Source organism: Rhopilema esculentum, chromosome 9 (assembly GCF_057945365.1).
Source record: "Rhopilema esculentum isolate cy_ngs chromosome 9, ASM5794536v1, whole genome shotgun sequence".
Classification (NCBI taxonomy): domain Eukaryota; kingdom Metazoa; phylum Cnidaria; class Scyphozoa; order Rhizostomeae; family Rhizostomatidae; genus Rhopilema; species Rhopilema esculentum.
The window spans coordinates 1637516-1754085 of record NC_142823.1 but is presented as its reverse complement, the minus strand read 5'-3'; the positions used below and the strand labels follow the sequence as shown (position 1 = coordinate 1754085).

General features: G+C 37.4%; 12 protein-coding genes and 1 pseudogene across 12 annotated transcripts in view; 5 read left to right on the top strand and 8 right to left on the bottom strand.

Annotated features, from left to right (window-relative positions):
• Window positions 1-3052: 3052 nt before the first annotated feature.
• LOC135688948 (uncharacterized) lies at window positions 3053-22060 on the bottom strand. The gene is made up of 5 exons (XM_089110377.1): window positions 21954-22060; window positions 20115-20422; window positions 18406-18751; window positions 4502-4859; window positions 3053-3428 (listed from the first exon to the last, which is right to left on the bottom strand). The coding sequence occupies exons 2-5, from the start codon at window positions 20407-20409 to the stop codon at window positions 3117-3119; spliced, it is 1311 nt and encodes a 436-aa protein (XP_088966503.1). The 5' UTR covers window positions 20410-20422; window positions 21954-22060; the 3' UTR covers window positions 3053-3116.
• A 1009-nt stretch (window positions 22061-23069) lies between these two features.
• LOC135688947 (matrix metalloproteinase-25) lies at window positions 23070-29904 on the bottom strand. Its single transcript, XM_065206017.2, has 6 exons — window positions 29575-29904; window positions 27456-27707; window positions 26589-26826; window positions 25531-25752; window positions 24526-24814; window positions 23070-23805 (listed from the first exon to the last, which is right to left on the bottom strand). The coding sequence occupies exons 1-6, from the start codon at window positions 29668-29670 to the stop codon at window positions 23328-23330; spliced, it is 1575 nt and encodes a 524-aa protein (XP_065062089.2). The 5' UTR covers window positions 29671-29904; the 3' UTR covers window positions 23070-23327.
• An 8510-nt stretch (window positions 29905-38414) lies between these two features.
• On the bottom strand, window positions 38415-40057 carry LOC148959531 (uncharacterized; annotated as a pseudogene).
• Window positions 40058-42898: 2841 nt separating this feature from the next.
• Window positions 42899-50748, top strand: LOC135688935 (matrix metalloproteinase-14). Its single transcript, XM_065206002.2, has 6 exons — window positions 42899-43216; window positions 44733-44984; window positions 45850-46087; window positions 46927-47148; window positions 47879-48167; window positions 48889-50748. The coding sequence occupies exons 1-6, from the start codon at window positions 43121-43123 to the stop codon at window positions 49364-49366; spliced, it is 1575 nt and encodes a 524-aa protein (XP_065062074.2). The 5' UTR covers window positions 42899-43120; the 3' UTR covers window positions 49367-50748.
• A 1998-nt stretch (window positions 50749-52746) lies between these two features.
• On the top strand, window positions 52747-53792 carry LOC135688937 (uncharacterized). Its single transcript, XM_065206004.2, has 2 exons — window positions 52747-53010; window positions 53381-53792. Exons 1-2 carry the CDS (start codon window positions 52955-52957, stop codon window positions 53775-53777), a joined length of 453 nt encoding a protein of 150 aa, XP_065062076.2. The 5' UTR covers window positions 52747-52954; the 3' UTR covers window positions 53778-53792.
• A 1863-nt stretch (window positions 53793-55655) lies between these two features.
• LOC135688936 (uncharacterized) lies at window positions 55656-58790 on the bottom strand. The gene is made up of 5 exons (XM_089109888.1): window positions 58686-58790; window positions 57797-58108; window positions 57095-57440; window positions 56260-56641; window positions 55656-56013 (listed from the first exon to the last, which is right to left on the bottom strand). Exons 2-5 carry the CDS (start codon window positions 58089-58091, stop codon window positions 55696-55698), a joined length of 1341 nt encoding a protein of 446 aa, XP_088966014.1. The 5' UTR covers window positions 58092-58108; window positions 58686-58790; the 3' UTR covers window positions 55656-55695.
• Window positions 58791-62615: 3825 nt separating this feature from the next.
• On the bottom strand, window positions 62616-65879 carry LOC148959530 (uncharacterized). Its single transcript, XM_089109889.1, has 5 exons — window positions 65793-65879; window positions 64902-65213; window positions 64196-64541; window positions 63361-63742; window positions 62616-62982 (listed from the first exon to the last, which is right to left on the bottom strand). Exons 2-5 carry the CDS (start codon window positions 65194-65196, stop codon window positions 62665-62667), a joined length of 1341 nt encoding a protein of 446 aa, XP_088966015.1. The 5' UTR covers window positions 65197-65213; window positions 65793-65879; the 3' UTR covers window positions 62616-62664.
• A 1690-nt stretch (window positions 65880-67569) lies between these two features.
• Window positions 67570-70961, top strand: LOC148959529 (uncharacterized). Its single transcript, XM_089109887.1, has one exon. It carries the CDS (start codon window positions 67854-67856, stop codon window positions 70731-70733), a length of 2880 nt encoding a protein of 959 aa, XP_088966013.1. The 5' UTR covers window positions 67570-67853; the 3' UTR covers window positions 70734-70961.
• Window positions 70962-73083: 2122 nt separating this feature from the next.
• LOC135688940 (uncharacterized) lies at window positions 73084-77328 on the bottom strand. The gene is made up of 5 exons (XM_089109890.1): window positions 77195-77328; window positions 76133-76444; window positions 74938-75283; window positions 73829-74210; window positions 73084-73450 (listed from the first exon to the last, which is right to left on the bottom strand). The coding sequence occupies exons 2-5, from the start codon at window positions 76425-76427 to the stop codon at window positions 73133-73135; spliced, it is 1341 nt and encodes a 446-aa protein (XP_088966016.1). The 5' UTR covers window positions 76428-76444; window positions 77195-77328; the 3' UTR covers window positions 73084-73132.
• Window positions 77329-80914: 3586 nt separating this feature from the next.
• LOC148959528 (uncharacterized) lies at window positions 80915-85177 on the bottom strand. Its single transcript, XM_089110125.1, has one exon. The coding sequence runs from the start codon at window positions 85175-85177 to the stop codon at window positions 80915-80917; it is 4263 nt and encodes a 1420-aa protein (XP_088966251.1).
• A 1103-nt stretch (window positions 85178-86280) lies between these two features.
• On the bottom strand, window positions 86281-90325 carry LOC135688939 (uncharacterized). The gene is made up of 5 exons (XM_065206006.2): window positions 90173-90325; window positions 88663-88968; window positions 87722-88067; window positions 86984-87365; window positions 86281-86638 (listed from the first exon to the last, which is right to left on the bottom strand). The coding sequence occupies exons 2-5, from the start codon at window positions 88949-88951 to the stop codon at window positions 86321-86323; spliced, it is 1335 nt and encodes a 444-aa protein (XP_065062078.2). The 5' UTR covers window positions 88952-88968; window positions 90173-90325; the 3' UTR covers window positions 86281-86320.
• A 7191-nt stretch (window positions 90326-97516) lies between these two features.
• LOC135688871 (elongator complex protein 3) lies at window positions 97517-113092 on the top strand. Its single transcript, XM_065205918.2, has 21 exons — window positions 97517-97664; window positions 98510-98612; window positions 99268-99358; window positions 101189-101236; window positions 101925-101995; window positions 102512-102575; window positions 103310-103378; window positions 104054-104083; window positions 104779-104903; window positions 105405-105485; window positions 105906-105986; window positions 106257-106383; window positions 107245-107317; window positions 107848-107968; window positions 108814-108904; window positions 110124-110189; window positions 110583-110658; window positions 111123-111219; window positions 111495-111549; window positions 112323-112404; window positions 112814-113092. Exons 1-21 carry the CDS (start codon window positions 97640-97642, stop codon window positions 112891-112893), a joined length of 1656 nt encoding a protein of 551 aa, XP_065061990.2. The 5' UTR covers window positions 97517-97639; the 3' UTR covers window positions 112894-113092.
• An 826-nt stretch (window positions 113093-113918) lies between these two features.
• LOC135688874 (uncharacterized) overlaps window positions 113919-116570 on the top strand; it is a 6529-nt gene continuing 3877 nt past the window's right edge. Inside the window, exons 1-4 of the mRNA XM_065205922.2 lie at window positions 113919-114391; window positions 115026-115139; window positions 115729-115974; window positions 116548-116570. The exon at window positions 116548-116570 is cut by the window's right edge and continues 37 nt beyond it. Coding sequence (XP_065061994.2) covers window positions 114335-114391; window positions 115026-115139; window positions 115729-115974; window positions 116548-116570 — 440 coding nt within the window. The 5' untranslated portion in view covers window positions 113919-114334. The remainder of the gene's footprint in view (window positions 114392-115025; window positions 115140-115728; window positions 115975-116547) is intronic.

Here is a 116570-nt window from a genome sequence, read left to right as displayed (position 1 = left end):
CAGTAAAAAGATGGAAAAATATCAGCAATATCTCTCTGATGTTGAAGAAAGAATTCTACAAAGTCATTCAACAGCCTGTTGAAAATTTGTTTGGAATTCTTCAACATTGCTTTGTTCTTTTTTTGTATATTTTGTAGTATTTGAAAAGTATTTTTGTTTAAGATTTTTTGTTATTTTGTTTGTGATACAATTGTGATATGATAAACATAAATGATTAACAATTATAATTTTTATAATCAAACAGAATTCATATACATTTATAAACATTGTATAATAATTTAAAAGAATGTATAAATGGTTAAGCAATACCTTCTTTTTATTCCTAGATAGAAATTGATAATTTCTTCAAAATTCAGATACAATGTTCTTTAAATGATATTTCCTCTAGTTCTTTTGGTTTAAAGATCAATTAATTTCTGTTAAATGTATTCCCCCCCTTGTAGATGTATTCTTTTTTGCACAATGATATCAATAACTGATTCATCATTTGGTCGATTTCCTTCTTTTATTTGCAGATGATTTAAAGTCTGAAAGTAATGAATGAGGTATTGAAAGTAATGCTCGCTTGAGGTATTAAATGAAGCTTGTCATTTGTATTCTTCAGTTTTAAAAGTTATTTGGCTTCATTTTTAGCTTCATTATTTCGCACTTTTATTATCTTTCAATGCCCCATTTGATACTTTCAGTTTTGAAGACCTGCTGTACTTGAAATGGTGTAAGCGTAAAATTTGTTCTGTTCTGTAATGTTCTGTAGACTAAGGTACTTATAAGATCGATGGCCTTATTCCAATATCTCGATTGTTGCTTTCATCGTTTTACTGCTGTCTATTCCAGAATATCAGACTCTTAATAATAACCCAAAACTATCCTCTTATGATCTCTTATTTTCGTAATATTCGATTGCTAGAAAACTGTATAATGTTAAATTTTTTCACTAATTCATTGACTTTTCTTCCTAAAATTTTAGGTTTGGCAACATTTCAGATTATTTTTCCTGGTCTGTTGTGCATCATCGACCTCGAGTCTTCCGAATTCAGCCTCTTATTTTTGTATTTTGACTTGCTCGACTTGTTAGAGAAAGTTTTAAAATTGAAGCCATACGATCTCTCCTCTTGAAAAAGATTTGGTTTACACAAAAGTAATCCATTGAATTTAACCCTCAATTTAGATTTTCTGAACACGGCTCAACTTTGGTAGTTTGCCTTATTCAAGATTTATTCAACTTTCGGCGTAGGTAAAATTGTTTATGCTTTATTTTATTTGAAAAGAGAATTGTTAAACTAATGTTTCAATTATAGTGTATTCGATTGAAATTTTTTTGACATTCGATCGACATTTGATTGACATGCAATCGACATTGATTGACATTCGATCGACATTGATTGACATTCGATCGACATTGATTGACATTCGATCGACATTTGATTGGCAGTTATTGTCGTTATTGTTGTTGATTGGCTAAATATATAAATTCCCAATTCCTTATTGACCAATAAGAGTTCAAGCAATGTACAGCAGTTGGTTTTTTTGCACGTCTTTGCTAATACTCAGCAAAAAAGGTAATGTAAAATGTGGCGCCAAATAGTTTTGCTTTTTAAAAAATCGATTTGTTGATAAATTTATAAAAAAACTGTCATTCTAATCAGCAAAACTAAAAATCAATTATAAACTATGCTCAGTGTCTGCTGTTTATCCACTCCTATAGACTTGCAGACCTAGACGAGGAGGTTACTTCTATTAAGGCCTGAGAGGGGTCCAGTTGATTCGAGGGTCTTAGCAAATGGCCCATTTTCGATAATAACACAACGGCTTAGTTTAGCTTGCAATTTATTATAGACAATGAACAAGATTTTATTTTTCTCGAATCAACAACAGTCAATGGAGAAGAAATTTATCAAAGAAGGACCATGCGCGCACAAAGAAATGGAAGCTACCAAGGATATTCCGTATTTATGCTACCATTTGAGGGTTATTGTCAAAAAAGACTATCATTTGAGGGTGATTTTTAACATTTTTGCTTTTTGCCCTCTTGACTGAACTTAGGCAATAGTGGGAGTACCCCCGGGCTTGCAGAACCTGCCTCGAATCGAGAACGATGAAAGAAACAAAAATTGTTTATGAGTCTTCAATTCTCCCTTAAGGTCTATTTGATATACGAAGCGTTTCCAAAGTCTGGGGCAAATGTAGTCAAAATGGGAGCACCTCAGTAAAATGCAAATCGGTTCTTTACACATGTTTCGTGTCTCGTGTGCCCCCCGGTTCTTACTTCTATGCTAGAGTCAAAAATGGAAAAAAAACCGGCGCCTAGCTGATATAATGCCATGTTTTATTATCTTTAGTAGAGGTAAAGCTTATTATCATTCTTGATAAACTGGTCGATATCACATATCAATTTCATCATCATGGAATTCATATGATATAATTTAGTCATTGAATTCTAGTATATCTTTGGAATATTTTTTAAGCTTGAACTTTCCACACGATCCCTTTATTCATCTTTTCAAACAATACCTTATTTTCTCTATCTTTCTCGTTCCTTCTTTTGCATTTTCGATGTAGGTTTGATAAGTGTTTTCGAACAAGATTTCTTTCACAAATTTTTGATTGTATTTTATTCTTTAAGGCGTCCAATGTTTTGCAGATTGAATAACTTTGCGTCTTTGTCTTGAAATAATTCTACTGCATCACTTATTCGTGAATGTTCATTCTTCACAGTAACATTTTCGAAAGCTTTGGATCAAGTTGAAATTCAAAAACTCCTTCTAAAGCTGCTAAGTCTACATTTGAGAGGAACTAGCAACGCTTTTGATCAATTTTTAGTTTAAAACCACATTGTAAAGTTGCAGAGTGGACATTTGAGAGGGAACCAGCCAAGTATTTGATCAATTTTGGAATTTTAGAACACATTGTAAAGTTTCAAAGTCAATATATGACAGGGAACCAACAATTAACTTTTTCTTTTAACTGGACCTTTATTTTGGAAGAGATTCATTTTCAGTCTTATTTTCAAAATTATTTATATTTGTTGGAAAGAACAACAAGAAGACAACAATTTGTCACAGAGGATGAATTACTCATATAACTGTGAATGCATCAGTAAATATTATCATATTTAATCAATTGCTTGACTTTTGCTTTGGCAAAACATTAGGGTAGGTGATGGGTGGCACCATGACTGGCATGCAGTCGTTCAGGTCTGGCTTTGTGCAGTAGCTCCACTGGTCAGGACTACGGTTGATGTAGCACCATTCGTAACTGTAATCAAAGTCATCACATGGGTGCATGCACGTCCCATCTGCGCCATCAGCGATGCATGCATCAGGGAAGCTGAAAGATATCTCACTCTTCTGGATTTTCGATGGGCAGTTGCATCCTAAGGATTCTAGGCAGATTTCAGGATCGAAGAATTGGTTGACCTTGTCCACCACCTAAAGATAAAAGCATGACCTTTAGACATCACAAACGGGAGGAATTAAGGGTGGTTGAGTAAATTTTAAGCTTCTTCGCATACCGTGATTGTCTAAAGCTTGCTGTTCGACAATTTTGTCAATCAAAAATAAGACAGTCATATAGAAACTCATTATCTTCATTACATCAAAAACCACTGTATGTTATAATTTGCAGACTTGCACTAATGTTGGACCATGTAGAATTCAAATGTCTGAAAGGAAAGAAGAGATAAGCGATGCAGCTGAAGAAGAAGCGAGAGTGGCAGAAGGGCAAAAGAAAGTAATAAAATGGAGGGACACAAAAAGATGTAGATGATGATCAAGAAGAAGAAGAAGAAGAAAGTGAATAAAAATGTTATTAAAAATAAAAGAATTAAAAGGAGTCAGGGAAATGGAAAGGAACAGAAAAAAAAGAAATGGATCGGAGAAAATGATGAGAAGCGGAAGTAGGTGAAGATGATGAAGGAAAGGACGATTGTTTTTTGATCCGAGTTTCTGTTTAGGTCACAGCATTAGAATTCTCTAGCTTCCAATTGCCCGCCTTCGAACATCTGTGTGGCTATCGATGTTGCTTAGCTTTACATAAAGTACCAGGGTATATCAATTACTATCATACCTGGACGTTGCTAGCCGTTAATAGATTGAAAAAGCGCAAAACTGACGTCTCCTTAGGGTTGTAGGGTTGCGTCGGCATATTCTCTATACTTATATATAATGCATTTAATCTCGCGAGAATCGTTTGCCATCCTCTGGTGGCAAAAATTGTATAGGCGGTAGTCATGTTTTGAAACTTTAGAGGAAACAGTGACATTGACACGAGATTCGTAGAAACCAAACAATCAGTGTGCCATGAGGCGTTGAGTGGCACCAAATTTAGAATGCAATGTCAGTTTCAAAGACCTTTCAAATGGGGCATTTGAACTACAGCTTAACCAAAAAGCTAAGATGAGGTAATGAACTCTGTTATGTTTTGAAGGAGAATATAAGCTAAACCTTTATATTTTAAAGTGATGTGGTGCAAAGTGCGAAGATAATCTAAATTAAACACGTACCTCTTTCCACAAGAACTCGACACTATCATCTCTGATTTTATTGAACTTTGTTCTCCAGCTGTCGCCAATCCAACCTTTGGATCGTTTTCTGACGGTGAAGCTCTTGCCACTTAGGCCGTCTTCCCAAGTCAATAGTCGATCAATAGAGACGCATTCTGTTTTTCTACCGCCAAATCCAAGTCGTCGTTTTGCACTTTCCTTCTTGGACTTGTGTGCCTTCTTCTTCTTGCAAGGATAATTCACTCGATCGTAAGAATATTTCGTCCCCATTAGCTGATTGTATCTCTTTCGTAACATTTCCTTCATGGAGGTTATGACGTGAGCCCTAGTTCTTGCCATTTCATTTGCCAAGGCGCAGCTGAACATGATACGAAAAATTCAAGTTATCGAAGATGTAGCAAAATCAATGTTTTCATGAAGGGATGTATCTTTCATTATATGGAAAAGTGCAGCAGTAGGATGCAGGCAACGCACAGCCATTGGCCTAGCAGGGTTATAACCTCCCTCCCCACCACCACCACTTTTTTGCATAAACAGGTCAGAAAAGTATACTCTCACGCAACGCTGGAAAGTTTACTCCAACAGAACCTCCTTTTTGACAAGGAAACAAATTTTATTTATTTCTTTGGTGTTTTGTCTTGTTCTCTGAATTTCATTTTTATAATCAAGAGCAGAAAGAAGCAAGTATTTTCTGAAACGGGCCTTTTCCTGCTTTCTTAAGTGCATGGCCTCAGAAAATTTTCGAGAGCAAGCCTCCAGTCTCCGTTTCAGCCATCCCACTTTTGGGCTGTTGCGCGGTGCTTTTCATGATGCTATTTCATGGGCCTTTGCCACTTAGAAAGTTTTTTTTACAAGAAAGTTAACTGGGTCAAATAAGGGGACCACATCACACATTGCTTCACCTTATCAAGAATGTTAAGTAAGGCGTGCAAACAATATAAGATAGAGTATTATTGATTAAAGAAAGTTAATTAATTTTGATGATCTCGGCAAGGCAATTAAAAAGGAATAATAATTTTAGTGATGATAATTTTAAGTGCTGATGCATTAGACATGTTGCTCCAATGAAAACAATGAAACAACATTTGGATTTAGTAGAAATGAGCCTAGAACAGATCCTTGTAGCAATTTTCAGTTTTATCGCAGATTAAACTAAATTCACACAAGCTTACTTTTTTAGTCAAGACGAAAAAGAGCACCAGAAATGCTCCAAGTTTTCTTACAATAGTCAGTCTTTATCTACCTTAGCAGAATAATTAAGCAAGATTCACGAATGAATATATAGCAAGAAGTATAGAAATACTATCTATTTATTTAGCTTCATGACAGTCATTTAACTAGCTGTAACTCTTAAATTTGTTTTCAAGGATTAACATTAAATAATGTTATCTTAGCCTAATATTTTTAAACGTTTATTTGCAGCTCAGTGTCTATAAAATATGCTACTACTACAATCTTGGCAAAAAATAGCTGAGACTTTTTTTCAAAAAGTGAAGTCACATGTCTTTTTATTATATAACATGCTCTGGTAGCCCACACCCCCTTCCCCCCGATGTCAATGTTGGGTTTTATGATTGCGGTATAACTGGGCATGACCGCGAGCAGAATTACTCTCATCACAACATTGATTTGGGGGGACGGGGGGCTGGATGATTTGAAACTAGCTCAATTTTCTGCGAGTGTCTCAGCATTTTTTGCCAAGGGTGTCTTCAGCCAGGCTAGTTTTATACTTTTGAGTTAGAGAGTCTGTGTAACTCTGTTGTCTGTTCAGACTTTTCTGGGGTGCGTTTTTCCGTGACCTCTGCAAGGTAGAGTAATGGGTTAGATATTCTGGGTGGTGTAATCCTGTTTGCATGCAGGTATTGTGGAGATAAGGAGACGGCTTACTTTTTTTGGAACTGTTTGCTATCGTGATTTCGTGGTATCAAGAAATCATCAATTATCTTTTCTGAAGTGTACCTTGCGGCTCTTCCACTTTTTCGGCGGATTTTCCTCGGAATTCTAATTTGACAAGTACGTACCTTTTAAAAGTATTGATGCAAGGGTCGACAGGACAATTTCTGAAACGCAACACACGGTTTTACAATCAGTCTTTGAACACTTCCGACCATGTCTGACGCTGATTGTGGAAGTGAACTTAATTCGAGAGCTGCAAGGCGAAGTTATATCGTCACGTATAGCCAGGCTGATAGGATAAAGTTTCCAACAAGACAATCGTTTGCAGATGCAATAGTAGATGCATTTTCTCAGGGAAGTTCCAAGGCTGCGGTAAAAAACTGGGTATGCTGCGAGGAACAGCACCAGGTGGAACAAGGTGGCTTTCATTTTCACATGGCAATTTTGCTGTCGGGGAATAAGCGGTGGCTTGCTGCAAAACGATTTTTACTTCACGCACATGGAATTTCGGTGCACTTTGCAGACAAGATGCACCATAACTACTACAGTGCATATAAATACGTTACAAAGGAAGATTCTAATGCATTGCACAGCCCCGGGCACCCTGATTTGTCTTCTGGCCGTTCACCTCGCACATCCAAATCCAGTAAGATGCGAGCTGGCAGCTCTCGTTCTAGAGAGGAACATTCTGGCTTGGTAATTTCAGGCCCTTCTAGTTTGCCAAAGGCACGGAGACTGTCGAATTTCGATGTTGCCGAACTAGTAGTTAAAGAAAACATCAAGGAAGACGTCGCACTTTTGGCTCTTGCGAAGGAGCAAAAAGACCTTGGAAAGGTGGACCTGGCCAACTTTGTCTTGGGAAAACCCGCCAAATGCAGAAACGAGCTGATCGAGAGTGTGTGGAAAATGCAAAATGCATCAGCTATTATTTCACGCAATACAATGTCGCGAATGGCCATTGTGAGGGAAGCTCTTTTGGAACCTTGTGCCCATCTGTGTGGTGGTTTGTGGCTAAACTGTGCCAGAGAGGTTTTAAGAAACAATGGGGTCAATGCCTTCAGTTTTGCCGATGCTGTTAGGGAGCTATTGACGAAAGGTCGCGGCAAACATCGTAATATCATGATTGTGGGTCCAGCAAACTGCGGAAAAACATTCATGCTCGACCCCCTTAACGATATGTTCAGGGTATTTACTAATCCTGCCAGTACTAGCTATGCTTGGCTTGGCGCAGAGAATGTAGATGTCATCTTTTTGAATGACTTTCGCTACTCGCAAGAAATATTGGCCTGGCAAGATATGTTGCTTCTTCTCGAGGGGCAAACTATCCATTTTGCAGCCCCAAAGTCCACTTATGCCAAGGACATTATGTTCGATAGAGACACCCCCATCTTTGCAACAGGAAAAGAACAGATACGGTATCCTGGCCGTTACAACAGCACCGATGAGCGGGAGAATGAAATGATGGACTGTCGGTGGAGATACTTCAATTTTCACTGGCAAATTGAGGAAAGAGACGTAAGAGTCATTCCTAAATGCAAACGCTGCTTTGCAGAACTGTTGATGCTCGGCTCAGATGCCTAGAAACTCTCACGCAACTCTTTGCAAGTTGATAACTTTTAATTAGTTATTCTATATAACTTAGTTGTTATTGATTACTTTCTAACTTTTTTATATTGAGTACTTTCATGCATGAAAATTTAAATGATAATACCATTACATAGATAGGCTTTGTTTGATATTTCGAGGTTCGCTTACAGAAGTTTGTTCATTGCCACATTCCCAATGAGTATCGCAGGCCCCTGTTGAATTAAAAGGCACTCGTGTGTCACTTGTGTTTCGTGATGGTGACGTTCATGACGATCCACCAACGGTTCACCAACGATTCACCATCCAGTAATTATAGGCTTAAGTACGGAATCCAACGATTCACCAACGATTCACCACAAGTATATAAGGTTTATAGTAGTATTCTTTATAAACAGTGGTGAACCGTTGGTGAACCGTCAGAGCCAGTACTTAAGGTAACAAAAAAAAATTGGTGAACCGTGGGTGAATCGTTGGTGAACCGTTGGTGAATCGTTGGTAGTTTCTTTTTTATTTGTTGGTTAGACACGCAACTTCCACCTTATTTTGGGTAAAACTTGATAATCTTGTGCAAAGCAGCCATTTTAGAAGTTTTGTTTTGAACAGAGGCAGTTTAATTTCAGACAGAACAATAATTTCATACACAATAAAGTGTTACATATCGAAGAATACAAAATCTACATATACACGTTTACAAATCAATACTTGAGTCGTTCCCCTCTATTTTCAATAATTAGTTTCATTCTTTTGTTCATCGATTCTATTATAGAGTTTGTAGTTTTTAGGGGTATATCTTTCATTATGCATCGTATTCTATTCTCAAATTCGTCCATTGTTTCAACTTCGATGTTTCTTTCTATTGCGTCCATCTTTAAACGGGCTTTGACAATTCCAAAAAAGTTCTCTATTGGGTTCATATCTGGACTACGCGGTGGAATTGGCAGGAGAACTGAGTTGACTCTTGTCATGGCCTCCCTTGATGCCGTGCTGTTTTGAGAAGGGTCTCCATCTTGAATCCACATGCGAGAACCCTTCCCAGCCTCTATGACCATGTTCTCGAAGTGCTCGTCCAGAAAACCTGCAAAATAGTTTCCGGTCATTTTTTCGTATCTTTGGCATATTATGACCCCTTTGTCGTAAGAGATGGCAACTATCATCTTCACGTATTTCCCTCCTGTTCCGCATGCCTGTCCTTTCGCAGTGCAGCCCTGGAGAAGTCCCTCTTTTTTCATTCGCCATACTCGACCAGCTGGTGCCATGGCCTGGTCTCGTGGGTTTCTTTTGTAAACGAAGCCAACCCCGTCCAAATAGAAAGCAATTTTTTGTGTCCACACATCTTCTGGGTAGAATTGCAGCATATTTCTGGCAAACCGGACTCGCTTTTGTTTATCAGCTTCGCTCAAAAGCCCCTTTTTACGGGCCTGGAGATAGAAATATCCATTTTTATTTAGAAAATGTGAAACTGTTCTTCTCGCCACTCTTCCATCCAGTAGGTCGGCCCTGGCCATTAGCCTTTTTACGGTCCAGTTTGCATTTTGCCTTCGTAATGTGCCTACCAGTCTGAGAATTCGTCGTTTATCTCTTCTTGATAGTTTTTCTGGCCGTCCACGTTTTCTTGTTTGTTTCTGTACAGGCTCCTTTTTTGTTTCTGAATTGAAAGAACTCGCCCAAATTTTGTATATATGGGAGCGCGACACTCCAGTTTCCTTTATCAAATCATCCACCTTTGAGCCTTTTCGAAACTTAATATATGCACGAATTTCTGTTGATACCGGTCGCACACGCCCCATTATAACGATTTGAGAAGCTAACGATACTGTACATTCTTAACTTATTTCTCCTCTAATCATACGTCACAACTACAGTCACGTGAGATTTTGATGGACATTGATAGCCTCGTATTCATAGCAACAGTTAATCATTGCATTAATTGGTACCCTTTTTTTAAAAAATCAAAAATACACCAACTCAACTTGATACCTTGTAACAATCATATTAAGACAATCTTGGCAAAAAATAGCTGAGACTTTTTTTCAAAAAGTGAAGTCACATGTCTTTTTATTATATAACATGCTCTGGTAGCCCACACCCCCTTCCCCCCGATGTCAATGTTGGGTTTTATGATTGCGGTATAACTGGGCATGACCGCGAGCAGAATTACTCTCATCACAACATTGATTTGGGGGGACGGGGGGCTGGATGATTTGAAACTAGCTCAATTTTCTGCGAGTGTCTCAGCATTTTTTGCCAAGGGTGTCTTCAGCCAGGCTAGTTTTATACTTTTGAGTTAGAGAGTCTGTGTAACTCTGTTGTCTGTTCAGACTTTTCTGGGGTGCGTTTTTCCGTGACCTCTGCAAGGTAGAGTAATGGGTTAGATATTCTGGGTGGTGTAATCCTGTTTGCATGCAGGTATTGTGGAGATAAGGAGACGGCTTACTTTTTTTGGAACTGTTTGCTATCGTGATTTCGTGGTATCAAGAAATCATCAATTATCTTTTCTGAAGTGTACCTTGCGGCTCTTCCACTTTTTCGGCGGATTTTCCTCGGAATTCTAATTTGACAAGTACGTACCTTTTAAAAGTATTGATGCAAGGGTCGACAGGACAATTTCTGAAACGCAACACACGGTTTTACAATCAGTCTTTGAACACTTCCGACCATGTCTGACGCTGATTGTGGAAGTGAACTTAATTCGAGAGCTGCAAGGCGAAGTTATATCGTCACGTATAGCCAGGCTGATAGGATAAAGTTTCCAACAAGACAATCGTTTGCAGATGCAATAGTAGATGCATTTTCTCAGGGAAGTTCCAAGGCTGCGGTAAAAAACTGGGTATGCTGCGAGGAACAGCACCAGGTGGAACAAGGTGGCTTTCATTTTCACATGGCAATTTTGCTGTCGGGGAATAAGCGGTGGCTTGCTGCAAAACGATTTTTACTTCACGCACATGGAATTTCGGTGCACTTTGCAGACAAGATGCACCATAACTACTACAGTGCATATAAATACGTTACAAAGGAAGATTCTAATGCATTGCACAGCCCCGGGCACCCTGATTTGTCTTCTGGCCGTTCACCTCGCACATCCAAATCCAGTAAGATGCGAGCTGGCAGCTCTCGTTCTAGAGAGGAACATTCTGGCTTGGTAATTTCAGGCCCTTCTAGTTTGCCAAAGGCACGGAGACTGTCGAATTTCGATGTTGCCGAACTAGTAGTTAAAGAAAACATCAAGGAAGACGTCGCACTTTTGGCTCTTGCGAAGGAGCAAAAAGACCTTGGAAAGGTGGACCTGGCCAACTTTGTCTTGGGAAAACCCGCCAAATGCAGAAACGAGCTGATCGAGAGTGTGTGGAAAATGCAAAATGCATCAGCTATTATTTCACGCAATACAATGTCGCGAATGGCCATTGTGAGGGAAGCTCTTTTGGAACCTTGTGCCCATCTGTGTGGTGGTTTGTGGCTAAACTGTGCCAGAGAGGTTTTAAGAAACAATGGGGTCAATGCCTTCAGTTTTGCCGATGCTGTTAGGGAGCTATTGACGAAAGGTCGCGGCAAACATCGTAATATCATGATTGTGGGTCCAGCAAACTGCGGAAAAACATTCATGCTCGACCCCCTTAACGATATGTTCAGGGTATTTACTAATCCTGCCAGTACTAGCTATGCTTGGCTTGGCGCAGAGAATGTAGATGTCATCTTTTTGAATGACTTTCGCTACTCGCAAGAAATATTGGCCTGGCAAGATATGTTGCTTCTTCTCGAGGGGCAAACTATCCATTTTGCAGCCCCAAAGTCCACTTATGCCAAGGACATTATGTTCGATAGAGACACCCCCATCTTTGCAACAGGAAAAGAACAGATACGGTATCCTGGCCGTTACAACAGCACCGATGAGCGGGAGAATGAAATGATGGACTGTCGGTGGAGATACTTCAATTTTCACTGGCAAATTGAGGAAAGAGACGTAAGAGTCATTCCTAAATGCAAACGCTGCTTTGCAGAACTGTTGATGCTCGGCTCAGATGCCTAGAAACTCTCACGCAACTCTTTGCAAGTTGATAACTTTTAATTAGTTATTCTATATAACTTAGTTGTTATTGATTACTTTCTAACTTTTTTATATTGAGTACTTTCATGCATGAAAATTTAAATGATAATACCATTACATAGATAGGCTTTGTTTGATATTTCGAGGTTCGCTTACAGAAGTTTGTTCATTGCCACATTCCCAATGAGTATCGCAGGCCCCTGTTGAATTAAAAGGCACTCGTGTGTCACTTGTGTTTCGTGATGGTGACGTTCATGACGATCCACCAACGGTTCACCAACGATTCACCATCCAGTAATTATAGGCTTAAGTACGGAATCCAACGATTCACCAACGATTCACCACAAGTATATAAGGTTTATAGTAGTATTCTTTATAAACAGTGGTGAACCGTTGGTGAACCGTCAGAGCCAGTACTTAAGGTAACAAAAAAAAATTGGTGAACCGTGGGTGAATCGTTGGTGAACCGTTGGTGAATCGTTGGTAGTTTCTTTTTTATTTGTTGGTTAGACACGCAACTTCCACCTTATTTTGGGTAAAACTTGATAATCTTGTGCAAAGCAGCCATTTTAGAAGTTTTGTTTTGAACAGAGGCAGTTTAATTTCAGACAGAACAATAATTTCATACACAATAAAGTGTTACATATCGAAGAATACAAAATCTACATATACACGTTTACAAATCAATACTTGAGTCGTTCCCCTCTATTTTCAATAATTAGTTTCATTCTTTTGTTCATCGATTCTATTATAGAGTTTGTAGTTTTTAGGGGTATATCTTTCATTATGCATCGTATTCTATTCTCAAATTCGTCCATTGTTTCAACTTCGATGTTTCTTTCTATTGCGTCCATCTTTAAACGGGCTTTGACAATTCCAAAAAAGTTCTCTATTGGGTTCATATCTGGACTACGCGGTGGAATTGGCAGGAGAACTGAGTTGACTCTTGTCATGGCCTCCCTTGATGCCGTGCTGTTTTGAGAAGGGTCTCCATCTTGAATCCACATGCGAGAACCCTTCCCAGCCTCTATGACCATGTTCTCGAAGTGCTCGTCCAGAAAACCTGCAAAATAGTTTCCGGTCATTTTTTCGTATCTTTGGCATATTATGACCCCTTTGTCGTAAGAGATGGCAACTATCATCTTCACGTATTTCCCTCCTGTTCCGCATGCCTGTCCTTTCGCAGTGCAGCCCTGGAGAAGTCCCTCTTTTTTCATTCGCCATACTCGACCAGCTGGTGCCATGGCCTGGTCTCGTGGGTTTCTTTTGTAAACGAAGCCAACCCCGTCCAAATAGAAAGCAATTTTTTGTGTCCACACATCTTCTGGGTAGAATTGCAGCATATTTCTGGCAAACCGGACTCGCTTTTGTTTATCAGCTTCGCTCAAAAGCCCCTTTTTACGGGCCTGGAGATAGAAATATCCATTTTTATTTAGAAAATGTGAAACTGTTCTTCTCGCCACTCTTCCATCCAGTAGGTCGGCCCTGGCCATTAGCCTTTTTACGGTCCAGTTTGCATTTTGCCTTCGTAATGTGCCTACCAGTCTGAGAATTCGTCGTTTATCTCTTCTTGATAGTTTTTCTGGCCGTCCACGTTTTCTTGTTTGTTTCTGTACAGGCTCCTTTTTTGTTTCTGAATTGAAAGAACTCGCCCAAATTTTGTATATATGGGAGCGCGACACTCCAGTTTCCTTTATCAAATCATCCACCTTTGAGCCTTTTCGAAACTTAATATATGCACGAATTTCTGTTGATACCGGTCGCACACGCCCCATTATAACGATTTGAGAAGCTAACGATACTGTACATTCTTAACTTATTTCTCCTCTAATCATACGTCACAACTACAGTCACGTGAGATTTTGATGGACATTGATAGCCTCGTATTCATAGCAACAGTTAATCATTGCATTAATTGGTACCCTTTTTTTAAAAAATCAAAAATACACCAACTCAACTTGATACCTTGTAACAATCATATTAAGACAATCTTGGCAAAAAATAGCTGAGACTTTTTTTCAAAAAGTGAAGTCACATGTCTTTTTATTATATAACATGCTCTGGTAGCCCACACCCCCTTCCCCCCGATGTCAATGTTGGGTTTTATGATTGCGGTATAACTGGGCATGACCGCGAGCAGAATTACTCTCATCACAACATTGATTTGGGGGGACGGGGGGCTGGATGATTTGAAACTAGCTCAATTTTCTGCGAGTGTCTCAGCATTTTTTGCCAAGGGTGTCTTCAGCCAGGCTAGTTTTATACTTTTGAGTTAGAGAGTCTGTGTAACTCTGTTGTCTGTTCAGACTTTTCTGGGGTGCGTTTTTCCGTGACCTCTGCAAGGTAGAGTAATGGGTTAGATATTCTGGGTGGTGTAATCCTGTTTGCATGCAGGTATTGTGGAGATAAGGAGACGGCTTACTTTTTTTGGAACTGTTTGCTATCGTGATTTCGTGGTATCAAGAAATCATCAATTATCTTTTCTGAAGTGTACCTTGCGGCTCTTCCACTTTTTCGGCGGATTTTCCTCGGAATTCTAATTTGACAAGTACGTACCTTTTAAAAGTATTGATGCAAGGGTCGACAGGACAATTTCTGAAACGCAACACACGGTTTTACAATCAGTCTTTGAACACTTCCGACCATGTCTGACGCTGATTGTGGAAGTGAACTTAATTCGAGAGCTGCAAGGCGAAGTTATATCGTCACGTATAGCCAGGCTGATAGGATAAAGTTTCCAACAAGACAATCGTTTGCAGATGCAATAGTAGATGCATTTTCTCAGGGAAGTTCCAAGGCTGCGGTAAAAAACTGGGTATGCTGCGAGGAACAGCACCAGGTGGAACAAGGTGGCTTTCATTTTCACATGGCAATTTTGCTGTCGGGGAATAAGCGGTGGCTTGCTGCAAAACGATTTTTACTTCACGCACATGGAATTTCGGTGCACTTTGCAGACAAGATGCACCATAACTACTACAGTGCATATAAATACGTTACAAAGGAAGATTCTAATGCATTGCACAGCCCCGGGCACCCTGATTTGTCTTCTGGCCGTTCACCTCGCACATCCAAATCCAGTAAGATGCGAGCTGGCAGCTCTCGTTCTAGAGAGGAACATTCTGGCTTGGTAATTTCAGGCCCTTCTAGTTTGCCAAAGGCACGGAGACTGTCGAATTTCGATGTTGCCGAACTAGTAGTTAAAGAAAACATCAAGGAAGACGTCGCACTTTTGGCTCTTGCGAAGGAGCAAAAAGACCTTGGAAAGGTGGACCTGGCCAACTTTGTCTTGGGAAAACCCGCCAAATGCAGAAACGAGCTGATCGAGAGTGTGTGGAAAATGCAAAATGCATCAGCTATTATTTCACGCAATACAATGTCGCGAATGGCCATTGTGAGGGAAGCTCTTTTGGAACCTTGTGCCCATCTGTGTGGTGGTTTGTGGCTAAACTGTGCCAGAGAGGTTTTAAGAAACAATGGGGTCAATGCCTTCAGTTTTGCCGATGCTGTTAGGGAGCTATTGACGAAAGGTCGCGGCAAACATCGTAATATCATGATTGTGGGTCCAGCAAACTGCGGAAAAACATTCATGCTCGACCCCCTTAACGATATGTTCAGGGTATTTACTAATCCTGCCAGTACTAGCTATGCTTGGCTTGGCGCAGAGAATGTAGATGTCATCTTTTTGAATGACTTTCGCTACTCGCAAGAAATATTGGCCTGGCAAGATATGTTGCTTCTTCTCGAGGGGCAAACTATCCATTTTGCAGCCCCAAAGTCCACTTATGCCAAGGACATTATGTTCGATAGAGACACCCCCATCTTTGCAACAGGAAAAGAACAGATACGGTATCCTGGCCGTTACAACAGCACCGATGAGCGGGAGAATGAAATGATGGACTGTCGGTGGAGATACTTCAATTTTCACTGGCAAATTGAGGAAAGAGACGTAAGAGTCATTCCTAAATGCAAACGCTGCTTTGCAGAACTGTTGATGCTCGGCTCAGATGCCTAGAAACTCTCACGCAACTCTTTGCAAGTTGATAACTTTTAATTAGTTATTCTATATAACTTAGTTGTTATTGATTACTTTCTAACTTTTTTATATTGAGTACTTTCATGCATGAAAATTTAAATGATAATACCATTACATAGATAGGCTTTGTTTGATATTTCGAGGTTCGCTTACAGAAGTTTGTTCATTGCCACATTCCCAATGAGTATCGCAGGCCCCTGTTGAATTAAAAGGCACTCGTGTGTCACTTGTGTTTCGTGATGGTGACGTTCATGACGATCCACCAACGGTTCACCAACGATTCACCATCCAGTAATTATAGGCTTAAGTACGGAATCCAACGATTCACCAACGATTCACCACAAGTATATAAGGTTTATAGTAGTATTCTTTATAAACAGTGGTGAACCGTTGGTGAACCGTCAGAGCCAGTACTTAAGGTAACAAAAAAAAATTGGTGAACCGTGGGTGAATCGTTGGTGAACCGTTGGTGAATCGTTGGTAGTTTCTTTTTTATTTGTTGGTTAGACACGCAACTTCCACCTTATTTTGGGTAAAACTTGATAATCTTGTGCAAAGCAGCCATTTTAGAAGTTTTGTTTTGAACAGAGGCAGTTTAATTTCAGACAGAACAATAATTTCATACACAATAAAGTGTTACATATCGAAGAATACAAAATCTACATATACACGTTTACAAATCAATACTTGAGTCGTTCCCCTCTATTTTCAATAATTAGTTTCATTCTTTTGTTCATCGATTCTATTATAGAGTTTGTAGTTTTTAGGGGTATATCTTTCATTATGCATCGTATTCTATTCTCAAATTCGTCCATTGTTTCAACTTCGATGTTTCTTTCTATTGCGTCCATCTTTAAACGGGCTTTGACAATTCCAAAAAAGTTCTCTATTGGGTTCATATCTGGACTACGCGGTGGAATTGGCAGGAGAACTGAGTTGACTCTTGTCATGGCCTCCCTTGATGCCGTGCTGTTTTGAGAAGGGTCTCCATCTTGAATCCACATGCGAGAACCCTTCCCAGCCTCTATGACCATGTTCTCGAAGTGCTCGTCCAGAAAACCTGCAAAATAGTTTCCGGTCATTTTTTCGTATCTTTGGCATATTATGACCCCTTTGTCGTAAGAGATGGCAACTATCATCTTCACGTATTTCCCTCCTGTTCCGCATGCCTGTCCTTTCGCAGTGCAGCCCTGGAGAAGTCCCTCTTTTTTCATTCGCCATACTCGACCAGCTGGTGCCATGGCCTGGTCTCGTGGGTTTCTTTTGTAAACGAAGCCAACCCCGTCCAAATAGAAAGCAATTTTTTGTGTCCACACATCTTCTGGGTAGAATTGCAGCATATTTCTGGCAAACCGGACTCGCTTTTGTTTATCAGCTTCGCTCAAAAGCCCCTTTTTACGGGCCTGGAGATAGAAATATCCATTTTTATTTAGAAAATGTGAAACTGTTCTTCTCGCCACTCTTCCATCCAGTAGGTCGGCCCTGGCCATTAGCCTTTTTACGGTCCAGTTTGCATTTTGCCTTCGTAATGTGCCTACCAGTCTGAGAATTCGTCGTTTATCTCTTCTTGATAGTTTTTCTGGCCGTCCACGTTTTCTTGTTTGTTTCTGTACAGGCTCCTTTTTTGTTTCTGAATTGAAAGAACTCGCCCAAATTTTGTATATATGGGAGCGCGACACTCCAGTTTCCTTTATCAAATCATCCACCTTTGAGCCTTTTCGAAACTTAATATATGCACGAATTTCTGTTGATACCGGTCGCACACGCCCCATTATAACGATTTGAGAAGCTAACGATACTGTACATTCTTAACTTATTTCTCCTCTAATCATACGTCACAACTACAGTCACGTGAGATTTTGATGGACATTGATAGCCTCGTATTCATAGCAACAGTTAATCATTGCATTAATTGGTACCCTTTTTTTAAAAAATCAAAAATACACCAACTCAACTTGATACCTTGTAACAATCATATTAAGACAATCTTGGCAAAAAATAGCTGAGACTTTTTTTCAAAAAGTGAAGTCACATGTCTTTTTATTATATAACATGCTCTGGTAGCCCACACCCCCTTCCCCCCGATGTCAATGTTGGGTTTTATGATTGCGGTATAACTGGGCATGACCGCGAGCAGAATTACTCTCATCACAACATTGATTTGGGGGGACGGGGGGCTGGATGATTTGAAACTAGCTCAATTTTCTGCGAGTGTCTCAGCATTTTTTGCCAAGGGTGTAGATTGCATAGAAGACCTAATCATCTTACAATGTAAGTTAACATTTATTCTACAATCAACTTGATTGATTGGATCGTTTGATTGATTAAGTAAAAGTACAGTCTTACTTTGGTTTCTTGTTTTCCTTTATCATTTGCTGGTATCCTGCAATCATAAATGGCATCCAGTATATTATACCCAAAGGCAATTCATAAGACCAACCAAGGACCTGCCAATTGTGTGGGAATACCATATGTCGCTTGTCCAGAACGATCTTCAAGTCAGCTGGACCAAAACTTTCCGTGTCCTGAAAGCGCGTCTCCAGAACTCTGAAAACCTCGGCCTTCAGTCTTTCGACGTGATATTCAGCAAGTTTTTCGCCAATTTTGAGTTCAACCTTCTCTTCAATTTGTTTCCATAAACTTCTCTTTTCTTTGGTCAGTTCGGTGAGGAAGTATGACACGACTGTGATTCCTAAAACATCAATGTTTTCGTTACGCAATTAGCCTTGTTGGCCTACCCTTGTGGATCTATTAATGGCCTTACTGGACCGTGGATGCACATTTTGAACGAGAGACACAGCAGATCTTTTCTCGATGCTTGATAAAATATTTGAACATAGCCGAGGACCCATTCTGCCGTCTCCTTTTGCAAATACATCATAAAATAAGTCTTTTTTTGCACACGTTGCAATTCTATGCAAGGAATATTCTAAGGTTCAGTGATGACCAATTTGTGCAGTGATGAAAGGAAAATGTCCAGCAATGAATTTGAATTTGTGCACTGGTTAGATTTCGATTTTTTTTTGTTTTTAATCATTATGTTTAAAACTACCACTAACCAAACGAAAAGTACATTTTGTTGTATCTAAATATTTAAACATTAAAAAACTTGCAGGCAAAGAATGCACGAGCTCTTCTAATAAAATTACCACTGGCTGCAAACTTGGCAATTCTCTAAATTTATCACTTGCTCATTGATCAACGCGCAACGGATTTGTCATGAATCGTTGCTAAATAATGGCAACCTCTGCTCTGATACCTGAGAAAAGCCTCGTTTCCGTAGCAATAGGTCACATGGTATTTTATGTTTGGATCCCATCCCAAACGAGAACGTAAACAGGGTCTAAATTGTGCTTTTTATAGCATCTTTGGGATAGTCAAATCACTTGTTCGTTTTTAAACATCTTTGAAAATCTTTTTGCACCAATTTGCGGCAAAAAGATGTATTTTGAAGAAATGACTTATAAAAAATGCAACATTAGCTTTGGTTAAGGTTGATATCGTGTGAAAAATACAATTTTTTATTTTTATAGAGGATTGTCAATCCTTCATTGACCTGATTAGCTCTCTGGTACTAGTCCAACCTTTGCATTTTTTGACAAATTTTGTTGTTTCCAAGTTGAATTTCTTACAGCGTATAGTTTTTGAAATAATTAGAGGGTCTAGGCTTTGAAAGAATAGAAAGCACTTTAAGAAAGTGAATGAGTATATAGAAAAGAGTTTAAGTGAAATGCAAATTTTCCTTAAATATAGATTATTAGTTTTTTGTTGGAAATCAAAGAACCGGTATTTGGAACGTCCTATGTTGGACTTCCTATTCTGATACTGCCAATTAATCTAGCTTGAAGGAATGGCCAAAAATCGATGACGGAAAAGGATGAATTTGTGTAGTGATGAAAATTTCTTAGAATATTGCCCAAGTCTATGTAATTGAAAATTTTGCATCACGCGCATCGCCACGTGCACCACTTGATAATCGGCGTCACTCACTATTTTGGTCACGTCTAGAGCCACACCCATTAGTGACTGGCTACGCAGTTTATAGTTCTACCTACCTATTGAAATAGGTGCAGCAGGTCCACCAGCCAAGCCAATTAATGAACTAATAATGGTAGCGAGCTTTGTGCCAGCTTCGAGCATTTTTCTATTCTTTTCTTGAGCAGAAGCTTGATCGTTCTCGTCATCAACCTCTTCTTCATCTTCGTTGTTTCCAGAGGTTTCAAAAGAGACCTCGTTCCCACCCATATCATCATTATCAGCATGAACAGCAACCTCGTTGCCATTCAAGGCCGAAGCACTGCAAGCTGACAGCAGAATTGCTGCTACTAATAGAAGCAAGATCTTCTGCATGTTGGTGTCTTCCCTGTCAAGTAGAAAGCTGATAGTAGATCAACGTTGAAAGAATTATCTGAGGATATATGCAAACAACAAAATAAAAACACTCGAGAACTCATTGCTCATGAAATTTATTGCATTAACAAGTTTTAAACGTCAATTTCTGCTAGGCAAGGTTATCGAGTGTCGAGTTTTTTCAAGGCAATTAAAATCATGCGCAAATTTCTTTATCGTGTAAGGTTTCACTTTGAATAATTATTCATCATAATAACCTATTAAATCCGATTTTTATGTTTAGTCAAAATCAAAATCAAAATTGATGCAGTCAACTGACCAATCTACACAGCATACACTTGCACACATGCACACGCACACTTACCGAGTTTTTTATTAATTACAAGTCATTTTTATAACTTATAGATACTTTTGTACGAGCAAGCTGTCTCTCCATCAATGACCTAAATTGAAAATTTCCATTTTTATAAAAGGGCGAGCGATCCTATGTAGAGCCACGCAGGTAGGCTGTGCTCCCTTCGTAAACGCTAAAAAGTAACCCTTTTCTTCTGCTTGTTGATGAATTTTTTAGAAATTTTCTTTGTTCTTGGCATAGCCTTACACCCATTCCTTCCACGATTCAAGGTGCATCAAGAAAAAACTACCAACTTTAGTTAGAACCAGACGGTTTGATAGTTTGAAATGTTTTAGGTACGGCCTACCAAATCATTTGGCGTGCGATAGATCAAGATATTTAAAAGCGGTAAACAGATACAAAAGTGGCCTTAGCCATCGACCGATCAACTATTGGCCAATCGATTAACGCGTGAGTGGCATTACGCGTGCTGATTGGTCAATTTTGAATGACAGATGACTCAAGCAACTTTAGGACCTGTCGATTGCTTTTAAAACATGATCGGTCATGATATTGGACCTATAGTAGTTCTAAAGTTAAGATTTGCCAACTTACAAAAATATTTAATCAAAGAGTTAGGCCTATGGTAGGTTCAGGTGTTTTAAGTTTGTTATATGGCCGTTATTAGTTATACGTTTCGTTAGTACAAAGGACGTGGTCGGATTTAGGGTGAACCAAATTTACTACATGTACCATAAATAACTTTAATGACTGTATAGAAACTTCTTTTACTACATATATACTTGCAATAATTACGTGTGCTGTTTCAACGCTTTGGTATAACCTACTATCTTCTTCTGTGTATCTCTCTTCTGTTTTCTTAATAAGCTAATATTTAAATTTCCAATTTCGATTGGTTGATTGAATCTACAAACATTGATAATAGACAACTGCAAGTTTGGAGGGAGGGGCTGGATGATCGAAGTCCAATGAGTAAATTTGAGCCGCTGAATTACTTATTATGTGTAAAGCAAATATTGGGAAAAGCAACATATGGGCGCATTGTGCCATTAATACAGGTAACACCCAACTGAGTTAACATTAGGACCAAAACAGAACCAAAACAAGCGAGATAAAGACCAAGGCGACACAAGAAACTTTCTCTTTTATTACAGAGGCAAAAGACGAGGGTAGGAAGAAAAATACTTACGTCTGCCGTACTCACCAACATCCAAAAACAAGTGATTGATTTTTGGCAAAATGCACATTTTATATTTGTTTTCAAATAAAAGAGCAAACAATAATCAGAATTCGCTCAGCCGAATGAGACCAGTTCAACCATCAGGTACAGAAAGGCATTTTTTGACACAGTGAATGGCTCCACCAGTTCCAAATGAGCCATGTTTGTCACATCCAGTGCACTGACCTGCCCTTTTCGATCAGGCTTCGGTAGGTTTAACAGTTGAGATATGTAAAATGAAACAATTGCTAAATGTTGCGAAAATGTTGCGTTGTTAGTTTTCATAACACAGCAGGGTCTGAGAACGTACCTTGAAAATTCGGTCACATATCTTAATGCACCAATTCAACTTACGGCCTCGTTTTTGAAGTTTCTCCATCATTTTATAACTTTTTTAAGCTCCGATTTGGAATTATCACCATAATTTTAGGCCGGATACAATTTCACATATTGTTTGTGCGTGTATTTTACGAAGAAATTTGTAACGGATTTGACCCGCAAAAATCGTTACGGATTAATCTTTACCCCCTTAATCGCCAATCACGGTCAAATCCTTTTTAAAACTGTTGTCAGTTTGCCGTCATAATGAAAACTTTGCTAGTAGACTAGAATTCAGGGTCTCAATCCGAAACTGAGGTCAAATATTTTGTACAAGGAAATTTGAAGAATTTTTCAAAACTAGACTGTAAGTTGAATTGGTGCATTAAAAAAGTATATCCTCTTCAGACACTTCACAATGTTCTTAACTTGCAGTTTTCAATGCAAAAATGTCCAAAATTCATTAGCTTCAAATATCCAAGGACTTTAGAAAACTTGAACGGATAAAATTTGCTAACGAATACGGGTTGCATGCATGTGATGTGATACAGATTGCATGTGATAGAAAAACATTTTCAAAAAGACAGCAAATTAGCCTGTCGAACCAATACTAGTATATGGCAACGATTGCAGTTAAAAGTATCTTCAATTTATTTCAGATACAAACATATTTGGCATGTTTTAAAAAAACTATTGCACTGGTTGTTTTAGCATTTTTTTAATTTGATTCCTTCTCTGTCAAGTAATTAGATAGAAAGAAAGACAAGCTAAACCTTAAATATTTCTTCATAATATGCTCGGATATGTTTCAAACAATGCTGCAAATAATTTCTGATACTTATCTCTAAATACCCAACCTAACAAAAACATCAACTATATTTACAAAATGTTTGTCAATTTGATAAAATTTCACATTTACTTTGATAAAATTATAAATACATATTTCATATAAAAACCTAACCACCAATAACAACACAACTGTACATGTCCAATAACATATCAATGTTCTTATTAGTTTACACGTATTTAATGCAAAATAAAATATAATAACGGCAAAATAAGCACAAGCGATGATTTTACAGTCCTGGTCTCTGCGGCTCCTGTTACAGCTAACTGTGAAGGGCACCCACTCCAATCTTCCCAAACACTCCTTGGGTACCCATACTCGACCCTGAATCTTCTATTGTTAAATCTATAGTAGCGATCTCCTTTGAAGAAATAGACCTTATCATACCTCCAAGTAAGGACGCTATCAAAATCTTCTGGAACGCCTCTCCAAGCATGGCGCGTTTTTCTAGGATAATAAAAGTCCAATCTATATTTGTCTTGGCTTTGGATACGACTGAACCTCCAATATTGCGCATCTTTGAATATGTATAGCTGATTATTCCCTGGCCAAACAAACGCTGCTTTTACGTCGGCGAAATTTGCTGGTAGACCTTTAAAGCCATCACTGATATAATAAGGACCACCAACAAGCTTTGTATCCTCGAATACGTAATACCTAGAAGGACAAATGTAATCACATTTAATCACGGCCAACATAAAACATTGTGTATGATAATAATGATGATTAAAAGAGCCAACCAACAATAATCCTTGCCCTAAAACCAAAAAACTGACAATGCTGCCTCCACGACTGAAGGCTGAGAGATGGATAACTTGAATCAATACTCTTGGAGCGAACTCTAAAGTTTCTATTTATATCTTGATTCGCTGAGAAAGGTATCCACGTCATTGGCCTATGACAGCATAATACTTCAATGAAATATAGACCACAAAACTGCATATCTTTTAAGGCAATCTAAGAAAGTTCACACAATGCAGTACATTCGTCCATAACTTTTCCAAAAAAGGTAAATAAAGAACGACTTGTCTGAGGGCAGATCCCATTTACAAGGCCGATGGCATAAGCATAGATTAATATTTTCAATAGCAAGCAAGCATTGGGATTTTCAGGCTTAAAGTTAGGGGTGAAAAGGGAAAGTTGAAATAGCTAAAGCCTTTAAGCTGTAATACTCATTACTTAGTTCAGGCATATGGCCCCGGTGGATTATTGTTTGCTGTATTGTATTGACTTACGCAATGCAATGCTGCATTGTAGCTGTTGAATCCGATGTTATCAATCGTATCCATGCTCAAACGTTCCCAAAACAACAATGACTTCATATGGTTCTGAGTTTTAAAAATAACTAGAAACAAATTATGAAGCTAACAAACATACTTATTTCCACTAAATGCAACAAGTTTGTGATCCCATTGTCGTTTAAATAATGCATCGATTCGTTTGAGTCCACCGAATAATTCTGACGTCGGAATGGGGCCTTTTTTGCTCCTCAAGTAACGGTCGAGAATGTACGATTTGTCGTCGTTGACAATGTACGTGTCTTTGTTGGCCGTCAGTACTGTAGCTTTGGCCCTTTTTAAGCACAACCGCAGTTGACTTCCAGGAATCTTGCCTCTCTTTTCAGGAACAGGCGGCGGACTAGCTGTTGCCGGTTGATCTCTTACTCCTAATTCAAAACAAATATGATCAAGCAAGATGCAAATCACAAAATCGTTGTCCTGCAATCTGCACCTAAGGTTGTCATAGGCCAAAGTAGAACTACTTACTTCGTAACAAATCACTGTAATTTCGGAATTAAAAAGATGAACCAGAGAAAAAAGTATGTATGAATAGAGAGGAATAGAGAGGAATAACGGAGAGGATTAAATTCGCGAGAATATAGGACTTCAGATTAGCGAGGAATAGATTAGTGAGAAACAGAGAGAAAAATAAAATAGGTGTCCTTCTCAACACGTTTGGAAGAATTTTGGTTAATATTATCATACCGCCTTCTGGGTACATAGTACGTAATATAGTAAGAGTGGAGCTCAATGCATTGAATAGGAATTGATTTGCCTCTTCCCTTAGCAGGTTATAGAGGTTAGTTTAGGGCTTAGAGAAAGTAGCTTGTCTGGTAACTCTGTTGACTGTACTTATAGGTGTAGGTCAGATTTTTAAAGATCTTCCTAAAGAAAATGGACCTGATAAAAGCACTGAAATGAGATTAAATGCGCTTTGACTAAAGGATCACACCCATTTTCCTCCAACTCTGCAGTAGCAAACGCCACCACTGACTTCAAACCTATCTAATCTAAAATTAAGAACAGTTGTCGACTGTGCTAGGAAAATTTAGCGCTCTCTACATTCCATGTAAAGAGATGCTTATGCAAAGGCAATACTAACCATAAAGTGATTGGGCACCTTGTATGTCATCAATGTGGAGGTTAAAATCAAGCCCATTAGTAGCTTTATAGAGGGCATGCATTACCGCTCCCTTCGTTCCTGAGTGATCCAGCCCAAGACTGTGACCAACTTCATGGACTGTGATCCATAACAGATCTCTTCCTTTTGAAGATTTTATACTGAATATTTCGTCATCATCAAAATGAACATCTCCTGTAAGATCTGCAAAATAAAGCATCATTAACAACTAATAGCTTTGCTATAGTGGGTTTCCGAATTTTAGTGATTTTTTACCCTGACTTCATTTTCACGGCTACAGAGTTTCTAAACGATGACGTCATACAAATATTAGCTTCAGGATTTTTAAATTTAGACCACATAACCTGAAGTAACACAATAATACACTTCTAAGCGTGCAAACTCAGTCGAATCCGTTAACAGTTACAGCTCAATTATGAGGGGCAAATCACTCCATGAAAATCTCGTACACTGTTGGTGAAAATCCTTTATCTTATCTAGAAATCTCTGGAAATCCTTTTGTTTTGGTGAGGAAATTGTACGATGTTTTCAAGAGTGAACTGCCCTCGTTTTTAAAGCCATATCTTATTGAATCTGTAACAGATTTATCAAATATCGTACAGTAAGTGGTATAACTTTCTGATAATTGGGTCTAGTAAAATCAACAATGCTTAGAAGACGTTCATTGCAAAACAGTTAGCTATGCGTTAACAAAGGAAGCTTCAATTTTAGATGTTCGGTTTAAAGTTCACTTTCTGTGAGATGTAAATTCTTGAAAAAAATAGATCAGTAATGTTGATCAATTAAGTTTTGTTCTAGAAATGACCGAGGTACAACTTTATGTTGGGGGGGGGGGGGGGCAGCCCTGATAAATAAGTGTAAAAACAGCCATAATTTACAAAATTAAAGTATTTTATTCATGGTACTTAAGTTTTGGGCAAAGTATCTCGGTCCTTGTCTAGCGATCCTCTATAGTCTACATCCACACGAAATAAACTTAATTATTCAAATATTTTAGTATAATTATTACAATAGCTCACCGTCTCCACCCTCCGGATAAAATGCATGGGCTAGTTCGCCGCCCATTCCGTCAAATGGGTATGAATCGTCATGATATTTTGTAGTAAATTTTAATAATATATCAGGTTTTCTTTTGTCTTCTTCGAAGTTAATATTGGTTACTGATGACCATTTCTTGAAGGCTTTTATTACCATTTCTTTGACATCTTCGTCCTTGATATTGTCGTTGTTGCTGTTGGCAATTGCCCACGTTAGATTCTAAAATAGAATGCCACTAATTTAACCAAAACACAAGGTCCTATTTCTTATGGTGACGTCATAGCATGTGATCGTGGGAAAGCAGCTCATTCGAGCAAACACTAGTGCAGGTAAAGGTTGTTTATTGTTTATTTAGATGTTTATTTCATGACGATGGTGTCCACAGTCGACCTACACGTGGGAATATTATGATAATATTGACCTCTAATTGGTCTTGCCTATGTATTGAGAGAAGAATTTATAACTATGTATTGGCCAGTGCAAAACTCATCAACCCGCAGATTAATGCCTCGCGGGTAATTTCATTTAACAGTTGTGCATAAAAAAGGTTGAGAGCAAGAATGGACCAGAGAAAGAGTCCTTTTTTTTCTAGAAAAACCAGCCCAGTTATTAAAACAATCTGTAACAATATGTCTTTAGAAGATGTGTAGAGACTGACACATTGGAAATGATATTTACAGCGAAAGGGGAAATATTTTATATATATATATGACTATGTAAGAGTGGGAATCTTAGAGTGACACATAGCCCAACATGCTGAATCAAAGCTGATTCTTCATGCTGAATCAAACCCTTAAACTGCCCCACCAAATATACCCCCACGAAATATTTAAATGTTTTTAACATACTCTTTTATTCCAAATTTTGCCATGCTTCTTGTATCTTCTCTTTCTTTTGACGTTATCGGTTGGGGCAAAGTCGGCCATTCCACAGCGCGGCGCTTGCATAATTTTTTTCGTCTCTTCATTCAATACGCCCGTTTCAGGTAGTCCTCCCATCCTTTGAAAAGCCTTCAGCCCCTCTGCTATCTGCTTTTCGTCTAGGATCGAACCCCTTCGTGGGTCAGGGCGCACTACGTAACCATACTTTGCGAGGTAGTTCTGTAACGTAACAAAATGGTTATTTAATCAAATAAAACTACTCAAACATCTCATGAAGGATCACACATAAATCTGCCCTTCAAAGACTCTAGGGGGACAAAAAATTATTTGTGTACTGGGGTTTGACCCTTATAGAGGGTGAACACTGAATATGCATCGAAAATATTTCCCGCAAGGGGCCTACAATGGCAGGGAAGTAGGGTTACGACGATAACACAACTGCATTGAATGAATTCGTGACGTCAGAATAATCGAATAGTAATGTAGTATGCTCTGTGCTCGGGATTGGTAGGTTGCTTCCAGACCTTCAGGCCAAATCGAGGTAAACTGAATTCGAGACAGGAGAAAAATAGACTTAAATTCTTTTAATAAGAGACAAACCAAAATCTTCTGTGTGCAACGATTTTCGTACATTTTCCTCTGCGAAGGTTTATTTTCCAACTGTACTTTTATCGCCGTTCCTCTTTATCATCTCGCCTAAATGCTCAATAAGTAATAAAAAACCACGGAAAGCTATTTTGAGTTCCTCACGTTCTGCCATGTCTTTCGAAACTGTTGCAAAAGGAATTGCTCGTATCCTGTTTGTGTTAAATTCATCTCTAAAATGCTTGTCTGTCAGTTTTCTCATGAATTTGGTATTGTCAGAATGATTGTCTGCCGGGGGCTCCTGCTCAAGCGGGAATGAAAAAGCGTAGCGTACTCTCGAAACATGTGACAACGTTATTAATATTTCTAACGCAATTTTTATTTGACACTACAAATGCGCTATGGACCTCACTGGGAGTGAATTTATTTGCTCTGCTGTCATTATAGCTCGTAGGAACAATTGTGAACAAAGCACATAAGCATGGAAGCGGCCACTTTTAAAAAGAATTGTTCATTGATAGTGAATAATGTTTTCACAAATCAAGGTCTCATGGTAGACATTCATTCAAACATATTTGTCATATTGTTCATAGATTATCATCACGCATCATTGAGTGTGCGTAATCAGAACACAGAATACACTCTTCTTTTATAAGAACAATTTCATAAGAACACGAGCCTCAAAATTGGTCAAAAGTTAAGAACAAATTAAGAACAAGCTGAGGCTGAGCTTCTGCCAAATGCAATTTTGAACAACGTTTTTCTCAAAATCGAGGATTTTTAGCGATGTGTGGGTGTTTTTTGGTGAATATTCAAATTTGTCACTTTGTTGGCAAATGAGGCCTGAACACCTCCTTAGAGCGAAAAAGCTAGCACTCGCAGCTCCTTACACCCTGTTAAATTAAGAACAAATTAAGAACAATCCAGCCTCAGATTTTCGAAAAAAATTAAGAACAGTCAGTCTGAACTTAAATTTACTGGTTCTTATAAAAAAAGAGTGTAGATACGAGGTGACGTGATGGCAAGAGTGGCCAAGCTTTCTTTCGAAAACATATTAAAATTTCGGTCATTGAGATAAGTATGTCATGGCAGCTTCTCCCCGCAATAAATCAATGTTTTATTCATGGATTAAAGTCATTTGGCTATTGAAATCCTAGCCAGAATTTACTGACCAGCAGCACCACGCTGATGCGAACGAGGAAGTAAGCAAGAAATCGTAAATATTTCAACTTGGCTAAGTAAACAGCGAGGGTATATTAAAACAGAGACACGCGCCGAAACCCAGCACTTCCACCCCTTATTATCCGAGGGTGAGTGGTGGCAATCTGAAAAACCTTGTATCATAACAAAAACGACAATTTGATCTGTCTTTGTATAACAACACACTATCGTCAATCAAAGATGTTCCTTGAGCGGACGCAGCCATTAGGATAGTTGGTACACACAAAAACAACAAGCTGATGATAAATTAAATTGTTTACTAAAAACACTAAGAACTCACCAGTCCACTTTGATCAATGTTTGTCGGTGGTTGAAGCGGAGAGCCATGCAGACAAGTCGCTGAAATGATGACAATAAACACCGTATTTAGAGTCATTGTTGCTTGTGTTAAAATTGCTCTGCTATTCTGCCAATAAATATCTTTCTGGTAGGCAACCAGCCTTAAATACTTGATTTAGAAATCCTTTTTGTTGAACGCATGAGATAAGAAATCCTCTTCGCGTATTAAGTTATTTATACGTTCAACGGTACCACAGGAATTTGTTTCCTTTTGTTTGCTCAATGAACAATTTGACTTTCAATCCCCTGCAGCAGGAAACCACCTTGTCCACAATGATCTCTTTGACTAGGTCCATGGTCCCAAATCCGGGTGTTTTCTTACGTCATAATACTTTCGAATGAAGATGCACTGTTCTGATGGTAGCGTGGTGGAAATCGGATGGACGGTGTTGCGAAGGCGTTATGCGTCACCCAATCATCCGCTTTGTCGGATACTGTTCATTCTGTGTTGCTGGAGAAGTTTCTAATTTTGGTTAGCTTTTCAAGCGGAAATTCTTTTATTTCCAGAAAAGTTGTCAACCTTCCTCCGGCCAAGAAAATCACACTATAAAACCTTCCTCATTTTTAAAGGTTCAAAATGTCCGTGGTCAAGGAAACAGGGTACTCGACTAGTCTTGCTTCCCTCTCCTCACAACTCTGTTTTTCTACACATTTTTAAATTTGAGCCTACTTTTAATTATAGGTAGTTTTTGAGACAGATGTAAAGTGACATGCTTATATAAATTAATAAGAAAAGCATGTCATATAATGTAGATATGTAAATCATAAACGGTATAGTCCCCCAAAGGCGAAATTTATGAGACTGTCCAACTTTGGCAATATCCGGGAACTTCAGCCTCGTTTTGATGATTAAAATCTGATTTGCGATTATTTGGAAAACATCAGCTCATTACCAGGGACGATAATTGGCAGATATTTTTTGGGGGGGGGGGGGGGTTAAGGGCTCAAAAATTCCAACTGACAAAGGTCAATTCTAGTTTTTTATGAGTCAGCGAAGTCAGCGAACAATTTTGCATCGAATAAGCCAAAGTTATTTTTGCGTGTCAGTTCTCCTTTAAGGAACTTTTGACATGAAAATTTGATGATTTGAGGTCTACGAATAAGGAACTTTTGGAACTAGGCCTTGAGGTAGGTTCCTTTTTGAAAAGAGTGTGTACATTTTAACCACTTTTTGGTTTAACCCAGGCCAGTTAAAAGCTTCCTAAATGCTAAGGAATGTAGTTTTCTTCATATTTCGACTTAATCATCTACCCACAAGTTAAGAGAAGAACTTATTTTTACAAGAACTTATTTTTGTTGAAATTTTTTGTAACTTTCTTAGGCATTACTTTTGTGTATCGACAAAATGTCTGCCGATTTCAAATAATATTGGGTTGGAATGTCTATGTACCCCAACACGACATAACTGCAACGTTTATAGCAGGACCGTCTAAAATCTGGGTTAGGGTGTAAGCCCCATAGGGCTCAGAGACCCACAGGCCCCATAGGGCCATAAGCCCCATATGTAATCCGCCACTGTGCATTCGTAAAATATAGAAATCTTTTAATCTATTTGAAATATAATCATTTGTAGCAAGGGAGGCTTCAAAAGAACACTATCCATGTTTATTTGATTCAACCTGCACATTTTTTTGAAAAACGTAATGTTTTTTGGTTTCGGACCATTTTTTGAAACCAATGCGGTTTAGTAAATCCTCGGCTTTATAAGATCACATTTGAAAGCGGCTTTTGAGTTCAAACCATTTGCTTTCTTTGAAGGTTAATTTCGTCAGAGGTGCTTAAGGTTGATTATGTTGCATTTGCTGTTGTTCTATATCCACAAGCTAGTATTAATTGTTGAAAGACAGTCTTCAGAAAACTCAAAATCTTTTAAAATAATTTTAGTGTTTTTAATCGAGATCAAGCCATGACAGGAGTCGAATAAAAACGCTTGATGTAAATAAACATCAAGAGCCACTCTTTGAGTAGGTTAATAGAAGACATTCCCTTGTCTTCCTCTAAAAAAATTGAGCCTAGAATCTTGAAATCGTTCTCAGATGGGTATTGTTAATGAAGTCTGAAGGGGACGTATTTTAAGGAGACTTTCGATTCGTCTCCTTCCTAATTTTTTACTCTTTCACAGGCTTTTTGAAGGGAAATTAGCTGCGGGGGAATTTCTTTGTTTATTTTTCAAAACAAGGAAGCGTCACTGGGGCTGGAGAAGCAATTGCCCCCACCCCCTCCCTAGGTAGTATGGTAAAAAAGGCCCTGTACCTTGTTGCAGAATGGTCTTGTATGTTTTAAGAGAGATGTCATCTAAACCTCATTCGTAAGACTTTGCATTTCACCTAAAATTGAAACTGATAAAGTATTCAAATCAGAAATGTTCGATTGAGGGGTGTGCGGATGTACCAAAAATATGATATGTGCCAAACTTCAATCAAATAGACCTGCGCATCATATGATTAATCATGCCTGCGCAGGAGCGAATGAAACGTGAAAGTGGAAGGGGTCTCTTGGAATTTGTTGAAGGGTGCCACGGGAAATGAGGAAAAAGTCAGAAAATGGATATATCATACATACCAATGATGAAAAGAAATGAATTATTCTGCAAAATCTTTGATGACATCAAACACATCAAGGATTGCAAAGCATGGAAAAGTATTTGCCAACAAGCAACATCGAAAAACCCTGTTAATTTATTACCAAAAACCAAGGTTCAAAGTCAGAAGTATCGAATTTATAAAGGATCTTGATGAGTTTCCCAGAAAATGCTCGAAACTTAAATGAGATTAATTAAAATTCAAACTGCAATGTATTCGGTAACTATCATTTTCAAAACTCGGTATTCCGGTAATATCAAAATACTCTTGCAGAATTACGGTAATAGGGAAATTTTCTTGCGGAAACACGGTATTTGATACCCCCAAAAGACCCCCGCCCCTCCTTAACACTTAATAGAGAAAGGGGCGAGACAGCATATGCGGGAACTAATCAATGAAGCACTTGGCACACGAATAGCAAACAACCTATGCGAGTATTGGCTGCAAATGAATGGAACCGGCTTTTTAGTTCTTGATGCTTGCAGTTATGAAAATTCTTCAAATCGAAAAGTCCCTTAGGTTATGTTCACATTGCTCCGTATTCGTTTTTATCCGTTTTCATATCGATCCGTTTTACCTGTTCATAATGCTCCGGATACATTTGATAACGGCGTAAAAACGATGACGCGTTCACATTGCTCCGCTCTGGATAAAAAGGAAAACGCCATCAACTGGTTTACAGACCTTGCGACTGCTGATAAACTTTTCAAACATCTCACTGCCACTAATATTCCTCCAAGTAGTAGTGTACTAACTTCGAGTGAATCAACCAAGTTAAGGGAAGATGTTAAAACAAGCATCTTGCTGTGCTGTTGTTGTTGTTGTTATCGTTTTCAAAAGTATCCGTTTTCGGTGTTCACACTGCGTTTTGCGTTTTCGAAAGTCTCCGTTTTCAAAAGTGTCCGTTTTCAAAGTGCGTTTTCAAAAGTCTCCGTTTTCAATGTGGAGCAGTGTGAACGCAAGGTGATAACGGATACTTTTTTATCCGTTATCATTGGAATCCGGAGCAATGTGAACGGTCCTTAGGGATTTCGTTTTTTAGCAGCATAATTTATTTAAATATTTCGGCCTGCTACATGTAGGTTCCTTATAAAGTGGTTCCTTATAAAAAAAAGCGTGTATCCGTTTTTCAAGTGGGTTAGTGGGAACACACAACGGATAACGTTTAACCCGTTTTTCTTGGCCTAGCCCAGTGGAAAGGCTGCCTAAGAATAAACTTTATTCTTCTTCTTTGAAATATTGAACAAAGTATTTTACGAAAAATGCTTCTTCAATAAGAATCAACTTTCTATAAAAATGGAGAGACAACAGCTAGAAATAAGATTGAGATAACTAAAACATTTGAATGCATAAGTTGAAACTCTCAATTACATTTTGACGAAGCGGTTCATCAGAAATCTTTATGCATACTCTCGTCCATTATGAACTGGTTGTTGTTTTTATCCATTTTGGTCTGGTCATTTCTAATGGCCAGAAGAACATCCGGCTTTGCATGGCTTAGAAAGCCAGGAATCTTTAGAAAATTCATCTAAAAAACTATGTTTCAAACCATTTTTTTAACTTTATTCCAAATTTAGCAAAGATGATGAGAAACTGCAGCGGCGAGGTCATTCCGAGGTCATTCAGAGTTTTGAAACGCATTAAGAATTCTTGAGATCAACTTTAAGTCGGACTCGATTGGGTAGCCTGCTTCCAGTGGCGGACACTTGGGGGGCGAGGGGGGGCGACGGCCCCCCCAATACTTTAGAGGACAATGTTCTTTTGTTCGAAAACAATGGGAAATGTGACGTCATCTTATTAAAACAATAGGCTTGCCCCCCCAATATTTGACCAAGTGTCCGCCCCTGCCTGCTTCTTCCAAGCATCGAGCATGATGCATTGGGCGTGCTTTCAATGGATGGTATTTTTTCTGACTTTGCAGCATTAAAAACTCGAAAAGAGCTTATAAAAGGCATGTCATTGCACAAACTTATTGTTTGATATTTATTTAACCATACTTAATCTTAATTTGTAATCGTCGTACATCTAAACTTGTTGCTTCGAGTTTTGCAATATAAATGCCGTATGGCATGCTATGGTATGGTATGGTGTGATATATGGTATATGGTATATGGTATATGGTATGGTATGGCATGCTTTGGTATGGTGTGGTATATGGTATATGGTATATGGTATATGGTATATGGTGGTACGGTATGGTATGGTATGCTATGGTATGGTATGGTATGGTATGGTATGGTATGGTATGGTATGGTATGGTATGGTATGGTATGGTATGGTATGGTATGGTATGGTATGGCATGCTATGGTATGGTGTGGTATATGGTATATGGTATATGGTATATGGTATATGGTATATGGTATATGGTATATGGTATATGGTGGTACGGTATGGTATGGTATGGTATGGCATGCTATGGTATGGTGTGGTATGGTGTGGTATATGGTATATGGTATATGGTGGTACGGTATGGTATGGTATGGTATGGTATGGTATGGTGTGGTATATGGTATATGGTATATGGCATATGGTATATGGTATATGGTATATGGTATATGGTATATGGTTATGGTATATGGTATATGGTATATGGTGGTATGGTATGGTATGACATGCTATGGTATGGTGTGGTATATGGTATATGGTATATGGTATATGGTATATGGTGGTACGGTATGGTATGGTATGGTATGGCATGCTATGGTATGGTGTGGTATATGGTATATGGTATATGGTATATGGTGGTACGGTATGGTATGGTATGGTATGGTATGGTATGGTATGGTATGGTATGGTATGGTATGGTTTGGTATGGTATGGTATGGTATGGTATGGTATGGTATGGTATGGTATGGTATGGTATGGTATGGTATGGTATATGGTATATGATATATGGTATATGGTATATGGTATATGGTATATGGTATATCGTATATGGTATATGGTATATGGTGGTACGGTATGGTATGGTATGGTATGGTGTGGTATGGTATGGTATGGTATGGTATGGTAAGGCATGGTATGGTATGGTATGGTATGGTATGGTATGGTATGGTATGGTATGGTATGGTATGGTATGGTATGGTATGGTATGGTATGGTCTGGTCTGGTTTATGGTATATAGTATATGGTATATGGTATATGGTATATGGTATATGGTATATGGTATATGGTATATGGTATATGGTATATGGTATATGGTATATTGTATATGGTATATGGTATATGGTATATGGTATATGGTACGGTATGGTATGGTATGGTATGGACGTAGCACGCAAACTTGGACTGATGTAATCTTCTGGATCCTGCTATAGCAAAGCTTTGTGAATTGCTTATAGCTTTGCAGAGAAAATCCTTGTTGCACAGTTTGGTGTTTTAATAGCCCCTGACAATTTTTTTGCTTGACGGCATATCTTTGCACTTTAGCAAGTATGCGGAGACTCATTAGAGTTTCCAATGAGACAAAAAACCTTTGATATTTCGAAGCATCGGGAGTTGTATAAATAGAATCACATGAGACCAATGGAAGGTGAAATGTTTCAAACACGCTTACATCAAGCATTTTTGGGAAAATGGAAGATATTCCCTTTTTGTCGTTGGGGGATGAAGGAAAAAGGGGACTAAAGCCGATAGCGGACTGAGATATTGGGGGGAAGGGTTGCTTGGCCGCCCAAAAAATGTAAATAGCACAAGTAAAACACTTTTATTTTGATGAAAATGGCTGTTGTTACACTTATTTATCAAGGCTACCCCCCGCCCCCAAACAAAAAGTTGTTTCTCGGTCTTTGCATAATTGACATAGCAACGCCCTTCAAGAAAGGATTATCCCCACCCTTTCAGATGTTGCCTATATGTAACTTTACCAGAAGATTATCAAAAATTATCAGTGCAAATCAGTTGGAGATTATAAGGAAAAATTTTAGAATTAAGGTCTCTTAGGGATGGCCAGAAACTGTATCTAAAATGGATTTTGACTGAAAGAAAAACCGAGGCAATATATTTAAGCTTTGTTTCATCGTCCCGTCTATTGCAATGTTGACTTGAAATAGGAACGGTCTTGCAAAGTTTTAGAATAACCTTTATAACGCTGCTCTGCTCGTAATGAAACTTTATTTTAGATCTTGAAAGTTCTCAAAATAGGAAACATTAACATTTAAATATCAACAGGAAATATCAGCTAAAATTTAAAACTAATTATTTTTGTACAGTTGGGATATTATTTTGTAACAACTGTGCTCCCTTTGAGAGAAACAGCCAATGTTCTCGCGTTCTCGTTGAAAATTAAGAAAAATTTTCCCTTCTTTCCTTAAAGTAGTATTAATGTTTCTAGAGGAAAAGAATGGATTATCCAAGCTATCAAACTTTTCTTGATGATACTTATAAACAACAAGCCTGCTTATTCTTTATTTCTCATATCCTCAAAAAAATTTCTTTTTGTAATGTTTCTGAGAAAGCTTTCGTTAACAAACAGACCCTGTTTACCAAGTTTAGGCAAAACGAAACTCCGTCAATTTGTGCTGGCAACAGGTTATTCTGAAAGAGGTTTCTTGATCTATTTCCTAAGCCAAGCTGTTATTCGTTGTACAACTTGGGCAACAGGGGCGTAACTTGGCCAATAGTTTTGGGGGGGTTAAAAGGGCTTCTGCCCTGCAAAACTGAGTGGTGCCCTGCAGACCTCGTAGCAACGGTTTGTCTATAGGCTACTAGTGAAAGCTTTACCAGTGTACACTGGTCTTTACCAAGGACCAACTTCTAAGCAGTAAAAACAAACTTGAAACTTCATTGCCTATGGAATTTCTATTTCTGTACGTGAGCGTAAATTGTTTTTTCTATATTCACTTCATTTAATGTTGGTTTGCAAAATTAAGCTAATAAAGAGCTAATTGGGGGAGGGGGTACATGATGTAAACAGCGCAACGAAATTTAGCCCAGTGGGGCTAAGAGTCAAGTTTAGTGAGGTAGGAGGACCCACCATGGTTGGGTCCGAGGTAAATAAATTTTTGAAATTATACCTTTTAAAAGGGCTAAAAAGCATCTTCAGACAAAAATTTAGCAAAATTTTTTTGTGCTAAAAGAACTGATTGTTTATTGAAAATATTATTGTTTATTGGGAAAAATAGGGAGGGGATGTCATGCTAAAACTCTAGTGTTAGACGTTGGGGAAGGAAAGAAACGGCAACCTTTCGTTTCAGATTGCACGTAGTTGTGAATGACAGAGGAAGATGTTGTTTTGATTGGGAGAATTTTATTTCCTGAACAGGAAAGTGCAGTTTCATGTATCTAGAAGGCCATGTTTACACTTCCAAAATTAAAACATTGCAATGATACAGAAAATAATTTACTGAATTAATGCAAGTAAAAGGAAAATGATAAAAATATACGTAAAAAAGTTAGCAATTAGATGAAACAAAATTGGTATCTTAACGATTTATTATGTTTTTTAGTTCATGCACTGTTCAAAAGTAATAGAAAAAATGATAAAAAAATTCTTATCTTGACCAAATTGAGGGCCTTCAGCCTCTTATTCCCCCCCAGTGACGCCTAATGAGGCCGTGCTTGTCATGAAAATAATTTACAACTTAAATTAATTTGCATGACTCAACCTTGCCCTCATAAACATATGCATCAATCATTGCATCAACATGCTTTCGCTTTGCAAATAACGGAGCTTTTCCTTACATACCTGTTCCGTTCTCTAAAATGCAATGTCAGGAAGGTAGATTCATAACAAATATGATATTTCCATTTCAAAATTCCTTAACAGCTCTTTATGAACTTCAGAGGTGGCATTTCTGCGTGGCAATAAAGCTCTTCTTGGCGCCCTGCGAAATCTTCGATTGCCCTGCGAAATCGACTATTTTTTGGATTGGGGGGGGTGTCACACCCCCCCCCCCCCCACACCCTCCCCGGTAGTTTCGCCCCTGTTGGGCAATGACCGATTTCTTGGGGCTGTTCAATAATTACGTCACGCTTAATTTGGGATTTTAGAACAACCCATCTCCCCTCGTCACGCTCCGTCACAGTTTCATGTGAGATCCCCTTGGGTGACGTCACTCTAGGCAAAGACAACCCCCTCCCCTCTTAACAAAATTCCAGTACATATGCAACACATGATAAATTAGAGTAATGCAAGTTTTCTTTTGAATATATAACGAATTAACAAAATGTAAATATCAAGTCAATCACTTCTTCGGTTTAGATAAAAGTTGATCAATCACTTGTCCAGATTGGATCCATAACATTATGGACAGGGGTTCCACCGAGGGGCAAATCACTCCGAGAAATCTCGTACACCTTTGGTGGAAATCCTATTGTTTTATCTGGAAATCTCCAGAAATCCTTTTGTTTTAGGGAAAATCTCATAAGCTATTTGCAAGAGTGAATTGCCCCTCAGGTTCTACTTTTGGGAACAACCTCTGGAACATCTGACTTGTCGTCAAAATCAACATCATCAATTGCGTGCCATTCAAGCTCTTGAAAGGCCATCGCACACAACAATTCATTTTGGCGACGGGCTGCGACTCGTTGCGGTCGTACTTTCCTCGCCTCGGTTCTGTTGGCAACTGGTAGCGAATCCTTTGCTCGGCAGTATGCTGAGTGGTATTGCCTCGACTTGATACTTCCCAAATAGAGACCACAGTGTTTGCAAATACGGTCTGCAAGAATATCCTTGGTTGAAGGGCAAGAATAGTCGTATGGAATTCCCTTTGGAAATTTCGTTATTGCATGTTTGGGCATAAGGCTAGCGTGCAATGCGATGTTTTGAAATAAGTATAAATATGGAGCTTCCCGATCATCTTTTGCCCATTCAATAACACCATTTTGAGAGTAAACTACTGGGACAGGAGGTGGCAAGAATCAATCTTTCATTACTTTTAAGTAGGATGATTGAAACGGCGAGCAACATGCCTCATCGGTGCATTTCACGATTTGTAAAAATATTGCGATTCCCTGACATGTTTTGCTTTCCATTCCTTTGACTTTGTGACTGTAATTTCCGACGGCTCCTCATTTATAAATTTAGCAACAACTGGATGACCATCAATCGCCAATTTTGACTAAAATTCGGCAAGAATTTCAGCTGCATATTCAAAGTTTCTAAGTATCATATTCATATTCTTCGTCAATAGTTTTGTTGTTATTATCTAAATGGGTACCGAAATGGTCGTGGGGGAGGATAACACCGCTCAATTCCTTGGTGAGGTTGGACATTCGTCTCTTCAAGTCGGTTAAAGGCACTCCTTCCAGGTGCATTTGTCGCAAGGAAGTAAGCATCAAAGTCATGCTCGCAAAAATACTCAATGGCGCAGCTAATGTTATTTGAATACCTAGGATTCTCATCCGGACCTCCGTCAACTGTAACGATCATCACTTTCTCTCGCGACAGTCGGTTTTTCGAAACTTCGGTAAATTCAGGTAAAGATCGTGCCCTGTTAATTTCATGAAGGTAATTGGTAATGTCATGTCACGAAGGTCATGAAGAACCGGAATGCTTTGCACTTCTAATGGTGATGTACGCAGGACCAGGATAAGTAACACAGTCATAAGTGAGATCCTTGCTCTTAACGACTTTCATATCTCCAATAACTGAAGGAATCAATTTATGTTTGGAGCCAACAACGAAATCATCAACAGGTAATGTTATTTGGTATTCCATGTGCATTAGTAACGGGGTTTGTTTCTTGGCAGTTGTGATACCAATCGGGACTTTTGCTTTGTCATCCATAGAAAGAAAGATAACTTCTTCGGGTCTTAAAATAGTTGCAATCTCTTCCAAAGACTTGATACTGGATCTTGCAAACTTTGTAGAAACATGAGCTCCATGTTTTGAATTTGGTGACTGAAAAAGTTAGTAGCAGTGTGAATATGTCTCTTTCCTTCTATAGTTCTTGAAAATGGCTTTGAAAAAAGCAAACATTTTACGACATACTAGAAGCTTTTTCGTCTGACAATCCTCAGAGCATAAAAAGTTAGAATGAGGGTCCGAAAGAACACGATGAAAAATATATACCCAGTTGTGGATCGAAATGGGCCAATCAGAGAACCGCAAGCACAAGACCGGTATAGTTGACCAATCAGTGTCGCGAGGCCAAAGAAAAATTACCACTGGAGTCCAAGAGAGAAAACGAACTCCTTCTGTCTAACAATGGCGGCTTTTTTGTTTGTATGTAGATCGACACTGTTAGTTTGAAGGACGACCGGGCTCTGCCAATTATCCGAAACATGTCGTCATTATAGCGTTTTGCACAATCTGGGTTGTCTAAAAGATGTTGACCGATGGCAGAATCACTTGTTTTAACAGTGTTTCTAGAACTGCAAGATCGAGGAGGCTGTTCTCTTTGAGGGGCAGCTTTGTTTCTTATGTTGGAAGGAACATGCTGTTTTATCCTATCCCCCAATCTTTGGGTTGTGCGTCCTACGTAGCCAGAATCACACACCTGGTGCTGTAAACAATCTGAGGATTGACAGCAAAGAAACATTTAGTTATGGCTTGCCTAATCTGACTCTCGAATTGCAAGGAAGTGTCACCAATCCATGGTAGTTTCAAATAAACTGGGCACTTTTGCGGACCAAATTTTTGAACAGCCGAAAAACTTGCGATCGAAAATCTTTTGGCCGAGCTCAGCTGGAGAATCTGGAGTCGCCATTTTTCACTACCGAAAACTGAACGACATTCAAATGTTTCAAAGCAAAACAAAACGAACAAGTATTTTCAACATCCAAATTATTGTAATTCGAAACTTGTGTTTTGAAACATTTGAATTCGAAACTCGAATGTTTTGAAACATTTGAAATCGAAATGCGAATGTTTTGAAACATTTTCAATAAAACACTCTTTACATGACATAAAAACGGAAAACAACGTCTTTATTGACAAATCCAAATAAAACTTTATTTCAAATTTTTTCTATACCGTGACGCCACGGACTTGAAATAGTACTACCCACCCCCCTCGTTTACCGTCACGCTACGTCACGAAAAACCTGAAGAACCACCCACCCCCCTAGCGTGACGTAATTATTGAACGGCCCCCTTCGATTCAATTCGAATATTCAAATTAAGTGAAGATGGTGAATATGGTAAAGAAATTGCAGCCAAGTTAAAGCTAGGGGCATATCTATCTAAGCACAGCTACTTAGAGAATTAAATAGTGGATTTCTTTCCACTTTTACCTCAAAAAGTTTCTTTTGCTCTGCAGAAAAGTGGGGGTTCATGATGACCCAACGCCTCCCGCCCCCTGGTTTTGTATTTTTGCTTCATTTCTTTGCCAAAGGTTACCTCCCTTACCGTTAATGAAGGTAAAGTTAGGCATTAGGGCACTCCAAAGTCTGGTTCATTGGAGCTGGCGGCTGTGCAGAGGTTTTTTGGGAGAGTTTGACCATAATTTCGGCAGGAACCTTCTTACCCTGGGTACCAGACTCACTCTATATAAACACTCATAGAGTGAGTCTGGTACCAAGAGTAGGACCTTCTCCACTGGCTCCAAATCTTGAGTTGGCGGTTGCACAGATGTGACCGTTATAGAGATCTCATTGTACACATATTCTATTCGCAAACAGTAACCAACTATCATTTTATTCCAAGTATAAGTAAGTTTTTTGAGTTATAAGACCATCACATAAAAATGTTCGGGGATGGCTTTTGAGACTTTTGATGCTTTTCTGGACTCTAGGCAGTCTTGTCGACTCTAACTTGCTATACACTCTTTTTTATAAGAACAATTTTAAAAGAACACGAGCCTAACAATCCGTCACAACTCATAACTCCAAATGATTGTTAACTTATTTTGTTGGCAAATGGGTCCTGAACACGCTCCTTAAAAGCACGATTGCTTGGGTTAAAACTTAATATTTCAAGAACAACATAAGAACAATCCAGCCTTATGTTTTAGGCCAGTCTGAGCTTCAATTACTTATAAAAGAAGAGCAGAGTCAGGAAAATATTACGGTGCCGCAGCCACTGGCCGGAGGAAGGTTGTAGAAACAAAAAGGAATTGAGGAAGGTGACCAGAAATTTGGCAACTGGAGGAGGTTGAAAAAGTCTTATTGCCTTTTGTTTTTCAAAATACAATCAGACAAAAATTTAGAAAATCCAAATAAAATTAATAAACTTGCTTTTAATACGATTGTGTTTGCAGAACTGCTTTGCACCTTAAAATTTAGGCATTAACTGTTTATGATTTACATGTCTAAATTATTACACGCTTTTGTTATTAATTTATATAAGCATGTCACTTTACATCTGTCTCAAAAACTATCTTTAATTAGAAACAGGCTGCAAATTTTAAAAATGTGTGGAAAAACAGAGTTGTGAGGAGAGGGAAGCAAGACTAGTTGAGTACCCTGCTTCCTTGACCACGGACATTTTGAACCCTTAAAAATGAGGAAGGTTTTATAGTGTGATTTTCTTGGCCGGAGGAAGGTTGACAACTTTTCTGGAAATAAAAGAATTTCCGCTTGAAAAGCTAACCAAATTTAGAAACTTCTCCAGCAACACAGAATGAACAGTATCCGACAAAGCGGATGATTGGGTGACGCATAACGCCTTCGCAACACCGTCCATCCGATTTCCACCACGCTACCATCAGAACAGTGCATCTTCATTCGAAAGTATTATGACGTAAGACAACACCCGGATTTGGGGCTATGGACCTGTCAGTCAAAGAGATCATTGTGAAACAAGGAGGTTTCCTGCTGCGAAAGTCAAATTGTTCATTGAGCAAACAAAAGGAACCAAATTCCTGTGGTACCGTTGAACGTATAAATAACTTAATACGCGATGAGGATTTCATATCTCATGCGTTTAACAAAAAGGATTTGTAAATCAGGTATTTAAGGCTGGTTGCCTACCAGAAAAATATTTATTGGCAGAATAGCAGAGCAATTTTAACACAAGCAACAATGACTCTAAATACGATGTTTATTGTCATCGTTTCAGCGACTTGTCTGCATGGCTCTCCGCTTCAACCACCAACAAACATTGATCAAAGTGGACTGGTGAGTTGTGCGTGTGTTTAGTAAACAATTTAATTTATCATCAGCTTGTTGTTTTTGTGTGTACCAACTATCCTAATGGCTGCGTCCACTCAAGGAACATCTTTGATTGACGATAGTGTGTTGTTATACAAAGACAGATCAAATTGTCGTTTTTGGTATGATACAAGGTTTTTCAGATCACCCTCACCCTCGGATAATAAGGGGTGGAAGTGCTGGGTTTCGGCGCGTGTCTCTGTTTTAATATACCCTCGGTGTTTACTTCGACAAGTTGAAAGATTTCTTGCTTACTTCCTTGTTCGCATCAGCGTGGTGCTGCTGGTCAGTAAATTCTGGCTAGGATTTCAATTGCCAAATGACTTTAATCCATGAATAAAACACTCATTTATTGCGGGGAGAAGCTGCCATGACATACTTATCTCAATGACCGAAATTTTAATATGTTTTGATAGAAAGCTTGGCCACTCTTGCCATGACGTCATCTCGTATCTATTCTGTGTTCTGATTACGCACACTCAATGATGCGTGATGATAATCTATGAACAATATGACAAATATGTTTGAATAAATGTCTACCATGAGACCTCGATTTGTGAAAACATTATTTTCAATCAATGAACAATTCTTTTTAAAAGTGGCCACTTCCATGCTTATATGCTTTGTTCACAATTGTTCCTACGAGCTTTACTGACAACACTTCCGTGTCTGCAGAATCAGATTCAGATTCGCGTTCGCGAGTAAGTTGAAGTTAAGACACAGGGCCTAGTCGTCTCAAATATAACTGGCAGCAGAATCTAGTTTCTATTACAGATATCACCATACTAGTATCTACTATTTACAACAAAAATCAGTTGAATATCTTTTCTCGTTTTTCTGGAAAAACGGGGTTTATACCGAGCTGCTCTACGTAAAGGGGAAAAAGTGATCGACGCTCGCCCCCGTCTCAAATATAACTGGCAGCAGAATCTAATTCCTATTACAGGTATCACCATACTAGTAGCTACTATTTACAACAAAAATCAGTTGAATATCTTTTCTCGTTTTTCTGAAAAACGGGGTTTATACCGAGCTGCTCTACGTAAAGGGGAAAAATTGATCGACGCTCCAAAAATAAAACGAGAAGAAATATTCAACTGGATCCACAACTGGGTATTTATATTTCCTAGCGTAGAGTTTTCGGTCTATGTTCTGACGTTTTGAACTCTGAAAAGTGTCAGACGAAAGGCTTTAGTTTACTAAATGTTTGCTTTTTTTAAAGCCATATTCGATTATTCTGACGTCACGAATTCATTCAATGCAGTTGTGTTGTCGTCGTAACCCTACTTCCCTGCCATTGTAGGCCCCTTGCGGGAGATATTTGCGATTCATATTCAGTGTTCACCCTCTATGCGCTTCAAACCCCAGTACACAAATAATTTTTTGTCCCCCTAGAGGCTTTGAAGGGCAGATTTATGTGTGATCCTTCATGAGATGTTAGAGTAGTTTTATTTGATTAAATAACTATTTTGTTACGTCACAGAACTACCTCGCAAAGTATGGTTACGTAGTGCGCCCTGACCCACGAAGGGGTTCGATCCTAGACGAAAAGAAGATAGCAGAGGGGCTGAAGGCTTTTCAAAGGATGGGAGGACTACCTGAAACGGGCGTATTGAATGAAGAGACGAAAAAGATTATGCAATCACCGCGCTGTGGAATGGCCGACTTTGCCCCAACCGATAACGTCAAAAGAAAGAGAAGATACAAGAAGCAGGGCAAAATTTGGAATAAAAGGGTATGTTAAAAACATTTAAATATTTCGTGGGGGTATATTTGGTGGGGCAGTTTAAGCGTTTGATTCAGCATGAAGAATCAGCTTTGTTTCAGCATGTTGGGCTATGTGTCACTCTAAGATTCCCACTCTAACATAGTCAGACAGAAAGTGCAGCTGCTTTAAAAAAAAGTTTTAATGTCTCTTTTATCCACTCTCGATTTATGAACATGCCAACCCCTGTTAATCTTTATAAATATTAGGTTGGCAACCTTAATTTCAATGAGGTGTTGCTTGTCTACGAGCGTCTTTCTGTCCAGCTCTTCAAATGATATTCTCCAGTTGGGGGCAAAATAAGCATTCAGATAAAAACATATTTTCATATATATATTTATATTTATATATATATAAAATATTTCCCCTTTCGTTGTAAATATCATTTCCAATGTGTCAGTCTCTACACATCTTCTAAAGAAATATTGTTACAGATTGGTTTAATAACTGGGCTGGTTTTTCTAGAAGAAAAAAGGACTCTTTCTCTGGTCCATTCTTGCTCTCAACCTTTTTTATGCACAACTGTTAAATGAAATTACCCGCGAGGCATTAATCTGCGGGTTGATGAGTTTTGCACTGGCCAATACATAGTTATAAATTCTTCTCTCAATACATAGGCAAGACTAATTAGAGGTCAATATTATCATAATATTCCCACGTGTAGGTCGACTGTAGGCACCATCGTCATGAAATAAACATCCAAATAAACAATAAACAACCTTTACCTGCATTAGTCTTTGCTCGAATGAGCTGCTTTCCCACGATCACATGCTATGACGTCACCATAAGAAATAGGACCTTGTGTTTTGGTTAAATTAGTGGCATTCTATTTTAGAATCTAACGTGGGCAATTGCCAACAGCAACAACGACAATATCAAGGACGAAGATGTCAAAGAAATGGTAATAAAAGCCTTCAAGAAATGGTCATCAGTAACCAATATTAACTTCGAAGAAGACAAAAGAAAACCTGATATATTATTAAAATTTACCACAAAATATCACGACGATTCATACCCATTTGACGGAATGGGCGGCGAACTAGCCCATGCATTTTATCCGGAGGGTGGAGACGGTGAGCTATTGTAATAATTATGCTAAAATATTTGAATAATTACGTTTATTTCGTATAGATGTAGACTATAAGGATCGCTAGAACAAGGACCGAAATACTTTGCCCAAAACTTAAGTACCATGAATAAAATACTTTAATTTTGTAAATTATGGCTGTTTTTACACTTATTTATCAGGGCTGCCCCGCCCCCCCCCCCCCCAACATAAAGTTGTATCTCGGTCATTTCTAGAAGAAAACTTAATTGATCAACATTACTGATCTATTTTTTTCAAGAATTTACATCTCACAGAAATTGAACTTTAAACCGAACATCTAAAATTGAAGCTTCTTTTGTTCACACATAGCTAACTGATTTTGCAATGAACGTCTTTTAAGCATTGTTGATTTTACTAGACCCAATGATCAGAAAGATATACCACTTACTGTGCGATATTTGATAAATCTGTTACAGATTCAATAAGATATGGCTTTAAAAACGAGGGCAGTTCACTCTTGAAAACATCGTTTAATTTCCTCACCAAAACAAAAGGATTTCCAGAGATTTCTAGATAAGATAAAGGATTTTCACCAACAGTGTACGAGATTTTCATGGAGTGATTTGCCCCTTATAATTGAGCTAACTGTTAACAGATTCGACTGAGTTTGCACGCTTAGAAGTGTATTATTGTGTTACTTCAGGTTATGTGGTCTAAATTTAAAAATCCTGAAGATAATATTTGTATGACGTCATCATTTAGAAACTCTGTAGCCGTGAAAGTGAAGTCAGGGTAAAAAATCATTAAAATTCGGAAACCCACTATAGCAAAGCTATTAGTTGTTAATGATGCTTTATTTTGCAGATCTTTCCGGAGATGTTCATTTTGATGATGACGAAATATTCAGTATTAAATCTTCAAAAGGAAGAGATCTGTTATGGATCACAGTCCATGAAGTTGGTCACAGTCTTGGGCTGAGTCATTCAGGAACGGAAGGAGCGGTAATGCATGCCCTCTATAAAGCTACTAATGGGCTTGATTTTAACCTCCACATTGATGACATACAAGGTGCCCAATCACTTTATGGTTAGTATTGCCTTTGCATAAGCATCTCTTTGCATGGAATGTAGAGAGCGCTAAATTTTCCTAGCACAGTCGACAACTGTTCTTAATTTTAGATTAGATAGGTTTGAAGTCAGTGGTGGCGTCTGCTACTGCAGAGTTGGAGGAAAATGGGTGTGATCCTTTAGTGAAAGCCCATTTAATCTCATTTCAGTGATTTGATCAGGTCCATCTTATTTAGGAAAATCTTTAAAAATCTGACCCACACCTATGAGTACAGTCAACAGAGTTACCAGACAAGCTACTTTCTCTAAGTCCTAAACTAACCTCTATAACCTGCTAAGGGAAGAGGCAAATCAATTCCTATTCAATGCATTGAGCTACACTCTTACTATGTTACGTACTATGTACCCAGAAGGCTGTATGACAATATTAACCTTACGTTTTAATATAAAATTCGTCCAAACGTGTTGAGAAGGACACCTATTTTATTTTTCTCTCTGTTTCTCACTAATCTATTCCTCGCTAATCTGAAGTCCTATATTCTCGCGAATTTAATCCTCTCCGTTATTCCTCTCTATTCCTCTCTTTTCATACATACTTTTTTCTCTGGGTCATCTTTTTTGTTCCGAAATTACAGTGATATGTTACGAAGTAGGTAGTTCTACTTTGGCCTATGACAACCTTAGGTGCAGATTGCAGGACAACGATTTTGGGATTTTCATCTTACTTGATCATATTTGTTTTGAATTAGGAGTAAGAGACCAACCGGCAACAGCTAGTCCGCCGCCTGTTCCTGAAAAGAGAAGCAAGATTCCTGGAACTCAACTGCGGTTGTGCTTAAATAGGGCCAAAGCTACAGTAATGACGGTCAACAAAGACATGTACATTGTCAACGACGACAAATCGTACATTCTCGACCGTTACTTGAGGAGCAAAAAAGGCCCCATTCCGACGTCAGAATTATTCGGTGGACTCAAACGAATCGATGCATTATTTAAACGACAATGGGATCACAAACTTGTTGCATTTAGTGGAAATAAGTATGTTTGTTAGCTTCATAATTTGTTTCTGGTTATTTTTAAAACTCAGAACCATATGAAGTCATTTTTGTTTTGGGAACGTTTGAGCATGGATACGATTGATAACATCGGATTCAACAGCTACAATGCAGCATTGCATTGCGTAAGTCAATACAATACAGCAAACAATAATCCACCGGGGCCATATGCCTGAACTAAGTAATGAGTATTACAGCTTAAAGGCTTTAGCTATTTCAACATTCCTTTTCACCCCTAACTTTAAGCCTGAAAATCCCAATGCTTGCTTGCAATTGAAAATATTAATCTATGCTTATGCCATCGGCCTTGTAAATGGGATCTGCCCTCAGACAAGTCGTTCTTTATTTACCTTTGTTTGGAAAAGTTTTTGGACGAATGTACCGCATTGTGTGAACTTTCTTAGATTGCCTTAAAAGATATGCAGTTTTGTGGTCTATAGTTCATTGAAGTATTATGCTGTCATAGGCCAATGACGTGGATACCTTTCTCAGCGAATCAAGATATAAATAGACACTTTAGAGTTCGCTCCAAGAGTATTGATTCAAGTTATCCATCTCTCAGCCTTCAGTCGTGGAAGTAGCATTGTCAGTTTTTTGGTTGTAGGGCAAGGATTATTGTTGGGTGGCTCTTTTAATCATCATTATTATGATACCCAAATTTTTTTCTTGGCCGTGATTAAATGTGATTACATTTGTCCTTCTAGGTATTACGTATTCGAGGATACAAAGCTTGTTGGTGGTCCTTATTATATCAGTGATGGCTTTAAAGGTCTACCAGCAAATTTCGCTGACGTGAAAGCAGCGTTTGTTTGGCCAGGGAATAATCAGCTATACATATTCAAAGATGCGCAGTATTGGAGGTTCAGTCGTATCCAAAGCCAAGACAAATATAGATTGGACTTTTATTATCCTAGAAAAACGCGCCATGCTTGGAGAGGCGTTCCAGAAGATTTTGATAGCGTCCTTGCTTGGAGAAATGATAAGGTCTATTTCTTCAAAGGAGATCGCTTCTATAGATTTAACAATAGACGATTCAGGGTCGAGTATGGGTACCCAAGGAGTGTTTGGGAAGACTGGAGTGGGTGCCCTTCACAGTTAGCTGTAACAGGAGCCGCAGAGACCAGGACTGTAAAATCATCGCTTGTGCTCATTTTGCCGCTATTATATTTTATTTTGCATTAAATACGTGTGAAGTCATTAGAATATTGATATGTTATTGGACATGTACAGTTGTGTTGTTATTGGTGGTTAGGTTTTTATATGAAATATGTATTTATAATTTTATCAAAGTAAATGTGAAATTTTATCAAATTGAAAAACATTTTGTAAATATAGTTGATGTTTTTGTTAGGTTGGGTATTTAGAGATAAGTATCAGAAATTATTTGCAGCATTATTTGAAACATATCCGAGCATATTATGAAGAAATATTTAAGGTTTAGCTTGTCTTTCTTTCTATCTTATTACTTGACAGAGAAGGGATCAAATTAAAAAAATGCTAAAACAACCAGTGCAATAGTTTTTTTAAAGCATGCCAAATATGCTTGATGTCTGAAATAAATTGAAGATACTTTTAACTGCAATCGTTGCCGTGTGCTAGTATTGGTTCGACTGGCTAATTTGCTGTCTTTTTGAAAATGTTTTTCTATCACATGCAATCTGTATCATATCACATGCATGCAACCCGTATTCGTTAGCAAATTTTATCCGTTCAAGTTTTCTAAAGTCCTTGGATATTTGAAGCTAATGAATTTTGGACATTTTTGCATTGAAAACTGCAAGTTAAGAACATTGTGAAGTGTCTGAAGAGGATATGCTTTTTTAATGCAGCAATTCAACTTACAGTCTAACTTTGAAAAAAATTTCAAATTTCCTTGTACAAAATATTTGACCTCAGTTTCGGATTGAGAGCCAGAATTCTAGTCTACTAGCAAAGTTTTCATTATGACGGCAAACTGACAACAGTTTTAAAAAGGATTTGACCGTGATTGGCGATTAAGGGGGTAAAGATTAATCCGGAACGATTTTTGCGGGTCAAATCCGTTACAAATTTCAATCTTCATTTCTCCGTAAAATACATGCACAAACAAATGAGAAATTGTATCCGGCCTAAAAATATGGTGATAAATCCAAATCGGAGCTTGAAAAGTTATACAATGATGGAGAAACTTCAAAAACGAGACCGTAAGTTGAAATGGTTCATTAAGATATGAGCCCGAATTTTCCACGTACGTTCTCAGACCCTGCTGTGTTATGAAAACTAACAACGCAACATTTTTGCAACATCTAGCAATTGTTTCATTTTACATATCTAAACTGTTAAACCTAGCGAAGCCTGATCGAAAAGGGCAGGTCAGTGCACTGGATGTGACAAACATGGCTCATTTGGAACTGGTGGAGCCATTCACTGTGTCAAAAAATGCCTTTCTGTACCTGATGGTTGAACTGGTCTCATTCGGCTGAGCGAATTCTGATTATTGTTTGCTTTTTTATTTGAAAACAAATATAAAATGTGCATTATGCCAAAAATCAATCACTTGTTTTTGGATGTTGGTGAGTACGTAAATCGGTCAGACGTTGGTCAAACGCAGGGACGTAAATTGGCAGATACTTGGGGGGGGGGGGTGAAGGGCTCAAAATTTCCGACCGACAAAGGTTAATTTTGTATGAGGGCCTAAACTTTTATAGTTTTTTTCCAACATAACCTTATAAATTGTCTCGTAAATAATTATTCAGCTGTATGATAATGTTTCTAGATTTCGTAAGATCGAGCATAAAGACTGTTAGCTTAATTAGTGCATCAAAACATACATAGTCAAAGAATCAGGTGTTTATTTTTCTCCTTCCAGGACTTGCCCATTGCTCCACTATCTTATCTAAATTTACATCGTCCAAAATGTCTTTCTCGCAAGTAAGAATCTTGAGGTCGTTTAGTCTATCACAGGGGCGGCGCCAAGAAATTCAAAGTGGGGGGGGGGGGAGGCTCGTGTTGATAGAACCATTAGACTAAAGAACCATTTTTTGAAAAACGCACAAAAATGCTCCACGATATTGTATGCCTATTGTTTTATGGGGCACTCATTATGCTAGAGGTACGTTTGAAGCTGCCGGCGGGAGGTTGGCGGAGGCCTTACGGATATTTGAAAGAAGTGGCTTCCCTGCGCGCGAAGCTAGCAGGAAATTTTCACGACCATGTTTTTTAGATTAGCTTAAAATACATTTCAGAATACTACTTGCAGGTATTTTCTTGCAATCGTTTAAAACATTTTGTTATTTTTGAAGCATGGTCTTATTACGTTTGATTAATTCCAGTCTTAAAATTGAATTCATTATCTTATGAGGCCCCATAGACCTCGGCGTGTTCCTTGGAAATTAAGCAACTAAAGGATTTGTCGGATTATTCTTTCCTTTATTCTTTTTCCTCGACACTTTTTATTTGCTTAAAAATACATTTTTGCAAAAAAGTGGGGGGGGGACAGGAACCCCCAGCTCTCCTCCTGGCGCCGCCTATGTTTCATCGGTCGATCATGAACGGAGAAAGCTCTTTTACCAAACAACTAGGAGTGCCTTTTACCAAACAACTATTTTTTTTTGAACTTCTACCTTTCTTATGCTTCTTTTTGAGCTACAGTTTACTTTTACAAGGTTATTTGAATCAAAACTTCAATTTTCACAAATGATTCAAATTTTTTCTAATTTTTTCAAACTACAAATCCTTCTAACTTTTGTTATTTTTTTCAAACTAAAAGTTCCCGGATCAATTAAAAAATGTCGTTCTACCTCTTTCAAAGCGTTCTACCTTTTCTGAAATGCTGGTCCAGTCCGTCATTTAGATATCGCCTTCCCACCAACTTTTTCCAGGCACATGTTCTACTGGGATCAAGTTTGCAGACCAACAGGACGAAGAAGGTAACCGAGTTAGAAGAATTGGCAGGGAAGAACTTTCTAGGGTTTCCGCGTCTGGCATGCAAAGCCCACAAGAATATATATGCCAGAACACAGGATTTGATACCTAGCGCAATCAAACATTCTCTGAACGATTTTTAGCAGCAGAGGCCCATGCCCATTCCCGGTAGGCCTAGACCCGGCTGGTCGTGTATCTGAATGACAGACTGGGCCGACAGAACGACATTTTTCATGATCCGGGAACTTTCAGGTTGAAAGAAAATAACAAAAGTTAGAATCACAAACACAGAAATAACATTTGATGTGTATGTGAACGTAAAAAAGCGTAAATATAAAAAGGCGTAAATATGGAAAAGCGTGAATATGAACATACAAAGTTTAAATAATTTTCTGCAGTGATTTTATTGTTGTGGCTTTGCCAAAGCTGCTTTGGTTATGATGGCACTTGAATTGTAAAGAAACTTCGAATAAGAAATGCGTGATCGATGGTATTCTTTGACAATGGAAAACTTTTCATCCAGCCTGCTACTACCATATCACTGCAATAGAACAGAATTATCTAATAATAGAAATCTTGATATTTCAGGAATCACAGTCGTGTCATACTTCCTCACTGCACTGACCAAAGAGAAAAGAAGTCTATGGGATCAATTTCAAGAGAAAGTTGATCTTAAAATTGGCGAGAAACCACGTCGATCGACTGAAGGCCGAGGTTTTTAGAGTTCTCGAGTCTCGTTTTCAAGAATCAAATAATTTTGGACCAGCTGACTTGAAGACCGTCTTGGACAAGCGACACATTGTTTTCCCACACAACTGGCCAACCCTTGGCTGGTCGTATGAGCTGCCTTTGGGGATATTGTACTGGATGCCATTTATGATTGCAGGATATCAGCAAATGATCAAAGAAAACAAACAGCCAAAGTTAGTAAGCAATTCTCTTTGATGTACATTTAGAAATACTGAAAGGGCATAACTCTCTTGAGATGATGTGCCGCAAGTGTCTTTCCTCGGCACGATGTTTCTCAATTTTCATCTTTATTGCTGAATAAAAGAATTAGTTCGTCGAGTTGACATTTTCGACATTGCTGCTTCTTCTGGAGAATTGTTGGAAAATTTTTTTCTCCTGTGAACATTTCTTAAGATGCAAAATCAGGCAGGAAACATCGTTGCAAACAGTCACTTCGATAAAGCATGCTAGTATAATACAACAATCACAACAGCCTTTTTCAAAAGCCAACAATTTCTTTTCTTGGGCCTTTAAAGCTATTGACCCAAATCCTTTCATTTACAGCTGTGCTTTGGCAAATGAGATGGCAAGAGCACGGGCAAATATCATAACCTCTATGAAAGAAATGATGCGAAAACGGTACCAGCAGTTGCATGGCACCAAATATTCATCTGATCGAGTGAATTATCCCTGCAAGAAGAAAAAGGCACACAAATCAAGGAAGGGCTTGAAGAGGCAAAGACTAGGGTTGAAGAATCGAGGCTTAGTTTTTCCAAATGATAGAAGTGACGAATGCGTCTCTATTGACCGATTGTTGACATGGGACGATGGCCTAGACGGCAAAAAATTCACCATTAGAAAACGAAACACGGGCTGGGTTGGTGACAGCTGGACAACAAAAATCAACAAAGTCAGGAATGATACTGTTAAGTTTCTCTGGAAAGAGGTAAATAATTCTTGATCGAGAAGACCACATCTCTTCAGCTAATGATTATTTATTCCATGAAAATACCGTGTATTTGTCGCATCTCGTATAGAAAACTGAAAGTAGCAAACAAACTTCTTAACTTGATTCGCTAAATTTTTGGTGCGTTCGACCGGGGATTTAAGTTCCTTCAAATCAAACAAATGTTTTGGATAATACTGGTGTTTGTTTAAAAACTTTTGCTAGCATAGACTCTGATGCCTATTAGAAGGTTTTTGCAAGAATCAAACTGAGATATCTTGGGATAGCTTTTTCAGAAATGTTCTGTTTAAAACTTGCCATTATCATTATTTTTCAACGTGCTTTTTGTCATTATTGCGACAATCTACAGTATGATTGTCATGATGTCTTTATGTTGATGACTTTTTTCAGTTGGTGAAGTTTTTAGGTATAAACGTTAAGTAATCAAAATCTAAATAATCGAGGTTACAAAACCAAGGGAATCCACACTAATTATCAAAGCATTTTGCTTTTGATTGTCTTTCATCTAAGGTGATACGATTAGCTTGGTATCACAGTGACTTTCATTTAACTTAGTGCAATGCCTGAATGCAAAGTAATTTGCTGGCCACTTAAATTCAGCACGAGGGGCACCGTTGCAAGTTCCAAATGTTTTTTACAGCTCACTTAGATTTATCTATTAGCTCTTAGGAGTGCATTTTCAGCAAAAATATAATTTCATGCCAAAATAATATTTAATCAATTTGATTTGAAAGAATAGAATCAAAGCTATTTAGTCACAAAAGATGATGAATGAACTTAGACAAACTTTTTGTGGACCAACTTTTTTGGACCAACTTTTTAGACCCTTTTGACTCAGAGCCCGAGGAGATTTGCCTCCATCCCCCTTTCGGCACAAATTACAGAGATGCAGTGCTTTGGAGAGCTTAAAAAATCTTTATCATTATCAAGAAGCTTCAGTTTCTAGTTTTGTTTGATTTTGTACCAGAGAAGAATAATTTACATCATCTCAACATTTGTTGAATCCCTACACGCTCCAGGTCCTTACACGTCTTTTTTATGAGAACACTTGGCTCCAGTTTCAGCCTGGCATTTCTTATTTTTTTTCGCATAAGTCCAGCTTCATGTGTTTTCTACTTTGTTCTTATTTTTGTAATCGAATTTCCTTTGCGAAGTAGTGTCCAGACATCATATATGCCTCTGTTAAGGATTTTACACTTCTAACTGCAGTTTTATTTTCAGCAAAGGAAAACGATTTGATATAACGACGTCAATTTCGGTGAGGTTTCTATTGTAACAGTTCTTTCGATGTTATTTTGCGTGTCGCTTTCTGTTGTTCTGTTGCTTTACTTTCACTTTTCAATTATTGCTGGCGTTTCATCTTTTGAGTTTTGTTGAAGTTCAGCACGCCTTGTTTTTTATGTTGTTCCTATTTTTGGGAGAAATCTCAGCCCGGTGTTCTTACAAGAAATGTTCTTACAAAAAACGTGTAACGAACTAGGAAAACCCGGAAAGAAGGAGACTAAATTGCCACAAAAGTCGCTTTTGCGTTGTCAACAATCGTTAAATCAACTGTGCAAATCAATGTAAATCATTTGAATAATCGTAAAATCATTCAATATTTATTGACTGCTGTGTTGCAAATTCTTCGTAACATGCATGTCCTTATTGAAAAAGAAAATCTATAAGTTTTTAGGGGATTTATCTCAGAAGAGAGGTTTTCTAAGAAATCAGTCAAAAGTCGTACAGGGCTGAGATCTGAGTCCAATTGTTTTGAGGATTTGTGTTAATCTCTTCGCTCAGAAAGATTCATGTATGGAACTAACAGATGATAAATTTTCTACTGTATTGATTTTTCAATGAGTTAGCAAAAGAAACAAAGAAAGAGGCAAGTTTTATCACCAGTAATGCTTTCATTCAATTATTTAATCAATTATTGTGTTTCGCTTGACTTTTGCTTTGGCAAAACATTTGGATAACTGATAGGGGACACTGTTACAGGCATGCAGTCGTTCAGGTCTGGCTTTGTGCAATAGCTCCATTGGTCAGGGTTGCGATTGATGAAGCACCATTCATAACTGTACCCAAAGTCATCACAGGGGTGCATGCAGGTCCCATCTGCACCATCAGCCATGCAGGCGCTTGGAAAGCTAAAGGAAATTTCACTCTTCTTGATTTTGGTTGGGCAACTGCAGCCTAGAGATTCTAGGCAGATTTCAGAATCGAAGAATTTGTTGACTTTTTCCACCACCTTAAAGACAACAGTTCAATGATGAAAATGGTGCACAAGAAAAACTATTTCTACAACGGCTTGAGCAATGAGGCAGCCGTTTTTAGACACTCTTCACTCTAGATCTTAAAAGCCAAAGTGAAAAAGTTAAGAAGTTTGTTTGCTACTTTCATTTTTCTATACGAAATGCAACAAATAAACGGTATTTTGTCGAATAGATAATCATTAGCTGAAGAGACCTGGCCTTCTCGATCAAGAATTATTTACCTCTTTCCAGAGAAACTCAACAGTATCATCCCTGACTTTGTTGATTTTTGTTGTCCAACTGTCACCAACCCAGCCCGTGTTTCGTTTCCTAATGGTGAATTTTTTGCCGTCTAGGCCATCGTCCCATGTCAACAATCGGTCAATAGAGACGCACTCGTCACTTCTATCATTTGGAAAAACTAAGCCTCGATTCTTCAACCCGAGTCTTTGCCTCTTCAAGCCCTTCCTTGATTTGTGTGCCTTTTTCTTCTTGCAGGGATAATTCACTCGATCAGAGGAATATTTGGTCCCATGCAACTGCTGGTACCGTTTTCGCATCATTTCTTTCATAGAGGTGATGATATTTGCCCGTGCTCTTGCCATTTCATTTGCCAAAGCACAGCTGTTGATAATAAGTTTAGTAATTTAGATAAAAAGGAAATGCAAGAAAGAGGAAGCGGAGAATCAAGCATAAATTTCAAATACTTTTTTTCGGGATTTGAGGCCATGAAGTCTGTTTCCTGCCTCTAAAATTTAAACTCACTTAAAATCAAACAAAACTTCAACTAGAACTGAGCCATGTAGTAATACAGCTTATCCTAAACACTATCCAGGTGAAGTTTTTGAAGAATGCACCTCTTGCGTTTTTTACAAAAGGAAGGGAGTTGAAAAAACTTTTAACAGCAAAATCTAAAGCATCATTCCCAGATTCGATGTTTGTGGCATAATATGAGAATACAATCAACCCATTACATTGCCCGTGTAGAACATTCTTTCGATAAAATCATAAAATGTGCTGGATAACATGTGCTCAAGGTATTAGGTACAATTAAGAATTAAATCAATAAGCTCTTACTTTGGCTGTTTGTTTTCTTTGATCATTTGCTGATATCCTGCAATCATAAATGGCATCCAGTACAATATCCCCAAAGGCAGCTCATACGACCAGCCAAGGGTTGGCCAGTTGTGTGGGAAAACAATGTGTCGCTTGTCTAAGACGGTCTTCAAATCAGCTGGTCCAAAATTATTTGATTCTTGAAAACGAGACTCAAGAACTCTAAAAACCTCGGCCTTCAGTCGATCGACGTGGTATGCCGCAAGTTTCTCGCCAATTTTGAGATCAACTTTCTCTTGAATTTGATCCCATAGACTTCTTTTTTCTTTGGTCAGTTCAGTGAGGAAGTATGACACGACTGTGATCCCTGAAATATCAAGATTTCTATTATTAGATAATTCTGTTCTATTGCAGTGATATGGTAGTAGCAGGCTGGATGAAAAGCTTTCCATTGTCAAAGAATACCATCGATCTCGAAGTTTCTTTACAATTCAAGTGTCATCATAACCAAAGCAGCTTTGGCAAAGCCACAACAATAAAATCACTGCAGAAAATTATTTAAACTTTGTATGTTCATATTCACGCTTTTCCATATTCACGCCTCTTTATACTTACGCTTTTTTACGTTCACATACACATCAAATGTTATTTCTGTGTTTGTGATTCTAACTTTTGTTATTTTCTTTCAAACTAAAAGTTCCCGCAGTTTACAGTTCTACCTACCTATTGAAATCGGTGCAGCTGGTCCACCAGCCAAGCCAATCAATGTACCAAGAATGGTAGCAAGCTTTGTGCCAGCATCGACCATCTTCCTATTCTTTTCTTGCTCTGAAAGATGGTCGTTCTCACCATTATCCTCTTCATCATCATCGTTGTTTCCAGACGTTTCAAAAGAAACCTCATTGCCAGCCATATCGTCATTATCAGCATAAACAGCGACCTCGTTTCCGTTCAAGGGTGAAGCACAGCATGCTGACAGCAGAATTGCTGCTACTAGCAAAAGCAAGACCTTCTGCATGTTGGTGTCTTTCCTTTCTGCAGAAATATAATTCCAATTTACTTTGTATTTCCGGAAAGATAGGAATTAGGAATTGAAAATATTATCAATTGATGCATTATGAGTTGTATGTAGATGAAAGCAGTCATACATTTACGCAATCCCTATATTTTCCCTTTCATTGACTATCCATACGTATAAGTTCATCAAGTACCAAAATGAGAGTGCTTTACTTAAATACAAATGAAGAGATTTTGCTACGTATAATGCACCCCCTCTTTCCTCTTCAGACAATGTCATGGTCACTTCACTGCAGTCTTAGGAGGTGGTGGCCTGGAAAGTGATTACGTTATGCAAGAAAAATAATTTTAATGCAATCCAGAAATACAGCAAAATATAAAAAATATGGCAAAGTCATCATGACTAACCTCCTTCAGAACATGATGAATGTATGTCGTTTGTTTCGTAAATAAAGAATAAAATCCCTATGTATGAGCCTTGTGGAGCACCCCAAAAGTCCTTAAGTTTAGAACCAAGTTAATTCCTTATTCGATACAAGAAAAACTTCTTAAAAAGATTTATTCTTGATGACAATGTACCGAGAAATATACTCACGTTGGCCTGTCTCTATTCAAAAGCCAATGCATGTGATTAAAATGTTGGTACTGGGTCCTATTTATGTAAGACATGTTAGCTCTTTCATGTCAAACAGCAAACAGTAATCAGAACTCGCTCAGCCAATGAAACCAGTTTACCCATCATTACCTCGTTATGATACAGTGAATAACCCTACCAGTTCAAACAGAAATTATGTTTGTTACTTCCAGTAAACTAACCTGCCCTTCTTTCTTTAGGGTTGACAATTAACATTTTTTCATCTGATGAATGATTTACCTCATGCCGTAGATGTAATGCAGTTTAGCGTTCTTAACTGCATAATTTAGCATTTTTTCTATTGCCCTTGGCTACTTCAAAGGCATTTTTGATTTGTAACTGTGTTATATTTACTCAGTGATACCTTTGTATCAAGTTTATTCATTCGTTCTCCCTAACATAGTGCATTGCCATTTTATGAGCGAATAAATTGATTTGTGTGCCTAGAGAACATGGACTAATCAAAAACAGAAATCCGACGAAACACATTAGAATGTGATGCATGTTATAGTTGACAAGTGTACTGTGAGGAAAGAACGAATGGGTAAATACTAATTATGCGTTGGGGAGTTGGCAAAGCCAGTAAGACTGCCATATCAAGAAAGATTATGTTCAAATTTGGAAGGAAGGCCCGTTGTATTCACATCTTGTTTTTCGTTGACTCAATGAAAAATATCACTTTCAAGGACCACACCGTTGAAAATGAAAGAATTAGGCACAGTGGAAGTTAGCTTTATTAAAGTCATATAAACGTTTAGCGAGTCTGCTTGTTTAAAAAATCAAACTTTTTGATCACCGCTGATCCCGCTGGTAGTTATGTCGATGCAAATCACCTTTGACTTAAACTTTTATTTGTTTTAGGGCTTGTAAGTAAACAATGGACCCGTTACAAGTAATGACCAATTTCTATAGTATCTAATCGACAATATATCTGCCTTGTTCACAGGTCTATAAACCGTAAAAGCCACCTAGAGAATGGCGTGACATCTCTTTCTGTTTACGATATACCTAATAAAGCTATTGTCCAAAGGCGAAACGACGGTAAATAATAGCATGTTTACGGGATTTAAAATAAGGATACCGTACCTAAAATGTTTATCTCATTACGCCAATCTATGATGATGATCAATGGCTGATGCATGCACCCTCTTTAATCTGCTTTCACGTATTTAGGATAATGGTGCTCGAGTTGATTTTGTTGGCCTGAACTTGAGCGGAAGTTTCTCTATGGGACAGTCAATTGTACCATTACTTTAAGGGTTCATGAAATTGTGAATTATATTTTGTGTCATTAATATGAGAAAAGTTGTTTAAGAAGAAAAGGAAGTCGTGATTTATTAACAAAACATGCTAAGAAAATTAAATTTTTGGCCAACTTTTATGCTTTTATGCTAGCTATTATTCATTTTGGTTGATGATTTGTATCCCAGCCTGAGCACCCCTATCCTTTATATTTTTGCATAAACCCAGCCCCTTGGCTTGCGACAAAGTTATATGCTTATGGGACTTAGAATAAGATAAAAATAGCTGTTTATAACGCCTAGTAGTGGAACATGATGCAATTTTGACACGGCACTTGTGTAATATAGTGATGGAGATTTTTTTATAGTCGTTAATTTATGGGCACATCAAATCAAAGGAAATCTTTAGATGACATCTTTTGAAAAGAGAGAACAACCAATATGACCGAATATTTATCCAGAATTCACTCTTTTGCAGCTAAGTTCCTAAATGTATGCAACATTTATTCACAGCTCATCATACAAGCTTTCAAGGATGAACTTAGAAATGTAAGTTCTAAGTTTAGTTGAAATAAAGGTTAAATTTTGCTTTGCAATGATCAAGAAAATGCTTTTTTATGCCCGCTAAACTTCTCACTGTTGAGCGATTTGAAATATTTTAGAGCATTTTGCCACAATATTCGGTACTGCTCAGTGATGCTGTGCGCTAATGAGCAATACCAAGTGAAAGTTGACGATTGTTAAAGAAATATAGAGTTGATTGAGAAAATATGTGTATTGCATTTCGATAGGCAATTTTTAGTAGTTGCGCCAAATTGATCAAAACGTTACTACGTTGTTTTGATTTGCTAGTCGTTCAAAAAGTAGGTAAAAATATTGACTGATTTCTAAGTTCCACGTTTGAACATCAGTCAAAAACTATTTACAAATGTCTGGTTGTGTATTTTCATTTATTCTCATTATATGGTGTTGTAAAAATAAAGGCAATATAAAAATCACAATGTTTTGCAGGGGGGGGGGGGGGGGCATTTATTTTTGTGCTTGCTACTACTTTTTGGGCAATGCGATTCTATGCTTATCGAGCAGTAACGTGCAAAGTTGTGCCAGAGGGACAGCAAAATGTTAACTTCTGCAAGACACTCTTTGTTTCTTTTTTATTTATGCACGTGCTGACTTACTTTTACTTCTAACTTTTTGTTGCTTTGTTTATCGCTTGTTTGTAAATTCTCTTGTACCCAGTCTCCATAACTATATATGCTGCGCACACGTTTGTTGGGCGTTGTATTTGGTATATCATTGAACAAGCAGTCACGAAGAGTTTGAAGTAAAAGACTCGGAGGGCGTTTTTCTAAAGCGGAAGACTTGCTAGTTGCAGCAGGTGTACAGTTAATTGGTCATGCAAATATAGTTACGGAGACAAATAGATTGTACGTAATTTGTTATTGTTAAGTATATTAGCTTTAGTTTTTCATAAGATATTCGTTTTGTTCAGTTTATTCTACTACTTGAATTTGTTCGTGTATTTCTTACTGAGCCTAACCAATTTCGTATTGACTATCTGCTTATTATTTTATCAATTGCTAATTTGTATTTAATTATTTTTTTGTAGCAAACCATGTTCTGAGTAATCTCACTGCGTTGATTTGTTTGTGTTTCCTGGTGAGACTCAGGCGTGGGTTTGAGCTTTAACCACGTTTGGTGCCATACCCAGTGAAAAGGTAGGATAGTATATTTATGGCTGCTATACGTCTGTAGAATCAATAATCTCTATATGCCTTTCATAGTCTATATATAGTTTATAGTGGTAATGAGTGCAGACTCAGAGCTCTTTTAGCTTGTGATAAAAAATGTGAGCTAAGTGTTCTAAAGTTCTAAGTGTTCTAAAGAGGCCCACAGGCATATAGGCATATGCGACGAGAAAGAGCAACAACAAACACACGTAAATATTTATTTCTTCCAGAATATGTCTGCTGAGAGTATTTACTGTAAGACTTATCTACTACATGCAGGAATAAGTTTTTTTTCTTCAACTTTTTTATTTTGCACATGGTCATGTATTTTGCTGGCGAACCTCACTTTATGTTCGATAACAGGAATATATTGTACATTTTTAACAATGATGTTTTGTGAACATTAGACTCTGTTTCATGATCATGAAATCTACGGGAGGCAAAAGAGCAATCAACAAAGGGGCTTTCATTGATTTGTCTAGATTTGCCGCATTTGTTCCAATTTTTCGACCAAAAAGCATACACGCAAAATTTGCCACGAAATAAGGGAAATAATTGTCATATTTTGCTGCGGTCAGTATATTCAAATGAATTTTGAATTTAGTAATGAATTTGCAATTAAGATTTATGAACGTAATTTGCAAGACTTTAAGGATTTTAGTAATGAACACAGAAGGGTTCTGTGCCTAAAAGAATGGTAATGTAAGGGCTTTTCGAAAGCCTACAAGGCTGAGCTCTGAGCCTCTTTCTGATGAAGAAAAACTGTTGGAATTACTAAGATTCTTTACTTTCTGCGTGTTTTCGATAAATTGTGTTCTAAATTTCACTTTCAAGAAGAAACCTTTTTCCTCCTGATTTTAATTAAACCAATATAACAAATTGTTCTCAATTCTGAACGATTAAGCAAACGGATCAAAGAAAGAGGCAACTTTTGTTATCAGTTATGCTTTCATTCAATTATTTAATCAATTATTGTGTTTCGCTTGACTTTTGCTTTGGCAAAACATTTGGATATGTGATAGGCGATACTGTAACAGGCATGCAGTCGTTCAGGTCTGGCTTTGTGCAGTAGCTCCACTGGTCAGGGTTGCGATTGATGTAGCACCATTCGTAACTGTAGTCAAAGTCATCACATGGGTGCATGCACGTCCCATCTGCGCCATCAGCCATGCAGGCGCTTGGAAAGCTGAAGGAAATCTCACTCTTCTTGATTTTGGTTGGACAGCTGCAGCCTAATGTTTCTAGGCAGATTTCAGAATCGAAAAATTTGTTGACTTTTTCCACCACCTTAAAGACAACAGTTCAATGATGAAAATGGTGCACAAGAAAGACTATTTCTACAACGGCTTGAACAATGAGGCAGCTGTTTTAAGATTCTCTTCACTCTAAATCTTAGAAACCAAATAAAATTTAGAATAGCTTTGCGTTCACAAGAATCATTTAAAAATATTCGACGTAGACTGAAAGGACTTAAAGAAAAAAACCACACTGCTTCTTTTTATAGACATATCTATTGCAGTTGACATCTTACTGAAGAGAAAAAGTGAAAAAGTTTGTTTGCTACTTTCAGTTTTCTATACGAGATGCGACAAATACACGGTATTTTCATGGAATAAATAATCATTAGCTGAACAGATGTGGTCTTCTCGATCAAGAATTATTTACCTCTTTCCAGAGAAACTCAACTGTATCATCCCTGACTTTGTTGATTTTTGTTGTCCAACTGTCACCAACCCAGCCCGTGTTTCGTTTTCTAATGGTGAATTTTTTGCCGTCTAGGCCATCGTCCCATGTCAACAGTCGGTCAATAGAGACGCACTCGTCACTTCTATCATTAGGAAAAACTAAGCCTCGATTCTTCAACCCGAGTCTTTGCCTCTTCAAACCCTTCCCTGATTTGTGTGCCTTTTTCTTCTTGCAGGGATAATTCACTCGATCAGATGAATATTTGGTGCCATGCAACTGTTGGTACCGTTTTCGCATCATTTCTTTCATAGAGGTTATGATATTTGCCCGTGCTCTTGCCATTTCATTTGCCAAAGCACAGCTGTTGATAATAAGTTTAGTAATTTAGATAAAAAGGAAATGCAAGAAAGAGGAAGCGGAGAATCAAGCATAAATTTCAAATACTTTTTTTCGGGATTTGAGGCCATGAAGTCTGTTTCCTGCCTCTAAAATTTAAACTCACTTAAAATCAAACAAAACTTCAACTAGAACTGAGCCATGTAGTAATACAGCTTATCCTAAACACTATCCAGGTGAAGTTTTTGAAGAATGCACCTCTTGCGTTTTTTACAAAAGGAAAGGAGTTGGAAAAAGTTTTAACAGCAAAATCTAAAGCATCATTCCCAGATTCGAGATTTGTTGCATAGTATGAGAATACAATCAACCCATTACATTGCCCGTGTAGAACATTCTTTCGATAAAATCATAAAATGTGCTGGATAACATGTGCTCAAGGTATTAGGTACAATTAAGAATTAAATCAATAAGCTCTTACTTTGGCTGTTTGTTTTCTTTGATCATTTGCTGATATCCTGCAATCATAAATGGCATCCAGTACAATATCCCCAAAGGCAGCTCATACGACCAGCCAAGGGTTGGCCAGTTGTGTGGGAAAACAATGTGTCGCTTGTCTAAGACGGTCTTCAAGTCAGCTGGTCCAAAATTATTAGATTCTTGAAAACGAGACTCGAGAACTCTAAAAACCTCGGCCTTCAGTCGATCGACGTGGTATGCCGCAAGTTTCTCACCAATTTTGAGATCAACTTTCTCTTGAATTTGGTCCCATAGACTTCTCTTTTCTTTGGTCAGTTCAGTGAGGAAGTATGACACGACTGTGATCCCTGAAATATCAAGATTTCTATTATTAGATAATTCTGTTCTATTGCAGTGATATGGTAGTAGCAGGCTGGATGAAAAGTTTTCCATTGTCAAAGAATACCATCGATCATGCATTTCTTATTCGAAGTTTCTTTACAATTCAAGTGCCATCATAACCAAAGCAGCTTTGGCAACAATAAAATCACTGCAGAAAATTATTTAAACTTTGTATGTTCATATTCACGCTTTTTCATATTCACGCCTTTTATACTTACGCTTTTTTACGTTCACATACACATCAAATGTTATTTCTGTGTATGTGATTCTAACTTTTGTTATTTTCTTTCAAACTAAAAGTTCCCGTAGCTTATAGTTCTACCTACCTATTGAAATCGGTGCAGCTGGTCCACCAGCCAAGCCAATCAATGTACCAAGAATGGTAGCAAGCTTTGTGCCAGCATCGACCATCTTCCTATTCTTTTCTTGCTCTGAAAGATGGTCGTTCTCACCATTATCCTCTTCATCATCATCGTTGTTTCCAGACGTTTCAAAAGAAACCTCATTGCCAGCCATATCGTCATTATCAGCATAAACAGCGACCTCGTTTCCGTTCAAGGGTGAAGCACAGCATGCTGACAGCAGAATTGCTGCTACTAGCAAAAGCAAGACCTTCTGCATGTTGGTGTCTTTCCTTTCTGCAGAAATATAATTCCAATTTACTTTGTATTTCCGGAAAGATAGGAATTAGGAATTGAAAATATTATACAATTGATGCATTCTGAGTTATATGTTGATGAAAGCAGTCATACATTTACGCAATCCCCATATTTTCCCTTTCATTGACTATCCATACGTATAAGTTCATCAAGTACCAAAATGAGAGTGCTTTACTTAAATACAAATGAAGAGATTGTGCTACGTTTGATGCACCCCCTCTTTCCTCTTCAGACAATGTCATGGTCACTTCACTGCAGTCTTAGCCTGCAGGTGGCCTGGAAAGTGATTACGTTATGCAAGAAAAATAATTTTAATGCAATCCAGAAATACAGCAAAATATAAAAAATATGGCAAAGTCATCATGACTAGCCTCCTTCAGAACATGATGAATGTATGTCGTTTGTTTCGTAAATAAAGAATACAATCCCTATGTATGAGCCTTGTGGAGCACCCCAAAAGTCCTTAAGTTTAGAACCAAGTTAATTCCTTATTCGATACAAGAAAAACTTCTTAAAAAGATTTATTCTTGATGACAATGTACCGAGAAATATACTCACGTTGGCCTGTCTCTATTCAAAAGCCAATGCATGTGATTAAAATGTTGGTACTGGGTCCTATTTATGTAAGACATGTTAGCTCTTTCATATCAAACAGCAAACAGTAATCAGAACTCGCTCAGCCAATGAAACCAGTTTACCCATCATTACCTCGTTATGATACAGTGAATAACCCTACCAGTTCAAACAGAAATTTCTGTTTGTTACTTCCAGTAAACTAACCTGCCCTTCTTTCTTTAGGGTTGACAATTAACATTTTTTCATCTGATGAATGATTTACTTCATGCCGTAGATCTTATGCAGTTTAGCGTTCTTTTTTTCTATTTCCCTTGGCTACTTCAAAGGCATTTTTTATTTGTAACTGTGTCATATTTACTCAGTGATACCTTTGTATCAAGTTTATTCATTTGTTCTCCCTAACATAGTTCTTGCAGATTGCTTGTTGCCTAACATAGTTCTTGCAATGTTAATTTACGCAGTAAGTAGAAGTTGTTGCACTGAACAGAGAGCACTGAAGTGCATTGCCATTTTATGAGCGAATAAATTGATTTGTGTGCCTAGAGAACATGGACTCATCAAAAACAGAAATCCGACGAAATACATTAGAATGTGATGTATGTTATGATTGGCAAGTGTACTGTGAGGAAAGAGCGAATGGGTAAATATTAATTAAGCGTTGGGGAGTTGGCAAAACCAATAAGGCAGCCATATCTTGTTTCTCGTTGACTTAATGAAAAATATCACTTTCAAGGACCACACCGTTGAAAATGAAAGAATTAGCCACAGTGGAAGTTAGCTTTATTAAAGTCATATAAACGTTTAGCGAGTCTGCTTGTTTAAAAATCAAAGTTTTTGATCACCGCTGATCCCTCTGGTAGTTATGTCGATGCAAATCACCTTTGACTTAAACTTTTATTTGTTTTAGGGCTTGTTAGTAAACAATGGACCCGTTACAAGTAATGACCAATTTCTATAGTATCTAATCGACAATATATCTGTCTTGTTCACAGGTCTATAAACCGTAAAAGCTACCTAGAGAATGGCGTGACATCTCTTTCTGTTTACGATAGACCTAAAGCTATTGTCCAAAGGCGAAACGACGGTAAATGATGGCATGTTTACGGGATTCAAAATAAGGATACCGTACCTAAAATGTATATCTCATTACGCTGATGATCGATGGATCATGCATGCACCCTCTTTATTCTGCTTTCACGTATTTAGGATAATGGTGCTAGAGTTGATTTTGTGGGCCTGAACTTGAGCGGAAGTTTCTCTATGGGACAGTCTATTGTACCATTACTTTTAGGGTTCATGAAATTGTGAATTATATTTTGTGTCATTAATATGAGAAAAGTTGTTTAAGAAGAAAAGGCAGTCGTGATTTATTAACAAAACATGCTAAGAAAATTCAATTTTTGGCCAACTTTTATGCTTTTATGTTAGTTATTATTCATTTTGGTTGATGATTTGTATCCCAGCCTGAGCACCCCTATTCTTTTTGTTTTTGCATAAACCCAGCCCCTTGGCTTGTGACAAAGTTATATGCTTATGGAACTTAGAATAAGATAAAAATAGCTGTTTATAACGCCTAGTAGTGGAACATGATGCAATTTTGACACGGCACTTGTGTAATATAGTGATGGAGATTTTTTTATAGTCGTTAATTTATGGGCACATCAAATCAAAGGAAATCTTTAGATGACATCTTTTGAAAAGAGAGTATAACCAATATGACCGAATATTTATCCAGAACTCACTCTTTTAGATCCAAGCATACACCTTAATCGTAGCAGGCTACATCTAAATGACCGTGGAAACACGCTTTTAGCTAACAATTTTATTTATAATCTAGGATACTGACTAGAAATCGAGGGGGTAAAACCATACAAAGAGCTTCCCATCGGCATAGAACCTGGGAAGCCTGATCTATCCAGCGCCAGTATTTGTAACGCCCCAGCAGTTACTGCTGGAACTACTGCGCATGACCTACATGACACCACCGACGACAGTGATGCAAAATCAGCATTACATAATCTGCGTTTAAAGAACATAGGTCGTATGACTATCGGGTATCTAAATATAAATTCCATTAGAAATAAATTTGATGCACTAAAAGCGATAGTTTCACAGAATCTTGACATTCTAATGGTCGCCGAAACAAAAATTGATGATTCATTCCCAAAGGGACAATTCTATATTGAAGGTTATGCTGATCCACTACGGCTTGACAGAAATTGTGAGGGTGGCGGTCTGTTGGTCTATGTGAAAAGTGACATCACAATGAAGCAGTTAAAGTCATTTAAATTTGATCTTGACATTGAATGTATTTGTTTTGAAATCAATTTAAGGGGGAATAAGTGGGCTCTTTTCAGTGTTTACAGACCACCGTCCCAATCACAAGAACACTTTTTCGAAAATCTTGGCAAAGCAGTTGATCATTACAGTGAAAAATATGACAAATTTTTATTACTTGGGGATTTTAATACAGTAGAGACAGGTCAACAGATTCGTACTTTTATGAATAGTTATGACCTCAGAAATATGGTGAAGGAGCCAACCTGTTTCAAGGCTGACAATCCACGGTGTATTGACCTAATCTTAACCAACAGATATAGGAGCTTCCAACATACCACCACTACCGAGACAGGTCTCTCTGACTTTCACAAAATGATAGTCACAGTTTTGAAAACGACGTACCAAAAGGCTGGACCTACTGTTATTAACTATAGAGAATATAAGAAATTTTCGGAGCAGACTTTCAAACGAGAACTTAAGGAAGAGTTGGCTAGCATTAAAACAACTGATTTAGACTACAGTTCTTTTCAAAATTGCTTTGAGAAGGTACTTGATAAGCATGCACCGATGAAGAAAAAATACGCAAGGGCCAATGATGGTCCCTTCATGAATCGAGTTCTTCGTAAAGCTACTATGCTGCGCTCTAGGTTGAAAAATAGATATAATAAAAGCCGCACAGCTGAACATTGGGAAGCGTTTCGTCGACAGCGTAATTTGTGTGTCAAATTATTTAGAACGGAAAAAAGAAATTTCTATAAAAATTTGAATACTTCTGATATTACAGACAACAAGAAATTTTGGAAAACTGTAAAACCTGTCCTTTCCGATAAAAGTCGATCGAACTCAAATATTACCCTTATCGATAATAATAGGATGATTTCCAATGATAAGGAAGTTGCAGAAGCCATGAACGATTATTTTATATCGATAACTGACTCATTAGGTCTGACAGGGAACAGGGAGGTTACCATAAGTACAGATGGTTTATCAGATCCTATAGAAAAGGCTATAATGAAATATTCAAAACACCCTAGCATTAGGAAAATTCGCAGTTTTGCTCGAATTAAAGGCTACTTTAAATTCCAAGAGGTTACTGTGGAACAGATACACTCTGAAATTGAGGGGCTTAATCCTAAAAAGGCAACAACCTTTGGAAATATACCCGCGAGAGTGCTGAAAAATAGCTCTGACATTTGTTCCGAATCGTTGCAGCTTATTTTCAATAACTGCATTCAAAATGGTGTCTTTCCCGACCTATTAAAACTAGCAGATGTCACTTCCCTCCACAAATCGGAGGAGAAAACCAATAAGAAAAATTACAGACCGGTTAGTGTACTACCAACTGTTTCAAAGGTTTTTGAGAGACTTATGGATAAACAGATTATTGATTATATGCAATCGTATTTATCGTCACTTTTATGTGGTTTTCGTAAAGGGTACAATGTGCAGCACGCATTAGCTCGAATGCTTGAAAAATGGAAAGCAAGCTTAGACAGGGGAGAAAATGTTGGCGCAATCCTTATGGATCTCTCGAAAGCCTTTGATTGTATTAAACATGACCTCCTTATAGCAAAACTAGATGCTTACGGATTCAGCCATGAAGCACTGTGTCTTGTTAACAGCTACTTGGAAAATAGGCATCAGAGAGTTAAGATTAATGGATCATTCAGTACCTACAAACAATTGCTCCTTGGTGTTCCGCAAGGATCAGTTCTTGGTCCCCTCTTCTTTAACATCTACATAAATGACTTACTTCTCTCCTTAATGGATACGGATATCTGCAATTACGCGGATGATACAACTCTATATGCGTGCGATAAAAATCTCAATAATGTAATTGCAAGGCTAGAGAATGACTCAAGTATAACTATCCAATGGTTCGCTGATAACTTTATGAAGTTGAATACAAACAAATGTCATTTACTTATTCTTGGCAAAAGTTCTAATCAACAGGTTAAAGTTAATGTAGGAGATTCTATCATAGAAAACTCGGAAGAGGAAAAGCTTCTAGGTGTTGCGATAGACAAAAAACTCAGTTTTGAGACACATATCAGTAAGTTATGTAAGAAGGCTGGTAGCAAACTCACCGCCCTCGCTCGCATATCTGGATACATGGACGCTAATAAACTTAAAATCTTAATGAGAGCATTTGTAATTAGCCAATTCGAATATTGTCCACTAGTCTGGATGTTCCACAGTAGGCACTTGAATAGTAAGATTAATAGAATACACGAAAGAGCTCTGAGAATTGCATACAAAGACTATGATTCTAGCTTCAACACTCTGCTAGAAAATGATGGCTCGGTAAATATTCATGTAAAACACCTGCGAAATCTTATGATTGAAATGTTTAAAACAAAGGGAAATATCAACCCTCCTTTTATGAGGGAGATTTTCTGCGAGCGTCATGCTGTTTATAATTTGAGAAATAATAATGAATTTATGGCACCAAGAGTAAGAACAACCATTTATGGAACCGAAACTATCAAATATAGAGGGCAGCGTCTTTGGCTCTCTTTACCTCAGCACATAAGGAATGCTCAATCTATTAATGAGTTTAAGAAAGAAATTAAAAGCTGGAATGGCACAGACTGTACATGCAAACTATGTAGGACGTTCGTGCTACAGCTTGGTTTTTTGTAATTCTATCTTTTAAATAGCTCAGGTTTTTATAGTTTTTTAATGGATCATTTTGTATTTAAAATTTTATGTATTTAATCTCGTATGTATTTAGTTGATGTAGTAGTTTTAACAGTTGGCTTGGATTAGCTCATTTCTTTGTAAATAGCTATGTAGCGCCAACTTTAAATAAATTGATTATTATTATTATTATTATTATTATTATTATTTTGCAGCTAAGTTCCTAAATGTATGCAACATTTATTCGCAGTTCATCATACAAGCTTTCAAGGATGAACTTAGAAATGTAAGTTCTAAGTTTAGTTGAAATAAAGGTTAAATTTTGCTTTGCAATGATCAAGAAAATGCTTTTTTATGCCCGCTAAACTTCTCACTGTTGAGCGATTTGAAATATTTTAGAGCATTTTGCTACAATATTCGGTACTGCTCAGTGATGCTGTGCGCTAATGAGCAATGCCAAGTGAAAGTTGACGATTGTTAAAGAAATATAGAGTTGATTGGGAAAATATGTATATTGAATTTTGATAGGCAATTTTTAGTAGCTGCGCCAAATTGATCAAAACGTTACTACGTTGTTTTGATTTGCTAGTCGTTCAAAAAGTAGGTAAAAATATTGACTGATTTCTAAGTTCCCCGTTTGAACATCAGTCAAAAACTATTTACAAATGTCTGGTTGTGTATTTCCATTTATTCTCATTAAATGGTGTTGTAAAAAAAAATATAAAAATCATAATGTTTTGCAGGGAGCTGCATTTATTTTTGTGCTTGCTACTACTTTTTGGGCAATGCGATTCTATGCTTATCGAGCAGTAACGTGCAAAGTTGTGCCAGAGGGACAGCAAAATTTTAACTTCTGCAAGACACTCTTTGTTTCTTTTTGATTTATGCACGTGCTGACTTACTTTTACTTCTAACTTTTTGTTGCTTTGTTTATCGCTTGTTTGTAAATTCTCTTGTACCCAGTCTCCATAACTATATATGCTGTGCACACGTTTTTTGGGCGTTGTATTTGGTATATCATTGAACAAGCAGTCACGAAGTGTTTGAAGTAAAAGACTCGGAGGGCGTTTTTTCTAAAGCGGAAGATTTGTAGTTGCGGCACGTGTATAGTTAGTTGGTCATGCAAATATAGTTACGGAGGCAAATAGATTGTACGTAATTTGTTATTGTTAATTATATTAGCTTTAGTTTTTCATAAGATATTCGTTTTGTTCAGTTTATTCTACTACTTGAATTTGTTCGTGTATTTCTTACTGAGCCTAACCAATTTCGTATTGACTATCTGCTTATTACTTTATCAATTGCTAATTTGTATTTAATTATTTTTTTGTAGCAAACCATGTTCTGAGTAATCACACTGCGTTGAATTTTTTGTGTTTCCTGGTGAGACTCAGGCGTGGGTTTGAACTTTAACCACGTTTGGTGCCATACCCAGTGAAAAGGTAGGATATTATACTTATGGCTGCTATACGTCTGTAGAATCGATAATCTCTATATGCCTTTCATAGTCTATATATAGTTTATAGTGGTATGAGTGCAGACTCAGAGCTCTTTTAGCTTGTGATAAGAAATGTGAGCTAAGTGTTCTAAAGTTAGAGGCCCGCAGGCATATGGGCATACGCGACGAGAAAGAGCAACAACAAACACACGTAAATATTTACTTCTTTCAGAATAAGTCTGCGGTGCGGTGTTACTTATTTACTACATGCAGGAATAAGTTTTTTTTTCTTCAACTTTTTTATTTTGCACATGGTCGTGTATTTTGCTGGCAGACTTCACTTTATGTTCAATAACAAGATTATATTGTACATTTTTAACAATGATGTTTTGTGAACATTAGACTCTGTTTCATGATCATGAAATCTACGGGAGGCACAAAAGCAATCAACAAAGGGGCTTTCATTGATTTGTCTAGATTTGCCGCATTTGTTCCAATCCTTCGACCAAAAAGCATACACGTAAAATTTGCCACGAAATAAGGGAAATAATTGTCATATTTTGCTGCGGTCAGTAGATTCAAATGAATTTTGAATTTAGTAATGAATTTGCAATTACGATTTATGAACGTAATTTGCAAGACTTTAAGGATTTTAGTAATGAACACAGAAGGGTTCTGTACCTAAAAGAATGGTAATGTAAGGGCTTTTCGAAAGCCTACAAGGCTGAGCTCTGAGCCTCTTTCTGATGAAGAAAAACTGTTGGAATTACTAAGATTCTTTACTTTCTGCGTGTTTTCGATAAATTGTGTTCTAAATTTCTCTTTCAAGAAGAAACCTTTTTCCTCCTGATTTTAATTAAACCAATATAACAAATTGTTCTCAATTCTGAACGATTAAGCAAACGGATCAAAGAAAGAGGCAACCTTCGTTATCAGTTATGCTTTCATTCAATTATTTAATCAATTATTGTGTTTCGCTTGACTTTTGCTTTGGCAAAACGTTTGGAAATGTGATAGGCGACACAGTGACAGGCATGCAGTCGTTCAGGTCTGGCTTTGTGCAATAGCTCCACTGGTCAGGGTTGCGATTGATGTAGCACCATTCGTAACTGTAGTCAAAGTCATCACATGGGTGCATGCACGTCCCATCTGCGCCATCAGCCATGCAGGCGCTTGGAAAGCTAAAGGAAATCTCATCCTTCTTGATTTTGGTTGAACAGCTGCAGCCTAATGTTTCTAGGCAGATTTCAGAATCGAAGAATTTGTTGACTTTTTCCACCACCTTAAAGACAACAGTTCAATGATGAAAATGGTGCACAAGAAAGACAGTTTCTACAACGGCTTGAACAATGAGGCAGCTGTTTTAAGACTCTCTTCATTCTAAATCTTAGAAACCAAATAAAATTTAGAATAGCTTTGCGTTCACAAGAATCGTTTAAAAATATTTGACGTAGACTGAAAGGACTTAAAGAAAAAAACCACACTGCTTCTTTTTATAGACATATCTATTGCAGTTGACATCTTACTGAAGAGAAAAAGTGAAAAAGTTTGTTTGCTACTTTCAGTTTTCTATACGAGATCCAACAAATACACGGTATTTTCATGGAATAAATAATCATTAGCTGAACAGATGTGGTCTTCTCGATCAAGAATTATTTACCTCTTTCCAGAGAAACTCAACAGTATCATCCCTGACTTTGTTGATTTTTGTTGTCCAACTGTCACCAACCCAGCCCGTGTTTCGTTTTCTAATGGTGAATTTTTTGCCGTCTAGGCCATCGTCCCATGTCAACAGTCGGTCAATAGAGACGCACTCGTCACTTCTATCATTGGGAAAAACTAAGCCTCGATTCTTCAACCCGAGTCTTTGCCTCTTCAAGCCCTTCCTTGATTTGTGTGCCTTTCTCTTCTTGCAGGGATAATTCACTCGATCAGAGGAATATTTGGTCCCATGCAACTGCTGGTACCGTTTTCGCATCATTTCTTTCATAGAGGTTATGATATTTGCCCGTGCTCTTGCCATTTCATTTGCCAAGGCACAGCTGCATGGGTAAAGAGAATAAATAAAGAACCATAGAAGATCAAGCACTGTATAGAGCAAGTAAATCTTTTCATTTTAAGAAGGGCTTTTGCAATTAGTATTGTAGTTTACATGATCATAACCTGTAGTATAAGGGTAGTCGCTTACCACATGTTGTTCCCGTCCTAAAAATGTTTAGAACAAAGCTGAGACTTGTGCTACTTTTCAGGATAATATTGTTTAAAGTTCGAAAAAGCGGGGTTAATTGCAAGACGTAAATTTTTTCATCTAGTGAATAATTTGAAAGTTAAGAAGCATTGTGCCGAAAGTAGACGCTTGCGGAACTTAATATCAAGAACGTTATGGTCGTGCACTGTATCTAACCATAAAGCACAGATAAACTACATGTCAGGGGTATTGTTGAGGAGAGATCGAAGGGCTCGGAGGCTCGGGGGCTTAGCCTCCTTATAAAAGCCAGACAGATTTCAAGGGAAACATCCTTTTCCCATTTTCGTAAGTCAACACATATTTGGTTAGACGAATTCTGTGCTGGAAATCCTTTATTATGCTATATATTTTCCGTAAATGAGCGATTTCCTATCAACCTTTTTTACTCAGTGAATAAATGAATGATGTCATTTGCACAACAGAGAATCTTGAACATAGATAAAGTATAAAGGGGTCGTGATCATGGGTGTGGCTTCTAGAAGTTGCCAACAGTACAGCCCAACATTTAGGTATCTACGTACTTTGGCTGTTTGTTTTCTTTGATCATTTGGTGAAATCCTGCAATCATAAATGGCATCCAGTACAATATCCCCAAAGGCAGCTCATACGACCAGCCAAGGGTTGGCCAGTTGTGTGGGAAAACAAGGTGTCGCTTGTCCAACACGGTCTTCAAATCAGCTGGTCCAAAATTATTCGATTCTTGAAAACGAGACTCGAGAACTCTAAAAACCTCTGCCTTCAGTCGATCGACATGGTATTCAGCAAGTTTTTCGCCAATTTTGAGATCAACTTTCTCCTTAATTTGATCCCATAAATTTCTTTTTTCTTTGGTCAGCTCAGTTAAAAAGTATGACACAACCGTAACACCTAAAATTCAAGTAATTTTTCTAAATCATCGTCGCAGAAGTATTTTTTTTTCAAACAATTGATTTACGATAAGCCTAACTAGTAATATACGTTCAGGAACTGTAGGATGCTCAAGATGCGTCTTTTAATCGTCGAAAAAGCAAGATTAAGAGACTAAGAATGACTTGTCTTTCTTAAAAAAGAAGATTTTTAATCCGTGCATAATTCATTGTTTCTTTAGAGTTTTAAACATATTGTAGTGTATTTACTATATTTAATCATTTTGACGTCATCTGGTTAATCATGACGTCACCTGTGAACGGCACAGAATGTTGAACTTAATTTTTGTTTTTAACAGTAGTAAAAAAATCATTTTCAAGTCAATAAAGATTCAAAATAGGACGTATATTATAACAAAACAAGTAAACCCTACAAATCGTCTTTTTTATCATCTTTTTTATCAAAGAGGCAAATGACCATGTTTAGTAGATCCTTGCTATTTTAAACCTTACTGTCTAATTCTTGGATCATGCCACAAAGCACCATTACACTAACACGGTACGAATGAAGAGGTACGAGATACCAGCAAGTCCCCAAGGCTTGCTATCCTTTTCTTTCCGAAATACATAATACCTTTAGAAGCTGTGTATTTATTTAATCATTACCTGAGTACAGCTCTTAATAAGTACAATTCAAAGTAGGATTTTGAATGGGGGCCAAGGCTTCTTTCACTTTTTACAACAGCTTTGTAGTTACTTTGAAATCACTTTAGAAACGGGGCCAAGGCTACCCACCAACCCCCTATCCCTCCCCGGTGGCGTGGCCCAGCTGTTATTTTACGTTTAGTATTGTTAATGAAACACGACGTACCTATTGAGAAAGCATTTGATGGACCTTCCGCCATACTGATTAAGGATCCAATAACCTTGGCTAGTTTTGTGCCAGCATCGACCATCTTCCTATTCTTCTCTTGCTCAGAGGGTTGGTCATTCTTATCATTACTCTCTTCATCATCTTGGTTGTTTCCAGAGGTTTCAAATGAGACCTCGTTCCCAGTCATATCATCATTGGCAGCCTGAACTGCAGCCTCGTTTCCATTCAAGGAAAAAGCACTGCAAGCTAACAATATAACTGCTGCTGCGATTAAAAACAAGATTTTCTTCATGTTGCCGTCTTTTCTTCCTGGGAAAAAATAACTTTATTAATGTTTTCACTTCTGCTAATAGTAATTTGATTTTAAAATGGCCACATGACAAAGTTCATATCATATATGCATTCTGAGTGTGATGTAAATGGTGTTTGGCCTTTTTACCTTAAAATTTGTCCCTTCGTAGGTTTTTAAATTTTGATCGCTTCTAAGACAGCTTTTAGATACTGCGTATCTTGATTAATTTACATTTTGCATAATATTATACAGCTTACAGTTTCGACCGTTCTCGAGGAACTCAATCTTGTTGATAGGAAGAATTGCGGAGGCATACTTTATCAGTAATTATTGGAACTTTTAAAAGAGTATAAATAGGCTTTCAAGCTACAACAAGCTAGAAAATCACAATTTGATTCTTCAGGAGCTTTTTGTTTCTTATCGTCTTGTTTACATGTCATAGGAGAGCATAAAACCATCAGAGAATTAATTCTATGTAAAAATTATCGGCCGTCTTGCTAGTTATAGTGTTGCATTGAAACTCTTCTCTTTCTCCCTAACCCTAACCCTAACCCTAACCCTATCCCTTAGCCTATCGAAAAGCTGGATCTAGGGCGAAATATTTCTCTCTGTAGAAAACCGTTGACTAAAAAATTGAATGTGCATCCTTGAAAGGCACTGATATTTGTTACGGTTTGACAAATAAATTTTGATAATAAATGGAGTATACTGCGGTACACAAACAATAAATGAATCAAATTACGACATCATAGCAATGATTTACTCACGTCAGACTGCCTGTACAGCTGAGCCAAAAGAATGCCAATGTGGTATTGCCAGTGTGGCATTGCTGGTCTGTATTTATGCTTTCACTGTTTGCACAGAAATCATTAAACTGTGTATGCACAGCCAGGTAAGGCCAGCAGAGGTATCAGGTACATTGCCACTGAATAAATCCACCGGTTTCAACGGCATCATGCTAGGCACTGTCTGACCACTGTCTGTGAAGTTCTTTTGGCCTCGGACACATACCACGATCTGCAAACAAACTGGTCACGCCTGACCGTAAACCGGTGGAATTTGTCTGAACTTTTCTGGCTTTTTTAGATATGGTATAACATTATTCGCAGTTCTCCTCAGTTGATTCCTAATTCTCTATTATTTGGTTTTCTAGAAACCAGCTTGTGTTGTATGAATAAGGAGTTGTGAGGTATTTGAGAAAGGGTAGACACCATGCGCTTTTAATGATTCGTTTAAGAATTATGCTAGGATAGATACAAACAGTCAACTCTCTCTATCTGGATTACCCCCTATCTAAAAGTTTTTCTATTTCGATTTTATGTTCCGGTCTGTTGAACATCTTTAATGACTTCAACATTATTTTCTCTCCGTATTTTGAACGAAGCTCCTTCGCAGATTAGATTTGCCCTCGCATTATTACGAAAGCCGTACGGATTAAACAAAAATAGACTTTGGGAAAGCGTGCTCTGTCATAAACTTTTCTCTTTCTTGAACACAAATACCGGTCCCCTGTTAATGTTTCTCTCTTTATGTCGAACTTCCCCGATTCTTTTTTATATTTATGTGACGAAGTTGCTTGGTGGGAAATTTTTAAGTGAGAAAGCTACATATATCTCGTCAAAAAGAAGACTTGCCAACAGAACCTAGAAACTAGAATATGAATATGCGAAACTAGAACCTAGAAACCACCAAAGGAATGAATCAAAAAGACCTTCGTGAAAAGTTTGAGATATCTCAATTAAAATATCGATTTGGGTTAGAAAAAGAGAGAGTCAGCATTAACTGCATCAATAGAAACACAAGCCAAAGCAAGGGAATATCGTGATAAGGGTTGATAACTTTTCCAAACTTGTTTGGCCGGAAAAAATAGTGCTGGCCTTAAGTGAATACTATGGCAAATTAGGCATTTTTTTATCTTTGAATTTTGCACCCTCAGACAGACCCTCAATTTTGTGTTTCCCGCTATAGACTTAAAGGCAGAGTGTTACCAACAGCTGAGCTTATTCAGTGGCAATTTAGAATGATTGTTTTAAATATATAAGCTACCAAGGGAACTGAAAACGTGTTTTGCAACCGCAGGCAATCATTCGAATTTATCAAATCCCGCATTTCATGAGAAAACCGACAGACCAGCATTTTAGAGATGAATTTAACACAAACAGGATACGAGCAATTCCTTTTGCAACAGTTTCGAAAGACATGGCAGAACGTGTGGAACTTAAAATAGCTTTTCGTGGTTTTTTATTACTCATTGAGCGTTTAGGCGAGATGATAAAGAGGAACGGCGATAAAAGTACAGTTGGAAAATGAACATTCACAGAGGAAAATGTACGAAAATCGTTACAACCGAAGTCAAATCAAGCAAAGTAATATATCATTGATCTAGGCCTTTTTTGAAAATGAATTTGGTCTGGCGGTCCTGAAGCAACCTACTGTGACATACACGCAGCAATGTTCGAAGTCCTTTAGGAGAAATCCACAAAAAACAAAGTCGGTTTGATCTCGGCTTCACAACTGTATCGCTAATTCGGTTACAACGAAATATAAATGTTTCTCACCGGTCTAAGAAAACCTTAACATAACTCTTGTTTTCTCCCCACTCTTTTTTACAATCATTTTTCTCCTCTCTCTCTCTTGCATATTTCTGGGTCTCGCCCCTTTATTGTCCTGTCTTCTTATAAAATTTACCGGGGGTAAATCAGGGGGTGCTTAGAGCCCTCACAGTACCAACCCTAATTGTGATTGTGATTGCGCAGTGATAGAAAGGTTTTCAAAGAAGCAAAAAAGTACTCATGGAGTGATGCCTAAGAAAGAGGCCTTTATAAATATTGCCCTCTTTATTAGCATAGAGAAAATATGCGGAAGGCCATTCTTAAATTAAAGAAGTGCCGTTCTCTTCAACAGAACGAGTCACTTCTTTCGAACAAGCAATTATTGGGACTCCAAAAAACGCTTTAATTGCAAACGCCACTAAAAGTTGTCACACTTTTTCCTATCAAGAAGTTACTCTTCGGCATGTTGTCAATTTTCCGGTATTGCCTTTTCTTATTTCCTTACTTCTGCTAATTTTGTTGTATCTTGAATTTTCACTATCTCGACTAAATTTACCTTGTAAGATCGAGATAAAGCATTTCAGCCTTTTTTGTTTTCCTAGGATTTTTATTTTGACAGTTTGAAAGCATTTTATACATGTAAAATTCATTGAAAAATGATTATCTAAAAATTATAATCAATAATTATAGAAAGTTATACAAAATTTCTTCTTCTGCAGCCAAATTTTAGACGAGATTAAATACAAGCTAAATATAATTTCTGACATTTTTAAAAAAATTATCATTTTCAATTCTATGAAATATGATACATTTATGATAATATAAGGTATGTCTCCGTATCTCTGTGCAGTTTGCAAGAAAATTGTGGAATATTTTTCCGAAAGTTGGTTAATTGACACGTTTTTCGTTGTAAAAGATCTACTTGGGAGTAAATACCCTCGGTTATTATGCGGCCATTTTCTCTAAAGTTATATAGTAAGAAGGGGGCTGTCTTTTTGCAGTCACTGACCCCCCAAAGTATAATTATTGTGTGTTGTATGAAAGCCATCGGTCCCTTTAATATTTGAATCCTGACTATTTCATTTAGCGAGCTAGCTAAGAAATCAAGAGGTAAAAGCTCAATTGCTTTCTAAAGACAAAAACAAGGCATGGCTAGTTATTTATCAGAGTAGCCAAAAGAAAGATGTAAACTTATAAAGGCAATTTGTGTTATGTATTAAAGCAAGACTGCTTCATTTTACGCTACTCCGAACTTTTATTGCAGTTAGGAAACATTAATACATTTTCTCCAAGTGTTGTGAAAATGTTCTTTAAACGAAACAAGCCTTCTCATACTTTTATGGTATTTGAGCAACTTTTAAGTAAAGCCCCGGTCAAACGATCCAACATTTCACCCAATATTTCGCCCAACCTTGGATGAAATGTTGTATCGTTTGACCATCTTGTTGTGTCATCCAGCATCGTCATTTTTGATGTTGGATGAAATTTGACTGAGGTTAAAAATGTTGGCAGCCGACATCCAACAATTCTATTGTTTTGAAGTGTTAAGTGAAATGTTGGATCGTTTGACCACTGTTGTGAGGATTGTAAGACGTGGGCTGCAAAGATGAGCTTGAACTTGGTTTTATCTCATTTTCATAAACATAACAACTATTTACATTATTAAAGCAATAACTCAAAACTCTGTTGTAAACTCCATAACTCGCGAACTCGACTCGACTCAACTCGTGAACTCAACTAACTCAAAACTGTCACACCTATCTCGCGTTAGCACTAAAACGAGGTTGTGACGAACGCATTATAACACACTCCCCCGGTTTGAATCATGACATGATCAAACCCAAATTAACTGAAGATATTAGTATTGAATTTACTTGATTACACATAACAAAATCAGAACAATAACAAAGTTAAAGATAATATGCTGCAGAAACGTTAATGCATAATTTGTCTTCGAACTGTCTCTCCCAAAACTGCTGCTCTACGTCTAGGTCTAGTGTTTGCCTGCATAGGTAACTGCGTACGCTGCTGCGAAGGCGATTGCGCTGCTGGCTGCAATGGCAACTGCGTAGGAGGATTTTGAAAAGACTTAACAATGACCATCTCAGCTCTGCAAGTTTCGTCTGCCGATATTTCGTTTTCCTTGTTAATCGATTTGCAACTTAGCCTTGCTTTTAAATTGTCTACGAAGCGCAAAACCCAAGAAAGAGTTCTTAACAACTTGCCTTTGCTACTGTATTTACGAATGTCGAAAACATTTTCCAGATTTAAGGATACTGGCTCTTCTGAATTAACCATAACGTGGGTAACTTCAGGCTCATACTTTACCTTCTCCTCCATTGCCTCTGAACTTGTAAACTCGTTTGGGGGTTGTGGCCATTCACTGGGGTCGAGCTTGAGGAACTCAGGACCCTCCCACCAGAAAGAATTAGTGGATAGAGAAGACCCAACCTTACCCCTCGATGGCAAATCTGCTGGATTCTGGGGTCCAGGGCAGTAAAACCATTCCTCCCTATTGGAAACATCTAAAATGTCATTGATGCGATGGCGAATAAATTGTTTCCACACCTTCTTGTTCTTAATCCAGCATAGCGTGGCCATGGAATCAACCCAATAGAATGTTTTTAATGGCGTAGTTGGAAACTCTTCTTGCAAAACGTTACGCACAGAATTAACAAGACGGCCCATAAGTGTTGCCCCTAATAGCTCAAGGCGAGGGATACTTTGTTTCTTGATGGGGGATACCTTGGCTTTCGAAGAAACAAATTGAATTTCGACCTCCCCCGATTCATACAAAACGCGTAAATATACAACACTAGCATAGGCCCGCTCGCTAGCGTCTGAAAAGGCATGTATTTCGACTGCTTTGACCCTCTGTCCTAGCTTCGCAAAACTACGTGGTAATTTGATACCCTTAACGCCACTGATATCTGAAATTAATGTGTCGTAACGCTTAAGGTTGTCGCCTAATAACGGTTCGTCCCAGGGAACTTTCGCGATGCACAACTCCTGAAAGAAAACCTTTAGTTTTATTGTGAACAAGCTAAGACACCCTAGAGGATCGAATATTTTTGCGGCGACCTTCAATAAGGAGCGTTTCGTTGGCGGCAATTGCTTAGCAAATTGGTGTACTTGGTGTAAATCGAAAAGCAACTCATCTGCCTCAGGTCGCCAGTTTACCCCCAATATTTTAGTTGTGTGGTCCGTGGTGGGAAGCCCCATACTAAATTTGCTATATGACTGATCGTCCTCTGCAACTTGAGGCTCACTGTTATTTTCATTTGCCCCAACGTTAGAGCCTTCGACCGCTTGGATACGTGCTAAGAGTGCCTTGTCGTTTGTTTTCCACTTACGTAAGTTGAATCCGCCCTTAGCTAGAATTTCTTTTGATTTCTTGTATAAATGAAATGCCTCTTCTCTAGTATTAACACTACACGAAAGGTCGTCGGCATATAGATGGCTCAAAACATTAACCACCTCCGGGCATTCATCATCAAATGATGAAATATGTTGTTTAATCGTGGCCCCTAAAATCGAAGGCGAAGGTTTGAGGCCAAAGGCTAGGCGGCACCAGCGGAACTCAACTACCGACGGGTTTGAACGTGTTATATCGTCAAACCACAAAAAGCGCAAAGAATCACGATCTGACTCTTTGATCTCTATTTGCAAAAACGCCTTCTCAATATCGGCAGTTAATGCTATTGCATGGGCGCGAAAACGGATTAGTATGTCAAACAAAGGAGGCATGAAATTTTCTCCTAGCAACAACGTGTCATTCAAAGATAATTGTTCAGGACCTGATTTTTGACTACCGTCAAACACTATACGTAATTTAGTGGTATCATGATCCTTTCTTACCACACCATGGTGACATAAATAGTGTAATTTACTCTGATTGTTGTTATTGTGTTCAACTCGCTCAATTATCCCCTTTTGCAACTGCTCTTGAAAAATTGCATTATACTCATTTAAAAGTGTAGGATCAGATTTCAATCTTGAATGCAATGAATTCAATCGTTTAAAACACAACTCGTAATTATCTGACAAAGGCTCGTTAGATAAATCGTGTCTCCAAGGGAGACCTACCTCATACCTTGTTCCGTTGAATTTTATGTCGAATTTCTCACCCTTGGACTCGACCGCTGCACTGCATTCGTCCGGTGTTTCGGTTTCATTTTGGACAATTTCGGGTAAACCTAACGATTCATGTCTCCAAAACTCTCTCAGTGACTCTGTAATCTCCTTCGTATCAGCTGATTTCTTCTCTTGGCCTACCTCTAAATCTGAAATAATAACTTTCTGAAGGCTTCTGTCTAAAACAAGATGACAATTCAGATTAGTACTTGCAGTAGATACATTTGGAGCCTCATAAGGCCCTGACAAAAGCCACCCCAACTTACTCTTTACAGCTACAGGACCTGAACTACCCTTAATGATGTCCCCTGTAATGAACTCAAAGTAGTAATCAGCACCAATCAATAAATCAATATGCTTTTCAGAAGCCTCCACGCTGTCGGCAAAATGTAGGCCGCGCAAATGCGGATAATCGCTAACTGTAACGCAAGCTGAAATTGGCGAGCAAATGGTAGGATAAGCTAATGCATTTACTAGTACTACCTGATCTGCTACCTCTACTTTTACCGTTACAGATTCACACAATTTCTTTGCATATTTATCTGTCCCAAACGTGTTAATGTTTAGAGTTTCTGAATGCTCCACTGGTAAAGATAGCTTCTTCTTCGTTTCTTCGGACATGTAGCTGCGTTGACTGCCAGAATCGAACAATATTGTGATTGGAATTTTCGTCACACCATCTGCTGCAAATGCCTGAGCTTTCGCCGTCTGGAGCAAGACCTGCTTTTTGTCGTTGGCTAGGGCTGTCACTGATGCCACTTTTTCACTTGAATCCTTCATTGATTTGAAGCAAATTACTTGATGGTGTCCTCCGCCACAGTTTCTACATTTTCTTTGACATTCTCTCGCTAAATGTCCTGTTTTTAAGCACTTAAAACAGCGTTTCGCTCTCTTCAAAATCTCTGTACGTTTTCTGACATCTGTAATTTCGGTGCATTCGATGGTAAGGTGCCCTTTACTGCACAAATAGCATGTTTCTCTTTCGTTAGTTCTGGCAACAAACGATTTGGTTGTTGCTAATGAAACCTTCGGCGGTTGTTTCACTGTGTTTCGTGTAACAGAAACGCTTTCGCTTAACTCTCGTGCCTCGATCTCTCTCCGTATAATGTCCAAAATTTCTTGTATTGGCCATATGTCCTCCGTAACCTTTCTCGCCACTTGGACAGTGATTTCACCGGGCATTCTTTGCATCATTATTGGGATCAAAAGGCTACCATAACTTTCTTGCGGCATTCCTAAAGATTCCAATCCCCGTACGTGCACATTAATTTTATCCAGCATGAATCTTAAGTGTGAAACCTTGTCGTTTGGCAATTCTTGAAGCTTGAGTAGCGCTTGCATATGGGCGCTTATTATACGCTGCTTATTTCCAAACCTGGCTCTCAAGGTTTCGACTGCATGGTGGTAATTCTCTTCCGTTATATCAAGTCCGGCAACAACTCTATATGCCGGTCCTTCCAGCAAATTCATGAGGTAATTCAGTTTGTGAACTGCACTTATATTCTCGTTGGCGTGTACGGCGCACCCAAAGCTCTGCCAAAAGGCATTGAATTCCGTAATGTCGCCACCAAACTTGGGTAAATTAATTTTAGGCAGCCGAATGCCCGCATTTTGGGCCACAAAGCTTGAACTGAAACTTCTATCCTGTTCCTCTTGCTGCGTGTTACTCTCGATCTGGCCAATCGGTATGCCAGGGGGCTGTGGATCTCGCGTATAACTTCCCAACTTTATTTGCTCAATTTTGTTGATAACTTCAAAAACCGTTGCATCCCATTCTGAAGTCTCATCGATCTCTTTGTCTATGAGCGGTGTGTCGATTTTGTTGATTATTTGTTCGTTCAACTCCGTAATGTATTGATGTTTCTGCTTCAGGGATGTTGAAATAGACTCGACTCTTGCAAATAAGTTAGCCTTTGTAACTGAATTGCTAGAAGCTTCACTGGCACTAATTCTCGAAATTATTGACGAAACTTCATTCTCTAGTTTAGTGACAACGGAACGATTTCCTCGTCGAATTTGAATCAGCCTCTTTAATTGATCGTCGTTGGTAGACTCGGTCGTCATCTTTCTCGTTTGTTTACTCGAATACTCTATTCAAACTTCATCTGCAAATATGCCCTCGCGCTTGGGCGCCATGTGTTGTGAGGATTGTAAGACGTGGGCTGCAAAGATGAGCTTGAACTTGGTTTTATCTCATTTTCATAAACATAACAACTATTTACATTATTAAAGCAATAACTCAAAACTCTGTTGTAAACTCCATAACTCGCGAACTCGACTCGACTCAACTCGTGAACTCAACTAACTCAAAACTGTCACACCTATCTCGCGTTAGCACTAAAACGAGGTTGTGACGAACGCATTATAACAACCACCTCAGCCAACATTGTTGGATCTGCGCACGCGCAGTTGGTTAAAGAGCTCTAAAATTCAATCATCGCATCGTTGTTGTTTTTTTGGGCTGGTTTCGTTCGTTTCAACAATCGCGTTTGCTTACAATCAGTTACAATTTATGGACAATATAGCGAAATATTACAAATTCTGTGCGAAAGAAGAGGCGTAAAGCGTCAATGAAGAGCCTTAGCATAGAGGAGCTACAAGAAAGCGCAAGGGACGAATTTAGGCCACGGCCTAGACCGCGATGCGACGCTTGACCTGAATGACCGCGATGGCAGTGAAAATAAATAGAGAAGGCGGTGATTGACTTTCATTTTTTACGGATCGAGATGTCACGAAACTGTGCGGCCTATAGCGCGACTTTCTACCCAGTCATTTTTCGATCTGCGCGTAAAAAAGTTGGGTGAAATGTTGGATCGTTTGACCACCAGCGTTGGATTACATTCCAACACAAAAGAAAAATGTCGGGTGAAGTGTTGGGTAAAATTTTGGATCGTTTGACCAGGGCTTAACCTGAGACTCAAAACAAACTTTTCCCAACATACATGTCCTTATTGAAAAATAATATTTATAGGTTTTTGTGTGGATTTATGCCAGAAGAAAAGATATCTAAAAAACTAGTCAAAATCGTACAGGGCTGAGTTCTGAGTTCCATTGTTTTGAGAATTTCTGTTGATCTCTTCGCTCATAAAAAAATTCGTGAATGGGATGATAAATTTTCTACTATAAATTTTCTATGAGTTAGCAAAAGAAACAAACAAAGAGGCAAGTTTTATGACCAGTAATGCATTCATTCAAATATTTAATTGATTACTGTTTATCATTTGACTTTTGCTTTGGCAAAACGTTTGGAAATGTGATAGGCGACACTGTGACAGGCATGCAGTCGTTCAGGTCTGGCTTAGTGCAATAGCTCCACTGGTCAGGGTTGCGATTGATGTAGCACCATTCGTAACTGTAGTCAAAGTCATCACATGGGTGCATGCATGTCCCATCTGCACCATCAGCCATGCAGGCGCTTGGAAAGCTGAAGGAAATCTCATTCTTCTTGATTTTGGTTGGACAGCTGCAGCCTAATGTTTCTAGACAGATTTCAGAATCGAAGAATTTGTTGACTTTTTCCACCACCTTGAAGACAACAGTTCACTGATGAAAATGATGCACAAGAAAAACTATTTCTACAACGGCTTGAACAATGAGGCAGCTGTTTTAAGACTCTCTTCACTCTAGATCTTGGAAGCCAAAAAAACTTTAGAATTGTTTTGTGATCACAAGAATCGTTTAAAAATCTTTGACGTAGATTGAGAGGACTTAAAGATAAAAACCACACTACTTCTTGCTGAAGTGAAAAATTAAGAAGTTTGTTTGCTACTTTCATTTTTCTATACGAGATGCGACAAATACACGGTATTTTCATGGAATAAATAATCATTAGCTGAAGAGACCTGGCCTTCTCGATCAAGAATTATTTACCTCTTTCCAGAGAAACTCAACAGTATCATCCCTGACTTTGTTGATTTTTGTTGTCCAACTGTCACCAACCCAGCCCGTGTTTCGTTTCCTAATGGTGAATTTTTTGCCGTCTAGGCCATCGTCCCATGTCAACAATCGGTCAATAGAGACGCATTCGTCACTTCTATCATTGGGAAAAACTAAGCCTCGATTCTTCAACCCGAGTCTTTGCCTCTTCAAGCCTTTCCTTGATTTGTGTGCCTTTTTCTTCTTGCAGGGATAATTCACTCGATCAGAGGAATATTTGGTCCCATGCAACTGCTGGTATCTCTTTCGCATCATTTCTTTCATAGAGGTTATGATATTTGCCCGTGCTCTTGCCATTTCATTTGCCAAAGCACAGCTGTAAATGAAAGGGTATGGGTCAATAGCTTTAAAGGCCCAAGAAAAGAAATTGCTGGCTTTTGAAAAAGGCTGTTATGATTGTTGCATGTTGTTATACTAGCATGCTTTATCAAAGTGATTATTTGGAACGATGCTTGCTGCCTGATTTTGCATCTTCAGAAATGTTCAAAGGAGAAAAACACTTTTCCAGCACTTAAACCATGTCAACTCAACGAAATAACTCTTTCATTCAGCAATAAAGATGAAAGTTGAGAAGCATCGTGCCGAGGAAAGACACTTGCAGCACATCATCTTAAGAGAGTTATGTCCTTTCAGTATCATTCACTTTACATCAAAGAGGAATTTCTTACTAACTTTGGTTGTTTGTTTTCTTTGATCATTTGCTGATATCCTGCAATCATAAATGGCATCCAGTACAATATCCCCAAAGGCAGCTCATACGACCAGCCAAGGGTTGGCCAGTTGTGTGGGAAAACAAGGTGTCGCTTGTCCAAGACGGTCTTCAAATCAGCTGGTCCAAAATCATTTGATTCTTGAAAACGAGACTCAAGAACTCTAAAAACCTCGGCTTTCAGTCGATCAACATGGTATTCAGCAAGTTTTTCGCCAATTTTGAGATCAACTTTCTCCTTAATTTGATCCCATAAACTTCTTTTTTCTTTGGTCAGTTCAGTAAGGAAGTATGACACGACTGTGATCCCTAAAATTGAAAAAGCCATTTTATTAAAATATTGTCTCAAATTCATTCGCTGTCCTAGATTTCTTATAGACAGCTTATCTCGTAGTATCTAATAAGTTTTAAAGAAATACGTTTCGTTAAGGGCATATCAAATGTGGGAGTAATTCGTCTTTCCAGCAAATAGGGACCCATGAAAACTTCGAATGCATTTTACTCGTCGCCAAAGTTTCTAAGTTTCCAAACTGGAGTGTCCCTCTCTATGAGTGTCTATGAACGCAGTAATCTGAACCATCGTTGCTATGGCAATTTTATATCTTCAATTTGAACCTGTTATGTTACATGGAGCACTTGGGCACCATTGCTTGAGAACAAAAGAAACAGAATGGATTCCAAAAAAATGGCTTTTATAATTTCTTTGGCGGCATGAGCCTCCTTAGAAGAATAGTAATTACAGTGGAACCTCCATCAACGGACAGATATTTGAGTCCCAAAACAAAAGTTAAAAAAAGATGACACCTCCAGACAGCGGACACCTCTCTACAACGGACAATCACATTGGTCCCACTGGTGTCCGTTATATGGAGGTTCCACTGTATTGTTGAAAAAATCGTCTCACCGATTGAGACAGCAGCTGCTGGTCCTCCTGCTATACTGATTAATGAACCAATCACAAGGGCAAGTTTTGTGCCAGCTTCTACCATTTTCCTATTCTTCTCTTGCTCAGAAAGATGGCTGCTGTCATCATCTTCACCATTTTGGTTGTTTCCGGAGGTTTCAAATGAGACCTCGTTGCCAGCCAAATCGTCATCATCAGCATATACAGCAACCTCGTTTCCGTTCAAGGGGGAAGAGCTGCAAGCTAACAGCAGAATTGCTGCTACTAGCAAAAGCAGGACTTTCTGCATGTTGATGTCTTTCTTTCCTTGAAAAAGATAATTCTCTTTAAATTTAGACTTTGTTAATAAGAATATGGCATTAATTTTCTATTTTTAAAAGGTTTGCATCATTGATGCATTCTGGCTTTGACTTTCAAAAATAGAAGAGAACCGAGTCTTCTGCAAAATTTGAATAATCGAGGCATTCAGAAATACATCACCTTTTGGGCACTCAAAAAAGTTTTTAAATCTTCAAAAAACTAGTTATAAGCGTGTCATTGTCGTTGTAATGGGAAAATTTATTTTCAATCTTTTGTGGTTGTTGATAATTTTTTGTAAAATCTCAACTGTACAAAGAAAACAAAAGAAATCGATTATTTTTGACTTTGAAGAAATAATATGTATATTTGATTTATCTTTGAATGATTTCAATTTTCTCTAAAACTATGCAAGATACTGAAACCAAAATTCATTCGATGTCTTACCCCTTACGATATCACCCTTTCTCATCTAAAGTTAGGATAACTTGGGGTAAAAGCTTGTAATAGTAGTCATATTTTGCAAATATCAAAGATCCACGCAAGATTTTTGAAGAATATCTTTAATCAGAACTTTTATTAAACAAAGAAATGAAGTTTTGAGGATTCACTGGCTCATTGGTTGGGTCGATATTAAAAAGCATTGGTCAAAACTATCTATTCTAAAACTATATTTTACGTGAGATTGAATTTTATTTTATGGCAGCAAAAGAATGTGAGCGATTGCTTTCATTAACAGTTTAAATCATTTTTGATGAGCTTTTTTACATCAGTTTGAGATTGGTTGGGATAATTTTGCAAGACTCAAATAATAGAAATGATCATGATCTTTCAGTTTCTGGTCAATCCTATGCTTCATTCAGATTATATAGATTGTGAATAATGGGAAATTACGATTAAATCTTTGCCTATCTTCTGTTTTACCTATTATTGTTCAACAAAAGTCAGCCACTGATTTGATTCGAAATGGGTTTAATAGGACGACAGAGAAGGTACCAATGCTCGCAGCAACCTGTGAGCCCCTTTGTGTTGTACGTACTCAAGCCTACAAGCCTACAATTAGCGATGAGCTAAAGTGATAATCCTTTACTGTAGAAACCCACAGATCGAAATACGGAATGAGTGACCATTAAGATACACTATGATATGCAAAAGACGAATAAATGAACAATAAATGAATCAAATTATGACATCATAGCAATGATGTACTCACGACAGACTGCCTGTTCAGCTGAGCCAAAAGAATGCCAGTGTGGTATTGCCAGTGTGGCATTGCTGGTCTGTATTTATGCTTTCACTGTTTGCACAGAAATCATCAAGCAGTGTATGCACAGCCAGGTAAGGCCAGCAGAGGTATCAGGTACATTGCCACTGAATAAATCCACCGGTTCCAACTGCTTGGCACTGTTTGACCGCTCACCTGCTCTGACATTTTCTCACACCATCTCCGGCCAGATGACTCAGAACTTTCAGACTTAACATGCTTTTCAATAAGCATAATATCTATTCTTTTCAGCTTAGCCATATGTACCTCATCCATTTTGCAGGCCACAAGTAACAATCGAAAGACTTCTATTTGTTAAGTTCTATATCAACGTCTTCTTCTCCAATATGAACTAACAAAGAAATAACTTTACAGATGATGCAACTTTACATACAAAGTGTTAGTTACTGACTATGTATAGGGTGGGGTTAGGGTTTTTTGCATCAATATTATTCATATGCACCATTTAGTTTTGTTTACCTGTATTTATTGACATTATGCATATAATTAAATAGTTATCTTTAATTTGCCTTTTTGCGATGTGAACAATTATTCCCATTAATTCATTATTGTCTTTTGAAAGTTTTATTTTATGCTTATCAAATATTCACTGTAATTCTCCATTTGGTGTCAAAAACTAGTGAAATGTTTAACGTTACAAATTAGAAAGAGTAGCTATACTATGCCCTCAGCAATCTTTTTTCTGCACAAAAATACGTAAATTCTAGCTTACGTTAAGTTCTCTTAGAAACAAGCTTTCAGGAATCTTAGAAACTAGCTTTCAGCTTTTTAGGTTGCTTTCAGGAATCTGCCTTTTTTACTGTGTTTGGCAAAGGCAAGCTTTATAATGGATAATACGTTATTTTTGAGGACATCATCCTGTACAAATCTTAGCAAATCTAAGAAGCTCGGGCAATAGTTTTTGATGGGCTCTGTCCTATGGCTCTGACAACCCAAAGTATGCCAAAATTCACAACGATCTCAGTTTTAGATAAACTAAGATATATAGTAGATGCAGCATCGTGGCAATTGGGGAAAAAGACGGCTGCCCTCCAAGTATCAATCTTCTAAAGGATGTTCACCAAATACCCTTGGCCGACCTCCTATTTCCATCTCCAACTACAGGCCGCCTTTGCTGTCTCACTGAATGATAATCTGACCTATCTTAATGATAATTAATATACCTTAACTCTGTTACTAGTGCAACGATTTTGTCTATATTCTGGTCCAAAACATTCTTGGAGCTTATCTTGCATTTACGAAAACATTTGACATAGATAGGAATTCATGAATATATTATGTCTTTCTTTCATGTATTTAATGTATGTTCTACAAAGTTTGTTGCTTCGGACACTACCACGATCTGCAAACAAACTGGTCATGTCTGACTGTAAACCGGTGGAAATTGTCTGAATACTACCGGCTTTTTACAGAAAATTTTTCCTTAAATCCTAGCTTCAGTAACACCAGCTATAGTCCTGTCGAAATGACAAACAAATTTGACGTTGGAAAAGAAAAAAAAGATTCCTTACCTTTTGAAGACGTTTTGTCTGCCGCTGGATTTCTTACCAGTGTATATTGAAAACCGGTCAGTACAAAGGCTGGAACTCTTTCTACCCAAAATATTTGGTTTTAGAAATAAGCTCATGATACAAACCTAAGGGGGTATTGAGAAAATACAAGATTGACTGGGCATCTTTGTTACTGACTTGCTTCATGGTGTATCCTAAATCCTAAACAATTATTTGCATTCATAAAAGATGAAATTTTATCTTTTAGCTTTTATCTTAAGTTTGTTTTTATACCTGTTGGACATCCCGTTGCCAATGATATATGCTTTTTCACTTCATTGATGAATATTAGACACACCAAATATTGAAAGGGGGAAAATTATACATGAAATGGTATTAGAACTTTTCGAACCAAAGCATAGAGGAATTCAGTGAAAAATAAAATACGAAGCACTTTTTTTCTAAGCCATTTTTTTTCCTAGTCTGACGACAAAAACACATTGAACTTGAATATCACACCTATTTCTCTTGTGCTGATGTTTTTAGAGCAATATCTATATATATGGAATTTTCAGTGCTATTTTAGCTTCATGTTTATAGAATTCTAGATTGCAAGTGAAAACGATCAAGTGCGAGCAGAGCTGGGATTCAAGACGAGTGGGAGGGGCATTTGCTCCTCGTGTTAACTGGCTGCAGACAAAGTTCAGCAAGCCAGTTACCGGTTGTAAACGAATCACACAATGGATAGGCATTAGAGTAAACGGGCAGGTAGCAGTCATAACATCACAGGTTGCAAATATTTTAGAAATCCGGCGAAAAATCACTGAATTACCTGTATGCATAGACATTGTCTGCCAATTTATTTCTAGAAAATTCTTTCTACTTAGATTCAATTGTCTAATTTTGGTTGCAACAAGTCTCATTTTCTATTTAGTATTCTGAAAAATAAAGGAAGAAAGGAAGGATAAAGAAGAGGAAAGTTTTGAGACTTGTAGCAACTCTAAACGTCCAATTGCTTTGATAGCTTTTGTTACTTTAACACCCGCTTATCTATTGTTTATGTTTCTGGTACAACTAAACACAAACCATTAATGTAATGAAAATTTCTAACAAAAACCTATCGGGAGGTCAGTTCCTAGAATCTCACTGAAAAAAGTTGGGGTGTTTTTATTCCAATAATTTACCCAAGACTGTGATTAAACTTATTCCAACCAAAAGATGTCAGCATTTGGCTGTTTGCGAATTTGCTACTCAAAAGGCCTTTAAATCTAAATATTGGAAATGAATAGAATACTTTTTTTGATTTAGATGAAACTTGTTAGAAGCAGAAGGTATAAATGGGTCTTTTTGAAATGGGCGCCCAAAAATTGTTCTATTTGGTTTGTTTATCAAAGGCCTTGATGGGTACCAATGGAAAACAGATTGCATTCTAGCAGAAAAGAGACTTAAGAGCAATCTTCAATCTTTTGTAAAAGTACTTTCTTCCAAAATTGATCATTTTCTGATGTTTAGTCTAAGAACAATTTTACTGCAGAAACATATCTTGCATATACTCTTAAATTTTGCTGTTGTTGTCGACTCTAACGCTATTTGTTTTCTATACTTTCTACATTCTAGAAAAAGTTTCTTTTCTAACAATTGGTAATGCCTTTTTCAATGCAAAGACAGTTTTTCTCAATTGGAAATCGTCAATAATACACTGTGCTATTGGTAAAATAATAGATGGGATAAGAAAGTTTAAAGGAACTTTGCATACCCTTACAAACAAGTGACTACTCTTTTAGATATTGAGCTATCACTCTCACTCCCCCTTGTTCAACATGGCTTGGAAAATTTACCCCCAACATGGTAGTTTGACCTAAGAAGAAAAAGAAAAGGTTACCCAAACAACAAGCTAGGAGAATTCATGTAATTTCCCACAAGCACTAGAAAGCTCTAATTCTGTTATTGATTAAAAGTATTTTCGTTTTTCAGATTGTTATGTTGTAGCTTTTTTTAATGAATTTTATGCATAATCTTATGCGTACAAAATCCTATAAGCCGGTTTTGTCACATATGCCATGGACATCCCCTTTATCGAAGACAGTCTCTCCGTCTCCATGATTTAAGCTCCTTCTTTAAAAGAAAAAACATATCAATTTAGATTTAGATGAAATAACGACAAATACAAGCTATGAATTTAGCTTACAGTAAATAAGCATATTTATTGTATTTTGATATTTGTGAACAATGGCTTTGAAAAGAGCAAAATTTTCCAGCAAACTGTGCTCGCGTTTTTTTGATTGGCCTATTTCGATCCACAACTGTGTATATACTTCCCATCTCAATTTTTCGGACTCTTATTTTGACGTTTTATACTCTGAGGAGTCTCAGACGAAAACCTTTTTCCAAAGTTTTTTATCAAAATTTGATATTATTGGGATTTTCAAAAAATTTCGAAATAGAATTTTGTAGTTTTCGATGTCCCCAAGATGCAAAATTCAAGTTTGTTACTTTCCGAAGAGTGTCGTGTTGGGTTGGGTCACTTGATGCCATTGATAGCAGATGTGAGTTCTATCACTTTACATGAAAATGTTTTATTTTTGGACAGCATATTTGAGACCATGACTGTAAATGACAAAAATAAAGGGACATAGCTTGAGCCTTGTGGCGCACCAACATTCGCAATACACTCATTTTTTATAAGAAACAAAGGTTGATGTTGAGTACCCCAGATCCTTAATGTTCTGGAAATTTCAATACTCATTTAAGAGTTTCTTAATTATGATGTCATGAATGATGATATGAAATGTTCGTGACCTTTTTTCACGTCAAGAGATTCGCTTCCGTTCTGATGCTGTATTTAGATGTGGGAAGTATATTTTTATCCATTGTCTCTTAAGTTCTAGGCTAACAGGGCAATCTTGTTCTTGGATTTTACAAATTTTCGTTGTTCTCAGTTTTATCACGATTTAATAGTTTCTTAATTTTTTTGCTTCGAGTACTGAAGTTTCTTAATTTTTTCTGACTGTCCAGTACTCGTTTCTTATAGCCAGTTTCTTATAAAAAATGAGTGTAGTCGAGTTGATAACTGTTTTCGGTTGTACCAGAAAGTGTGTAACCATGATTTTTTGCTCTTTTTCGCTTTGTAGAACTTCATAAAAATTTGAGTTTTCTGGTTAAGTCACTGAGATTTTATTTTGTCCTAGCCAAGCCACTCCTTTGGGTCCGGGACCGCGGAACATCTTACGGATGGGATCATGGCCTTTTCCATTGATTGCAGGAGCAAACCTTTGTCCAAGGTCATTGGGCTGCAGTGAAAATTGCCCCCTAAGTATGTTGAAAAGACCCTGGGTATGCTAAACGTGTCAAAAGCCAGAGGTAAGATTATTTGAATCAAGAAGGAATCATTGGAATATTGAAATCATTATTTTGTATCCGTGTTTCCGTGTTCCTAAGGAGAGACGCTGGAACATACTTTGGTGTGACAGGGCTCTAGAAAAATTGGCAAACTTTTATGGTAGTTTTTCCATCACTATTCTTGATACCATAATATCATACTCCATCAAAAAAGTGAAGGGGCAAGAGCCTCCCAGCCCCAATCCGCCGATCCTGGCATGCCTTTTGAGAAATAGCCGATCAAATGAAATCATATTTTGCCATATTGGTTTTTCCCGTCACGTGGTGTAGTTGTTGTTGGAGAAAATACTTCCTCTCCGCTCTTTGGAAAGGGAAAAAGCCAGGAGTAGTTGGACGAGAATCGCTTCTTACTCAATCATGAAGAAAACTGCAGAACAAGAAGTATCTTTATTCTTCCATGTTATTTGTTTTATATGCAACTTCCTGGCTGTAAAACACGCGTTTAACCCAAAGTTTGCATGGTTTACTTTCCAGAGGTATGGCGGACAGTTAAAATACATGTCCCATTGGCTGCTGTATGGAAACACGATTTACAGCCTATATGCCTTGCTTGTGGACATTTATAACATCTTTGAAGGATATACGTGTAAGCCTAACGAGGAAGATGACAGGCCAGTTTTGGTTCGCATTCGGGACCAGGCTTTCAATACAGCTTGTTTCCCTTTCGGCGTAGGCCATACCCTGGTCTTCCTTGGCACCACCCTGGTGAACAATGGGTTTTTCGTTTCATTGATAAACAGACGAAAGGAAAATTTGAGATCATACTACATGCTGTATCTTCATGTCTTTCCACTCATTTTCTGCCTCCTTGAAGTTGCAATGGTCTACCACAAACCCAGCAAAAACCTGAAGAAAGGGATGCAGACATCAATCGGTTTAGCTACTCTGTTCCTCGGCTGGATCCTTTGGGTGGCATATTTTGGAGCATATTGGAGCTATCCTTTCTTGCGTAGAGCCAGTATTGCAGTCAGAGTGTTGTGCTTGGCACTTTTACCAGTGGTTGCTGCTGCTTCATACTGCTTAGGAACCAAAGCTACTCATTGGTTTTGGGGAACAGTTTCCAACTCTGAAGCTGTTTCTGACACAAAGGATAAGAAGGATTGAAGAACCCAAATTTTTTTAGTTAGAATTATGAACAAATTAACTTTTGATAATTTTTTTCTATCTGGTCATGTTTGCATTGAACTTTGCTTGCAGAAGTCCAAACAGGAAGTCATTTCAATTTCCCTGTTTTTTTTAACCCTCTGATCCCAAATTCTTAAGAAAGCAAATCTACTGATTAGGAAATTTAATTGGAAAAATTCTAGAACTAGCTATCTAGATTTTGAAAAATTGACCCCTTTGGCTCTACAGAAAATGCTTCAAGAGTTTATGCTTCAATAATTTAGTTTTTGCCCTTGCAAAAACAGTGCAGATCTAGTGAAGACAATTCATAGGGAGTTAGAGGATGTGTTCTTATGTGTTCCTATTCAAAGGTAATTATATTTTTTCTGAAAAGTTCCCTAGACTGCAATGCATCCTAGACATGAAAAGTTCCCTAGACATTTAACCCCAATCAAGCCTTTGCAGTTGAGGCATTTCCATGTGTCCTAATCTTTGGCAGCAGAATTTTGTGTTGAAACTATGATTTGACAAGCAGAACAAAAGAAACAAATGCAAAAGTATTTGACCAATAATTAGATTTTGTACTGAGTGTTAAATGATGAATACATTTCCCCCAAAATTTGGTCAGATGCAGCATCAAGAGCCCTCTTCAAGATGCTTTTTTAAGATCATGTTTAAGCCTCGCAATCAATGTTATTTTGTGACTAGTTGTGTGATAGCCATTGTATTGAAATGCTGTAAAGCTGTCTAGAACTTAAATTTGTTATACACTACCTAGAGCTTACAATGCATTCACAATTTTATAGCTTTGTGGAACAGTATTTTTATAGGTTTGCCAGATTGCTGCTCTTTCTATAGTGTTTGTTATTGCTTGTTTTCTTGAAGGTTACTCTGTTGTCCAATTCTTTTCTTGTTGTCTGCGTATGACACTTTCTTGTCATATGTTTTTGCCAATTGTTTTTAACCTCCAATGAATGTGACAATAGAAAATGAATTTCAACTGAGAGCCGAAAAGCTGTTGTTGCCTTTTCAATTCAAAACAAGCTAGAATAATTGAGCCCCAGTTATCTATTGTACTTTTTATCAGTTAGAGCCTCCCATATCTCTATGGAGTCTCCACACCCTTTAATGGAGAGGAAATGGTTTCATAAGGAAGTAAAAGTGCTACAATTTGCATATCTTTTGAGAGGACCAATACACTATACAAATTTAAGGAGGCTTTTCCTACAGACAGACCAAACGTTATTCAAGTTCAAAGTTTTATTGGAAATGAAATGTTTTGTTCCTGCCAACGTGTTTGGTATCAATGAGGATGTTGAATTGGAGGTAACATGAAAGCGAGGCTTAGGCCTAAGTTTGTTATTCCACGAGAGCGCCAGCAAGTCATAACAACTAGTCGAAAATGGGGAAAAACAGACCGAAAATCGGTATGAAACTTTAATTTGCTTTGGATGGTAGATTATTATTTTGTGGAATTAACTTTTGGTTGAGTATTTTGTCTGAACTTACATATTTAATACAATAAGATAAATAAACTATTAAGTAGAAATAGAACGATTAATCATTCATATGAAATCATTTGATTACAACTCACGCAGTTTTGTTTTGCTGTATCTATGAATTGTTGATATAGCATGTGTCAGTTTCCCTTTTGTAATGTTCTTCAGAGTTTATAAAAGAGAATCCACTGAAAAAATCAGCAGCCAAAAAAATCTAAAAGAATTCAAATGAAATGAATAATCACACTTGCCTCTTTTTGACTCTATATATAGCTAGCTAATAACAACCATACCAAAACATCCATCATTATATAAAATTTTATGATGATAAAACTGCAGGTTTAAATGCAACATCCGGGACAGAGGCTTTAAATACTTTATCAAGCACATAGTATGTTAGGTGTACTCAGCCCTGCAAATGGCAAACTGTCCAATCTGGCTTATCTCATTACCATAAATCCTTTTTCTCTAGTTATAGTTTATGCTGAAGCAAGACAACTTTTGTCCTTAAACAGCCATTATTTTAAGAAGCTGAAATAATTATAAATGTTGAGTGAATTGATCTTTTCAAAGTATGGCATTCTTGTATCTAATAAAGAAATCAAGCACTGACCTGAAAAATCTGCCTTATCCACATTCAGCCTTCATTTACCATTTATTGCAAAAAATCATAATTGTTTGTTGGTTTCCTTGAAACTATATATGCTTTAGATTTTAGGTGCTACTGCTGTAGATTCTGCCTAGTTGCCATTCCATCTCAAATTCTTTTGCAGATCAAAATTTGTCCCAAGCAGAACTGATGCTAAAGACAATTTCAGAAATAATCAGTGAGCTGGTTGATGCTCATGAAAAAAAGAAAGACATTAATCTTAACCGGTAAGATTGTAAATTGTTGAGCTGATTATTTTTCTAATGTTTAAAGCAGGGGCAGACAGTTGGTTAAAGATTGGGGCAAGCCCCTTTTAATAAGATGATGTTACATTTTCCCATTGTTTTAGAACAAAGAATATTGTTCTCCAAACATTTTGGGGGCAACTGCTCCCCTTCACCCACACTCCCAGGTGTCAATCACTAGTTTATAGAGCAGATTTGGAAATTATTGTGGCACTGTGCAGGCCTGGCCATTTGAGGAGAGCCATAGCTCTTGCTCCCCTCCAGGCTCTCCTCGAACAATGGAGGGGAGCTAGAGATTGCTCTCCTAAATTGTTCTAAAAAGCAAATTTGCTCTCCTTGAAATCAATTTGTTTCTATTCTCATTGCTCACCTGAAAACTACTAGGAGAGCTGTTTACTGCTCCCCTTTTAAAAGTCTTACGGCCAGCCCTGACTGTGCATTACTGAATCAACTATTTTCTGTTTCAGTTATATCTTTGCTCTTTTTATGGTTGAAAGGAAGTGTATGCCACAAACATGGCCTCTCTTCACCCACACCCCCAGGTGTCCGTCACTAGTTTATAGAGCAGATTTGGAAATTGCTGTGCATTACATAATCAACTATTTTCTGTTTTAGTTATATCTTTGCTCTTTTTAAGGTTGAAAGGAAGTGTATGCCGCAAATATGGTCTCTCTTCACAACCAAGATTAGTTGACATCATAGCTGCAGTTCCAGCTGCTCATAAAAAGGTGATATTTCAAACATTCTATTTGGAATACTGGAATGATTTTAGTAAATTCAGCTTTTATTTTTGTTTTATCAGCCTTGCCCCTGCCCCACTACTCCTGCACAAGAGCTCGGCCCCAAGGCCAGAGCTGGCTCTCTACGGGCCTGGTTGACCTCACAACATTGGAAGGTAAAGTTTGCAAGCGTGCAAAAATAATGTGGGTTATGATTGTATGTGGAAGGAATTCGCAAGCAAAAAGTGGAAAAAGTTAAAGGCTCTTTGTATAACCGGCATGCTTTGTATAACTCAAAATAACAGCCTGATATTGTACTGCATGAGAATATAAAATACCGCCAATTTCTCAAGACTCATCATCTGAGGAGAGCCAGGACAGAACTTTAACTTGTTCCGTATTGGCTCTCCTTTGCAACAAAAGGTGAAGTCTGCTCGCAGGCTACTTATTGGTTTGCTTTGTTGAAATTCCGCTGGAAAAAGGCAGTCATTCGGCAACGCTAAATAGTAGGCCTTTACAGCAAGTGCCCACCAAAGTGAAATTTAAAATAACCCATTGTCATGCATAGGTTAGCAACAGAGAATTGAAAAGCCACTAAAGAACTTGGACTTTTAACAAATTCTCTTATCAATCATAATTGTTCAACAGGACAAGAATAATACAATTGCCAATCCTCTTCATGGAAGGAATTGTAAATAGCTTTCGACTCTGTTGCTTCAAAAAAGCTCAATATCATTGTCAATGCTAACTTTTGATACAAAGAAAATGAAAATTCAGAATACGTTCAAGTAATCAGAAAATTCATTAAGCAGAATGATAATTGTAGTATTCTTGGTGAAAATGATTTATGATTAGAGATTGTGTTATCAATCAACAGTTTTTTAAAATTCAATGATAAGCACAGTCTAAAACTAAGCGCATCATAATCTTCTCAATGCATCAGATCATTTTTACAGCAACATAAGAGCATCAAATTTGCGCAAAAACAGGTCTGATGCCTCATTCATCACATTCCTAATTTATCTATGTTACATCATTACTCTCATCACGGTTGCCAAATGTTCAATACCATAGTTTACTGTCAAATTCGTCCAGCCAAACAAAAAATTCACAATGAGCAGCCATTTAAGAATTTCGTTAATTGAGCCAACACAATCAATTACAAATTCAGCTGAATTAAGTAGTTTGATAAAGATCGCTTTTCATGTTAAAGTAACATACATTTGGTTTTTTCCCATTGTCTGTTATCTTTTACTTGTTCATGTTTCATCAGTGGAAATTTTGAGATATTTTGACGAGATGTTATTCATTATTTGTGGAAAAATAGTTCTTTGCCTTGTACTTTTGTCTTGCTTTGCCTTATTGCTCACTTGCAGCCAAATTTCAGCCAACGTCTACTTCCTCAAGTAAATTCTCGTCAGCCAAGGGCTTTGAAGAAATGGCTAGAATGGAGGAATTTGGAATTTCACAACGTCCGAATGGCAGCCTTGGCTTTAATGAAAACCAAGCTTTAGAAAGTGAAAAAATTCAAATGAGAAACAAAAAATCATTTGACACTGATATTCTGAAATAAAAGCATGATGGCATTGTAATTGAAGTTGCATTGTAATTTCGCAAACTTTCTATTAAACTAGCAACTTGAATGAAACAAAATATGTAAGAGTGTGAATTGCAGGCATGTAATTTTTTATGCGTGTGATTTGCAACACACATGGAAATTTCTTTATGACGAAGACTGCTGATGTATTTCCATGGCTAGACTCACTATTTGCTTGCATTGTTATCAGATTTCAAGTATATACTTTATTGATCAATCTACCCTTAATTTTTCTTTTGTAGACACTTATTCCAAAGCTGAAAGCGAAGCCGATTCGAACAGCATCTGGGGTAAGATTATTTTGTTGCAAGTCAATTTACTAAGTCTTTTTGTATTCTCGTTATAAGTAGAAATAGTAGGAATCTGCTCCTCAGATATGGTTAATCACAATAATTAAATCAAAATTCCTAATCAATTCGGTCACTACAATGTTGCTAAGAACCAATCCATAAGAAACAATCTTTCTGAAAATTGTTCGAAAAATTGCCTGAAAATTTTCAAAATTTAAAGGCTCTTGCGCAGCCGGCATGCTAAATGACAACTATCTTGAGAAATTGATTGTGTTTCGTATTTTCATGAAGTACGATATAAGGTCGGTTTTGAACATATCATCGCAAAGCATTCCGGTTGCTCAAGAGCCCTTAAGAACTGATAAAAATGGATATTTTGATCCACAGCAGTTTAGAATCTAGCTCTAAAAGACCAAGTCAATTCCACATTTATAAGGAATAGCTGTGATGGTCAGTGTTCAAGCCTAGAAAATTGATAATTCTTTGCAAGCAAAGTCAGTTAGTTTTGCTGAGCTGGAGTCTTTACCATTAAGGTTTCAAATAATAACGAAAAGAACAATAGGAGCACAGGAAGCCAGCACAGGAGGTAGATAAATAGATTCCTAGCACTTGAAATATCAAAAGCTGCCAAGTACTTGCAACATGATGTTTTATACCCAGATTTTTGTTTATTAATGTTCAACTCTAGATTGCTGTTGTTGCTGTTATGTGTAAGCCACATCGATGCCCACACATCAACATGACTGGAAACATTTGTGTGTGAGTATTTCTGCAGAACACCTTCGTATAATGTGTTTTAGTCTTACTTATAGAATAAGCTGGCTTGTAGTGTTCCTTATAGTGTCACGATGCTTTTCTACTGTGCAGCCATTATTTTTTTGGGTATGTGATGGCAACACTTTATGAAACAAGAGGCAAAATAAGAGGGAACTAGCCCCCCCTGCCCCATCATGGTCATATATGACCAATATCGTCTACAGTAGGCACTTTCATGACACTATCAGTTGTGTAAATGAACAACTTTTAACTTTTCCTGTGATTTGATTTATGACGTGGGGTGATTGTACTGAATTTCAAACGCTGTAGACAGCCCATATCATCTGTTTGATAATGAATGAGTGATATTTTCCTACATATTGTATCTTGCTGAATATAGATAAAAAGAATCATTATATATGTAAAAGCGAGTTTATGCACAGCGTAAATGACTTACCATGATATATTCATTGATATCATTATTCGGGGGATAAAAATATAACTTAATTGTATTCTCAGATACTGCCCTGGTGGACCAGATTCAGATTTTGAGTATTCAACGCAATCTTACACTGGATACGAGGTAATTATTTTACGTCATCTTTATGTATTTTTATGTATTTGCTCTTATTACTCCAAATTCACTTGTCTTATATGCCTTGTTTGTAATTTGTACTTTGGATTAAAGGATAGACAATATGTAACTGGCTGGTTTTTTGTAGCCTGAAAATGATACCTTGCGCCCATTTTTCTTTAATTGTTTCTCAAACCACTTAGTTCTAAAGATCCTTCTTTTACATTCACTTACAAGTAAGATTAAATATTAAGAATTTCTCTTAAATTAGTGATTGATAATCTTGAATTCTTATTCAAAAAAGGTTTTCAGTCTTATTTAAGGACTCACTTTTATTTGTATGTTACAAACGTTATCCTTAAGGACTTATTTCACATTTTTGCATTTAACCTAAGTCAATCGACTGTAAGTAAAGTAGTGATGGTTGTTGGGGTATCAACCTCTGGGAGCTTGAATTGAATTTTCTGCATCTCCCTCTAGTATGACTTTTGAAAACATTCTTGAGTTGAGAGCAAATTGAATTCAGAAAAAGCTATACTAACTAACTAAGCTACGGGGTTTCATGCTAGGAATCTGTGAAATTTTATGGTTTCGTCAACTTTATTAGGTACCTCCGTTCATGTATTTTCACAGTTCATCGTTTTATCATTAAAGGTTATCATAAAACAAGTTTCACTTTTAGATGACAGTGGATTGAGCTACCTTAATTCCCTAATGATTATATCAGTCTCGTTTAATTCCAGCCAACCTCGATGCGAGCCATAAGAGCCAGGTATAACCCATTTCTACAAACCAGGCACCGTGTGGAGCAGGTAAAAGATTATTTTGATCAGGGAGAATATTGTAATATATCTTTCCCATTAATCTCTATGCGATTTTTTTCTCAGAAGGCTCTAGAAAGTATGTAAAAACTTAAAGATTTCTGCACAACATAGAGAACTTCAATTATAAAGTTTTTCTCCTAATTTCTTTTTTCAAGTGCACCTGCTTTCCCTCCTTTTTCATTGGTTTATTTTTTTCTGATGTAGGGCCTGCGATAATAAATGAATGACAATTAAAAATGATGAAGATATTGTATTTATTGGCTCAATTTCACCACATGAGTTAGAGACCTGAGGAGGCTAGTTATGTATGAGGCCATATAAAGCAGGAGATGGGGTTGCAATGGCCTCAACTCTTTTGCAAAGCACAAGTAATTTTTTGAAAATATGCTGTTAAGATTTCCCTCCCATTTCAAATTTGCATCAGAACCCCTCTTCTGTCTTCAGTTTGGCAATTTTTGTCTTGTACCCTCTACTTCAGTTCAAATCAGCACTGAATAGCATTGTAATTGTTACTTTTTAATTTTTCTATAGAATTTTTATCGGAGAAGAGATTTGTCAGATAAACATTGTAGCAAAATTTAGAAAATCTTGTCAGATCTTTAATGAGTGATGCAAAACTTGTGGATGCTATTTTTCGGCTTATATTGGCATTTTTGTTTACAGTTACAAAATCTTGGGCACAATGTGGACAAGGTGAGTCTTTGTATTTGTTTAAAAAGAAAAAGGGTAACCCAATTACTAAAGACTGTTTGGATGTTTGGAAAGTCTTGCAAAAATAATCGCTTAGGAACGAGGGTTGAAAAGGTGCTGGATTAAAATATAATTCCCTTTTAACGTTGCTTTTTCTGTGCTTTATCAACTACCTTTTATCAGCTACAGGAATTGTGCAGCTGTAAAGTAATTCTTCGTCTAGTTGATCTCGTTAGGATGGGGTAATATTTTATATTTGGCTGCTGTTTTATGTTGGCTTTAGACCTGTTTTCATTTCGACGAATAGTTCCAAAATACTTCCGGGTTTGACCCTTTGAATCCATAAAACAAGAGCTTAGAACCTAATCTTACTTCTATAAAGATAGAAAATTGATATTCTCATATTGTATTTATATAATCTATTTTTGTAAAAATCTTTGCAGTTAACTTTTAACCGCAGTGTTTCTAAAGATTCTGCCCACAGGTTGTAAAAAGTTTGCAATTGTAATTGTTATTGGTAATTATTAAATTAAAGGTGTCTCATAACTTTTCACATTACCTGATTTTTAAATAATTTAACGTCGCCAAGTCGGGTTTCATGAATTAGGTTTCTGTTCACAAGTTTTTGTAGAATGCTATCTGAGGTTCTATTCCTGCCTAGTCGGGTTCTAACACAAATCATTTAATTTCTCGCCAAGGTTGAGTTTATTGTGATGGGAGGCACTTTCATGGCCCTCGATGATGAGTACAAGGATTACTTCATTCGAAATTTGCACGATGCACTTTCTGGGCATTCGTCAAACAGCGTTGACGAAGCAGTGAGGTAATTGAAAATATCTGATGATATCATTCTGTTGATCTGTGTGACTGATTGGTTGGTTGATAGATTGATTGACCAATCAGAAACATAATTATGTTTCTGATTGGTTAGAGTGATTGATCGACTGAAGTCAGCAAAAAGGTTGATCACAGTAATGGATTAGTTGTTATGATTGATATCGTTGACTATCTTTCAAATGTGATTTTGTGAAGCATGATGGACAGATCAAAGTGATTATTTCAAATGCTGAATCATTCGATGTCTGAGACATATGATCAAGCTAAACAAATTTTGATAGATCGTTCTTTTCACTATCGATCAATTTCCTTTTCTATGCCAGAAACAATGTTTTATTTTATTGTTTCTTTGCCTGTCTCTTCTTTCACTGTTTGGTAAATCATATAACCTGCTAAAGTGAAAATTGTAGCAGCTTGGCACAGCCTTGCGAAAGTTGTGGCTCAAATTTAACCATCTTTTTTTCTAATATCCCCCATTTTCTCGAAGGTACTCGGAGAAAAGCAAGACCAAATGCATCGGAATCACAATAGAAACACGTCCAGATTATTGCTTAAAAAGACATTTAAAGTAAGTAGAATCTTCAACCGAATTGGTGCCAAAACGAAAGATGCCAGTACTGTTTATCAACGTTTATCAAATTTATCATTCTAGATTGGACGCTTGAATGTTCGACAGTTTTGAGAAAGGGCTCACTCGCTCGTAAGGGGACTCTACGGCAAGGCCTTACAGGTGTTGATTGTTTGAAATTCAAACGAGGAACAAACGAGGAACTTTGTCTGAAGAACGAATTCAAAGCTGTTTCTCCAGCACGCTTTCCAGCAACGCCAGATATTTGCCCTTTTATCTGAAGCATTATAAATTCTGCTCAGTGTATTTTGCTAGATTTATTTGTATTCCCATCATATGTATTAAAAGCAAAGTTATTCAAAACGGTCTTTAGTTCCCTGTGCAGTTTCACCTTTAATCTTTGATTATTTATATTTTTAGCTCAATGTTATCATACGGTTGCACTAGACTGGAAATCGGGGTGCAAAGTGTGTATGAAGATGTAGCAAGAGACACTAACAGGTGAATACACCTTTTTTATTTATCTTTTTATTTCTATAGTATATTTTTACAGCATATTAATAATGTATCTTCTATGTTTATCCTTATCTTTTTCTACGTTTTTCTCTCAGCCATCTTTTTAGATCTTTTCTTTCCCAGATTCTAAACTTTGATTTTAGCTTGTCCAACCTAATTTTTGGCTCAAATTATTCAATAATTTATGTATTTAATGATTCTTTTGTTATTGATTAATTATTCAAATAATTATCATCTATCTTTCTATCACCATAGAGGACATACTGTTCGTGCTGTTTGTGAATCGTTCCAGCTATCTAAAGATGCTGGGTTTAAAGTAATTGCCCACATGATGCCAGATCTGCCAAATGTAGGGCTGGAGAGAGACATCCAGCAATTTATCGTAAGTGGTATCTGTTTTCAGCTGTTTCATCAGATCTTCAGGCTCTATTTTTTTTAATGCAGTTTAGTTTACGGTCAATCCCATGAAGTCGTACCCCTAATAACTCAGATTTCACCTAATCGGACTGTCTACCAATTCCTTTTGGATTTTTCTTGCTTATTCAAGTCAAAAGTCGTGCCGGGGATACGTCGGACATTCGCTAAGTTGAACCATTTCCTAACCCCTTCTTGAAGCTAGAGCTTGTATTGCCCTTTTCTATTTAAAATAAAAGTTAGGCTAAGATATTTTATTAAACCTGTGTGTTCTTTAGCACGTGCTCATGGTCGTAAACAGCTAAGTGAAAGTATGCTCGTTAGTGTATTTACTGCATATTTGCAAATCGTTTGAGTCTCTTTGTTTAGATTATCGAGAAGAGCTTTTCAACTGCAGATAAATTTGAAATTTGCTTATAAAGATACCGGTTCAGAATTTGACTTTATTTAATTATGACAATCTGATCGCTATTAGAAGTACAAACACGAATTATTATAACAAACATTTAATTACTATGACTCGAATTTCTAGTACTTGAAAGAAACTATAAAAAAAATTGTCTGCCTGTTATTGTTTAAGGAGATTTAGATTATTTTTGACAAGTTTGAACGTCACAAAAAAGCATATAGATGCAGCTACAACATGTATCTATTATGTTTGTTGAAAAAATTTGTAACCCGTCAGTCGGATGTCGACTAACTCCGAGACAGATTCCTTGTCCCGACTAATTTGACTCATTTGACGTTGTGTCTCATACGAAACTATTTCTCATCATTACCAAAATTGGCTTAAGATGTTTGTTGATTTCTCTCTCTTCTCTGTTTATAGGAATTCTTCGAGAATCCCGCTTTCCGGGCAGATGGGCTAAAAATATACCCAACACTTGTAATCAGAGGCACAGGTAAAGCCCCTATTTTATTTTCATATTGTTTGCACTATGTTTTAAATGCAATACGAATATTTCATATTGTTAGGTTATTGTTCTTAGAAGTGGCCTCCTTTGCTTTCTTGAGACCGCAATGCATCATGGTATAGATGATAATAGAAATCAAAGAATGTGCCGCATGTTCTTTGAAATACATTCGGAACTTCTTTGAAGTTTTTTACAGTTGAGATAATTTGATACATGACGAATACCAGGAAGTAAACTTCGTTTTTAGTTCATCTGGAAATATACTGTAAGGCCCCATTTTGGGAAATTTCGGGAAGTCTTTCTTTTCTTGTCTATTTTTCGTTTCTACCGCAGTTCTCTGACATGTAGAAATTTCTTGAGAGTATTTCGGGTATTCTAAAAATCAAAATGAAAGGTTAGGAAGTAGGAGACATTGACCAATTTTGATCATCCGAATTCCCCTTTTACTCTTCCGTCAACGGCACCTTCAAAACTGATTCTTCACCCATAAATTTGTTTTTTTCTTCCATTGAAAACAGGGTTGTACGAACTTTGGAAGACTGGACGATACCGGAGTTACCCCCCGGGCGTCTTGGTTGATTTGGTTGCCAGGATTTTGGCTTTAGTGCCACCATGGACCAGAGTTTATAGAGTGCAAAGGTGATTAAGTTCTATAATTAGTTCGCGTACACAAAGGCCCTTTTTACTTTGTTTAGTTCCTATCTCTTGAGCCATTCTATCATCATAGATGAGCTGTTTGACATTTAATTTCTGTGAAATTGTAACCGCAGGCTTGATTAATGGTTTTGGTCCTTTTTTGAATAGTGATATGTATATTCCTGATGTTTAAATCATAAATGGTACAAAGACTTTGTAAATGGAACAAAGAGAATATAAGATTTAGTCGTAGTTTCGAGGGGGGAGCAGCTTGAAACTTTTTATAAACAGGAATGCCCCCTATTATATGGGTTATCGCAACTAAACATTTTCAAAATAAGGCTTTTAACCCTGTGTGTTTTTATAATACTGTGTCACACTGTAACGAAGAAGTCTTTCAATTTGAATTGAATTATCTTTGGTCATGTCTCCATACACAAAGCTACGCTCTCTGCTCAAAGTCCTAGGAAAACCTACATATTTTGCTAAATTTTTGCTTTTTTCGTGTGTTTCCCGTGTTTTTAATCGACTAACCCCCCTCCCCCCTAAAACAATGTTGCTTACCATGCAGTATATCATAGCAATCGGTAGAAAAAGGTTTGTCACAAATGTATGTCTTAACTTTGCTGTGAGACAACATTTTTTTGAAGGGGGAGCGGAACGGATGCATTCAAAGGTTTTAAATATCACAAGTGTCCCAAGAGTTTTGGCAATGATTGTAGTCGAGTTCAAATAAAAAAACGGTTCGTCAAAGAAAGACTTTAGGTTTCCCCGTTGATAAATAAAATTTTTGACGTTCTCTAGTATTGTGTAGTGTGTAAAATGCATGTGTGAGACTTGTTTTTTAGAGATATTCCGATGCCACTTGTAACTTCTGGGGTTGAGCACGGCAACTTAAGAGAGCTTGCGTTGGCAAGAATGAAAGATTTCGGTTCTAAGGTATGCTTTATTTATACCTTAAGGTAATGTCTGTTCGAACCCTATTCGAACCGTCAGAAAATAGGCCAGTTTCAAACTATGTTTAGAATAGTAGAATGCATCAGTTTCAGTGCCCTTTGTGATAATATTTACATTTATCCGTGGAGGGATTGAGTATTCCGAAGAACGGTTCAGTTACTGAATAAAAAAACCTGGAACAATGTCACCACAACAATGGGAAAACCAATTCATTCAAATATAAAGAGCATCTGTTGAGTTTCGGTCAGCTCTTTGAATAACCAAAATCTCCTGGAAGATCTGTCATTTAAGCTTAAATTTTTATTAAAATTCAGTATTTTATTAGGTTAAGCATATTTCTGGCTGAGGGAGTGTTGTGTATAGCTGTTTTTGAATGCGAAAATACAATAAAAATTTGTTAAGTCAAGAACCGTATTTGTCGAAGCATAGTTTAAGTCCAACTTTCGTCTTATCTGTGTTCATTAAAGGCTGTTCTCATTACAGGCTGTCATACTTTAAAATTATTGTTGATCAATGCCTTTTAAACATCATCTCCGATTCCCAATTTCATCCAAAATTTTATCCCCTAGTCGAATTTCCAGTATTCGTCGTAAAAGGCGTCGCAAAGAACGTCGTAAAAAGGCCTCGTGACGTAATAACGCGTAAATTCATAATATATGTCGTACAAAATTTCGTAAGTCGAATATCGAAGGCATGCTGCTACCAACTGATTCAACATGAACAGAGCTAACAGCAAAGCAGTGTTAATTGAATTGAATTAAACATAGATTGAATTGAATGGAATTGATTGCAATGCTGGATATAAATAAAATCTTCTGTGATTACCCGACTAGTTTTGTTTTTATTCTGAAATTTTATGCTAACTAACAGCACCCGCTTCTTAAGATTTGTTTACAATGGGTTTACATTAGAAATGTGGAACCTATAAATGAATTTCTAATTTCAGCTAGTGTCATCTGTGAAGTTACTTCCGTAACTGAACTTTTTGTAGTTATTGTAAATTTTTGACTTGGCTGCTTTAAAAATAGCAAAAAGCGAATTAAGGTCAAACTAGCATAAGCGGAATAAAATTTACAACGATAAATACAATGTTACGTAGTTTTCAAATACAATGATTGAATAATACTCTCTAACTAAAAGCCAATGTTTCAAATATTGTGAATGCAAAATCTTCAGTGTTCTGTCGTTGTTGTTGTTTCAGTGTCGCGATGTTCGAACGAGGGAAGTTGGCATCCAGGAAATTCACAACAATATTCGACCGTATGAGGTAAGGCTTTACCGCTCAGTTGTAAAATCTAAAAATGGGAAACACGATACACTGTGCACTTTTTTGACGTTGTTTAAGTATCATGTAATTGATCGTGCCCAAAAGTTAATTGCGGGTAGTTTTTTCGTAACGTTAGGTAATTTGCAAGTTTAAAATAGCTTGAGATGTAAGATTCGTAATGTTGTTGCAATTCTAGCGATGGTATCATTATTTTTCAATTTTGATTCCCATAAAAAATTAATTCTAATAAGAATTGATGTGTGTTGAGTAGAGCACGACGGTTCTAAGTTGCTTTAGTGCACACTCGATGCCATAATCAGTCAGCTTCCTTTGTACAACTCGGCATTCATCGAGCAATCTGTTTCTTATATGTTTTATTGCAATCTCTTATAGATTGAGTTGATCAGACGTGACTATACCGCTAATAATGGCTGGGAGACATTTCTGTCTTACGAAGACCCAGAACAAGGTTGGAATCTAAACATTCTTTTATTTCTCTCAATGATCATTGGTTTAATTCACTTGCTTGCCCACTTTCTGAGCTGACATCAGATGACTAGATCAAGTGTATGGAAGTATTTATTTTGTATCCAGACCTCCCTAAAAATTGTTTCTGCCTGCGAGCACAAACTGTTTTGTGAAAGTTGTCTGCAAGATTTTTTTTCATATACATTGCGTAGGATAAAAAATTGTTTAGAATAACATAAAGTAAGATTTAATTGGGCAAAGACCGGTAAATTTTCAAAGAGCTACTTTAACAGAAAATAACTCTAGAATTACAATGGTTTTATCAACAAAAATGGCATTATAGAGTTTAAACAAACTTTAGCTTACGAATTTCTGTTATTATGAGATGTTTGTTATTGTGAGATTTTCATATTTAATACTGTGGAGCAACTAACTGTTTCAATTTTTTAATTTTTCTCTTTCTAGATATTCTTGTCGGTTTGTTGCGACTTCGAAAATGCTCACCAGAAACATTTCGCGCTGAATTGAAAGGAAGGTGTTCGATAGTTCGAGAGCTGCATGTGTATCTTTTCATTACTTGCACGTGATATTTGATAATCTGTAAAATTGTTGATCTTTAAAATATTATAATTTTCCTGCCAGTCCCTGCGCTGCCTAGTCTCGAAAATGACTGACCATTAAATGGTTACCTTTCTCTTCATTTCCCTTTCGCTTCAGATTTCTTTAGGGCTTTGATGTTTGTCAGCACCTTTCGTATCCCTGTGCTTTGGGTCATAGTCGTAGCGCCTGAGTGTAGTAGTCGTCGGGCCAAAGTGGAATTCCTTAACATTTTTGAAGTTATGGCAGTGTTGTGCCAGTAAGCACTCGTGACCCATCAAAATTCCAGCACCAGGTGAGAAACTTTTGTAATCATTATTTTGGCATTTGTTTAATTTTTCACTGAATTTCGATTTATATCAATGAAAGCATTCAAATTCAGTTTAGGTTAACTGCACCTTATTGACTTCGATAATAATATCCTCTGATTAGCTTCATGTTAGAAATTAGGTCTCAGTATTTGTTCAATATTTTTTATACTATTAATACATTTTTGTGGAGATCTGTAATTTATCATGGAAAGGTATCTTAAGTGATTAAAGGCTTTTGTTTCTGCATCATGTATTTCCTCAACAAAGTATTGTAGGTATGTAAAATAGCAATATGTTTTGTGTTTTGTCTCTGGATTCAAACACGAGTTTTAAGATAGAAGCAAAGCATACTCTTGTTTGTTGAAAGACGAAGACAAATTATTGGAGCAAGAATTGGTTCTTTGTAGTTTTTCGTACGTAACGTAAACTTCAATTTGTGCTGCTAATAGAATCCCGCCTTTTTAACAACATTTGACCCTAATAGAACATTCTTTTTTTGCAACGTAGGAAGTTCTTGGAGGCAATGATATTGAGACGAATGGAACTTATACCTTTAAACCTCTGAATATCATTGCTTGATCTAAATTGAGTCAAGACTGAATTCGTGCGAAAATTAAATTGTTCTGTTTTATGATGGGTTCGCGGGAGATGAGCCCCTAAAATGTGACGTTTTCTAAGAAAAAGCTTAATATTCTCCGTTTCTTAGAATGACGTCATACTGAGCACTTCATACTTAGTGTTGCAAATTTTTGCCTAGGGCTTCGGTACTTTGTTGATGCAAGAAGCGGAAAGAATAGCAAGAGAGGAACATGGTTCAAAAAAGATAGCAGTTATATCAGGTAACTGGGCTTTCAGTATGCGGGTACTCTGTATTTTTAAGATTTAAAGATGGCAAGATTGAATGGGACGGTTGGAATGCTGTACACATTTTTGAAAATAAGTTCTGTATTTTTTAGTAATGTTCCGTTTGCCAATTATAACTCTTGTATATATTTCTACTCTGTTTAAACATGTTTTAAATGAAAGAATCAAATGATCTCATCCCGTTTCCAATTTAGTCCACTCACAGAGCCAGAATACAGGCCATTTCGATTTTTGCCACGATTTTCTTTTCACCCCCTCATGCCCCCCCCCCCCGCCTTTCCATTTAAAACAATACAGAAACTGTTGTTGCCAACAAGGTAACTTCGTGTTACTTACGTTCTTTTGGAATTTTTCTAGTGATTATATTCTATTGCTTTTTCATAGGTGTTGGTACAAGGGACTATTACCGCAAGCTTGGTTACGAACTTGACGGACCGTATATGTCAAAGAGTCTCGTAGAGTAAAAGAATACTTATTTTGTCTCAACGTAATACTCTGAAGAAATAGTATGTCGCCCCTTGTAGTAATGAATTTGCTAAGCAAACCGAATGCAGTTGTCAGATGAACCTATAACCCGGCGTATCAACACTTATTTTATAATGAATTTTAATGAAATGGTATTTTAAAACATATTTTATTCATTGATTTTGTGTTCCAAAATGACCCAGTGTCTCCTTTGCACGGTTCCTTATACAACTAGAAACACATCGATTTTCTTTATCAAATCAGAAGCAGATACACGTATTAGCAATGGAATTCGCCTGTTAAATCTGTCAATCACTCAATTATGCTGTCATTCATTGAATCGTGCTGTCAATCAAAAAGCAAATTGTATTTGTTACCTTTGTAAAAGTTTCGAAGAATTTCTAGGCATCTTTTGAAGAATCTGACGATTTATTAAGTGCAAAGGCCGAGAAAAATACTATTGGTTTACTCGTGAGATAGATGTTTTTACACGTAATTAAGTTCAGCGATTCCTTGTAGTCAATAAACTGTCATTGTCAAAAATAAATACCCAGTTGTGGTCGAAGTATGCCAATCAGAAAAACGCAAGCACAAAACCGGTAAAGTTGTCCAATCAGTTTACAGCACTTCCATCCATTCAAAAGTATTGCGTTCCTATCACCCAAAAGAGTTCCGTTGTTTATGAATTTAAGTGCTAGTGTGATTCTGGCTACGTAGGACGCACAACCCAAAGATTGGGGGATAGGATAAAATAACTTGTTCCTTCCAACATAAGAAACAAAACTGCCCCTCAGAGAGAACGGCCTCCTCGATCTTGCAGGTCATCGGTCAGAAACACTGTTAAAACAAGTGATTCTGCCATCGGTCAACATCTTTTAGACAACCCAGATTGTGCAAAACTCTATAATGACGACATGTTTCGGATAATTGGCAGAGCCCGGTCGTCCTTCCATCTAGCAGTTTTGGAATCGATCTACATACAAACGAAAAAGCCGCCATTGTGTAGACAGAAGGAGTTCGTTTTCTCTCTTGGACTCCAGTGATAAACTGTAATTGTATTAGTTTGTTCGACTGCGAGTCTCGCTACCACATAATGAAATGCAAGCGGCTGGTAGCTTTCAAATGGCTTCAAAGTAACTCGCGAATGTTTTAAAGTTTTTTTCGCGATGCTTTTCCACAGGTCTTGTTTGCAGATGTGTTCGGAATTCATTTTAGGCGGGAATGACGTTTTTAAAATTAGGTTGGTCACCAGACCCTTTAATCGCGCGGTTGATTCCGTGACGGGTACCTGACCTTATCGTAAAATATTCCGCGCAGATTAAAGTATAAACAAACAGGCCTAGGCCGAAATTACAGGAATATTATGGAATTGCCGGTGAATTTATCATAATAATATCTGTAATTCTGGATTGAATTCAAGCTTCAAAGCTAATTTTTAAAATGGCGCTTGTCATGGTGCTTATTGGATTTCTTGGGACGTTCCCTTTCGCTTCTCAGGTATGTAAACGATTATCTTTTTATTTCTACTGATTTTGAACCGCGATTATACTTGGAGAACTGTGTCGTAATTCTCGTAATATGTGTAACTAAGCGTAATAATCGTCGTTGTCCTTAACGAAGGCTGAAATTCAAAGGGATACTTTGAATGTAGTGGTCTTTTAACTCGTAGCGCCGTAACTTTGCTCGCAACTGTCGTAAATATTCGTAAAATGATTTTAGGCCAGACATGGCTTGCAATGTTTTCATTTTGAATGCTCTTCATTTCTCGGTTTCTGCTCTACAACGTTCCATACCCTACAACCCCTGTTCAACCTTTATGATAAGTGGAAGTATTGATAACATATGTCAAATATAAACATGTTTCGTTCATTGTTTTTACGGTTAAAAACCCTTAAATTACCTAGAAAACCGCCAATAGAATATGTGAAAATTATAAAAAAATCCAATAAAAAGTTGCAGCTCTTTGCTGCATTCTTCTTCGAACCGATTGTCAGTGCTCTTTCGTTCTTCTTCTTCTTTGTTGGGTCTCTTTGATACTGTCGATTGCTATTTTGCTGAAGCTTTGATTGACACTTCGAGTCCTTCAGATTGTCAGTCAACTATCAAATGAACATCGATTCGTTTTTTACAGGCTTCTCACCCACAGTTCCTGGTAATTCCATTTAGAGTATTGCAAAACATGGGTCTGGAAGTTAAAGCCGATAGTTTGACGTTGCATAAAAGGAATGAAATTACGAAAAGAATGGTAACCCTGCAATTTTCAGCCGAATTTTGTATGAATGAATTTACCAAATAATTTCAAATATATAAACAGTCATTAGATATGAACCTGAAAATATTTGCTGTTGTACACACGCCCAATTTTGATAACAAACGGAATCATCACTAGGGACTTTCAACCCAAAGGATTTTCAAGTGTTGTAATGTTCATTTAAGGTTAAGCTTGAATTAGAAAACGCCTTTGGCCTGGTTAATGCTGCTCTATTTAAGAAATATTTGTTAATCGAGGCATGCCCAACTTGAATTTATGCAAGACCGTAGACATGAAGCAATTGTTTATTTTGCTTTCTTAGTTACATTAATCTCACTTACAATGATCTAAAGGAATTTAATTTTTATAATTTAGCGGCTAACCATTTAAATAAGGTAAAGCAGCAGAGCATTAGTGAAACCCTTCTGTCAAAGCAAAGTTGGCAGATAAAAAGAAACGAAACAATGCCATAACCTTGTAGGATTCCGTGATATTATAGGATGTCTTCCAATCTGCAGCTCATCGCTGTTAATAGTTCCATCTATTTATAATATACTCATAAATCAAAGTTATTTTTCTTTAGAACATAAACTCTAACTCAAATATTCAAGTTCCAATGGAAATTGCGAAGCAGCTTGGTCTTATAAAAGGTGGAAAAGATGGCGGAGGAGGAGGAGGTGGTGGTGGAAATTGTGGAGGAGGTGGCAGTATGTGTGGGAAGTCGTTATCTGAAGTATCAATGAACGGTGGAGGAGCAACAACGAATAATTTCCCATCTGGTCCGGTGTTCTCGGTTGGACAAGCAGCGCCACCCGGTGAAGTGCACCCGGTATGTATCTTCATTCAAACTTTTTCTTGCAGTCCCACACTCAAAGGTACGTGGATGGCAAAATGAGAAAGGTTGCTGAATATAGATTTAAAGTTGATGGCCCATTGACATTACCAAACTTTTACTGCTAAAAACATAGCTTCTCAGTGTCCTATAAACTACCTTTGGAAACTTGGTAGCAACCAAAATTGATAAATACTCGTTACATGATGAATACCGAGAACCTTCTTTACGGAACATCTCCTACAACGACCAACGGTCCGAAATTTCTTCTTTCCGCTCAAGGCATTGTAGAAGTAATCTCCGGATAATAGTTACTTCCTTTATACCGGACATTGTTTTTCTGGCTCCACAGGTTTCTGTTACAAGGCAGTTATACTGAGATTTCATAACTCTACCTGCATTCCATCACGTGTTTACCAGCCAGATTATAGTTATCTTGTGACAAAAAGTCATGGACGTCTTGGATTGGAGTAATTAGCTGACTTGTATTGATTATATTGCGAGTCACTCGCAAATATGACAACTAGAACATTGGGTCTAATTTGTCTTCTGATTTCCTTTCCAATTTAGGATTTGCTGACACTCAATCTTAA

Excerpts from the sequence above, each read along its gene's own strand:
- LOC135688948 (XM_089110377.1), bottom strand. The coding sequence starts at position 20,409 with ATGCAGAAGATCTTGCTTCTATTAGTAGCAGCAATTCTGCTGTCAGCT. Across the intron at positions 18,752-20,114 it reads TGCTGCACCTATTTCAATAG|GAATCACAGTCGTGTCATAC; the intron begins GTAGGTAGAACT and ends TTGATGTTTTAG. Across the intron at positions 4,860-18,405 it reads AAGGAAAACAAGAAACCAAA|CTGCGCCTTGGCAAATGAAA; the intron begins GTAAGACTGTAC and ends TATCATGTTCAG.
- LOC135688947 (XM_065206017.2), bottom strand. The coding sequence starts at position 29,670 with ATGACTCTAAATACGGTGTTTATTGTCATCATTTCAGCGACTTGTCTG. Across the intron at positions 26,827-27,455 it reads GCAAAATTTGGAATAAAAGA|AATCTAACGTGGGCAATTGC; the intron begins GTATGTTAAAAA and ends ATTCTATTTTAG. Across the intron at positions 24,815-25,530 it reads AGGTGCCCAATCACTTTATG|GAGTAAGAGATCAACCGGCA; the intron begins GTTAGTATTGCC and ends GTTTTGAATTAG.
- LOC135688935 (XM_065206002.2), top strand. The coding sequence starts at position 43,121 with ATGACTCTAAATACGATGTTTATTGTCATCGTTTCAGCGACTTGTCTG. Across the intron at positions 44,985-45,849 it reads GCAAAATTTGGAATAAAAGG|AATCTAACGTGGGCAATTGC; the intron begins GTATGTTAAAAA and ends ATTCTATTTTAG. Across the intron at positions 48,168-48,888 it reads GTTGCATTTAGTGGAAATAA|GTATTACGTATTCGAGGATA; the intron begins GTATGTTTGTTA and ends TTGTCCTTCTAG.
- LOC135688937 (XM_065206004.2), top strand. The coding sequence starts at position 52,955 with ATGCCATTTATGATTGCAGGATATCAGCAAATGATCAAAGAAAACAAA. Across the intron at positions 53,011-53,380 it reads AAAGAAAACAAACAGCCAAA|CTGTGCTTTGGCAAATGAGA; the intron begins GTTAGTAAGCAA and ends TTTCATTTACAG.
- LOC135688936 (XM_089109888.1), bottom strand. The coding sequence starts at position 58,091 with ATGCAGAAGGTCTTGCTTTTGCTAGTAGCAGCAATTCTGCTGTCAGCA. Across the intron at positions 57,441-57,796 it reads AGCTGCACCGATTTCAATAG|GGATCACAGTCGTGTCATAC; the intron begins GTAGGTAGAACT and ends TTGATATTTCAG. Across the intron at positions 56,014-56,259 it reads TTGAGTTTCTCTGGAAAGAG|GTGGTGGAAAAAGTCAACAA; the intron begins GTAAATAATTCT and ends GTTGTCTTTAAG.
- LOC148959530 (XM_089109889.1), bottom strand. The coding sequence starts at position 65,196 with ATGCAGAAGGTCTTGCTTTTGCTAGTAGCAGCAATTCTGCTGTCAGCA. Across the intron at positions 64,542-64,901 it reads AGCTGCACCGATTTCAATAG|GGATCACAGTCGTGTCATAC; the intron begins GTAGGTAGAACT and ends TTGATATTTCAG. Across the intron at positions 63,743-64,195 it reads AAAGAAAACAAACAGCCAAA|CTGTGCTTTGGCAAATGAAA; the intron begins GTAAGAGCTTAT and ends TATTATCAACAG.
- LOC148959529 (XM_089109887.1), top strand. The coding sequence starts at position 67,854 with ATGACTATCGGGTATCTAAATATAAATTCCATTAGAAATAAATTTGAT.
- LOC135688940 (XM_089109890.1), bottom strand. The coding sequence starts at position 76,427 with ATGAAGAAAATCTTGTTTTTAATCGCAGCAGCAGTTATATTGTTAGCT. Across the intron at positions 75,284-76,132 it reads ATCAAATGCTTTCTCAATAG|GTGTTACGGTTGTGTCATAC; the intron begins GTACGTCGTGTT and ends CTTGAATTTTAG. Across the intron at positions 73,451-73,828 it reads TTGAGTTTCTCTGGAAAGAG|GTGGTGGAAAAAGTCAACAA; the intron begins GTAAATAATTCT and ends GTTGTCTTTAAG.
- LOC148959528 (XM_089110125.1), bottom strand. The coding sequence starts at position 85,177 with ATGACGACCGAGTCTACCAACGACGATCAATTAAAGAGGCTGATTCAA.
- LOC135688939 (XM_065206006.2), bottom strand. The coding sequence starts at position 88,951 with ATGCAGAAAGTCCTGCTTTTGCTAGTAGCAGCAATTCTGCTGTTAGCT. Across the intron at positions 88,068-88,662 it reads AGCAGCTGCTGTCTCAATCG|GGATCACAGTCGTGTCATAC; the intron begins GTGAGACGATTT and ends TTTCAATTTTAG. Across the intron at positions 86,639-86,983 it reads TTGAGTTTCTCTGGAAAGAG|GTGGTGGAAAAAGTCAACAA; the intron begins GTAAATAATTCT and ends GTTGTCTTCAAG.
- LOC135688871 (XM_065205918.2), top strand. The coding sequence starts at position 97,640 with ATGGGGAAAAACAGACCGAAAATCG. Across the intron at positions 107,318-107,847 it reads ACTTGTAATCAGAGGCACAG|GGTTGTACGAACTTTGGAAG; the intron begins GTAAAGCCCCTA and ends CATTGAAAACAG. Across the intron at positions 108,905-110,123 it reads TGAAAGATTTCGGTTCTAAG|TGTCGCGATGTTCGAACGAG; the intron begins GTATGCTTTATT and ends TTGTTGTTTCAG.